Genomic DNA, 144,179 nt, shown 5'->3' on the forward strand with positions numbered 1-144,179 from the left:
TCCTGGATCAGACGGCAATCTACCCAGCCTGTGCCCAGTGATGGATGCTTGGGGAAGCAGCAGAGATGGAGCTCTAGGCTGGGCCTTGTCTCCAGTTTACCTGCCAAGTTTCTCTCAATCAGTTTTAAAGGCCCTGTGAAGCTGGACTTCAGTGAATATGTCTAATTCTTTTTTTAACTCATTTTTACTTTTCACTTCCACTATATCTTATTCTCCATTTTGATTATGCACTGCACAAAAAAAAAAAAAAAAAGAGGAAGGTTTTGTTTGGTTTAATTCTAATAATTTCACTGGATTGTGAAAAACAGAGCCTAATCCTTCCCTAACCACGTTCTCTCCAATATTACTTATATTATAGACTTCTGTTATATCCCCTCAGAAGACCTTTTCTAGCTAAAAAATCCAACTCTTTCCAGTCCACAGTGTATGGAAGGCATTCCTGCATCTGGTAAAATGCATCACATTTCTCTGTACCACTTTCAGGTTACTTTTTTCTCTTTTGAGATAGGATAACCATAACTGCATTCAGCATTTAAGATACAGATATGTCACGAACATTCATAATAACAGAATGATGCTTTTGATTTTTCCCCCTATCCTTTACCTAGTGATTCCTAATGTTCCCTTTGCCTTTCTTGAGCTGATCCTTTTGAACAACTCTCCTAAATTATTTCAACATCTCTGGGTACCTATACGATACTGTCCATAGATATATAGACAGGAACAGACGAGGATTTTAGGGAGGATTCCTCCCGCTATATAACTATTTTGCAGTTACCACCACTGAATTTCTTTTGGCCTCTTAAAACACTGTCTCTCTGGATCATGGGATACTTCAATCAAAGCTACTAAATGAACGCTATTCAAAAGTTAATTTTGGCAGATGAAACTTTTAATAATTTTCCTTTATAGTAATTGATCCTATTGTAACCAACTCAACTCCAAGTTATTCAGGAGTCTAACAAGATTGCAGAACCTCACTGGAGTTCCCATTGAAAAGGAGAAGTAATATTGATAGCACAATGGATCATACTCATGTAATCTTATAGGAGCAGACAGCATACAAGAAGACACAGCTGATGCTCCATGTGGCAATCACAGAATTTAGCTGTAGCACTTCGGTTGAATACTTGCACTATCTCCTAATGAAATTATTCCACTTCACAGGACAGCCATATAGTCCTTTGATTGAGTAAATAAAGAACTGTACAAACTTCATCATCTTAGCGAAGTTTTTTCCTTTTCTTCTTTTCCTTCTGGTCTTCAGTGGTCCCTCTGCTTCTACATCTATCATAAGGGAGGAAATATAAGAATAGAAAACAATTCTGAAGAATAAGTAACATGTTATGGAACTCGGCATCCCTGTGGTACATGTATTTTCGAAAAAAGCTCCCCCAGATATCCTTACTTAATTATATGCTAAATTTCTTCTGCTTCTGATTAAAGAAAGCTTCCATTCTTTCCCAAAACTTGAGAGAGAGAGAGAGAGAGAGAGAGAGAGAGAATATCTAGGATAACTGAAGGAGAATATTCTCCCAGCACTGAGCCAAGGAGGCAGTAATTTGGTAAGTAACGGCAGGAGCCTGGTGCCATCCCTCCACTGCAGAGGCTATCTGCCAAAGAGCACCACACAGCTGCAGTTTTACAGAAGGATTTTTGGAGTTCTGTGACAATACAAAAAAACCCTGTTTTCCACTGGTACTCTCAAGACAGCAAAAGCTTTTCTGACATTTTTTTACATTTATAAAAAATATTCTAAACTAACATATAAACATATTATTTTTACAAATACAGATATAATAATATACACATAAAATATATGGTTATGCTGTTGTAGATATGAATAAGTGTATCGATATTCTATAGGGCCTATATAAAAACATAGGGAAATTACTGTAATGTTAGGGACTAAAGGAGTTATGCCCATGGTGTCCTGTTATTTAATAATTTTACATGTATTTTAATAATTTTATATGGAACACATCAGATATACAGCTAGTAGAAAAGCATGAAGATACCGTAGTTCTTAACTTGCTTGGAAACTATCAACACATGACTCTTAGGCTGTTACTTTACCATGAAAAAAGGGATGAGCCAAATTCACCTCTTCTGGAACATCACTGAATTGGATGACAGGTGAATTGTTGTAGATTTTCCTACACTTACACATCACAGAAGGTTCATAGCTTACTGGCAATTTTATTTGAAAACAATCTTCATTTTCTATTTAGGATGCATCAGTAATTGCAACTTTAGCACGTTTAGGGACTGGATTTTGCAAATTTGCAAATTTACCTTGTAAATGTGGGGAACCCCAAAATTAGGTTCTCCTCCTGTTTACAGAAGAGAAACGACACATGTGGTTTACAAAATGTTTCCCCAGAAGGAGAGCGCTAAACTTCTGAGTAATGCATGAGATTTACAAACTAAAGCCTACGAAAGTGGTTTTCCAAGAGTAGCAATGATTAACACAACCCATCAGAGCTTTATTTATTAGTTGAGGTCTCTGTGCCAACTCTAGCCACAGAGTTGGAGGCATGAGCATGTGTGCACTCATACACACGTGTGCACACGTACACACAACACCCTTGTTGTTGCAACATGCTATTAAGGTATTTCCTTCCTTTTGTATAGAAAGCACTATAGAAGATTAACCAGCTCTCCCTTTTCTTCCCAGCACACTGTGATTCTCTGAACTCAGAACTCATGTAATTCTGAAATTCAAACTGGAGGAGGTTTTCCTCATTCTGTGCAGATCAAAGGGAAACAGGGAAAAAAACACAAAATTATGCCTCATATACAATGCAAGGGCCTCTTCATTTCTAAGTTATGCAGATGACCCCTCCGCAAAAATAACAATCTCTAGGAACTTGGAAGAAGAAACTGTAGTCCCAGTTGCTTTGACCTAAATAAAGTGTCTGTGTAATTATCTTCAACAGGGCTTGCCAAAACATCATTTTATACTGTTCAAATGCATATTCTAAGAGGGGATGGAAATTTGAGGGACAGGATGGCAAGCAAAGTACATTTTATTTCTCTGAACAATTAGAAAGATTATAATAATACAGCAAATACTGTGCATCCTGCCACTATGTGCCATCTTCCATCCCAAAGGATCTCAAAGGGACTTGTCACTAATTCCATTTTTCTCGTTCCAAAAAATAACATGTCAACCTTTAACTATTTTGTTCCATACAGTACAACACATACTTAAATTTCCTACTTCCCTTTTCATTCTCATGCAACCGCTAATGTACGTTTGTTTGGGTTTTTTTTTCCAGTGACTTGGGATTCCATGCAGTCTTGGTAAACAGGCATCTTTGTTCAAACACAAGCCAAATTTTGCTGATAAATCATACCTTCTTTCTTCATTGCAGACATTCTGCAAACCTTTTACTTGAATATTGGAGGTGATTGGGCAATTTTAGTTATGCAATAAGAAAACTGATAAAATCTTATTTTGAAAAGATTTGCATGGAAACAAAATCTCAGTTCAGTCATTGAAACAAAGGAAATGAGAAGTGAGAATTTTCTTTTTTTGAGTAATACGTACTTTAACATTTGATCAAAATGTCTATTAAACAAACAAACAAAGCTATTTGAAATTGATAATTCGTTACACTGGAAAACATGATTTACAGGATGATGTAACAGTTCAATATCATATCATCTTTTTTCTTCATAGAAGTACAGATTGATTTGTGAGATACACACCCCAACAGCTGCCTGAAACAGAGGATATATCAAAAAATAGGAGAAACATATTCAACATTCCAAAATATTTTGCAGATTATTAATAAAAACTGAAGTTCTATTTCCTCAAAATTTAGAAAAAAAGGAATAAATATCTCAGGCTTTCCCCTCATTATCTTAAGCTGGTATTTCCTTAACCTGACAAATTAAATTCAAGGGTCTTTAGTACTTGGCTGTTTGCAACTTTGAGAAGGATTTTTATAGACAGAAAATTATTCCCTGACTTGGAGTCTGGCCAGGGCACTGCAGAGAGCAGCATCTTGAGAAAAAGCGATCTGGTCAAAACAAGGGATACGCTCATGCTAAACTGTTTAATATAAAACCCTCCTCCTAGAAACGAGACGAACTGTCAGACACTACCACAGTGACCATCCCAAACAAAGCAGTAAAGCATTTCATCACAAATGTTATCCCACACTGTAATTTCAGACAATAGACACTAGTTTGCAATGAGTTTGAGCAATTTACCACAAAATGTGAAAGCTAGTCAAGTAGAGAAAGGAAAAAATCTCCAGCCTATAACAGAAAACCTCAATGAGAAAAAAAATAGAGGGAGAAGATCTCTCCCACACAAGACCTTACTAGGTTGATATCTAGATGCATGCCGATAGTCCCTGTGTTGTCAGAGCTTTATTAGAGCCAACAGTGAAAGGATAAGACAAAAATTGAGACTTCCAAAGTTCAAAGCATACAATAGCTGATAAACTAGTGACATCTCAACACTGCCATCAGGAGACCCTGTTGGGATCAAATGTAATCTCAGGAGAAATAATATATTTGTGAGGAAGATACACGTGTTGATCAGATAAAGCTTCAATCATGTAACACAGCAGTGGCTGGGCATATTATTCACAAATATCACAGATAGATACACATTTATTACAAACTCAGGACATTAACATGAAGGTGGTTCTGAGACTCAGTCAGCAGGATGTGGAAAGGAACACAGCAGACAAAAAACCAGTAAACATCAGAACAGACTTTCAAAACACCCTGCTAACAGAAGAACCAAGTACAAGCCAGTCTCTTATCATCACAAGAATAAATTGCATTGGCACCAACATCAAGATGCCTGCAAGGTAAACACAAGACTTTGTACAATACTGGCATGAAAAAAGTAACTCTCTTAAACCCAGAAGAAAAAACCTTAACTCTCCAAGCAAGTTGGAAGCTCACAAAAACTATAAAAGAAAGAACTTGTTGTGAAATCATGTTAAGTTATATAATTTATGAGAATTTTAAATGTATAAGAAAGTTCTAACCACATTTAATGTTGCTATTTTAAGCATGGTATAAAGCACATTAGGAAAGGTGGTTTCCCAAGAAGGGATATTGTGTTTTGATAGACTGTTTATGTGATACATTTATGTCTGATACCTTCAAAAACTGCTTTCGAGAAGTGCCTCATGAGAAAGGACACTATACATGTAGGAGGGACTAAAACCTGAACTATGCGTCACTTTGGTTCACTCTCTTTTTGTGCTTAAACATCAAACACCAAGAACATCACTTCACTTTTAGTTCACCTTTTTAGCTTACCCATAACCCTTATGTCGTGGTTTTACCCCAGCCAGCAACTCAGCCCCACACAGCCACTCACTCACTCCCCACACAATGGGATGGGGGAGAGAATCAGAAGAGTAAAACTGAGAAAACCCATGGGTTGAGATAAAGACAGTTTAATAAGTAAAGCCGCGCACACAAGCAAAGCAAAACAAGGAATTAATTCACTACTTCCCATCAGCAGGCAAGTGTTCAGCCATCTCCAGGAAAGCAGGACTCTGTCAAGTATAACCGTTACTTGAGAAGACAAACACCATCACTCCAACAATCTTCCCATTCCTTCTTCCCCCAGCTTTATATGCTGAGCATGACATCATATGGTATGGAATATCCCTTGGGTCAGTTGGGGTCAGCTGTCCCGGCTGTGTCCCCTCACAATCCCTTGTGCACCCCCAGCCACTCGCTGGTGGGGTGGGGTGAGAAGCAGAAAAGGCCTTGGCTCTGTCAGCACTGCTCAGCAATAAAGAAAACATCCCTGTGTTGTCAACACTATTTCCAGCACAAATCCAAAATACAGCCCCATACTAGCTACTATGAAGAAAATTAACTATATCCCAGCCAAAACCAGCACACCTTAACACTTTCTTTCAGGGAAGTATAACTTCTAGGTGCTTCCTTTTCTCCTTTCTTCCCATGAGTGCAGTAAAGATGAAGCTACCAACATCCTTCAAATGAAATGACAAGCTGTAAAAGAGAAGGTATTGTCTGAGGTTCTGAAGAGACACGTTACTTGTCACCTTCTGCATTACCTGTTAATGCTGTGCTGACTTATGGGGTTTTTTTTTCTCTTTAAAGCGGGTTTTACATTTTTCTCTAGCAGCTCCTTTGGCTTCTGCAGGCCTTTGTTTTGTTGTTTATTTTGTTTTCATCTGCAGGAACAATGCATGTTGCTTTTCTCATAGTGTTTTTGTACACTGTGACCCAAAAATCTAACACTTCCTTTTCTTGTTATCTACAACAAAAAATTCCAATACTGTGAATTAACTTTTCTGTTGAAACCAACCTTCGCCCAGCATAGGAACAACCACATAGCACCTCTACATGCTGTATTGTGGATAGACACAAACACTCCGCCAGTGTGCTAAGCCAACTACACTCCACTCGACCACAGCTAGCAAAGCATTAAACCTGACATAATAAGCCCAGCTGATAATGAACCCAAATATGCTGACTGCAAGAAGGCAGACGACTATCCCACTGCTTACAATGTCCCATTTTTTGCAGCTCAGCAGGGTTATGTCCTCCTACATGTCAAATAAGTTTGCAGCTCACACACCATATCAAGGTACCCACCTCTGAGAGGAAGCCAAGCCAATGGATTCATTTCATGTACCTACAGCCACTAAATATTTTCAGTGAACTAAAACACACATTCAGATTACAGCTTTCCCCTGCTAAGACTCATGTTTAAATAATTTTCAACTTCCTTTTTAATTATGTGCCTTAGAGCCTTCTTTCCAGATTGAATCTTTACACTGGGCAGACTGGATCTATGCTAGAACAGCATGTCTTGTTTCAGCAGGTATCTGGTTGGAGATGTCACCTAGGAAGCCAACTGTCTTCTGCAGGGGAGGATGAAACACAAGAGAACAAAACTGAGGGGCTGAGGACCCCAGTACAAGCAAACACAGTGAGCAGATTTGGATATGCGTGGCATGCCTGCCTAGCGGAGCATTGCCATGGGTGAACAGTGCCTGTGATCCTCAGCCCCAGGCAGCAAGGACAGCTTGCAGCAGGAAGGCAACCAGAGCTGGCAGAATTCTGAGGCCAGAATTTGCCCTGTCTCAACTCAAATTCAGAGAGACAAGTAAGGAAGCCCGCTGCAGAAGTCCTGAATTGTTGGCTTGTCCTTTTAGAACAGTGTAAATCATGTGAGAGGGATCAGCTGAGGAAGTGAAGGAGACAGCCAGCTCCTGTGCTAACCAGTAACCCTGTCAGGCCCTCCCATTACACGTCTCCCCAAACCCCACTGAGGCAACACTCAGAGGGACAAAGAAATCCGTTAACTGTTTTCCCTGAATATGCCACAAACGTCTCTTGCCCAGTGAACCACTCTCCTGTACATCCTAAAAAATCACAAAGCCAGATTATCAGAACTTGTAAAAAACATCACATTCAACAATCTCTACAATACTACAATGGCTGAAGATGGGATCTGATATGTCTGATGGATATGGGCAGCAAATTCCAAAAACCCTTTATCATTTCAGTGCTTCCTGTGTGATTTATGTGAGATTGTATTAAATGATGGCTGTTGGTTGTCTGAAGTTTAATTTCCAGGATTCTCTTCAAAGCTCCACTTCCAAAAAGCAACTAAGAATTTTTCTTTCCCCACTTAAAACAGCTCCTGATTTTGAGAAGTATTGGGGTTGGTCATTATTAATCATTCTGTATTAAAATTATCTCCCACAAGCAAGTAGTCACAGCAGGTTCCAACAATATGCACCTACAGACTTCTAGTACTCAGTGTGGGAGCAGAACGGAGGAATTTCTTCCTTTGGTCACAATTATTTTTTTTCTCTCTGCCTGTCTATAGCTTTCTTTATGAGGAAGGTGATATTTGCTGTCATAGCTTCAGCCCCACTATGTAAGTTAAAAACATGCCCTGTCTTCATTACATGATTACAGGCAGACTTTCAACTCTGATAGTCTATGAGCTAAAGTCAAGGAACGTGCGCCAGCTGTTACAAAACAGTTTTCCTGGAAAATAGCCACCGGACCAGCAGTCAAACTAGGACATTCTACATACAAGGAAGAATAAAATAATAAAAAAAAAAAAGCACAGCAGTACAACACATGATTTTAATAAAGTCAGGAATGCCATGAAATGTCCAGAAGAAAACATGTCTATACTAACCACTAAATTTGATGATCCATGTACATTCACTGCAAGAAGAGTACTGTGGCACTGAAACACTCACCCGGCATCTTCACTTTCCATTGAAATCTGTTGCAGAAATTCAGGTGTCTTTCTGTCCTGTCGAAACTTGGATACTTGCTCATCTCAGTATCTGAGGACATCACATTATGTGATGTGTCTCACATCCATCACATGTTCTTTGTTCTCTCATCATCTCCCCATGGAGGAGGAGTATGTGGCGCCAGGCCTCTTGTTTTCCTAGGGATTTTTTTTTTCTGGTTTTGTCTGCACATGTTGCTGCATACTGGATAAAGTAAGGTCACAAAGCATGTCTCACACTTGGAGTGGAAGACTGTGAGGCTTGTGATGGTCCTTAGCTTCCTAGGCTTTTGTTTAAATGGACAGAGAGCTTTCCTAAGGCTGTGTTTCCTTCACAGACAAGATTTACCCAAATGGAAGAATGTTCTCTTGAGCCAGAAGAGCAAAACTATCAGTGGCAACCACCAGAATGCCATTTGTGTAGCTTGCTTTCTGCAAACTTCACTGGGTAAGTCCCAGGTGTCTCCTAGAGAATTCAAGCAAGGAGTTGTGGCTTTGGCCCATTTCTGATCAGAAATTACTAAGCCTAATGATCCTCGTACTATGAACCATGACAACAAGAGAAAAATATAGGTACTGTAGCTTTACTTAACACCTGAAGCAACCTCTGCAACAAATGTTCACACCGTTTAACTTCAAGAGAGAGCTTTGGTGGCTAAGTTAAGACTGAACTCCCATGTGTTCAGAGGCTGGGGTTCAGAGCTAGAAGCCTACTCATCCTCCCAGGCTCTTATGCCAGTTTCCTCATGGCACAAATCACAACGCTAACCCCAGGCCTACTCACAAACAAGAATGAACTTAAGGACTCAGTTCCCTCCAGACCTTAATGTTATGTAAAATCCTGGAGAAGCAGTTGCAAGGTGTGACAACACTGTATGGCCATGATTGCTGGAATACATCATGAAAGGAAGGAGGATGTTTAGTCAGCTTGTCCAGGATGTATTGAGAGCTGTTGGCAGGCAGGAAGGACAGTTTGGGGCAGTTATCAGGGAAATTGCAGATGGATTAAACATTTTGGAGGGTCTGGGTACCTCAGTTGCAGGAGAATGAACAGCTGGGAGGAGAAGGGGACGGTGAGCACTCTCACCATGGCTGGGAGGTGTTTCTCTGGACCTGTCTCCGGTTGATCCTGTGCTTTTTGATGGCAAAGCAAAACCATTCTGCCACGTGGACCTGACAGTGCAGAAGCCAAGGTGCACAGGAGGGCATTGCTACTTGTTCGGGTTTAGCGTTTGGGTTATTCTGTTGCAAAGCACCCAAAGGAACTGCTGTTCCTGGTGGCTGAGACTCACAGTGTGGGACTGAAAACCTAAGTCAAAGAAAAGAGGGAATATGTGTGTATAAATACACATATTAGCTAACCTGATGATTCAAACAGAATTAATTTTTCTAGAAGAAAGAAAGCTTACATTTAAGACAATGAAAACAATGTCAGGCCCCAAGAAAAAAACAGGGAATCACATGTTTATCAAATGCAGATCAAGGTTTTTTAATGTTATCAGAAGGGAAGTTCTTTCAAGAAATGCAAAGTATCCTGATTTGGCTTGAACACAAGTATTCCCTGAGAAATGTTAATCAGTTAGGTAAAAATCTACAGAAGACTATTTTGTACAGACTTTTTGTCCTAGATATGGGTGAAAGAGATTATGAGGTATCTACTATGTTCCCAAAACAGGTCTCAGTATAGCATCAGTTCTAGCTCTACCTTCATCCATGAAAGCAAACCCTCTCATAATTTTTTTTTCATAGTAGAGCATTAACATTTTACTGCACATTGCAAACATTGTTTCAAGGCATCGTATTCATGTTGTGCTTCTAAACATGCACAGATGTGTTTGGATGGGGCAATACAGGTTAATTGTAACTTTACCAGTTATACATTGCAAACAAAACACTGACGATAAAACAAGAGACAGAAAATCAATATGGTGTCAGACAAATTAATTATCAATGGTATATGGAGTTAAAAATAATGGAATGAGATCATCCACTTAGTTATTTTCAATGGTCTGCCTCTCTGTGAACCTCTTTTGAGTTGAGAAAATTCTCCATAGGTCTGCAAAAGCAGAATAATTACCTGTTCAGTCAAGCTCCTTTCTCCACCTGCTTCTGCAATGAAAACTCAAACACACTTCACCAGACCCACACATAGCCCTTTGCCTCATATCATACTACTTCCCACCTTGCTGGGACCTCCTGGGGCTCTTATGTCTTATTACCCCAACTGGGAACCCAGTACTTCCAATTTCCAAATCCTTCCCCCTTCTCACTCAGGTGCCCAGCACTGAAACGCACCTAACCACTCTGCTCACCCTCACCTCCCACAAAGCCCTGCTCTGTCTCACTGCTTTCCCATTTCCCTGGCCTAGATTTCTCATGCACTCCTCATTCTCTCCTTGCTTCTTTTGGTCTATTCCCTATTTTGCATCTTCCACATCACCCAGGCTTTCTGAACCTTTTCTCCAAACCTGTTTAAAGGGCTTCCATAGCTCCATTCCACTTGTAGCTCCTATAATCTGCACTTCATGCCTTTAGGCCAGGTTTCCAGCTTGAATAATTCAGTTACAGACTGTCCCTTTCCCAAGACAAAAGCAAATGTCTCTGGGCCAAATCCTGAGCTGATATGCATCAACTTGGCTGCCCTGGTTTCAGGGAAATGGTGCAGGCTCAGAGCAGTTGAGCAGCTCATACACAGCTTTGCCCTAGGGGATGACTGCAGCACATCACACTGAGAGCTGCGAAGTTCTCATTACCCCAGTAATGGCTATGGCTAGTCCTGCCCAAAAGCCAAAGACAGGAGCTGGTATATTGTGTTTTTATAGTTGTGGGTCATTCACAGTTCTGTCAGATACATAATAATCACAACAGACTTTGTTTGGCTGTTTTCAAAAACTTGGAATTGCTTGAGGGGAAAAGGGTGAAAAGCAACAAAAGGACTTAATTAAAGCGTATTCACTGAGGTCACCAAGTTATGACACATACATTTGGTTAAACAATTACATTTTTGTTCATTGTCGCAAAAACTGGCAGCTCAGATTTACAAGGCCAGTTTCTGTCTGCTAACTCTGCTGGTCTGTCTGGAGTCTCCCTTAGTGTCAGCATGTGAAAGCAGTGGCCTCCGATAACCAATGTTTACATAGAACAAAATGTGATTTTTCGAGTCTTCCTCCCTCCTGGATTACCAACCTTTAATTAACAGGACTCAGAGGTCAGTAACTCAGGCTTTCTGCATTATGCTACCCTTTCATCAACAAATTATGGCGCAGATCACTCCTCCAGGCACCACCCGGGGACAGCAGTAGGTGATGATGAGTCAGCTCAGGAGCAGCCCTGGGAGGCCAAGCAGCCAAGAGACAGCCCCAGTAGCACGCAGTCCCCCTCCTGCCCCTTCTTCGGGCTAGAAAGCACTACCTACCACCAACCTCTTCCAGCAGCAGCCTATAGCCCTCCCATGACAACGCAGCCATCCCTCCGAGCCACTGCCCACACACCTGCCTGTGGGAGAGGGAAGCAGCTGAGGAGCTCCACCCACCTGGGCACAGACAGGTTCACAATATCCTTACTCCTCTGCACGGACACATAAATCTGCCCCAACAGGTTTCTCTCCCCAGCTGCAAAATGACTGAAACATTCTGCAGATGATAGGTCTCTGAGGAAGATAAATGAATTAAGAGCCAGGGCCAAACCCTCAGCTGGGGAGATTTAGAGCTGCACTGATTTGATGCAATATGGATATTTGTTTATTTTTGTTTCTTTTCCCCTATGTTTCCCTGCAAACCAAAGTTGTTGCCCAGCAGATTCTTCCTGCAGTAAACTTTGACTAAAGATTATTCAACTGCTTTGGCCATTCTTCTTTTTCACCCCCTTCTTTTTTATACATTTTAACCTGATAGTTTTTAAATTAAAAAATTCAGTGCTTACATAATTGCCAGTGTGCTATCTGGACTGATGAAAGCCAGGAACTTTCAGAGTAAAACGCACCTGAAAATGGCAACTACAAATGAAGAAATAGAAGACACTTAGCAGAAAGTTGCCAAGAGAGGCTCTGAGATGCCAGATAAAAGCCAGGAATGTATCTGAGGGAAAAAGGCAACTGCAAGAGATAAGAAGGCAGATACAGAGATTTAAGCTCAAGAAATAAAGCAGATTTTTGTAAATCAGGACAATGATATAAAGACAAAGATGAAAGAGGAAACCAGGAAGAACAATATTGAATTTATCAAGACAACACCAAACAAACAAAACAAAACTTGAAAGTACAGTAGTAGGAAGAAAGCACAAGAGAGGGAAATATTTTATTGCAGTGCTGGGAAAAAGACAGAACTCCGTAAGTGACAGGGCACAAATCATTAAAAGGACTGGAGTATTCTACAGAGACTTAGAGTCCTGCGTTTAGAGCAACTAGCTGAGAAAAGAGTCTTTGCCTTCAAAAAGCACCTCTGAAATCACAAATGAATGAAGTGCATGGCCTGACCAAAGCATACAGTAGGTCAAGGCACTGGCAGGCAGTTGCCTTTGATAATCCATGGAGCAGCCTGTCAGACAGCAGTGTGCCCTTTCTGATGTCTGTTTGGTGTCCTGTATAAAAAGAGCTGTTGGTTCCCCTTGCAGGAGATGTTTGTCTCTCTCACAAAAAACACCAGGGCAGTTAGCACAACTGATCCTTTGAGCAGAGATGCTGAGAGCTGACTGGACATAGAGGAATACTTTTTTAATATAGCATGGGCCACAGACACAGAGGTATTCTGAATGAACAAATACAGCATCACAGTTGCAAACATACAAGATGACCCCATTTAGGAGGGTCTTTGAAGATTGTTTCAGGAAATTTTAGAAAGGTGACATGAAGTGCATACACCAGCCTATAACACCAGCCATGCAGATTTGCCTGTCAGCCCTGGAGTACAACCACAGCAGTAATGTGTGGGATCAGATCAGAGGTCTGCATTGTGTTTCTCCAACAGTGCCCAATTATAGGTGCGTATGAAGTGTCTAAGATCAAGGCAACATGTACATTTCTCTAAATAGTCTTTCAGTCTCCAGCCCTTTGTGGCTCAGCAACTTCCTAGGCCAGGGGTAGTTTCTGTGTATTCAGGAATCCTCAGAAAGTTTCTCTTCTGCAAGCTTGTAAAGCCTCCCCTTTAAGGCATGTAAACCTTTAGAAACATACAGCAAGGAGTTCTGCATCTTACCCACACACAGGGTGAAAAAAACACTTCTGACTTTCCCCAGCCAGCATCATACCATAGAATCATTAAGGTTGGAAGAGACCTCTAGGATCATTAAGCTCAACCATCAACCCAACAATACCATGTCTCCTAAACCATGCCCTGATGATACCAAATGCAACGTCCACATCAGTGATGGATATTAGCCCAGCTTGAGATAGGTGGCTTTGTCTTTGCTGCCATAGGAAATAGAAAAGAAAGCCTCACTGCAGCAGAATAGATCACTCATGTCAGAGCCATCTTTTAAGATGCCAATTTGCTTTTTCTTACCTGTATTTTTAGTTCTCAGGTACCATGGGAAGTCAATAGTTCAAGGCTGCAAATTCCATCCCTATCCACCCATATGAGATATCTCTTTCACAGTCTGAAGAGACCTTTTCTTAATTGTCCTCTTTCCCTATCTTGGATCTTCCCTGTGGACCTTCTCTGAATAAGAACGATGCTCAACCACTTGAGAAAGCAAGCACCACCAACAGTATTTGTAGCTGATTTGTGGACCAATCCAAGGCAGTTACATGTCAGGATTAATGGGGGTTTTTAAGGTCAAAAGGGAGCAGAATGGAAAATATTGTTTCTTTAAGGAAAAGAAGGTGTGAGGAGTTGAGAGTACATTGAAATTAACTTCTTTGGGCCCAACACATGCATAGAGATGCAATGCAGGTGTAACAGAGCATTTCTGTAATAGAAATGACCTGTACAACCGGAAGATCAGAAGAGCCCTCCTCAACACTTTTGAAGATCGATGGCTCTGAAACAGCCCAGCAGAGCAGGCAGAAGGTGCCAGGTGTCAGACCAGCCTTTCTTCCTTAGTGTGTTACTACACTGGTCCAGGTTGCCACAGCAGCAAAAGCCAAAGCCTCTTAAGGACAGCAGCAAAAAATGCCTTTCTCTTAATGAGAAGGATGGCATTTCTGAGCTACCTGGGCAGTTTCATTGCACCCCTTACTTTAACCCTAAATTATTCTCAGAGGAGGTGATTTTGCACTGCCCTAACCTCCACTAAACCATCTTTAACCCTACAGTGCCCTTTAATTTTAGTGAGATCAACCACAGATTAAGACATCATTCAGTGCAGGAGTGACCCTACCCTCCATTTTTGCCTCAAGAATCAAAGCCTGGGAAACTATTTCACAGCTCTTACCTGTTACTTCCCCCTCCCAGATATTTAAGAGGACAGTCTAGTCAAGTGCTATCCTGCCTGGGGAGCCCCGCAACACTGCCAGAACACTAATGGACAAACACTTGCAGAGAAAAACAAGAGGAAACCAAGATGAAATACTTGCAAATCCTTAAATCTTCCTTAACATCACCTACAACCGTCTCCCACAAATGCCACGGTAATTGCTAACATCGTGGGTATGGGCTCCAATTAGGCAATCTGCAGAGGGTAAACACTTGGGCCAGATCTTGGAGCTTCTGCTGATTTTTAGCAGCTATAGATACGGCCTGGTATCTGCTGTTTTCCCGTGACAAAGGCGAGAAAGAGTATGTCTTATATGTCCTGTTAGCATTCAAGCAAACATCGTGTTTAATATTAGAAGCTAGTATGCATGTGGTTGCTTAGGAATGAGAAACATCCCTTCAATATGCCCTCCGATATGCACCAGGTTGCTGTGGGATGTTTTTGTGCATTCTACTTGAGCAGTTAGCAGGGTCTGGAGTCCACGGGAACATGACATTGTAATCTTGGTCATGTTTTATTTATGGGGAGTAATGCAGTAGATAGGGTGTGTTAACAAACAAAGATGATTGCTTCAGGGGCACTCTCTCATCCTGAGGTAATTAAGACAAAGTAGTTTCACTGGTTGGGGGATTCATACTGCAGACAACCTTTCCCTTGCTAAAATGATCTGCAGCAAACAGGCCAAAAAGGCTAAATCAGAAGCAACATGGGTAGTGTTTTATCTTTGGTTAAAGGCGCATCATTAAATGGCACTGGCATAAATTATACTTCTTAAAAATCCATATAACATTAAAAACTACTGAGAAGAAAATGTCAGTCTCAGAGATGTGTAGATTTTCAGCTGGAGGAATATCCGAAGAATTGCTGCTGCGGCCCGTCTCTTTCACAGCCTGAACTGAAAACAGTGGCTGTCACCAAGGCCACCCTAACCACAAACCCTGAGAGATGCTGGCCTGACAAAACATGTAAACTTGGAGTCAGGCTCAGCTGTCAAAGAATCTCATCATCACAAGGGAAATCTATTCCACCATCAAAGGTCACAACTCAGAGACTTATGGCTGCTCACATTTGTTGGTTATTTGCAAACTATATGGCTGTGATCACAGCCCTGCAGTACTCGCTCCAGAGGAACTCACAGACACACAAGGCATAATGCAGGTTTTTCCAGGAAACTAGGACTCTCTTCCTTGCCCATTGCCTCTTCTCCCTTCTTTTGTTTCTAGCCCCACCCCATCCACTGCAGCAAATCCGATAGGAAAACTCTCCCCCAGCTCCTTCTTGCTCCCCATGGCAGGTGAGACTCTCCCAATGATGGGCAGGTGCATTGGTTGGCTGAGGTCAGACTGATCCCTTGTGGTCCAACACAGTTGTACTGTGCTCCCCTTGAAAGCAGAGGATGGCCTTGCCCCTTGCAATTTTTAGCTGACCCACTGAAGCCAATGGTTCACTGACTTGGACAAGCTCTGGGTGAACCTTGTATGGGAAAACAACTTTTCTTACACCTTCCACTGCCGCTTGCCATAACAAAACATCTACCAAAGGATGGATGATCCTTTAGGACTGAGGAACAAGATCAAACCCCACCAGAGTTGGACTCAGGACAAAGCTTCTAGTTACTTCACAGAGTTTTTGTATGACCTTGAACAAATAACTTAACCTTCCTGTGCTTCAGATCCCCATTCATAAAGCTACTATAAGAACAACTTTTTCTCTTACTGTTTATGTGTGCTGCCCAAAGATACTAAGTCTCTCACAAATCCAGAGGCAGGATTCTCCAGTGTTGCTTTTCTGAGACGGGTATGGGCATATGGGTTATTTTAGAGGCATCAACAACAAAGTATTTCATTTTCAGGATTTCCCATCTTGCACAAACAGGCTACACTTGCTGTGTAGGATGCTTACAGCAGTGCTGCTGTCTTCTGTCACCATTAACCCAGAAGAGTGGTCTGCTCAAATGAGAGACAATTTGAAAGGAAAATAAATACACTTAATGAAACCTGACAGGTACCTTTCACACCTTTCCAGGGAAAGACATTAATTGCCCCCTTTGCTCTTAACTGTCCTACGTTGATATTTTAAAATAGATCAATATAGTATAAAACCAGTATCTTGATTGCTTGAACTGTATGTTTAATTAGGACAATTTGCATTTTTCTCTGAGGAGTTAAATTAAGGGCTAAATTCGGGTCTGGTGGAAGAAGGAGAAACTCTCTCAACAGTTATGTTGCACTAGCTTACACCAGGTCTGAATGTGGTCCACAGGTCTCTATTCATGTTTGATAAGTCCTGGGTGAAGGCAAGTACTACCATTAAACTCCCTCGTTTAGTAAACATTTTCATAAATCTTTGCTCTTTTAAGATCCCAATCAAGGGAACCATGACCACTGATTTCTGAGGAAATGAAAGGATTCCGAAGGAAAGGATTTAAGAGTTGCATAAGGTGAAATTCCCTGTGAAGGTACAGTAGATATGTTTCTTCTTCCAGGTACCATGGAGGCATATGAAACCATGGAGGAGGAAAACATCTTTAAAACATGATTTTTTCCCTACTCGAGAAGACTTATCTCCTTCCTTCATTTTGGATCCTTCTTCTGCTTTTTTGAATAAACAATACAAATGCTTTCAGTATTTCCTCCTCAAACATAGCCTGTAGACTTCTGATCATTTCCTTTGCTTCCTCCAGGACAATCCTCTAACTGGCCTAGATTACTTTTAATCTCAAGAACCGAATCCACAACTGGATAGCCAAAGTCCTCACCAATGCTGGCCAGAGTGGACAGAAAACATCACGTCATTTGCAGGCTACTCTCTTGTTGATACACCCCATGGTGGTATCTGCCTTTTCTTTCAACGGCATGTTTTTGTCTCCCTGTCACTTGTGATCCTTTATACCCTTTTTTTCTCACTAACAGCTATTTACTGCAATATTAAAATCACTTTGAACACCACCACCAGCCTTCAACACACTTTTCGATCTCTCCCAACTTGGTTTGGTGTGCAAATGTAGTAAGTGTTGTCTCCAGCCCAACATCCAAGGTTTTAATGAAACATTGCGCAGAACTTCTCCCAGTACCGACCCCTTAAAACCTGCTCCATTTTCAGAGTGGGTCCTCCAAGATGGCTTTGTTCTCCTCAGGCTGTATGTCTTCTCTCCCAGAACAGAAAAGGTACCCTGAAGCAAAAAAATCAGGAGCATGTAGGAATTCAAACTGAAATATGATGTGTGACTGGTAGAGACAAAAGCAAGCAAAACAACACTTTACTTGTAGGTATGCATGTTGTTCTCATGTCCTTTGTGCTCAGAGGATGTGGATTCATTTTTGCTTAAGCTCCTATTTTGCTTAAGCAGCAATCATGTGACAGAACTGCAGAACCAGATCACCGATCCTTTTGTCCAGGAGAGTTTCACAAGGACCAAGAAACTTCTCTTGAGGCATAATTACATGTGCAAATTAATTCATATTAACAGTTTATGGAGAAGGCAATGTCCAGTCTTGCCTGGCCAGAGGAAGAATGACCAAAATCTCATCTGTGGTAAGACAGCATAGTGAAGTGAAACATACTGGTTTTACACCACCAGGATTAAAGTGGTAACATGAAATCACAACTGAATACACAGCTAACAAAAGAAACAGTCTCTAAGTATGGAAAATCATGTGAACTCTGTGGCCAGAGTTTCTGCATATCAAGACAAGTACATACTTCTGGGGAAAACTGCTTGAGAGATTGCGTCAGACTGGAATGACAAAAAAGCTACTTAATTCTGCTAGCTAATCTTTCACATACATCACAGAAGTTCCTACTGACATGCACAGTCTAAATTTACTGAAAGCTACTGCTTCCTACTACTCTTTCTGAGGATTGACTTATTGTGAAAGTCACACTCAGTATCACAAAGCAATCAAGGTAATTTGGTTTAAAACACTTCTTGCTTTAAAAAATCTGAAGAACATCTTAGTCTTTTTGCAAAATACATCAGATATTTGGTTTAAAACACTTCTTGCTTTAAAAAATCTGAAGAACATCTTAGTCTTTTTGCAAAATACATCAGATATTTGGTTTAAAACACTTCTTGCTTTAAAAAATCTGAAGAACATCTTAGTCTTTTTGCAAAATACATCAGATATTTGGTTTAAAACACTTCTTGCTTTAAAAAATCTGAAGAACATCTTAGTCTTTTTGCAAAATACATCAGATATTAAAACTATCTACCAAGCTGGGGTGGATAGCACAAATTTGAAAATATCTCTCAGGTGATATGTAAGTAAGCCTAGCTGCCTCGGCACAAAAAAGCAATGCTGGTTTACACCAGGCAATATCCCATTATGGTTTGCTTCCCCACAAAGTAGAATTAGAAAATGCATTTCTCTAATTTGTTACTAAAAAAAAAAAATATCTGCTTTCAGAACCACTCTGAGAAGAGAATCCATCTTCATAGACATATCCCCATCTCCATTGGTCAATATCCCTGTTCTGCTTCCATCTGCTGTGGAGCATCAAAGCATCATGGATGGACAAGACGTTCCACAGCCATGGTCTGACTTTCATTGCAGAACAAGATGTGCCAATAGAAACTGTACTGCTGAGGTCCTCTCCTCTCTTCAGACTAGCTTGGTCCGTCAGTGGGGAACTTATTAAACTACCTGACTTGAGTGCTTACTGGAGTGGATGAGGAGCACCCATGCAAGATATCCTGCAACTCTTTTATAGAGAGGATAAATTCTGGCAGAGGAGTAAACTGCAAATACTTCATATATCAAACTTCAGAACTAGCATATACATAGACACATTTTATTAATGACCATTTTTCTTACAGAGACTTGACTTTTGACTCAAAATACATTTTCCTCACCAAGAAAGTTAATGTTATCAGTCGCTGGTAGTTTGGGCATTTTAAATAGCTATGATTTCATACTATTACTTCAAAAGTCTTTGCAATCAGCCAAATTACAGATCCAAATTTGAACCTCTTGCAAGTAGAGAGATTTCCACCAAGGTCTCATTCTGAGAGTTTCTCAATAGAACTACTGGAACAGTTATGGGCTCTGTTGACCTGGAAATGACTCTGCAGTCTTTCATATCTAGTGAAATCTTTACATTACTGCCCTGGCCATGAACTGTTTATCCTGAATTTGTGCTACCTGTTGGGTACTATGATGGGTTTCTAGACCTGAAATATGGGGAGTTAGGAGTTATGTCTCTCTTTAGTAAAGATGAGGCTGAGCCACAAACTGAAACAGGATGAGTCTGGCATTCCAATTTCTCCTATGCTCAAATATATTCAGATGTTAAAAGTAATAACCTGAGCTATTGGAATATAAGCAGAATTATATGTATGACAGGAATATTTTTTTTAAAATAACTTTGAGCAACTGCCTTATTTTCAAAAGTCATTTGGAAATTCAAGGCTTGTTAAAAATCGGTGGGTCTTAGAACTCAAGTTACTTCTAAAATAGGATTAAAACTCCCATTTCACTTAGGTATTTTGAAATGTCTAACATGCTTGATTCATCAATGATCCTCCAACACATTCCTTTCATCTGAACAATATTGCCATGTGAAACATTATTTTCTCCCTTGTTTATATCTCCCAACATCTCTTTTCCTCTCCCCCTCTAATTCTGTAATTGTATCATTTTGTTCTGTCAGTCATTTGGTGGTATTTTGCAGGAATGGTGCTTTTCTCAGCAAAGCTGCATTATGTTACATCATTGCTAAGAATTCAAAGTATTCTGTGAGAAGTGCCTGGTTTCTGATTAGAATGCTGCAGCCACATCCTGAATAGAAACTACTATTGCTATCAATATAAAATTTTCCTGGTTTTGCTGATGGTTCACAGTGGGAATATATCATATGAAGACTTTATTCCTTTGGCCTCTTTCTCCACTCCAAAAATTCTTCTCACCATCACATCATTGAAATTTAGATGATGAGGGTTTGTTCTGGAGTGTTTCCATGTCTGGTTGGCTTTTGTCATTTATCTTATGTCTGCTCGACTCTCCACACCTCACAGCAGTGGGAAGACCCTTGCTCCATGGCAAGTGAAGCCCCACATCCCCCAAACACACACGTAGTTGTATCCATCTTTTCACATAAATTAATAACTATAGTGAGAGAAAGAATTATAAACATACCTCCTAGTCGTACTTCAGTACTGTGGAAACTTCATGTGCCCCAGATTAGTCTGGCTAGCCACTGAACTTTGCTTCATGATCTATTGGTTTCTAGTAAACACCAGCATCTTAGGGACTTTAATAGTGTCTACTAGAATGTTATATGGACATTGCCCACATGCAATGGCTACTCCAATTGTGATTTCTAGAGGGGAAGCAAGAGGTCTTCACTTATCACTGTAATATCCATTTTAAATCAGCTTTGCTAAAGTAACTGGCAGTCTTGAGGATATAGTGCTGTGGACTAAAATGAGCTCAGTTACGCTTGTCTGTTAATTAGGGGAAATTAAAATGAAACCAATATTATACTCTGGCTTTCTATAAGTACACTTGAAATTTGAATCTGAAGTTATGTACACAGAGATGTATACATAGTTTTTACACACTCATATGCATATAACTTGTTAGTCATTGGACATCCATTCATTATGCTTAAAACCTTTTTGAAGAGCAATGTGTATTTTTTTGCATTAGTGTAATTCCTAGCCAGTTCATAGGAATCATTAAAACATTATTGTTTTCCTTCACATTTCCAGTAGGTTCGATGTTACGTGACAATACCTATGACCTCTGCTATAATCTGCACTGGCACATGCCAATGCTATAAAAAAATATGTAAGTGGTTTTCATTTGTACAGGAGGTATTCCACGGGTACCCTGACAGAATAAGAAAGAAATAAAAAGATACACATAAAAGGAAAGCTGCATCTAACTTTTGTGCAGATAAAGTAATCTGTAAATCAATAAATTGTCTGTATAATGAAGTGGGCTCCTGATTAGTATGGGAAATAGAAGAATTAGAACATTTTTCGGAAATAACCTCATCCTCAAACTACAGTCCAACCAAGCCCTGAAGCATGTGCCCACCTTCAATAAATGTAATACCATATATTATATCCTGTGATTAAACCCATGGGGAAATGGACAGTGACAAAACTGGATGAAGAATTTTTTCTTAGCAGTCAATTTTTTTTCAGTGGCTGGATACAAAATTCTATTTAATTTTGTTTTGCATAAGGTCCTACTTAGGAAATGTACTGAAAAGAATAATCTTGCATTAGTAGTGGATGGGCAAAAGGAGTGAACAGGTCTTTTCCATCTCCAGCATGGGTGAATCCAGAGAACGTCTGTCATCTGTCGGACGGTGAAACGCATGTTGTCATTGAGTAGCTAAAAGTCAATGTTTAGCTGAGCTAGGAGAATAATTCAGAGCAAATCAACTGTTAGGCAAATGTTGCCTCTTTTTTGCTTACAAGTTGTCTGCAAATAGGTCACAATTTTCTCAAATATATTCATTATTTAGAATTATTTCCTGAATGTTTTTGGTGTATAATTATTGGTCTGTTCACAAGCTTTTCATTTTGAGTGCTCAGTTTTCAAGCTGGTTTAATTGGACATGCAGATCACATGGTATATCTTTCTGCCCTTTGATAGGGTAAATGTTTGACTCCAGTTACTGGTGGAAACACCTCAGTTATGGAGTTACAGTTCAATGGTCACTGCTATTCTGTTATACGTTCTTATCATTTATTTATGTTTTTGGTATGTAAAACCACTAAGACAGACTTAATCCCATGGAACACTTATGAAAATCAGGAGTAAATCTATTGAATCCAAAGAAGCGATACAGTGTAGAATCAGTGTGAGGAATAAGGCACTTGAGAAATTAAATCACGTTCATAATGTTTCTTCATTATAATAATTACAAATCTGTCTTAAAGTACCTCTCCTTTCATACCAAAGTTTGAACTACATTGGTTTCATTTGGATTTCACAAAGGTTTTTCTAAACCTTTTTCCTTTGCTGCTTATAACAGAGTTCTTGGGTTACATGAGCATGTGTGAAACAGGAGTATCCAACCCAAGGATGCTACAGAGAGACTCATTTGGATTTAGTTGTTTGCAGCCTTGTTTGTGTCATTTCTCACATTTCCTCTGTCAAAAGGGCCTAATCCTGCTTTTTCCTTCATGCCAATGTGTGTGAGTAATCAGGGCTCTGACAGACAAGCTCTAGCAGATCCAACAGTGATGAGTTAAAGCATTACTATTTCCAGGAGGTCCATGCTTCTCCTTGCCAGTCAGATACCACCTACCCTAGCAGAGGCAGTGGGTGGACAGCCCCCTCACACCTCCAAACCCTCCCAGCCACAGGCCAGGACGCACAGCAGCAGCTGCTGCCCCTAAATCTTCAAACACCACATCAACATCTGCAAGGCCTGCAACGCCTTTAAAGCTGACAAAATGACACAGCAGTGTAAAGCTCCGCTAGAGTGAAGTCATGTTTATGGGGTGTCAAAAACACCCCATTCAAATGCAAACTGTACAAAATTTAGAAGTAAAATGTAACAGCCTTTACAGCTCACTGCAGAAGGCATTCAAAACGAATGTGGCATTTTGGGAATTACAGCGTGAACTATTGCCCAATATAATTGTCAGCATCGGGTTCTGATTTCATTTTCACTGTTTTTTCATGAGTCCAACTTTTCAAAGCCTGTAACTTTTATATCACTCTGAAGCCTTGATGCAGCAAAGCACTTACACACATACCTAAGTTTAGATTGTAGATTCAGGGAGCCTGAGATCAGGAAGGGACCGGGCCATCTGTAGGAGCTCTTCTGTAGCACAAACCACTTAGCTTCTCCTCCTGACTTCTGAGTTGAGCCAAATACTTTAAAGTCCAGGAGCAGTTCCTTTGAAATGAATTTCAATTACCCACCTGCTTTGAATCACAAGCCTGTTACATGGTTTGTTGGACCAGGGCCTCCAGGAAATCAGTATCTGGTCTCCAACACTCCAAATCTTTCCTGAGCTTTCCAATAATGGTTTGAATACCAATTCTCTCACTTATGATTTCCATGCATTTGCTAACAGGTTGGCTTGATAAAGAGTATCAGGACAGTGAACCGCCTGTAGCTGTCAGCTCTTATCCTCAAACTGCAAATTGTGTGAAATTCTGCCTTTAACTATGCACGCCTTTGTCCCTAGCTGAGGAAGAGGAGCGGATGTCTAGCTTCAGTTACGTGTTGGTGCTTCTCACAGAGTAATACACAGTCTGTGGCCCAAATTCAACTCCTGGTTAAATTGGTAAATGTTCTCCCTATTTGCATTGGCATCCAAGAAGCAAAACACATTAACAAACTTAGGTGCATACAGCAAACAGTTAAGTTTATGGGGATGGAAAGAAACACAAGGGCAAAGCTCTTCTAACCGTCTTCAGAAAACTGCACTAATTCCCCCAAGCATAACATAATTTCATATGAGAAAATTGACTGTTTCAAGCATTATTCTACCATTTTCCTTCAAGACCCCCTACTCAGGAAATCCTTTACATTATATTTAAGGCCAACGGATGTAAGCAGGACTTGAGCGTCTGCTTAGCATCACGCAGGTGTCCTCCCCAAATAAGAATTCTCTTGGGATTGACTCCCATGAGAACTGACAGAAAATATGGCACAAGCTCTGTCATCTGTATGGAAGCTTCAACTCCTCACTCCCTTCTTTCTTCCCCTTCCCACCCCTCAATTTCAAAAAAACAGGAAAGACAAGATTTGGAGATCAAGTCAAATGTCCAATTTATTTTTATAACTTGAAACTGGAACAAACGTTGTTTTGAACGAGCGTACAAATGAAATGGTAGACACATGCTGAACTCAACATTGTGACAATAAGGGAAAAAAAAAAAAAAGAGGCCAAAAATCTTGTACAGAGAATAAAAGGAACAATAAATATTTCACTAAGCCATATTGAAATGACCTCCAGCCATCTCAACATTTTATCCATAATAAAAAAAAAAAGTGCTCTCGTTTTTTAAACAGAGCACAAATACCAAGCAATAATAAATAGTTCCAAACTTGTAGTAAAAGACAAAACCTCCAAGTAAACAACAAAAGCTCATACAATAAGTAATAGAAAAAGGTAATAAAAATATTTTGCCTTGCCGGTACAAATGCAAACAACTTAAATCAACGTTACTTTGCTTTGCAGTTCTAAAATACAAAGAGCACCATAAAAATGAGTTTGCCTGTGATAAACAAAACCTTGGACTGTCTTTTACGTAGGACTGGGATGAAATGCTGATTTTTTGACCCTTTCTTAAAAATTTGTATTTTTTCTTTCTAGAACCAGGTCTTGGACCTGTCCTGTTGCCAAGGGGGTCAACTGGAGTTTTGCTCTAGACTTCAAAGGCAGCAGGACTATATACAATGGAAGTAATAAATTCAACCTTAAAATAACAAAAAAACTATTTAAATTGTGAAGAGAACTATGGCAGCATTCTAGCTATTTTATGTCTATGTTATATTGTGCTTATGGCCTAGTAAACTACAGTTCTTCTAAGCAAGAAGAAAAGGAGGGCCATTTCATTACCACTACAGTCTGCAGAAACACAACCCTTGTGCTTTTGGGTGACTTATAGTTAGTTTCAGTCATTTAAGTCACAAAATTAGACAACTGCTGGTGATAGCTATCCTGGATAATTAAAAACAACACGGAGACCAGAGCTCCTAAGCAACTTACTCTAAAATGAAAGGTAGAATTCTTTCTTAAATCAACAAATTGTGGACTGAAACTATGCAATTAACTTCTGATCTTCGTTACACCGATGCATGTCCAAGGGATTCTGCTGAGTTCTGTGACATGACTCTGGATTTATATGACTGCCAGAGATCTGAATTTTCACCAAAAAGTGAAAATGTGCCTTTAAGGGACCACATTCCAGCCTCAGCTACACTGGAGTAATTCAGGACCGAGTGTGATGAATAATTCCTGATTTGTATCAGCTTAATTGAGATCCAGAATTTGTCCAGAAGTCTTAAGGGTACATTGTTCAAGCCAGGAAGACATATACCTATCTGTTCGGTAGCTGGACCAAATTCTCCCTGCTGTCACACCCATGCCTCTCCAATTGCTCCAGTAGTTCTGCACCAATGAAAGCAGCAGAAGAATTTGGCATGGCAATATTTTTTTTGCTGTTTGTGTTTTAGTTTTACCGTCATTTCCTGCAAAAGCGGTGAGCACTTTCTCCTTCTCCCATTCACTAGAGCATCAGTGCCTCTTCTGCCACTTGTCTTCCCCTCGACCCAAAAGGGAGAGAGCGTGAGAGAGAGAGAACAGCAAAGACGAGAGAAATCAAAAGGCACAGGATTTCATCCCAGTCCCTCAAACATTCAGAAATTTATGGAATGTACAATTAGGACTGAACAGCAGCAAAGCAGCTAATAACACGGACTGGCAAGACCTGTACACAGAGTAGGTCCTGTTCTGACAGGGAAGAGGAGGGCTGTGCCTGGACCAATTTTATTTCAACCTGGTTACAGCTGTAGCAACAGCAGCCCATTTTACCATTTTCTATCTAAGTGGATGCAACAGCTCTGTTTGCTACAAAACTACTTTCTTCCAGAGGGCGGTGGCAGGGCGTGGGGAGCAGTGAGATGGGGGTGGCCAGGAGAGGGAAGATGTATTGGACATCATCTTGTTTGGGGGGGGGGGGGGGGGGGGAGCAGGAAATCTCCTCTCTCTCTCTCAAATCTGCAGGGAAGCTGTGGGATGTCACCCCAGACACCTTTATGGGAACTGAATTTCATTTCACACAAATAGGCAATAACCATCCAGCCTGGTTCAACCATACCTGGTAAAACCTTGATGCAAGGGGTCCAGGCAACTTTGAAGTTATTTAGAGCCCTGTGGGAACAGCACTTTTTTGTAGGCCATTTCTGACAAAAAAAATATATATACAACTAAAATTATTTGTGAACAACAACAACAAAAAAATTAAAAATAAAAAGCACTTAATTATTCTGTTTTGTTTCTTTTACTCAAAGGTCGTCTAACAACCCCCTTTTTTTCTGTACAATAAGGACTTCACATACAAATTTTTTTTTATTTTTGCAATATTTTATCCTGCCAAATTAAAAAAATATATTATGGCAGCCTGTTTGTTTGTTTTTATTTTTATTTCCAAATTCACTAACAAAAAGGTACATTAAATCCCTTTAAAAGGACAAGCGTACAGTTAAAAAATTACAAGCTTCAGTAAAAATACAGCAAGTGCCTACATCATATGAATCAACCAATATCAATATCCATTCCAGAAGGGGACGGGGAGGGGAAAAGGGGAGAAAAAAAGAGAAAAATAGGTACAGGTCAGAAACGTGATTTTTTTTCTGCAAAGCAATAACAATATTAAGCACTTTTTTTCTACGTACTTTTTCTACGTGGTGTAGCAATCACCTTTTAATCCCCAAATACAAGATTCTATACATTTTTCGAAATAAAAATTCAACACCCAAGGCAGAAAAAAATTTACTAAAACTCAAGACTTTACAGTTACAGTGACAAGAACAAATTTATAGACCCACCATTTAAATTTTACTGCAACATTTTCAAGGAAAAAAGAAAAGGGTTTTTTTTTTTTTCTTTCTGGTTTTGTAAAATGCCCAGGCATTCTCCATTATTACAAATACTGGTCCACTTTTACAGTAATCAAGAAATTTTAATATATATAATATATACTAAAACCCCGTCACCAAAAGAAAACAATATACACATGGCCATTATGGCATTTTTTTTAATAACCTATTAAGCAAACTTTGAAAAAAAAAAGATTGCTCAAACACACATACACACAATTTCTTTTTTACCCTTGTATGTATTCAATACTGTAAACGTATTTTAAGACAGAGTGCACTAAATTTAACTTTTAAAAAAAATTAGCCGTTGTTCCTGAATTGTTTTTTCTCATTCAATGATAACAACTTGTAATTTGTGTCATTTGAGTTTTAATTCAGCAGTAAATCATTTCCATTCCATTTCCTAAGCAGCGTTGTCCTGAAAAAAAAAAAAAGGCTGAGAATAATTCAGCTAATGGATGTCCGAAGTTGTGCTGGGTATACATCTTCATTTGATTGGGTCTTATGGCATTTTCATGTCCACTATCTTCAACCAGTAATTTTTTTTTAAGTAAATGTGGCTCTTTTTTTCTAAAGAATGTACTTTCCTTGTTTTACTTTTTTTTTTTTAAAAGTCTTTTCATTTCACAAAAACATTTTGCATTTGTCTCAAGAGACTCAAATAGGAAGATCAGTTTTCAAGGCACTCACGTCAAATTGAATGGCAGTAGAAAAACTGTCCAATAAATTATTTTTATTTATTTTTCTTTATAGTGCCAGTATTGTGAATGCCATGCTTAGCAACACTGACACTTAATCTCAGCTGTTCCCTTACAGTTTAACCCACCTTTGGGCCAAGTAGAAGAATATGATGTAATTTCTTGTTGAGAAGCCATTTTTCTCTTAACCACAAACAAAAGCTTTAAAGTGCGGGTCAACATAATTAAAATCTCTAACCATAACTGTCCACTGTTTGCTAATATTAGTTGTAAAAGGCTTTTAAAAATCCTGGAATTTGAAAGTAGAGCAGGTGCGTTTTTCTTTTCTTTACTTTTTTCTTTTGTAATGCTTTTATCTGAATACAATTCCATTCTGGTCTCAATTAACTCAAGGAGCGAACTCTTACCAACTTCAGTAGGATCAGAATCTTGCCAAGACAGGTAAATAAACTAGAATTTAATTTTCCCTTCCTTATGGTAACATCATTGTACATCTTATAAGATAGTTCTAATATTTCTATTTATAAACAAAATGTCTATTGAGTTGAGGCTTTTCATTGAGAAATTAACACTTTCCCATCCTCTAAGTAATTATTTTAACTACAGCAAATTTGGACTAAAGCAGAAGTCCTCAACTCAAATTTATGATTTTGCAGTTTTAAAAGAAAAAAGATGGCATTTGGCTCCTCCAAGGTTTGAAAAGAATATTACAGTACTGGAGATGTACTTTTACTGTCTCTGGGAAGAGTGGCAGGAGGGGAAAAGGGAAGGAAAGACACCCCAAAAAGTGACAAAATGGCACCATTATGTTGCTATAGCTTTTAACAACAAGAAGAAACTATCTGATAATAATGCACAATTAAGAATGTTTCTGTTTTTTTTTAATGTAGCTGTCTTCTGCACCTATGGTTTTTTGTGTTGCCATAACTTTAGTGATTAAATCCATCTAGAAAAGGCCTCTATCGTCAGCGACATTGTCAGTGCTACATATTCAATCCAATTTCAAAACAAAGTGCTAATTTTAAAGATTGTTATCCGCTGTACAATTTTGTTTTCCCTAATCTTCAAGATCATTTAAGAAGAGGAAAGGAAAAAAACTAAATAAAAAGAAATAAAAAGGAAATGAAAGATTTCTGTTCAAATGCTGGCTTCTTCACAAGAAATTACACATGCTTAGCTTAAATTTCAACAAAGCAGCGGCCCAAAACTTATAATTTAAAAAGATATGTTTCTCCCCTACAATGCAAGTAATCTCAGGCTACGACTGGGTAAAATTAAAAAGGGATACCCAACAAAATTTTAAAAGAAATTTAAACAGAAAGACTAAAAAAAAGTACCTGCACATGCCAAAAAATTACAAAAACCCAATAAATACAGAAATTATTGCACAGTTAAAAGGCTCCACAATTTTTACTGCCTTAATCAACCCTCGGGTTTAATAGAACTTTGTAGACACAGGTTATATTTTAAGTGCCAAAGTCTGGCACCTACCATAGTTATGCTAAGTTATGTTTACGGAGGCAAGTTAGGTCATCTTTTCTCAGTTGGCAATAGTTAAACTGTACAAATAAAATGTTACCTAGACCCCTGAAATTTAACCTAGCGGGGGTGGGGAGGGGGCCTTAGCTTCTTTCTGCCTGCTCAATTTTGACGTCATTTGTCAGCAAATGTTCTCCATGCCACTTTTTCATGTGTTTCTCCAGGGTGCTGTAAACACTGAAGGGCATCTGGCAAATGTCGCAGCGGTAGACCTCCTTCCCTATCTGGCCATGTGTTTTCATATGGCGCGTCAGCTTACTGCTCTGGGCACATGCATAGTTGCAGAGCTCGCATTTGTAAGGCCGCTCTCCAGTGTGGCTCCGACGGTGCACCGTCAAATTGCTGCAGTTCTTAAAGACCTTGCCACAGTACTCACATGTATCACTCCTGCGCCCTTCCTTCGAACTGGGTCGCCCGGGGCCGGGACCACTGATGTGGGGGGTGCTGCCTCCGCTCGCTGTGCCGCTGCGCCCTGAGAGCCCCCCGTCCAGCATGTCCCCCGGCGGGGTGGAGAAACGCAGGCTCCCGTTCTCCGACGAGTGCTCAGAAGAGGTCGCGAAGGGGGATTGTCGGGAGTCTGTGAATCCGAGGAACGGATCCTTCATGAAGTGCCGCGATGCTGCGTACCCTACCAGCCACTGGGAGTAAACATTTTCGGAAGGTATTATCGTTGCTGGTGGCAAGTCCAAATCTTTCTCTACCTTTATTCTTTTAGAAGAATTGTTTAAACTGGGGCTCGTGATAGGTGTCGGCTTGCGGGGGAACAAGTTTGGGAAGGGTTCACCCGGGCCAAAGTTTCTTCCGTTGACTGTCCCTTCCTCAGTGCGGTCCAGCTCTCCTACCACTGAGTCTTCATCACCTGGACCTCTCTGACAGAGGTCTCGAGGACACAAGTCTCGCTGGTCAGAAGACCTTTTCATGAAGCTACTCCTCTTCTGTTTTTCAGCTAGCATGTCATTATATTGCTGGATGGCACCTAGACTTACATTCTCGATGACTTTTCCCAGGACAAGGGATTTCTCATCCGGCAGCGACTTGGAGCCGTTTTCTCGGTTACGACTGAGCTCTGAGTCCATACTGAAGCTCGACTCTGGCCGACTCTCATTTTCAAGCTCCTCTTCCTCCTCCTCCTCCTCTTCCTCTTCTTCATTGTCATGGCCCAGGGAAGGATCGCTCTCATTCCTGAAATCTGCCTCACTGGATTTCAGTCCCTCTCCAGTGAGCTCACTTGTGCCTGGCTCAGGGGAACTAGTGGTGGACAGTCCATCGTCTGACCTGCCCGTCATGGAGCCAGCTTTATGCATATGCGTTTTCATGTGGCGTTTTAGCTTGCTGGCCTGGGAGCAAGCGTGGTCACAGAGCTGACACTTGTAGGGCTTTTCTCCTGTGTGACTGCGCCGGTGCACGATAAGGTTGCTCTGGAACTTGAATGTTTTCCCACAAAATTCACAGGACTTGCTCTTGGCCTGAGGCTGGGGAGGCGTAGTGCTGCTGGGGGGCATGGGGGGCAGTGGTGGGGTGCTCAAAAAAGGTGATTTAGGACTCGGCTGGAAAGGATTCAACAGGCGATGCATAGGGTTGGTGCGACTGGGTGAGACTGGCGGAGGGGTGGAACTGTTTCCTGCCAGCTCTCGAAGCCTCCTGGAGAAATCCATCGCTGGGGACTCAATTGCCATGGGGTTTAAACGCATAACTCTGTCAAAGGCACTGGGATGCTGGGCAACTAACCCCATTTCTTCGGCACTAAGGCGATGTGGATCCAGATGATGACGAGGCGGTGGGCTGAACAGCGGAGGCGTGTTTGGGAGCCGACCCTCACCAAAGCCAGGGTGTTCACGCAAGATGGGTCCTGTCATCCGCAAAAGATTGAAAGGGTTGTTGTCTCCAAGGAAATTCATCAGCGGGGACTGTGCAACAGTCTCCGGTCCCAGAGGAGGAGGGATGGTGATGCGTGGAGTGAGGGAACTGTTTGAGGGGCTTGTTTCCAGGTAGATGCGGAATCCATGTGTGTTCTGGGCATGCTGAAGCAAGAACCAAGCGCTATTAAAAGGCTGCTTGCATGTTGTGCAAATATAGCTTGAAGGCTCATCTTTACCTATAAAAGAAAAACAGAAAGAACACTCAAAAAATAATACAGCGGAGAACATTTAAATACAGTTGGCATGCACTTTATTTTTCTAACACATTTCCTCCTTGGCATTTCTGAAAGAAGGACTTAATTGCAATGTATTGACTGATATAAATTGTTCAACAGCACATTTACTCACCACACTTATTCACTTAACATGTATGACAAATATCACACATACGCATTGGTGCTATATACGTTTATATCCTCTAACTTGCAAATAAAACCTTCCTTTATGACACATAAGGATCCAAATCCTTTCACGTGTTTATTCCACAAAAAGGAATCTGTTTCAAGGGATTTATGACTACAGCCGAAAACCAAAGAAAATGCAGTGTGGTAGGTTTTACAAGGCACCTGCAAGGAGCTTCGGTGTCATTTTCACTCTTTCATTTTATATTTTTATATGCTTCATGCAGCAGTCCCCTGAGATGTTGCTGAATTTAATTTATACATGTTTCAGTCATACCAGCACTTCCATTTTTAAAATACTATGTAGGTATTTAGCTGCACAAGTCCTATTCAAGTCAACAGGAGCTTGGAAAACGTACCCTTGCATAAACCGCTTTGACATTCTTTTTGCCAAAACACCAAGAAGCCACTCAAATGAAACATCCGGTAATCAAAGCCGACAGCACAGTTGCAATTAACAGTAACAAATGTCGGGCCGTGCTTGAACTAGGTCCCAAGAATTTCTGAGCCTGAGCCTGCCCTCCAATGCAGAAACGCTCACTGGAGCCAAAAACATTGTTCTGTTTGCCTTTCTAGCCTCTTTGAACGACTGCATAAAGGTGGAAAGCATTCCTTTAACCTTGATTCAGCTTTACATAAAGGACAGGTGTGGACAAGTCTGCACTACAGTCATAATTTTGCTAGCTAGAAAATTCCAGTCCTGGGCACAATATTAACTATGTGCTATCTTCAAAAAGCACTTCCCCCCCACACCCCCCGCCTTTTTTCAATGCCTCTGCAAGACTCTGATAAATTAATAAATATGTGTCAACTTGAAAATCATGATCCAGGATTTTGTTTTGTTGTTGTTTTTTTTTTTAAATGAGGGAGAGGTTTCCTGAAAAAACAACTACCCATTTTGGAAAATCTAACATTAATTTCTTGATAGTCTGTTTGTTTATGAAAGCGCATATTTTGGCTAGTGATGGCTCTGCTGCACCTAAAGGCACTAAATTTCTTGAAAGTTGAAAGCCTGAACCAAGCTTCCCGCATGGCCTGTATCTGCATAATGGCCCGAATGAAGCCTGATCCCAGCCCCTCCGCAGCAGCTCAGATCTGAAGCTGAACTACACAACCCCCTTCTAGACTGGGGAGAACTGCAATTCACAAAAGCCTGTTGCTTGTGCTTGCGAATGAAAGATTTTATAAGGTGAACAGAACTGTATTATCAAAACTACCTTTGTAGAGAGGAATGACTCACAGCAGTTAAAAAAAAAAAAAAAAAAAATTAAACCCGGGCACACCAGGCGAAGCAGGATTGCTGCTGACTGAATTCCCCTCTTCTGGCTGTTGCAGGAATGGCTGCTACTAACAAAATCCACAAAACCTTAGACAAGGAGGCTAGAAGATTATCTGCCTACCTATCAGCCTGTCAATCTATCTAATCTTATCACCCAATGAACATCCATAAAAGCGTAAAGGAAAAAGCATCTATCAGATTGGGACTTATTTACAAAGGTAGGTGATAAATGTGGTGCAGCTCGGCATGCTTCTATTGATTTAGTAGGGCTATTGCTGCGTATAGCAGCTTCAGACCCCGATTTCGGAGAAGCCAGCTCTCCACAGCCAAATAAAAACGTACACAGCACAGTGGGTGTTTCTGCCTGGCTGACACGGCCCTTGTGCCCTGGCCCCGCACGCTCCGTTGTACGGGACAGACCCAGTTGCTTTGATTAATCTCTAACAACTGCTGTTGGAAACACACAAGTTTGAGAACTGTACTTGGCTTGGAAAAAGTGCCTGTAACTGCAATTGACATTAATGAAAGCCACATACAAACACGGAAAGGAACTGATACATTATCCCTTAAAAATCTACTCAGCACTGAGGCAGTTAGGGAGTTTTATGTCAGCTCTGCAGCCAAAGCAACAGTAAATGCTCCCATTATTACTTCAAATATTTAAATTTCTGTTTCTTACAGAAATATGATGAAAATGTCTAGACCTTTAACTTTCCTTGCACTGCAACATGTGTAGTATAAAAAGTGACAGAAATCACTGAAGCAGACTAAAGTATATAACATACTCTGTCAAAAGCTTTTTTTAACAATATGTTTTACCTCAGCTCACCCTAGAATAGATTTTAATAAAGCCCCTTCTGAAGTGTGATCTAATAGCAAATGAAGTGCAGCATCTTACAAGGTCATATATCTTCAAATTAAAGAGTGCTCTGCACCCTTCACCTTCATTTTATCCACTCTAATTAATCGATTTATTACCCACAGCTGTTCAATTCTTTCATTTTTAAAGTCACAGCATGCATGCTTTTTTGTTGTGGGTCTTTTTCCTTTAAAAAAAAATAAAGTGTGTGTGTTTGTGTGTGTGTGTGTGTGTGTGTGTGTGTGTGTGTGTGTGTGTGTGTGTGTGAGCATTCTCCTTGCTTAGCTCAAGAGCTGACAGGAGGAAGAAGGCAGCTGTATATTAGAAGACAACGACGACGACAACAGCAACACGTTTACTTCAGCAAAGGCACATACGTAAGGAGAAAAATTCCTGAGCAGGCTGAGGATCAAGGCCAATCTAAAACTGAAATGGCTGATTAAAAAAATTACCCTCAAAATGGCAGCTGGCTGGGTGCTTGCTACTACATGTTACATGGAACTGAGATGTTTTGTTTTGTTTTGTTCTCCAAAACTTCACCTCTCTGAAATTCAAGTGAGGAAAGTAAATCCCCCTGCTTTTTAGTTTTCTTTCAAACAGAGCAAATTAGTGCTATTAGTGATCTAAGATTTACAAGCTAGCAGTCATAAAACAGTCTTCTCTTCCTTTTTGTTTTGTTTTGTTTAGTTTAGCTTTTATGCTCCTTAACACTCCTCTTCAGGAGACCCCGACACGACAGCAAAATTGACTGCAAGCTACCTGGCTACCAATCTCTGGCTGCTTCGTGAGTGTTTGTGTGTGCATGCCTGTGTATATATATATTTTAACTTTCACAGCCCTCAAAGACTCTCCCCAGACTCCCTGTTTAAAAAAAAAAAATTGAAAAAAAAAATGTTCATTTCCATATTATCACTTCATGGTTATCTTGCCTAGAAGTTGCCCTAAGCAGTGTAGATGCTCACTTTTGAGAACAGAACAATGTCAAAAAGTCTTTGAAGATCCACTCCGAACATTTTTATATTCAAAAACTTGCTAAATATTTTAAACATGCCCAGAAACAACCACGTATTGCTCAAGAATGATCCTTATATTTAATAATGCAGTGCACCTACACTATAAAACTCTTTGTTATAAGGCTACTTTTGATATATGGCTATCTTAATCCCTTGCCACCTGCACTAAAGTCTGCCTAAATACCCACTTTATGACAACTAGCTATATAGGCTTTGCCATATGCAGTCTTTATCACTTTAACATGTGCTTGACTTTGAGCATGTGAGTAATCAATATCAGCAAAACTTAAGCATAGGCTGAAGTGCTCTGTTGGATAGTGATGAAATTATTTATGTGCTTAGAGTTAAGCACAAGCCAAGACTTCATTAATACTGTTCAATGAATTGCACATGGATTCAACTCTATAGTCTGTAACTAGGCATGATTTGGGGGGCTGATGGCTCAAGTATAATTTATTAGCTTTACTTTAGGTGGTAGATACGGGATACATACTGAGATGAGACATCCAGGCCCTGAGCAGTCAGTAATAGGTTCAAGGTTGCACTAAAGCCAAACAAATACTGCCACTGGAGTTCAGACATGAGACAGGTTTGTATGGCTGGATCCTACTGAGACACAGGTGCATAGATTCAGAAAGGCTAGGAAGGACCATGAAATTAAAGTCAGAGGGGACTGAGATAAACCTTAAGGGTTGCCTTTGTCCAACTCCTGACCCAAGCGATGCCCATATCTATGCATCTATTCATATCTATGGCAGATGCTCCATTAACCCTCTTCAAAGGCCACCTGGATGGAGAGTCTACTCAAAGAGAGCCTTCCCAAAGTCTACCTCATTGCTTCTCTCCTTTGTCATCATGAAGTTCCCCAATTGCCTCATCTAGATCTTTCTTCCTGTAATTTAAGACCATAATATTTTGTCCTACCTACATGTACATGAAAAACATGAAAAAATCTAGTCTGCACCACGCATACAGGTATCATCCAGCCCAGTGATTTGCAGTTGAACCACTTCATGACTTTTAGCACCCGTCTCCAAACACGATTTGGAAATGCCAAGCGACAGAGAATTTGTTATGTATTGGAGAAGTCTGTGGCAATGGTTGACTACCTTCTGTATTAAAAAACCCTGTCTTTTTTCCAATTCAAATTGCTGAGTTCAACTGCCAACCATTAGATCTTGTTATGCTTGTATATGGTAGATTAAAAATCTCTCTACTATCTTCTCCCTAAGCAGGTAATTACAAACTATGAACTTATTGAACACTTGCCTTTTCTGTGTATTATGACAAAAGATGGTATTTTCCAGAAATATTAAAATGTGTTCCCTCCATTACTGCATGACAGACTATGTTCCGTTCAAAATGTCAAAGCAATAATGAGCTTTTTTCTCTTTTATGAACAGCACAAAACAAAGCTAAATTCAGATCCTGCCTCCCAAATTCTGACCTTACAGGGGAGAGTGAGAAAAGACAGGTTGGTTTGCCCAGCCTGAATCCCCTGACATATCTGTCCTCTGCAGTCTGACTTGTATCGTTTAGTGATACACAGATCTTCCTTGCCCAGTTGGTACATGACTTTCTATATACCCTGAATGCTGAGCACCTTTGTCCTGGAGATAAATTTCCCTCAAAATATCCTCAGTTATTCTGGATACTATCAAACAATAATCAGTGTGAGATAAGAACTGTTGAGAATTCGTTATTTTCTGCTGGGCTACAGTGACATCCAGTGCCTTATGAATCCTCCCCTCAGCATGCCTGGGTAACTCCATTAGCTGTAGCAAAAAACAAACTTCCCCCCCTTTTTAATCACCTACCCATAACCCCTGCCAGGACTGCAGTGAGGACCTGCAGCAGGTCCACATAACCACTGCCATTCTTCACCTCTAGCAATACTTTCCAGATAACGTTTCTGGTTCCCTTTACAAAGTTACAACAGAAGCAATAAAAATGTTAAGGAATTTTAATGATGCTTTACTGCACCTTTAGAAGTTCAGGAAAAGTAGAAACTTGCAAGCTTCAAATAAAGGACACCTTTTATTGTAGCACTCAGGAACAGGCATGTATCAGGTTCCTACACTCTTTCTACCAATGCTACCCTCTTCTCCACCACTCGATTTTTAATGAGCATTTAAATAATTACTCCTTGTTATTATGACGGTTACTCTAATAATACCAATAAAGGTAGCATGGATGCTCCATAAAAAACACACCTTTAATTGAATTATTATTAAATTAAAATGCCATAATTGAGAACACTAGTTTAACAAGTCTCCTTATAAGACCAGCTGACATTAAAGAGAAGGGCATTAAATACTGGAAAGATTTAGTGTTTCATAGTGAAGAAAATATATGGTTATACATGGTTTGACAGGTCACCTAGACAAAGACCAAATACTTTCCAGGTGTCTGTAGTGTGAACTACATCGGTTCATACCTGAATCTCGACTGGGTATGCAAAAATATCTCTAATGTAGGTTTTTCTGCTGAAGATGTTTTATTACAACTCTAAATTATCCGAGTTAGCAAGAACATTTACTTACATGTGTTTATGATTGAATAAACACATGGTAAGCACACCCAATATCGAGAGTTTTACCCTCCCTGCACTCCCCAGGGTGTTTGGAAGTGCTGCCACCTCCATTTCAGAGGGACTGACAGTCTCCGTGAAGAAAGAAGTGTCAAGTAGGGCCCAAGCCTGGTTGAGGATCACCACTGCCAGTCCAATGCCATTCACTAGTTTTAAACACCAAACGCAAAGGAACCATTTCTCTTTATACCTCTCTTCATTGTAATTTTGTCTTGGTGGCAATACAAGCTGAAGATGTAAAATAGCACAACTCCTCTATCCATCCCCAGAGCTAACACAGTGCATCCATCCCTATATTGCCTTGTCTAAACAAAGGGCTCAAGAGAGTCTTGTAGCACATCCTGCTGAGGGTGATGGGGACTATCACCAACAATTCATAAAGTAAGCATCAGCTGGCAACTGAAGTTGCTGTTTTATGACTTAGCAGGACGCCTGCAGTCTCACAACCTAAGCACCTCCAATTCTCCACTCAGATGAACAGTCACTCTCTCGTAAAGCTCAGCCGACCTGAAGTGCATCCCAGTCAAGAAGAGGAGATGAAGGTTTAGGTGCGCGAACCCAAGCATGAGGGGCCACAGAGACTGTCATCATCTGGAGATAGGGAATCTCAGGATGAGATTAGTGAAAGGAAAGAATGTGACAGGGAAACAAAAATGAAATTTTTTTAATAGGTGGATGGAAAAATAAGGGTGTCTAAAGAAAGGAGAAGTAACCAAGAAGTGTAACTTCTCAGTAGCAGAATCCTGTTTCCTCCCATACTAGGTCCTGTGTTCTTTTTCTACCTTGCCTCTCAAATAGCCTATCTCCTCCAGTGCAATCTTCAAACAGAAGAAAAATCATGATTTCATGCAATATTCTTCTCCCACACACTGCCTGCGTGTTTTACAGCTTTCCCCATCCTGTTTCCACCTCGATTATTGAGACTGCAAGTCCTCTATGGAGATTATGCAGAAGCTTTATGCCAAGAGAACCTATAAACCCCACAAGACCCGCACGTTCCCAGCACTGATTTTAATTACCGATGCAAATATTCTTGAGAGCATTTTCTACCTGTTGAAAAAGATCTACGATAACACTGGTTTACACCAATATTGAAATATATTAATATTACACTACTATTAGTAATGTATTATTAATTCTTTCCATGCTAAAGCCAACCACCAAACTCTGTCTTTGGTGGATTAAATACTGCCCGACATTTGGGAGCTTATTTTATTTTCTGAAGCCATTTGTGCTTTTCAGCAGTGTTCCTTTTCTATTGGGCAGGACTGAAAATTGTCTGTTTCTTATTCTTGGGGCAATAAATACCTTTTCTGTCAAATGAACTATTTTATTATATGAGTGGAAAACCAAACAGATTAACTACCAATCACATCGCTGAGAAGTCAGCTGTCATGCTGTCCACAGCCAATCCTTTCACAATTCCAGGAACAAAGAGCATGAATCCTTGAAAGACTTAAGAGATCTCAACCTGATACCTTAAAAATCATACTCTTAGCCAAACTCTGATTTGAATTACCCTGCTATGAATTCAAACTAGCTCCGATGACCACCATTGCAGATTTCGAATTTTTCCAGATAAACTATACCAAGCTATCACAAACAAGGATCTTAACTAGGCTTATATGAATATACCAAGCCATGATTTTTTTTTCCATTAAACTTTCCTCAGAAGTATTTTATATGTCCGCTCTGGCATTTATACTTACAAAAAAGGAGACTTCAGGCAGACTACAGCCATGCATAACACAAACAGATGCTTCCTGCTTCTTAATGGACACAGGCGACCTTTGGCTGAAGATGCAGCTTGTGTTCAATAGCCTCATTTTCTGTAAGACTTAATCATACCTCAGAGCTGTACTGCCAGATTCACATAAACAAGCCAAATACACAACTCAGTTTAATTTCTAGTACATTACAAAATGGCAATATTATATTTTTAGGTATAAAATGTCAATAGTCATTTTGGGCAACTTCCTTCTGGATGTCCAATTTCTCATTCCTTAAAAGAGCTTGTGGCTTACTGGAAGTTAATGTTCAGCCTACAGAAGTATAAGAAGTGCTTTTACTTAGTGCAGAAAAAGAAAGAAAAATGCATAGCAAAAATTAGAACTCACGACACAGGGATTTTGACCCATAAGCACTATTAAAATGGGAGATAAAAACCACGTTTGTCATCTCTGAACACCTTCTTCTAATTGGTGTTAAATTCGAAAATACAAAGGCAATTTATAAAGCAGAGAAAGGGAGAAGTCTGAAAAGTAAGGAGCAAACAGGAAAATCAATACTAAAAGATCAATAGTGAATGAGTTAACTTTAAATTAGCCCTTTGTGATACAACAGTTTCAATTGACTCCACCTTTAGCATCTAAACAGATTTGTGTCTTTTAGTTAGTTTCTCTGAACCTAAGACATCAGCCAGCAGGCTGAAAGGATGTTTTACAAACCTGCTGTATAAAATACTGAAAACTAGCAGTAAAAATGGGGAATGTAATACAGAGAGAAATGTACCCACTCGTGAGATTAAAAGACCATAGGACTACCCATGGCTGGTGGTTTAATATATAGGATCCCATTTACAGCATTCATGGAAAACCCTTGTACTGCTCAAGGACACTTTTAGGCCTTTTCTTTGCATACGGTATTCAAATGCATTTGAAATAATGTCAGTCTTTTCTACAACATATGAAATATGCCAGCAGCTTCCCTTTAAATTGGTTTCCTGTAAGTAGTTTTGTTTGAAAACTGGCAAGTGCCGGGATTTTTTTTCCCCACAGACTTTTCTGAGGTGCCATTTTCTCATCTTACAAGCAAGAATTCTCAGTAATCTGAATAGGAACTTAAAGGAGGATACATAAAGGAAATTGTCCATGTCATATAATGGAAAAATAAAGAGTAAATTAGGAAACAATAAAAAAAGCCAAAGGGTGAAAACAAATTTTCCTGTTTTTTTCCCCAGGATACTTCAGTCTGTTTTACGACAGCTATTTCTTAAGGGTATTAGGTGCCTATTCATAGTTAGTAAATGAAATAGCATTTTTGTTTTAATTCATTGCTTCTTTAACAAATGCTAACTCCCATCTCTGCTTCTTTAAATCCACAAAATCTCCACGTTCAATCCTAAGAAGTATTATAAAGGCTGTAAATCTTGTTTTAATGGAATGTACATTTAGCTATGAGGAGATAATTGACGTTATGGAGGGCCTAGATGCTGAATTATATAGGTTATCTAATACAAAGGGGACTCATTACCGAAGCACTACAAACAAGTAGTAATATATGTATATTGTTCTGAGTGGCGTTATAGCAAAAGTGTTCGGGTCTGCAGGGATTTATAAAACACAAGAAAACAGCAGACATGCACTTGTAAATTTGTCTCATTTGTCTCTGAAGTTAAAGGTTATTCCCTTGATCTGAATTTGTAATAAAAACATGCTAGACTAAGGTTTGTAGAGAATGTTTGAATATGTAAATTGTGTATAATGATAGGCAATTATAGGGTAAAAACTGGACCTTATGAATGTTACAGAATTGCATGGAGCATCAAAGTATTTTCCTTCAGATGAAATATTTATCTTTTATGCATGTTATAAGCACTTTTTCAAAGGTATTCAGCAACCTATTTGAGTGGAGAGTTGACAAAAATCAAACCATTACAACCGACTAAGACTGTGGGCTTATGCACAGGAGAAGCCACAGCTTTTTACAGAATATACATAATAAATCTCTTGAACTAATGGTTCCGGAGGTGGATCCTCAAGGACAAGTTCCACTGATTTTCACTCCCTTAGATGAAAGCTGGTCAGATGTTTCTGGATTTTTTTTTTAAGAAGATGTGGGGGTGTAAGTGGGGGGAGGGAGACTGGGGAGAATAACTAGGTAAGAATGTGAATTTTCTTGGACTGATTCAATGAAGCCCCATTTCCCCCTCAGTTCACTGGCTGCTGTTTTCAGGGAATAATATTAAAAAAAAAAAAAAGAAGGACTCTGCGTCGAGATAGAAAGGAGTAAAGCTGGGAGATGATACTGTACTTTATGCTACTGAAGATAAGGTTTTCTCCTTCTCTGAGCACGACAGTCTGTTCAGGTTAACCAACTGCAGTGTTAGAATAACTCCAGCCGACTTGTCACAGAGTACAAAAGTCATCAGCAACTGAATGTTCTTTTCTGCACCGCAATTAAGACGAATCAATACGACGTGCCACAAATGGTATTTTACTCTCAATAAGAACTCGGGCTGAGTTTATTCAGAATATTTTAGCGCTTCCCCAGGGGATTTTGGTCCGACGCAGATGGCAAATAAAGTACTCAGCCTAGGGCTAGAGCACATTATGCTAATTCTAATGTCAGATGTACTTTAATATACAGCTCTATTTAATCACCCCATTATTTCACATTTCCATATGAAAAACCTGCGGCACTTCTGCAGAGCTTTCACTCTGCGACAATGCCAGCTTCCTTCAACTAGCTCACTGCGAAAGAGAAAAGAAGACTGGTCATTCTCGCCAGTCAAAATGTTACAGTTTCAAAGTTTCAGTATTCCTGAATTTAAAGTGGGTCTTCCAGTGCAATTAGCAAATCGCTCGGCTAGAATGCTGATATGTACAAAATGCTAAGGAGGTGCGACTGAAAAAAAAATAAAAATAACAGCCCTCCATCTCTACCTCATCCACTCGTGCACACAGACATAGGCAGGCACATATCTCAAATCTGCTTGCAGAACAGTAATAATAAAAATAACAAAAATATTTTCATAGTGCAATTCAACCAATATTCTCAACACTTGTCATCAAAACACTGCTACTCCCGGCTGCATGGCTTCCGTTACTTAGAAGAACAGACATGGCTGGCACAGCTGCCAACCTGCAGATGTCTCCGAATAAAACCTTCCTTGTGTATCAATAATTTTTGCCTGCAACAAACCACACCTCTAATTAGGTTTAAAAGCCACACACCTTCAGCATGGGCCGCTATCCAAATTATCTGCAAATCTACCGTGATGTCTCATCTCTGGCGACCACAGAATTTGAACCTATGGACTTGAAGGTAAAATGATTCAAAGCTGGATTTACATTGAAAGGAATGACGGAAAAAAACTTTGCTGTGAAGCTGTTTTTCAAGCCATGTAGCCTCTTGACAGTGAAAGCAGAAGCAGTCCTTGGAGCACCTCTTCAGCATCCAAGCTTTCCCTTCAGAGTAATTTTGTGAAGGACCCTTCATTCATCATTCATGCAAAGTCACCAGTGAAATGAGTTTCATGGTCTCAACAAAATCTTCATCCAGTTTGGAATAATTGGGGCTCCATGTCCACTAGTACTGCACATCAAGGGGAGCCAGGTCACAACTGGCTTACACCAAGCTGCTATTAGAGGAATGTATGAAGCTTAAGTAACTAATTTTTTTAATCATTGCATTAAACCTGCAACATATTTTACAAAAAAAGATCTATTTCGAAAAGGATGTACTTTTTCCTCCTCCAACCACCCAGTCTGCATCCTTGAAAGATTGTTCAGCAATGCATGCAGCAGCCAGCACCTGGGGCCAGATCTCACCTGGTTTCACGGCTATGCATCAACATGTAAAGATACAGAACTGTGCTGCTGTGCCTTGACACGGCATATGCCACAGCTTCCACATCCTAATTTGAACGCAGTGGCTTATATCCCTCGCATTCAAGGCAGAAATGCTTATATTTTCAAGCTTTCTTTTATTTTTATATATATATACATATATATGTACATACGTGTGTGTGTCTGTCTGTGTATATGTAGATATACATGATTTGCTCTCTGCAAGACTGGCTATGAGTGCAGCACTATGCACAAAGGAGAAAGGGGGCTCAATAGAGGACAGAGGTCCATCCTTCCCCAGCTATTCCAACTAGATCTTCAAAAACACTTTCTTGTCTTAGGAGAAGAGTATACAATAGTTCCACCCTACTGGAAGTTTTGCCTGAATGGTAAATACAGCACAAGTTAATTTAGTAAATAAGGGCAACTTTAAGATTTGCTTAAAGTAGAGACTATCTCACCCTCAAATGAGTAGTTAAATTCAAAAGAATGTTTAATATCCCAACACAAATCCCACCAAAGTCAATATCAAACTTTCCACTGGCTTCAATGGGCTCTGGATGAGGGTCTTTTTCCACACTGGGATTTGTTAGTCTCAAGACACTGTCTTCAATGTAGGGATAAATCTGGTTTGTGGTGGTATAGTTAAAAGAGGAGAACTGAGTTCACAGCAGCTAGAAGCCTGAAGAACCCAGCTGTAAATATCTGAGAGGAATAAGCGGAGACGTATCTAGTAAAGTATCTTTTGTATCTTTAGTTAAAAGAAAAACAGTTGAAATAGGAGAAATACATAAACTGAAATTAATCCTTGACAATTCTGCTGCTTTTTCTTATGCTGATATTATGTTGGTTTTTGGAAGAAAAAAACGATAACAATAATTCTCTGTAGATCTATTCTCTGTAGATTCTTTAGCTCACTTCTTTAGATAAACTGACTGCATTCTTAAACTCTGTTATTAAAAATTCTTTGAAAAAACTGTAGCTGAGACTAGCAAAACAACTTTTTAATAACATATTTATTCTTGGCAATAAACAAATTTGTGGAATCCCATTCAGTTTCCATCATTATGGAAATTTCTTGAATGCCAGAACGTCTGCAGACGCATCTTACGCTAAAGAGTTCCTACAGGACTCAAAAGTCCTGTAAAGGAAAACCCCACACTGGGTGAACAAAGAAGAAAAACAAGCAGAAGCTTTAAAAGGCTAAATATGGGGGGGGCAAGGGGGAGACAAGGGAAGGAGGAAGGTATAGAATACTTCAGATTAAAGTAAAACCCATCAGTTACAGAAGCGGGGATCTTGGGGGTTGCTCCAGATTAAGCAGTTAAATTGCAATCTATGACTACAAAGTTGTGAAAGATTAATCTCCGATCATACTTCCTGAAGTGCAAAGATAAAAATACAATTTTTGCTCCTCGAATCAGTGGTGGTTTATGCCACTATAACGCTGCAGAAAATAATGCCAATGTTGGCTTGAAAGAAGATCCTAAAAACTTCCTATTTCATTTCTATACAATCCAGATTGATCACCTAAGAGAAGCATAATTAAACAATGCTAAGCATCCCAACCCCTTTGAGAATGTGCCGCCGAAAAATATTTTTAGAACAATCACTGTAGTAATTCTTCTTAGTTGTAGAAACACTCCAAATCAGAAAGTCAATTTTTCCTCTATTTGCAGAAGTGTGCTGGTTTTCACTGGAAAGGCGCCTGTGTTTTGTTTGGCTGCTGTTCATATACTGCCTTGGCAGGATTTCCTTGGATTGCTTACAGTGAACATTGCTCTTGCATACAGTAGCACTCCCATTTTAACCGTCCCAGCCACACGTTTTCTAATAACACACAGAGAGCTGCAAAATCCCTATAAGTACAGCTCTTTAAAGCAGTAACAGAAGGGGGTGGGGGCGGAGGACCGGAGGGGGGAGGCTCTGCCCGTTCAAAATCCAGCGCTGCAAACAGAGGATAGTCCTTTTAAAAACAACCAATGTGAATTGTGTTTAAGGAGCAGCTTTCCAGGAAAAGAAAAAACACCTCCAAGAAGAGGGCCTGATTCAGCTGAATCACCGAATCTGATCCACGCTGGCTGGGCTCTGAGCGTCACTGAACTGGGTCCTAAGTATTTTTTCTTCTTTTTTTAATTTTTCCTGCCCTTCTGAGGGTCATGCAGATAACTTAATAATTCCTGGTATTACCTTGCATGTTTGAGACCCTGTACCTGAGCCTGTGTTCCTTGTGCATCCAAATTTTCCTCCCCATCACAGGGAGGCTAGGGTACATAGGGAACACAGGGCTCCACTGTGGGAATCAAGCGGGCAGGCGAGATGAAAGAGGAGGACATCTATCTCGTTGAAATAGTCACAGGAAACAAATGCAGCATTTCTACCTACGGCTGAGTGAGAGAGAAAGCCAATAACAAAACCGTTATTCAGCTCCGTGCCCTTTACAAATAGGACTGACTTGTTAGTGGACAGCTGCGGCTCAGCCCCCCTCCACACCATTCCAACTTGCTGCCTTTGCCACCCTGCTTTTGGAGATCGACAGCAATTTGCATCTCCATGCATCTCATTTCTCGTTAAGTAAGTTGATTAATTTGGGCGAGGGAAGTTGTCATTCAAAAAAAACAGAAATTTCCACTGGCATTATTTCTGCCTTTCAAAATTTGCCGACCTCCCCCCCACCAGTCCAGCCCCCACTTCACACCTCTCTTTCTGCCTGTCCCTTTCTCCCCCCTTCCCGCTCCCTCCCTCCCTCTCCCTCTTTCTCCCTGTTGTTTACAAAGGTTTCATTATGTTTTCAACTAATCAGAAAGGCCTACTAATACACAATTAACATGTGACTATAAAAAAAAATAGCTTCCAGAAGAAGGAAAAGTAATTAAGTAGAGAATGCTTTTCAGTAAGAGCTCACTTTAACCCATCGTCAGAGAACAGAGTCTAGGTTAGTCCACAATGGATGGAACAGATGCCAAGGGCGAAATGTTAAAAGCAAATAAAAAAGGACATTATTTTCTTTGGGAATAATAACTATCAACGCCACAAAAACGAACATCAGACTGCAGTTGTTTTTATCTGACCTCCTCCTCTTTCCTCCACTTTTCTAAAGTGCCTTTTCTGTGTGTTTCATTAAAATAAATACAAAAATAAAGGTATCATTTATTGCATCTTTGCTTCCAAGGTGGCAGGAAACCGAGTAACCAGCATCGCCATCGAAATGGCACAGCACTGTAGGTTATTAAAAAGATTTCACTTTAAAATATTTTAGGCATGAACATACATATAAACTAAGCTCCCAGAAAAGTCAGTAGGAATTCTGCCCAAGCAATGACAAGGGGTGTTGAACCCTCTGCAACTTCTGCTGTGTTATCACGACATATAGGAACTATAGGAGACAGTTTTAAAGGTTGTAGTGTTTGCAGTACTTCAGTTATTAACTTTAGATCTATCTGCTGACATTGTCCTCAGCTTGAGAACTGAAACACAGGTTGGCAGCCAGAGGACACTAGCATATATATAACATATACCATATATGTATGTGCATGTTGGGGGGAGGCGTAAATTAAAATGTCTGAATCTAAAAAGATTCAGACTGGTTTTTTTTTTTTTATCCAGGGATTCTCAAAATATGTCCAAATGCTCCCTGTGTTCTTGATGCAATCAGCCGACCTCCACAGCAAAAATGGTTCCCTTTGGAAAAACATATATTCCTCTAGATATCTGTCCTTGGAGTGGAGCATTTGGAGTATTTTTTATTTCTGTTCCCCTCCCTCACATGAATTCTAAAAAAACCCAGACACTTAGCTCTGTATTTTGAAAACTAAATTCTGCAAGAAGATCAGTGTTTTCAGCAAGACACTAAACACCACTTTCATCCCACTGAAATCAAGGGGGAACTGAGGGGTGTTGAGAGGAACAGGTCCTCTAAAGTCACAAAGGACCACATGCAATAACAGCTCCTTTTCCTTACATTACACACACCCACACCACACCCCCCCCCCCCCCCCCAAGAATTTATATTCCAAACTATGTATCACATACAGAGTATTTTTTACTATCCAAAATCCCATTAGTTTCATTGGCACTTTAGGTAATAAGATTTGCATGGTAAAAATTCCATTTCTATTAGATTGGGTCCATAGGACTCACCAGCCTGATATGATTGTCAGAGGAAAGGGAGGATGTGTGGGTTTGTTACAATATGAGGATTTGTCCACACAGAATTTGGCACCAGTTTAATCAAAAGGATTCACTTCAACCAGTGCAAACCCCAGTGTAGCCTCTATTTCTGTCAGCTTAAAACTGGCTGTATCAGGAAATTTCTCACTGTAAATTTATATAGGTACACTAAAACAGGTCAGCTAACCTGGGGTGGCAATCATTTAAAACAATCTATACCCTGAAGTATTCTGGATTATCTGTCTGAAAGATGCCTTTAGTTAAACTAGTGGAAGAGGGTGTTCAGACCAGGCCCAAATGCTGCACTGGCTCCACACAATCAGCCTGTAAGAGAAGTCCTGGGCTGGAACCTTGAGGCCTCTTTCAGGACAGAGTGAAATCAGTGTGATCCCATGAGCCAGACACTACTGCTCTTGCTCAAATAAGAATATAAAACCCCTGGGTCATGCCTACAGGCCACCAGCAGAAGCTTAGGGAAAGAGCATGTGAATCAAGGTCGAAAAAAGTTCACATCTAGACCCTACCCAGACCTCCCAGCCACTAGCAATCAATGATTTCGGCTTTCAGTGCCAGGGGTTGATCCAGACCAGATCAGCGTTTTTATTAACTACCAATCAAATCTTTCTGATTTTGCCTAGTCCTTTTCTGAACCATTTATTACTTTTAGCCTCAGCAACTTCCTGCAGCAATGAGTTCCACACCTCCATTTGGTGTGAGTGAAAAACTACATCAGCTTGAGGTCTGCTCACAGGGCATTTAACAGGGACACCTGCACTGCCAAGTGCAACCTGGGAGTATCATGTCAGCAGACCATCACAAAATACTCCCTAGCAATACAGAAACTGAAGAGTTTCTTGTTCTGTTCCTAGTCTAGGTTTAATATCTAGTCTAGGTTTAAATGCCTCAAACAAAGGAATCATATTCACCAAATGCCAGGAGATGGGTTTATAAGTACTTTGCTGCACCTTGGCATTTTTCCACCTCTTAAGAACACTCTACAACCCGAAAATCAGCTATAGTCTGGAAGTTTTTCCTAATGTTCATTTCACACATAGTTCAGTTTGCCTATTATTCATGGCTGTAGCTGTCATTCTGAAAATGAACCTGGTGCATAGCATCAGGCCAATACTGAAGCCCCATTGGCTTCATGGACTTCATAACCTCACTCCAAACATTCTGGAAATGGGGCCTGGAGAGGGTGTCACACTGCTGAATCACCCCCAATGTTTCTTGTTACTTGAATCATATTCCCTCTACCTGCTCCTTATTTAACTTACTCATATTTTTAGTTCTTTTCATCTTTCCCTATGAAACGATCCTACCAACATTGTAATCACTTTTGTTGTTCTTCCCTGAATTACCTCCAATTTGACAACACCCTCCAACTCGCAAGGTGCACAGAATTATACAGTCTTGGGTCATTGTTCTGTGGAAAAATAGTTTCCCATTTAGTCTTGCTGTGGATCAGAGTCTGACTTCAAGAACACCCTGGGGTGGCAAAACTAAGGACTGAATTTGGCCCATGTGCTTAACAAAGGCTGACTGAAGTGTACAAACTGAGAAGTATTTTCCACAGCTCGGTGTTACTGTCCCTGGATCAAGCAGTGATCAAGAGCCTTCCCTCCTCTGTGACCCCTGAGACTGGCAGACAGGGCCAGGTGACGGAAGGATTAATTGACAATCTTCACTCTGGACTGGTTTCCTTTATCAATCTCAGGCAGATGCTTAACGCTACAGAGAAGTTATTTTCTAACCAAAGCATCATGGCACACCAGATCTACAAAAAAATTGCCATTGAGGGATACGGGGTGCAAAGCAGCAAGAAGGACCCTGGACGTGCACAGAGCAGACAGCAATGAGGCTGACTTATAGCTGGAGTTTGGTGGGAGGCTTCAGATAAGCATCCAGGAGTGTCTGACAGGACAGATAGTGAGGATACCAAGGAATTGTTTGGGGGATCCCACCAGGGTGTAACAGGAAGTAATGGGATTTAATTGGGCCAGTGTCAGTGTAGGCCGACTACCAGGAAAATGTTTCCTAACTCTGAGGCCAGCAAATCCTTAAGGGAAGCCCCAAGCCGGCAGTGTCTCAGATGAGGGGGAGCACTTGAGAGTACACGACAAAAATAATGTTGCATTTCCAGAGTCAGGGCAGCATTATGAAACAGGCATTTTCTGCTTTCTAAATTTGTAGATGTGATTAACAAAAAATGAATCGGGATGCTCCAGGTACCCCATTTAGAGACACTGGACTCAGCGTGAGCTGCACACACGCCCTCCCACCTCAATGGAGGCTGTGCCGTATGGGAGCCTCGGCGCGCTCCAGAAATGAGTGTTATCAATATCAGTCATCGTGAGATCAGGTCAAAACTGTTAATATCTCATCAGTCATGTGAACTGCCTCTTTCCCAATGCACACCTACGGATTTATTATTAGGGTACTTCAGCTCTTTTGTATTTTTAAATCAAGCTGATTCACATACTTTAACTTTCATTATACAATTAAAAATATATGACAGTAAAAGGTTTTTTCCTATTATATTAGGAAATACATACAATATGTCTTTAGAAATTACATATTATCATCTTTTTAGACCTAATGATGTGTGCTGTCTCAGGCAAGATGACCTGTTACTCAGACTAATTGATTCCATTTCATATCTACAAGCACAAGGTATTTTTATCTGAGCTTGGTCATTTGGCTCTATCTGTAAAAAATGTTCTTTGGGTTTTGCTGGGAGGGGGATGGGTGGGAAACAAGATTGAACACTTGAGTCAATATTTATCCCGTTGTCAAGATGGATGAGGATTGGATAAATCTGGTGTATATGCTTTGTCTACTGAACTTGGCAACATGGACTCCGCTCGGCAGACCCATCAAAGTCAACAAATACTCTCCCAGTTAACTAATGGTGAATGCTAGGTAGCAGACAAACAGAGAGGTCCTGACTGCTTCAGTGAACAACATGAACTTTCACGATGACAAAATGAGCAGCCCTATCCACTCCTCCAAGAGGCAAGATACACACTCAAGGTCATTGAAGTGTTGGGAGAAATAATAAAATAATTTTTGAGGTACCAATTCAAAAATGTCCATGTCTAAAGCCACTTTCTGCACCTAGGAAGATCCCCTACATTTAGTGGCCTTCAATTCTTTCAAGCCCCAATGCACGCACGTTGTTCTCAAATGCACTCTTGTGTTTGAAAAAAAGAATAATGCATATACCTTGCCTTCCTGAAGACTAAAATGGGACAGAGGCATGAAAGCTCCCTAATTCTCTAGACCACAAAGCATGAAAAGGGACTTGCATCTTTTTATTCTTCAAATCAAAGAGGACTTAAATCAGAGTGGTCACTCCTGCTTCAGCCTACAGGCCTGACCTTCCTCAGAGATTTGGAGCTATTTGCCTCATCTCCTGCACAGTGTAGGGTGCTCTGGAAACACAAAGCACCGACCAGAGAAGCCAGGAGCCATATTTCACACAGCCCCACACTGCCAGTTCTCCCTCCCCTGGGTACACCAATGTGTTTGTGTCAGGTTTTGGAGCCGGAGGCTGACTTAACACAGAGCAAGTTCCTCTGCACCTCGGCCATGCGCTGCCCTCTCACAGCCCTCGCCAGCTCTGCAAGGAGGAAAGGCTGTGGCTGTGGCATGCACAATTTCAGCGGGATGGGGCAGGGCTGGGAAGCAGCATGGGGACTATGAAACCTAACCAGAGGTACTGCTTGCGACAAAGCCACCGGGCTCTAAGGAGGAAATCCAAATGGCAGGAAGGGTGACACCTGAAAGCTTCCCACAGAAAAGGACCATGAAGATCCACTGAAGCTACAAGGAACTAGAGATCTGAACTCCTCCCTTCAAACCTCACTCTGTGATACACACACTCCATTCCTATCTTTTCCTCACTAATTATCATGGCCTTCTTTGCCAGCTACCCCTTTGTTTTATCTCCTATCATCAAGCTCTCTTCTGATGGCTTCTGTTTAATTTTTCCACTGCGGAAGTACCAGGCAGAAACCAAGCAGACCAAATTTTGCCCTATTGTAAATCTACCAGAGCCTTTTAAAAGAGACAAATGTAGCCCTGCAGACACAACAGGGTGCAACAGAGTGGCATACAGAGATCCAATTTTCATTACTATAAGGATACAGTCGATGCAGTTATGTGGTGATTATTATATAACCCACACCTCTATAATGGACAAAGAGGAGTCAAACTTATGCACTTAAGTAATAAAAGGTTTACAAATGGGCCTCTTCTATTAATGTAAATAGTCTTCTCTATTTTATTAAGATCCATCTACTGTATGGTGCTCTGAGCTAACAAGCAATCTTCAGTTGCCACCTCGTGTGTCTGCATTGCATAGTACAATTCCTCCTAGACAAATATCTCGAGAGAAGCAGGAAAACAATTAAAACTAGAAGGTAATAAATGATGAAGAAGCCTATGAACAGCATGCTGGCCCTCTTCCCAGTCTTCATTCATGCATCAAAAAATCCCATAGCTCTGAGTCTTTGAGAGGGCAGCTGGGCAGTAGGGATGTCCCAGTAATATAAATGGGAATTAGATATGATCGAATGTGCTCATTGCATTTTCAATAGCACATGTAATCTTCTCCCCCTTCCCTCCAGTTCCCCCACCTCTCACCCTGCTACCAGAATAGATGACAAATGATCCTGTAACCAAGCAACTGGGCAATTGAAGAGTTTCAAAGTTCCAGTACATGATAGTTAGCTATGATCATTTGGGTGATCACGCTCTGACTGGAGACACCATCCCTAAGTTAAATACCTTTGCTCTCTCCAAATAGTTTTACCCTGGCAAGGGTTTGCAGGGGTTAGCAGAGGTAGAATTTTGTCCTCATAGCTTAGCAGCTCTGTCCATTCCTTCTGCCGCTCCCTGACACATGCAAGAGGATGACAACCACAGAGGAAATGAAGAGGCATCTACTTGACTGTCACCTGCACGGCAGCAAAGGAGGCAGCCCAGTTAATACAGCCTCGGTGATGCTCCATCAGTGATACCCCAATGAGATTTCATCCCCAGCCAGTGAGTGCTTGTAGAGTCCATCGGTAGATACACTTAGCACAGTTTAATCCACCACCATTATTCTATTTCTTTGCATAATGCAATAACATTATTTATGTGAATTAAGTAACCAAAAACATTTTAAAATATCTAAATCTTTTTCATGGGTCTATTCCGACTGCAGCAGCCCTTTCCACGGGGGGATGGATTGTGAGATAATTGATTTTGATGCCACCATGTGCGCCCTTGCTTTAGACTCAGGACACATAACTCACGTGGAGGTCAATTATCTCATAATACAGTCCCCAGTGGCAGTCTATGGCTTAAAAAGATCCTATGCTAGAAAAAGTATACCATTATCACAGTCTGGCATTTGTTTCCGAACAAAAATTTAATGGTAACATTGTTTACTGCCTACCCACATATACATGAGGATACATGTGTGTGTATAAAATATATATTGAATATAGAAGTAATATGTTGAATGTATATCTGTATGTCTGTAAATCTCACCACTTCAGTATCTTTGATGTAGATGTAGCAAAATGTCCAGCAAGGATTTTTACCTCTTGCATTGCAAAGAGAATATCTAAAGTAAGGACATTCAGTTCTGCCCGTTTGAACAAACAAGGCAAATAAATGTCTTTAAAAGAAATGCAGCCTAGAATCTGCTAATTGTTTTTAAACTCTGAGCTGTATTAAGCTTTCTCAAATCCTTGAGTATCCTGGCAATACTGAGTCAGCATTCACATATCATCTGTTATTGTTAACTAGTCACCGCAGATGAAAACTGTTAGTAATAAACAAAACTCGACACTATTAGGTTGACCAAAGATTAAGTTTTCTGGCTGATCACTGAATGGGGGTGGTATACATTTGTACATCTCCATTTAGCAACATGGTCCCAGAAGAATGTGGCAGTATTCTAAAGAAAACTAGTCATAGGTAACTAAACCCTCCACAAAAGACTTGGCAAGCCACCCTGAGATCACACCGACAAATTCCAAAGGGGGCTGAGTGCTTTCCAATCCCCAGCAAGCTTTCAGGTTAAGCTCCTCAGTGAGGTACAAGTTAAATCAGTATCAGGCAGAGAAAATTGGTGTAAACAGTGGCAACTTTACCAGGCTGGGACTCTAGGCTGTGCAGTAAGAGGTAGCTTGCATGTAAGGGGATATGGCAGGAAAATCAGTCAACAGGAAAATATCACATACCCTTTCTACAGCCTAGCTCCTTGGTGTCTCTCTATAAGCACACTCTTCCAATCTCAGTTTTTAAGTTACATCCAATTTCTGACTCCAGGTGAATGTTGTAAGTATTCACTCCTTACCACTTACAACTCCATTTGTTTTTTACCACCTCAATCCCACAGAATATAGCCTCAGCCGCTTGAATACCAAACCTCAAGTCAATGTCAGTCCCAGTGAGAGATTTTCCAGTGGGACTGAGATGTGTCTCAAAGCAAAGACAGTGAAATGAATTAGGAAAACTATCTTGGGAATGTGCATCACTGGGACACTTTAAAGCTAAATGAGACCTAGGTTCCTTTTCAAAGTCAGGCTGAAAATCAAAGAGCTTCAAGTAAGAAAACACACACTTCGGGAAATTAAGAGGTTAGTGCAGCTGGAGTTTTTCATCACTGCTGCTTAGTGTAGGTTTATTGGCCGCTTTTAAGTAGAGAAAAGAATGCCTAACAAAGATCATCTCCAGCATGCAGAGCTTCAAACCTGGAATTAAAAGCATCCTCTTCAGGGTGAATAATTACAATCAATAAATTCACCCTCTTCATCTATGTTAGAATTACTGTGGCCCTGGATAGTGCAGATATGCTTCAGGGATTTGGGGAGTAACCCTCCTCACTGCACTGCTCTCACTGAACTTACATCTCATTGTATTGGGCAGTAATTAACAAAAACAAAAAGATTAAAACAAATTCTTAAAAAAAAAAAACAAAAAAAAAACACCAGAAAACCAAAAGAGAAACCCCTCCAGATCTTGTGAACTATGGGAGTGCAGAAGGCCAGGTCCCTGTAGAGTCTGGCTGGTTTAATAACACTAGTAAGAAAACAAGAGTGGTAAAAAGAACGATCAGAGTGTTCAAGAGCAGTGAACAGAATATCAATCACAGCACAACTGCCAAAACGCTGCCAGTTCTCCTCCTTGCCGAGACACTAACTCCAAACAATTTCCTGCAGCAAAGGAGCAGATTTAATGAAACAACATGGCCGGAGGGTTGTGGTGGCAGGACGCCCGGAAGACCATGCTACACAGTGCGCAGGCATCAGTGCAGGGCAGCGCATGGGCTCCCACCTCCTCATAGGGTGTTCATCCCCTCTCCTGCTCCCCAGCGAGACAGCAATCCCACAGCAGCCATGTAAGAGGCAGAGCCAGAAGTCCACCCACTCCTGCTCTCCCTCCACCCTTTCTCCACTGGAGCAAACCCCAGGGATGAAGCTCGTGTGCTCCAGAGCTAGGCTGGCATTGGTAATGCCGGTGTGAGCTAAAGCAGGAGATGAATGGAGGATGCTCTACTGCTCGCACAGTGGTTTTGGAAGAGTCCTCACTCTTGCTTTACAAAAACCACTTGCAAGCCTCCACAGGTGCTGACTGCTCCCCAAAACAGCTCCCTGATGGTCAGGAAGACCTATTCCCAAACAAACCGTCCCTTGGCAGGAGCTAGAGTGAAAAGACTTGAGCCCAGAGAGCCCAGCACAAGTCACTGGAAAATGTTAATATCTCAGCTTTTGTCCCAAAATGTGCCCTCCTAAGTTTTAACACAGGTGGCCAGCATGTCCTGTTATGATTCCTGCTTGATTTACAAACTGCTCAGTCTCCCTGAGTGTGCCCCACAGCCCCGCACGCTGCATGCAGAGCACCACAGGACCATCAATTCAGCGTGACACGAATTCTCGCAGTGGAGTGATGTTTTGCACCGGGCTATTGTCCACAAACCATTATTTGTCAAAAAAACAAACAAAAGGAGAACATTGGAGATACTTTTACATGATACTTTTCTGGTTCCTGAAAATGTGAGATAATGAATAAAAATGTTCATTACAGAATTATTCACTTTTCTCCATGATTCACGTCCCAGTAATTACCGTGACCAGCCTAATAAAAACTGCTACAAAACGAAGGTCAACTAGCAGTTAGAAGTGTTCATTTTCATTTCAATGTATTCATCTCTGGCTCCTAATGGCCTCATTTTCTCCTATGCTCTTTAATAAATACCACTGAATTACAGGTTAAATAGCTAAATTAAATTATTGCAATTACAGCGTGCGGAGCACTGAAACTGGTTTACCTTTCCCAGTTCAATTAGAGGGGAAGTTTCAACAGCCTGAGACTCCTGATTGCTGTCAATATTCTGAATCACTAGGAATCCACACTAAAGGCCAGGTTATTTGGTTACAGACTGGCTAATTTCTACACCCCTGTTCCCTCCTGTGTAAAGAGGAACGACTTGAGCACTCTCAGCTAAAACTAAATGAGGCAATCAAAGTATTTTGGGGGAAAGTAACCGCAACACATAATTGATTCTTTTTAACTGAAGAGAAGGAAGCCTTGAAGTGGCTCAGGCTGAGGGAGAGTATAGGAAACGACAACCTTCTTCCTCTAAAGGAGAGGCAAGTACACTTTAATAAATATGAATGCTTAACCTGCCATCAGCCCACAATTATTTTACATGTACAAATTAAAGATGTTCTTCATTATTTAAATATATTCCAGCATTTGTTGATGTTGCCCCTTCCACAGGCTTAATTATTTAACATCCCTTTATAAGAATGAATATTTCAATAATAAGGACTGTTGGAAGATAAATTTTTTTTAAAAAAAAAGGTTTGTTTCCAAAAGATCCCGGAGCACGCAGCGATATTTGTTGTGGAAGAGCTCCCCCTTACTTCTTCACTCTCATGTTTGCAAAAAGCACCAAAAAAAAAGCTATCAAGAATGGGGGATCCTTTCCTGCAACGATAACAGGACGTGAAACACATGCACACTCAAATACAGTTAGAACGAGAGACTGAAATATTTTGATTCCTCAGTGCTATTGCTATTTCTAGCATCAAGGGGAGAGGGAATCTGTTTGTCTTCCACCAAAATCCACATGTTCAAAGCCACATGTTCTGTACTGCACTTAAAGGGAGAAATGATACCGTCACTGTGAGAAAAGTGAGGTCGGCCATACAGCTAAATCCCTCACAGGCTTGGATTACTCCTTCTTAGGACACTTACCAGAAGTAGCAAGACAGGGAGTTACTTTGTGCCAAGTTGAGGAGCCACATTAAAACATGTCTGTGGCCAAGTAAAAATATACATACTCATTAAGGTAACCGGGAGCATACACAAAACCCTGCTCTTTTATTATCTCATCTTTAATACATTTTGCCACTAAAAATATTTAATTCCTCATAATCAACTGGGTGTAAGCAAGAACAGAATACGGCCAACACACTGAAATGGAGTTGGGATTAATACGAATACTCAAGAAGGGGACATTGATAAGGACACAATGGTGAATAAAAAAATGCTACCAAGTCCTTGTATGTGCCATATCAAGGCTGTGGAACATAAATATGATTTTGTCTACTGGATTTTGCGTTGGGGTTTTTTTGGATGTGGGTCCTGCTGCAAATAGGCTTAACAAGTAACAATGTTGCACTGGTGTTTGTTCTCAATAGCTTGAGCAGAACTGTATCCCAATCATATTTTCTACGCATTATAAACCACACTTCTCACAAACTTGGGTAGAGAGACAGGTTCCACATGTGAATTACCAAGAGAAGATCAAATCTGCAACAAGGTAACCTGTAGTGCGGGGCAGATCCTGAACATACTTTATAACTATGCAAGAGCTAATTAGTGGCAGCACCTAGAGCCCCGAAGGAGGCAAAAGCAGTGTATAGTGCTTTGGGTGACTCAGCAGAGGAAGCCAGAAACACATGTCTAGAGAAAGTATTACCAGGATCACTATGAAGTCTGGGATCACTCTCAGTAAAGAGTACTTAAGGGCTCAGTGCACATGTGAGGAAGAGGATGAGGAGTTCTGAAGGTGTGAATTTCTCAGACTCATCCCTCTAAGCAAACTTGAAAGGTTTCATTCTCCACCCACCCTTCCTCAGCCCGAGAGCAGGGTTCAGTTCACATACAACCTTGTGAACCGAACCCTGCAGGGCTTGAACAGTTCTAGCCAAAACTGTAGCAATGGAAATGAAATGAGTGGTTTGTGATAGCTGACAAATTAGGTCACATCTCTCTGACTGTGAAGTGCATCCACCCTGCAAGGTACATTTCCATTGCTTTCCACCCAGGTCTAAGAGGCCACCCGTTACACCCCAGGCTGAGTGACCCATGTCTGGACTTTCAGATCCGATTTGGAATCTAGCTGGGATACACAGGGCATGGAAGAGACAACTGGAAGGCTTTTCTTATGTCTATCACATTACAAAAGTTCTTGGAGGATAACTGTACTAGCCAAGCAACATAAACAATGTATAAAGCCCATTCCATTTCACAGTACAGCACAGATCCTATCTTACCGATTTGACTTATGTGGTTAAAGTTAAAATAAATCTGAAGACTGTGGACTAGAGCTGCTCAGAACACTTTTACCAAAGATTCTTGATGGCTAAGATGACCTGTGTTACGAGCTGAGTTTCAGTGAAGTTTCATCAAAAAGACTGTGCAAGAGAGAGAAAAGAGAGTTGTCTGGTGTCAGGAACCTGCCCTGGTAATCATAAGGCCCATATTCAATTGCTTTTGTCAGACTACAAATGATCTGGGAGAAAGATGCTGAAACAGCATTGATAGTGACTCAGAAGCTATCAGGTTTGAACCAAAATACCATGATTTTGCCTAAAACATTGAACACACAATTCCGTTTCTCAGAAATCTTTAAGTTTGGGTTTCATTCCAGTAGGAAGAAAAGCACCATTTGAAACTTTAATAACTGATGCAAAGTGAACATGTTATTCTTCTCAATTCTTAGGACACAAATCCTTATGAGAAACGTGACAGAAGTCACCATGAGGTTTCTAGTTGGTTGAACAGACCAGTTTCACACCTAGATCATGTAAAGGTTTTTTCAGAACACCAGTGCTAGCACCTGAAAAAGTGAAAGAAGGTGGATTTTTCTGGGCAATTTAAAGCTTTTATATCTCTATGAAGTTCACATTTCCTCAGCTAGAAGCCAGGTAGGAAGGAATACTAGTGTATTAGTAACAGACAATAAAAGAAAACATAAAATGTATTGCTACAATTCTTTGAATTACAGAAACCAATCAAAGCTCAGAAAACTTGGACACACGAGCCAATGCTAAGTTTTTTGACTCTCTTTGTTCTACTCTCTGAAGCATAGTTTGTACCCTCTAGGATGAAGCCTTTATTGTACTCCCTAGGGAAGAAACACCAGCTTGCTGAAGTCATTCCTTCTCTTATGGCTGAATTGCCACTCCCTTCTTCAAGGTGAAGAGAAAGGGTAACATCATCATAATGCTCTATCGAGATCTCAACAATTTCAAGAGACTCCAAACCAGCCTCTCAGGGCTAGTGGCAAACTGCATTGCCTGAGGGAGGGTAGTGATAAAGTCTAAAGACTTCTCTAGGGCTGACAACTGTATCGCTGCAGTCAGATGCAATTATGGGCTGGAGCAGCTAGCAGGAAAGGGGATTGACAGTGACCAAGAGAGTGGAAAGGCCTGGGAGAAAGCAGACCAAACATTAGTAATGCAAAGTCAATGCCTAGATTGCTAAATCTATGCGTTACACAAAGGATCTCCTTTGGCAACCGTTAGTCAAGATGACTAACGTTTGCTCATGCTGACTTCAACAAAAATTGAGTGCCTGAGAAACTGCTACTTAGGGTGAGAAAGGGTATGTCTACACGGTATCTGGCAGGCTGACAAAGGCTCACCCTGCCTGCACTCCAACCTGGCCAGACACAAGCCAGCACCAATGCAGGGGACATGTGTTAGTTAGACTGTGGTTAGTACAACCCCAAACCCGAGCTAACAAGCCCTGCAGAGAGACAGGGCTGGGGCTCAACATCCTCACTCACACATCTGTATGGCTTCCGGTGCAGGGCTGGCTTAGGTCCAGTTGGCTTGAAGCATGGGCAGAACAAGCTCGTGTCTGCTTGCAAAATACCACGCACACCTACCTTCACACAGCTCTGACTTTCAAGAGGTTGAAGAAATGAAGAAATCCCATATAAAGCAGCCATTCTGGATTCTTGGCTTCTTCAAAACCTGGACACTCATACTGTAGGGCCAACCCTGGTTCAGTTTTCTAGCAGACTCCAGGTATCAAGTACTTAATCTCAACAAGATAAAATTAGTTGTATTTAAATCTTTCAGGTCCCCTCTTTTTTTAATTTATTTTGTGTGTTCTCAGTTACAGTAAAAGTTAAAAGCCAAGCAAATCCCATGATTTGATCAGAAATGCTCCAGTATTTCTGTGCGTAAGTTTTGGCCCTCCTAAGTATGAATTTTAGACATACTTCTGTCATGCATTTCATTTCTGACTACCTTGGGCCAAAATACTCTTATCTTCTGCGAGATAGCTTGACAACTGCTGACCTGGATTATGGGCTTAATCCAAACCCAAAGCAAATCACTTTCAACCGTACATTCATTTTACGCCTGTTGTTCATGTAGCGACGTGACCAGACCAGATCTCTAGAGGCCTTCTGGTTAGTAAGGCTGGGAACTTACTAACCAAGCCTGTGCCCAAGACCTTTTTATTTTTCCTGTCTGTAAAATGGTCATACTCACCTTCGAGGGCTGATTAGGAGAAACCACAAAGACAAACTATGCTACACAATCTCAGGCAAGTTGCAGCATTTTTAAGAATTATCGCTCCATTTCTAAACCACCAAAAGACTACAATTCAGAGAGCAGAGGAGTCAAGAAACACTACACTCTCTGGTCCCGACACAGCCTAAGGTCTTAGGAATCTACATGTCAACTTGATGGCCACTATTCATAAGTAACAAACCTGGACGCTGTACCCTGGTGCTTTCCAAACAAACCAGATCACAACACCCATTGCCAAAAATAATGAGTAACGAAATTACTATGAGGGATGGGTAACTGAAAAGCAGAGGCTGCAGGAGTGACACAATACTGTGAAGTATTAATTCTGTCAGGGAGCCTGGCAGTGAGTATTTTATATCCTATTCCCTTTGGGAACACAATGCCAACCCAGTCTGGTCATTTTATTTCATAGGAGAGGGGAATTCCTTCTTGCAGCAGGAACCTCATCACTGCAAAGGAAAAAGTAAAGTCATCCAGGGGAACAACAAAATGTTAAAACAGTTCTGTGGATTAGACCTTAAAGTGGGACTCAGAAAGGCAGCAAATGACAACTGAACCAGAATAATCTTCTCTTGTTCCTTACAGTACACAGACATGAGAAGAGAGAGAAGGGAGACAGCAGCATGGCAATGGCAAAAATGAGTGGACTGTGCCAAACTTTGTCTTGCTACCCTCGCCAAAATGCCCTGTTGTCTCCTGAAATACAACTTAATGGCACTCAGGGAGCAAGAAGCTTGATCTAATGCTCACTGAATCAATAGCAATTGATTTTTCTGATAACTCCCATGGACTTTGTCTATGTCCTGCCCTGAAAGAGTTCATTTGTTACCTTGCTATTTGATCGTATTTCTTCCTAGAGCGGATCTGCAAGGGTTGAATTTCCCTGAACATACAAGTCTATTCACTGTATCCCTGTTGAGCTTCTTGCATTGCTTGCTTTGTCTGCATACCTGTTTGCCTGAGATTAAGCCTCACATGTTATTAGCCCTTCCACATTCTCACTACAGAGGCTCACTGCGGGGAAAGGGAGTTGGCTAGGTTCACAGAGTGACTGTGTGGTGGGGGCAGCAGGAAGAAACCCCAATTCCACTGGCTTCCCAGTTTGGCACTTGAGCTGCAAAACTATTCCTGCTGTAATGACTCGTATTTTATTTTTTGTTTGCTCACTCTTCAAATTAGAAGTGCTCTGGGATCCTTGGGATGAAAGGGTCTAACTAAGTACATACTGTTGTGTTGTTGTAATCTTTAAGATTATTTACAAATAGAAGTGTCAAGGTAGATTCAGAACAAGTTCTACTGAAGTTCATGTATCTTCCAGGCATTTATCCATGTTGTTCTATAGTATTAAGGTGTGAGCAGGAAAAAACATGTACCCAGTCAGTGCTGTGTTTAAGTGGCCTGCCAATTCCAGCAAATCACCAAGTTATTTACTTCCAGTTTATTAGGCCGAAACTGCCACTAGCTGTTGGCAGCCTCTAATATTTACACCTTCCTTTCCTGGGGTCTCTTCAAGCACTGTGGTAATAAAAAAGCCATTTCTTCCAGGTTTAGATGCAAGAATTAACACACAGAGCACCACGCAAGGCCAAGCCAAATTCTGATCTCAGTTACAAATGTGCAACCCCATTGCTTTCCAGTGGCTTAATTTGCAATGGTCTTGAGCTGCTATACCTGAGAGCACAATTTGATCCACCATTTTCACAGAGAGGAGTAACAGCAGTATCTCTTGTATGCTTGTCAGTATTTTAAACACAGAAACAGTTGGACAAACATCAATCACCATCAATGGCCCTCAGTCTCATTTCCGTCATATTCAATAAAACCTACAATAAACAATTCCTCAAAAATAGACTATTCTCACTCATCTTATATACTTCTGTAGCTTTTTATTGTTTTAGTATTTGAGCACCTCAGAAACTTTCCCATCTTTACCCTCACAACACTCCCATCAGAGAGTGAAGAGTTGGAATTCCTTACTGAATTGTTGAGAGACCTTCCCTTAATTTTAAGGGACTTTTCCAAGATCACAGTGGAGAAACAAGGCTTGGATTTAGCTTTCCCAAACTTTAGGGAATAGGACATGAGATACAAGAATTTCCTTCTCTTACCAATACTTTTCACTGGATAGCAATAAAAGCATACAGCAAATTCTCAAATCCACTCACAACATTTTTCAATCTGGATTTTCCTTTTTTAGCCAGATAGAGGGTCATTTCGTTGATATCATTGGGGACCCCTGGACAGGAATGCTTTCTTTTCTCCCAGCTGTAAAGAGAGCCTGTTGTCAGTCTCCTAAACCTGCCTTTTCCAAGGGACGCTGGCTGTGCAGTGTCCGCCCTTGGTTTTAGATTCATGATTAAAACTTACAGCCATGCCCTCTGTTGTGTAAGGCCAAGAGAGTATCTGCCTGTGCAGACCAAACATGAGATTCCTGATGCTGATCCTCTGATGTGTGTTGAGCTATCTGCTCCATGTGAAGTTCCCAACCCCTTTATGCCTTTCTGCTGCCAAGATGAGGGAGTTCCACAATTTGCTCAGGGCCAGGCACACCTTTACTCATAGGAAAACCTGCTAAGAAGCAGCCAGAGCAAACCAATACTGACTCATAGCACACGTGTACTTGCTCAAGTGACCACTTCCAGAAACAATAAAATATTGTGGACAAGCCCTGTCCTGCAAAAATTACACATTCACAGCTCATTCGGCAGGTTGGGTTCATTCTAATGAGGAAAGCCACCATGTTACAAAGGTTTCTTTACACATTTTCTCAAGGATATTTTCTCCTACCCCACGTAGCGATGTAGGAACAACCAGTCAGGAGACTACACCAAAAGAAACTGCAACACATTTTCCTGACTGCACTGTAAGCTGTACCCCATCTCTTGACATCAGTCCTGGCTCTCCTCCACAGAAATGAAGTTTACCATGCACTACAGGCTGACCAGTAACGATATCAGCCACATGAGTATCTCACCAGCTTAATCTAGGATAGTCATGTTTGCATCAATTACACTCACCCCTATAAGAAATGAAAGCTAAGAAGAGAGCAAGGAAAGAGAGAGAAGTAAAGGAAGACAAAAAGCAGGCTTTAATTTTTAATAACTTGAAAGTATGACCTGGTAGGGAGAGAACTACCATTTACCTTATTTTGGTCCACTTTCAGATTTCCAGTCACTTTGTGAGGTATATCAGTTGGGAACTGTTGACATTATAGCACAGTTAGGTAGATACAGGTCAGAAAAATTCTTAAGAAATAATCTAAAATGCCAGGTTTTACCCCAGTAAAGTGTAGTTACATTAATTGAAAAAGTCTCACTGCTCAGTTCAGTACTGTCTATGAAATAAAACCCAAGGATTTTAAGAAATAATTATATTTGAAATTAATGTTGTTATAGTTACATCCCAAATGGAAAAGCCAGCTAAATGGAAAAGCACTCTCTCCTCTGTTCTCGCCTGCCTGCTGTATGTAAAGTCCTATTCAGGTACCAGGGGAAGAGAAGATCCCACTGGAAGTACGCCTTTTTGCTGTAATTTTCACATGACTACAGTACAGCAGCTGATGTAGCCAGAGCTCTGGGATGCCAGTACCTATCCTCCTCCACAAGTCCAAGCCCCTTCTCTGTCCCTTTTATCCTCTATCTCCCCTCCTCTCTCTTTGCCTCTCTCTCCTGCCATACACACATCCCAAGTCAGACTGATTTATAGACAGCAAGGAAGATTTGTGTTGGTCTTTACATCTCTATCTGTCCATCTGTGAAACAGTTTTCTAGTCATAGACATTACCTGAATAGCAATTTAACAAAAACTAAAAACGCAAAGGCTGTATCACAAAAAAAAGAATAAAAGTGACTAAATCTGTTAAGCTGACTACTTTTTCTCTTTTGCTCACAGTAATATTGGAAAACATTTTAAAAGTGCAGGATAGATTTTTAAAAAGGGTTTTAAAAAGCAAGCTCTCTCTGGTTTTTTTGGAAACACTGACAATCCTACTGCCATTATCAGAAATGCCTGCCCTTGGCCAAAATCTCTCCTCCTCCACTCTGACATGCGCTGGCTGCTAACCTGCTGTTACACACTGGCTGGGAAGGCGTACTCGAATGGCCAAGAGTGCACCGCTTGTGAAAGGACTGTAAAGCTTCAAGCATTACTAAACTGGAGACCCCACACAAAAAGACCCTGTTTGTACCTGCTTTTATCTAAAAAGCTGTTGCGCTTATTGTGTGCAGGTGTATGTCAAAGTTGGCTGGATGCTACAAAACCTGATCTTGTGCCCAAGCAATTCAGTCTTTTGCTCCTTTACTGTCTGCTCTCCACAGATCTGCATGAACTCAAGCTAGCAAACTCTGAAAAGCATTAGGCCTGGCTTGCCAGAAATGCTGGAGCACCTAGCCAGTCCACAAATAGAAAAGAGAACAGTTTCAGCTGCATTTTTTTTTTTAAACGGGTTGAATTAACTTCAGAATCAGCACTACACATGCAATAGCACTGGAAACTGAACTTACCTGCCCTCAGAAAGCAAACCAACATTACTCCCTGAGTAAAAACTGAGACACAAAGTCCTGGTTGTAATCAATTCACGGTGCATTCTCCTGAACTGGAGTTTGTCAAGTATTTCTGACAATTTAAGCATAACACTGTCTTGTGTACAGATACTTCACAAGCAGAGAAAAAAACTACCTGGGATACATTTTTTGTTAACTGTTCACTCAGCTCATGATAGGTGTGTGACTCTGAACTGTATTTGGCATCTAACATCTCTCTTTTGATAGATAGCAATATCTCAGCAGCCTGCTCCCTGAGCCAGTACAGACAAGGAATGGGCAGCACACGTTCATCAAACTAACATCTGCTTTCAATTCTCATTTATAGATGTGGAATCCTTTCAGCTGGACATTAATCATTCTCCACAGCAGCAATTAGATACTTGAGACAGATCAGAACAAATCAAATTAGCCTTATTTATTAAACAAAAACATTCTAAGGAGTACATAGAAAAGACACCAGACCATCCTGTGTGCAGCAACATAAAAAGAAAATTAAGATCCTGACACACGGGAGTCTAAAAGCTTTCAGGTGCTATTTTCAAAGCCTCAACTGTAACCAAATAGCAGAGGGCTCTACTGCAGAGTGCCTCGTGGATTATTTTAGCAATAAGGTATAATTGAAAGGATTAACGTGAATGTAACGTTTCCCTTCCAAAAATTCCAGGAATGCAAAAATGACTCTCATCTGCACTCTGTGACTCATGTTTTTAATGCTGAAACTTCACTTTCACTCATGAGGAATTCAAGCTCGGGGAAATGTTACCACAGAAATCCTCATTCAATCGACAAAGGAAAATCTCTCTCTCTTTTGCAGCAGTTAAACAAAGCCTAAGAATCATATCTTTGGAGAGTCTGGCTTGGTTCAGCTTCAGGCAATGGACATTCTGCACACCGAGGAGAGACGCTGCTCTCCCCGAGGGATGAAGCAGATCACCCTGAGGAGCTGAAATTCTCCAGACTAGATCTAACCAAGCAGAGCAGCTTTCTCTTGCTGGATTTCCCTGGCTTAACACAGCAGACAGCTTTCAGCAAGCAAGGTGAGGGACACTGCCGCATTTGCGTGGAAATTAGTAGCAAAACATCTGTAGATCACAAGACAAATCTGAACTGGTCTAGGGGAAGGTGCACAGCTATCCACCAAACACCTGATACTCTCTATCTTTCCTTCAATTGCTTTTTGCAAAAATTGTTTTTACTTTTAAGGAGGAAACAATGTAACATGTTCGTTACAGAAAACTGGCAACGCCTAAGCAAAAAAGAGCTCTCACCATCTAGATTACATGTATCAGCAGGATTTCAGGGGAGCTTTATAAGGGGGGGCTAAATGTTAAGCAGATGAGAAGTTTCATGAAAGAATATGCCTGAGAACGGCAATAAGGGTTTGGCTGTCCACACGCGAAATGATCCTTGTCTGCCTGTGCCAGAGATCATGAAGCCGATCATCTGCTCCCATCCAGAAAGCCCCATCCCGCACGGGGCTGCCTTTGCTGCTGAAAATCGGCAGGCTGGGACGAGGAGGTCATGAGGAAATGTGGTTCTGCTGCACGCCATGAAAAAATGTGCTGCTTTATTGCCGCTCCTCTCAGTACCTATTCAGGGTGTCCATGGGTGGGACGGATGCTTGCACAGGAAGGAGGAAGACACTTTTTCCAGTGAACCCGTCAGACCTTTCCTCCTCCTCCTCCTTCAATATCCACAGCCTCCCATGCTGATCCTTCTCTCTCTCTTCCCCAGCTCCACATACACCTGACTGTAATAACAGCAGAGATACCATCTGGGGTTAGCTCATTACATGTTTATTACTCCTTTGTTTATTTCTTCATAAATATAAACTGTTGTTACCTGTGTGAGCCTGTGCATCTCACCCAGTTCTGGTGAGCCTTAAAAGCCCCAAATTGAAAATAGCCTAAAGATGTGAAGAATGACAGCCGGCATCGCAGCCCAAAAGGCAGCCAGTTAGCTGAGGTATGGAGAGAGAACCATTGCAACATGCAGCATGTAGGGATGGTTTTGTATTTAAGATTTCCTGGCTCGGAGGTACTGTGTTAGCTAGTTAGATGTGGTTATAAATAGAAGCGCCTGCTGACATTAATCACAATAATTTGGCGATGTGGCTACCCATGTGAAATTAACGAAAGGGACAGGTACCTTGCAAAGCTAAGCCCAGCTCATTGTTGGCCAGATCGTTTATCAGCCAGGGAAAATAACCTTTCCTCCATGTTCTGTGATCTCATACAAACAGGAATCTGAGTGAGAGAGAGCGGATGGGGCCTTGGTTTTTTATTTGATTTGGTTTTTCATTTGGTTCAATGTAACTTTAAGAAATATTAATCTGCTCCTTCGTTTAATTTCATCTGTACCACTGGCCAAGAGAAACGCACTAATTTATAAGTTGAAGCAAGCCTTGAGATAATGTCACCCACCATTCATCCAAATTTGTCACTAGCATCCCATTAAAGCCGTAATTATTTTTTAATTAAAACTAAGGAAGCTGGCATGCGTGTGCCTACTTTATACATCTGTTATGGGTTAAAATAGCTTTTAAAAAATGTTTTTTTAGACCGCAGTCTTTTGTGGCCATGGCCTATGCCAAAGAAAACGCAAACTTGCTTATTTTCTCCATGGGGCGCAACACTGCCTATGTGTGCCTGAACAGATTCGACTGGCCGTGAAAAGAATTCTAAATAAAACACAAACATGGAATTTGGCAACGCCACAGAAGCGAGCTTAAGACTAATTCCAGCATGCGGACGGCTCTCACACAGCAAGTCTGGCTCCACTATAAATGAAACCAGGCTCTGTAAAATCGCCAGTAAAGTTTGAGTTAGGATTTAAAGAGACAGCACTCTTATTCCAAGGTTTAAGGGGAAAAATACATGCGCGCGCGCGCACACAGTCACATACCCCAGCTTATGAAGGAAATTCATGCTGGCCCAATAAATCTGCACGTTGCAAGCTGTGTTTACTTTCAGCAGTCATTTCCATTTAAAAAAAAAAAAGTGAAGTTAAAAAAAAACTAAAGAGAGCAAATTCACTTCAGACTTGATTTTTAGAAAAAAATGCTGTAATTATTACTGCAGGGACCACTGGCAGAGACAACAATGAATGAAGGACCTACCTGATGGCAAAGTTGAAATGATATATTAAGAAAAGAAAGAGGTATGAAAGTTTGGGGAAGAGCAGGGGAAAGGAAAGGTGTAGATGGGGAGAAGCTCCGTGGCCAAGGTGGCCACAGACAAAGCAGCCTCCTCCCATTAGACAGCCCAGCAAGCAGGATGGTGACTCACTGGGATTTGCTGGGAGGGAGCAATATGCAATACAGCCCCATGCTGCCATGGAAAGGGGCAAATTTAACCCCACAGCAATGCAACCCCCTGGGTAATACCTCCCTGGCAGTCCCAGCTGGCCCAAGAGAATAAAGACATCTGCAAAGAAAGAGTGAGAATAAATTGAGAAACAGCATTCACTCATCTTTACCTATTAAGGAGAAAGCAAATTGAAGAAAACCCAGCTTATGATTACAAGACACAGCCTGGCAAACTTAACAGGAAAGGGTAAGGAGCAAATTATTTAAAGCAGTGATGGTACTGTCTCCCACATGCCCTCATTCTTTTTTACAGCTCTGGATGATATCAGGCCACAGAATTAAAATTAAACCTCAGGTGCCCACCTCAAACCCTGACCATCAGTTTTTTCCTTGAAACAAGGAAAGCAGAAGGTAAGATTTGCTGGCTAGAGGGCTCTAAATATGGGAAGAACTCAGACATTTATGAGTGTGCTCAACTGCACTAATGAACGTGGACAGTGGTGGTGAAGGCAGGGGCTAGCACACTGTAGCTTTCACACGGCTCCTCCTGGAAAACATGCAGAGAAAGTACGAAGGAAATTGGGAGGGAGATTACAGTGATTTCACAAGATTTTGTACAACTATTCTACATATCTATTGATAATGATAGTGAAGGGTTTGGCTTCAGTAGGCTACAGAGTTCTTAAGATTCTACCTCAGCTTTCCAATGGAGGTATTAGTTCAGTTTAAGGAGAATCCAGAAAAAATAGAGAAAGAGCGTCTTTTTTTTTTTTAACTATATTTTATAAGGTTTTGCAGAAAGGTAAAGTTACCCACTAATCTTGTCCTTACAGTAGGCAAAATCACAATGATGCTATTCCCAGTTTAATCAACAGTTCACACATTTTTATAAAGGATTTGGATTAATCAATCCATAAACACTCAGACCTAGTTTTTGGACAGACTTTGCACTATAAGCCTGTCTGTGCCGTAATAAATGAACTTACTCTCTCCCTGTTCAACCAAAGGAAATGAAAAAATTAACCCAAATCTCTGTTAGAAGATGAAACTGAAGAATATTTCCCCCAAAGGCAAAGGGTCCTGCTGCCATGTTGAGGTCTTACTATGTTCCATGAATTTTCGTTTTTCACACTGAATGTCATCAACAGTTCTAAATCATACTTATTTCCCAACAATAAGTTGATTCTTATTTGAACGTCTGTACATCCCTGAATTCCATGGGCCATGATCACAGCTGTCATAACAGCACAATGCTGCCGAAGTCAGAAAACACCTCATAGAAAGATGCTGAGCTAAGCATCCCTAGGCAGTCCCTAACCCATCCTTCAGCAGACTGCTGGCATTGTACAGCATGCCCGGGAATCACCACGCTTGTCACGCAGCCATGGAAGAGATATAAGGACCGGGTTTAGATCTGAGCCTCGTGAAGTAATCTAGGTCAATACAGGACATATAAGGAGAACAATCTGACACACAGAAAGGATAGGATGCTCTCCTCACATTTCCAGGGGACAGACTGGAAATAATACATTTACAATTGGCTCCAAATAGCCAAGTGACATTTAAACAAGCATAAAAGCTGCAGATATGTTGTGCAAACTGGCGTCTCTAACCAGAGATTCCTTACGTTAATAGCAAAGACAATAATTTAGAAAGCACTGTTTCATGGTGTAATTCCAGCACCTATGTCTCCCCACCGCCTTCCTTAGCGCCTGCATTAACCTCATTCCAGAAGTCCCAGGACCTCTGACTCTTACAGCTGAATTCATAAAAAATGTAAGCACTCACTATGTGGGATTTTTGCCTGCTTCCTTCCAAGTGCACATTTTACTGACTCATTGAACCTGGCTTCCCCAGCTTGCACTACAGCAGGTTGTGTTAGCTGGAACAGGAACCTATAGAAATGGTTTGATTAAGACAAAGACAAGAGGGCAATAAAGATAGTAAAGGCACATACCATACTCTAGCCTACAGATTTCTGTACATACTTCAAAAATGCGTGGGAAAAGCCTGCCCAAAAGAAAGCAAACAGCATAAAAATGTATGTTGCTAGCAGTTGTTCAGCTGTTTACTGCTCAGCAGAAAGAAGGACCAACATGCAGCACACAGGAGCCCGGTGGGGCACACACCAGGTACATCAGCATGGATTCTTCGACTCAAATCCCTTTCTGAACATAAAGCATCCCATCTGAACACAGAACTCTTCCTTTCATCTATTTTTATGAAGCACTCAGAAAATTATAAAAGAACCCGGATCCTCTGAATTAGGCAGCTCCGGAGGGACATGGAGTAGTGTTTTTTGCAGTTCTCTGGCCTAAGCCTGAGCGACCACAGGAATATGTGATCCAAACACCTTAAAAAAATAAAAGAAAGATATCTCACTACAAAATGTACAACGCCTCGCTGTTGCCTCCACCTTTCCCACGCTGGCTTGTGAAGTAAAGAGCGGTTCTAATCACAACTACCTACGCCATACCCGACGGCTCGCCCTGCTTCCTTTGACACTGAGCATTATATTTGTGCACAAGAGATTTATCTCTGTTCTTACAAACTGAACAGCCCAATTCACTTCCTGGCTCAGACACACGAACACATCCGCATGTATCTGACAGAAAGTGAGAAGAAAAGTGATGACAAAAAACTACTGCTGAAGGGGCAGGAGAAAACTCCATCCTGAATATGCCAGGTGAGGCTGTACAAGTGAACTGTTTAGCATATGCTATGTACAAATGAATGGCAATTTACTGAGAGAAAGAATAATTGCAAACACTTACGCCTTGTGCATGTGTATAAAAAAAATCAGCTCTTAGAAAGCTGGTGCATTGCCCAACCAAAAGGCAAGGCACCTGACAAACAACTCTACCCCTAATTTTGTCGCTTTGTAGGTGATTGCTTCCTTCCTTCTCTTCCTGCAGTTGATTTCTTCTCTTTTTAGGAAGCGTTCACCAAAAGGCATTCAACTCCCTGAAAAGGGTGGGAAGGAGGTGGCAGCAGGGGAAGGCTGGTCCTATCCTGCAGACCTCCTCCAGTGGTTACCGTGCTGCAGGAACATGAAAGTGATTCCTGTCCCTTTACTGAATATGAACATGCACCACACTACAACTTCAAAAATAAGTCTGCTCCTCCTTTGGACAACCAAGGTGTTTTGGGATGTAATGTCTGCTGAAAGCTACAACAGTGAACAAACCTTGCCTACTGCGCCCCATCAAAGCAGTCTTTATTTACACTGGTGTCTTCTGGAAAGTATTGCACAAACACCAAGAGAAAAAAAAGACTCTGATTTGTTTGGGTCTTCTGTCAGACAGCCATCAACTTGCCATCAGTTGTGCCTCTTTGTAACCAAGCTACTCTCTCCTTCCAGACTCCTGATACTCCCAAATATTTTCTGAATGAAGGGGAAAAAATGGGACTTATTGCTAATGGGAACAACAAGGCACAAGAAATGAGCCCTGTAAAAAAAAAATGAGAACAGAAATGTCCTTCCTTTGCTTTCTCATAACCTCCCCTTTTGCCTCATCTCCCACCTGATACCACCAAAGCTTGTTTGTGCTTTAACAGAGATGGATCAGTTGCTGTGTGGTCCCCTGGTGCTTACCTATACTCTGAAGTCACCTACTCCTAACCCAGCCATCGCTCAGCAAACTCTAAAAGGAAATAAATTCATTCATTCCAATAAGCAAATTATAAAATCACCTTCATCCATCTTGTTCCTATATTTTTAAATTTGATTGTGGCCAGAGAATTGCTGGCTGGGAATTACCCTTCCCCCACTCGCACATTCACCCTTTAAAAATGCAAAATCTAGCCCTCTATTTCAATATTTCTGATGTCAGTGACCGGTGTCGGCTCTCCCCATACAGTAACTGCTTTAAAGCGCTGCATACAGCACTGCATTAAAAATTAATTACACATGCTATTTTATTGATAGTGCATAATGTAATGAGCACCAGCTGTGCTAAACATCCAAACTCCTTTTTAAGACAGCTATAAAAAAAGAAAGAAACTGCACTTCCAAATGCTTCTCCTGTCAGAGGAGAAAAACAGCAACATCTTGGATGGATTTGAAACAGGATTCTTTGATTTAGCTCTCCATTTGGAGCGTTTGAAGAGTTCAGACTCTCGGGCTCAGCGTAGTGGTATGCGATCGAGTTAACTCTCTCAATGTTGAAGCCATTGTCTTTACTGCAGGCAATGTTGCCTTGAACCCTTTTGTCCCAAGACTACCAGATTCAGTTCCACCCGTTCATATTGCAATTACGGGCTTTCTTTTTTCCTGAGATGTTTGGAAATGGTAGGCATCCACTTTAATGCACCTTTAAATATCGCTATTGCTCCTGCTGGTTCTTAACCTGACGTAATTAGGACTTACAAAGTTATAGTGATCGGGCATCTGCCTAGAACAAAGCCTCAGCCATGCTCAAATCGCCAGTGTCGCTGCCCTATGCAGCACTCTGATTTTAGCTGCCTCTTTGCTCCCTCTAGGTCTCTGCTGCCTCTTGATAAACACACCATTCAGTCAAAAAAATCAGTTTGTGATTAGATCCATCTATTTTGAGTTTGGATCTGATTTTAATATCTGGTGAGACAGAGAGCTGCATAGACAGACAGGTCACATATGATTTTAATACTTGGATAGATGGATGAGCACACAGATTGATAGATAGGTGAAAAGATGGATGCATACACTCAGACTGATGCATTACCTTTTTTAGTATATACATCTCTCACACATCCCTGCACTAAGTACTGTCCACAAAGTCAATTCTACTACAGCGTGCATTAAATATTTCACTAAAATAAATAAATATATGTAACCATGACTAACAGGGACATCTCTCCTGAAAGTTAGCCTGTACTCTATGCAAACTTCTTCTTTATGCAGCAAAATGCAAAGATACATTTACAAAGGCTCTCTGGAAAACTACAGATCTTAGTTTGCCCTCAGAGACAGATACCAAATTCCTCTTCCTCCTCTCAGAAAAGCACCCAGTGGTGATTAGAAATCAAGTTTTAGTGGACTTTTTTTTTTCAGATTCAACTCAACAAAAAATGAAGAGTAGACTATCAGCCATTGTCCTGGGACTTGACGAGTTAGGAGGTTTTTGATGGATGATTTTGCATTCTCTGCTCTGATTACTGTTTTGTTTTCCATTGATCCTCCTGCGTTAATAAAACCCAGTCTGGAGCGAACAAAAGCTTGCTTCTTGTTCTAGTAAGAAGTGTGCCGAGTACATACCATATCATTAACATAAAAGTTTTTTAAATAATACTGCTTTCTAGACAGACTGTATTAATTGCATCAAGCTTTTTACAGCAGGGTGGTTGAATCTAGCTGTTCTTATTGGGTGACTCTAGTTATAAAACCAACACAAAATTAATATGGTGATATAATTGAAGGAGGGGAAAGTATTCTTTTAAAATCTGTTATTTACTTACAGGTACTTCTTTTATCTTTACTGTCAACTTAACCTTTGCCAAGAGAACACCAGACTAGTTAAATGATGTAGTAAGTACAATTTCAGTAGCCAAGCAAATTGACATTAACTCTCCAAGAGGTGCGTGTGATTTTCAGAATGTCCTAATGACTAATACAGCAGATTCCTTCAATTAACAGGAGCTTGTTCCACTCTTCTGAGCTATGGCCCCATGCCTTCCTCTATTTTAGACCTTAAACTTCACAGCCCTGTCCATTAATCACTGCTGTCCATGCCCACTTGCTGTTTTTATGTATGCAACTAAGTATTGCAATTGCTTTCCACCTCCTTCCATCAGCGTACATGTGGGAAGGAAGCAGTTTCACTGGTTAGCTGAATATATGTGTATTGGACAGATTTAATTATTGTTACGGAGGTATATAAAACCCTCACTCTTGGGCCTAGGTCCAAAGATTTTGGATCAGGTATATATCTTAATGCAGGCATAGAGGATAAATTATTATCTGTGCCATTACAATCCCCTTTGTCTTATGCCGATTATATTTCCATTTCTGGGGCTTTTGCACTGTAGGATCTTCAGGGCAGGGACTTTTTTCTTCGGAGAGCACACTGTAAAGTGCCATGCACTTCTGCGCTGAGATTTTCAAAGCTCATTTCTCGTTAACTTTAATGGGAAATGGGCATCCAAATCTCTTAGGCAGCTTTGACAATTTAAGCCATAATGTACAATATTAATAAATCAGCATCATAAAAAGAGCCTTATGAAGATGTATTGTGAAAAAATAGCCCCACAAAAAGCATGCAGTGTATGTGTGCATACATACGGGCATATACTTTTCATAATTACGTCTCTCAACAACCATTTGCATGTCTCTGTTATGCAAAAAAACCCTGCACTTTTTACAGTTACTCTGAGCAGTTGCAACTCATTGAAATGAAATAAAAAGCAGGCTCAAAAAAGCACCCTAATCTGGCAAGGGGTAAGGCAAAATGAATACTTTGCCCATTTATATTTTAGACCCAAGCTACACAACCTTGTGAATTTCATGACTCTATTCCAACTTCTAATTAAATAGGCACTAAAAACATTTAAATGGGAGAACCCAATTCAGCAGACAGAAGCCTCTGAGGCAAGAAATAAATATATAAAGAGACAGAGAGATTGTTCCAGTGGTAGATACTTTTTTAAAATCACATGGAAAAACACAGACCTTTACTCACAAATCCCTCATCCTGTAGCGACCTGAACACAAAGAATTGAAAAATGACAGAGGGGACCACGACCAGCACCAGCCAAGTGACACAGGGGACACCCAAGTGGACTTCCCAGCATCACTTACTGTGATTGAAACTACTATCAGCAGCACGTTTTCTAAAGATCGCAAATGTCTCTGGATGAGGAAGGACAACTTCCCCTGTGCATGACTGAATGCTACTCAGCATTCCGGGCGATCACTCTTATCTAGGTCGAAGATTTCCAAATGCAGTTTTCACATGTGCACACCCCAAATCCCACCAACAGCCAGAAGTTTAGATTCTCCAGCACAAAACTGCTGGGACTCCTGAGGGCCTGATTTGTGAGTGCCCAGCAGAGTTTTGGGAGTACCTGCAACTTCAAGCCTTCAGAGTCACAGCCTGTTTGAGAACTGCACAGAAAAACTCCAGGTCCTGAATTAAATGAATGCTGAAAAACAGGAAAGGTAAGAAATGATGAAGGAGGAGGAGAGGCGGGAACTGCTGATGGCTTTTGTTCAAAGAAGGAAACAATTCCTCAGAAGCAAGAACAGGGCTGACAGAATAAAGGGATAATCATGTCAGAGAGACAAGCAGATCTCTAAAGCCGTAGCAAGTGACTGTTGTAAATGCCTATATTAAAAATAAGAGGGCACAATGCAGGGATCATCACTAGATTATTAGTCAACACAGAGAGCTCATTTTTCCTTCATTCCCACAAAACATTCCAGGGGTTAGGAAGATCCCATAACCCTTGCCACAGGCTTTAAACCATGCCCAGGCTCACATACAGTAAATACTACAGGAGCTAAGAAAGGGTTAAGTAGCCATAATCTCTTTTTTCAAGGGAAGAAAATGTTTCTTTCATGCAGAACTTGACCAACTACTGTCATAAACATGTAGCATGCACTTTGATATAACCTATTCTCTAAGTGCCGCAGACTGCAGCAGTAATTACAGGAAGCCATGATAACAGGTCTCTCCTCTCCACAGAGCTGGCATCGCTCTCCCAGCAAACAGGCAATTCTGAAAACTCACAGCACACAACTCCAAAGTGAGAACTCAAAGTATGAAAAGTACAAAAGCCTCACTTTCCCATGTTCTTTAATAAGTTATTCCTTCCTTCCTTTTCTATTTTTAGTTGTACTTGCTTCCTTTCCCACTAGCTGCTGGCATCAGAAGCAACAGGGAACAAGGGCATCCAGTTCACTGTTACAACTACCTGCCTACCAAAGGCACCTGCGTGCATAGCGCACTGGTGAAAAGAGAGAACAGCAACACATGAGATCAGTTCCAGTTTGGTTTACTGGTTATGGGGAGGAAGGAAGGGAGGAGACTATCTGACTTTCTGCTCCAGCGCTCATGATTCAGAAGAGCCCATCTCTACACTTGTCTCAGGCCAGCTGAGGTTGATGAAGACAGATTAAAACAGCATCCTCCCCATGCTGCATATGGCAGCTCAGCTAGGAAATCTGACCAAATCCCCTGGATGTAGCGACTGTGCCACACCACGCAGTGCATCACTGCAAGCCCAGTGCCTGCACCCCAGCACAAGCGGCTGGGTGCAGGCTGAGCCTCGCCCAGGCAGCACATGAGCCTTCCTCACACGCCCTGAGCTTCACCCAGGGTCAAAACAGGACCCTGCAGAGTGCTCTCAGGCTCCTCCAGAGGATATTTTGTCTTTCCAAGATACAAATTTAAATGTCTTGCAAAACTGTTTCTCTCGCTTTATTACAACGACAGATGTACAGGACATTCTCGTGAGATACAGCACACTGCAGCCAGGTAGTACCACTGCTTGCAGCAGGAAAAACCTGAGCACAGCAAAGTTTTGCCAGCTTCAGGGGGACATGAGGAGCCATTTCCCAAAGGCTTTACTCCTGACAGTTGTTGCTGTCTCTCAAAATCCTCTGGTCCTCATGTGTTACTTATCCAGCATCATTCTGGAAACTCCCTATTAAAACTCCATGCACATTAGCATGAATGAGGGCTGCAGGGTTTGGCCCACCACAGTGAGACTCCATAAACGCTTGTGGATTTTGCCACAGCTGTATTTTCTTTGAAGCCCCCCCCCATTCTCACCTCTCCAGCCCACAGTTCACCATAGACCCAATCTTGCAACTGAGCCATGCTCAGAAACACCCACTGATTTCAAAGAGATCGCTGGGTCTGAAATGATGGGGTCTGGCAACAATATGTCCGTGTCCTCTTGGGCTAGCTCGGTGCGCCCTCATTTCCACATCACTTTCCCCTCCTTGCGGTGACAAAAGTCAGGCATCCAAAAGGAATAAAGGAAAAGAAACCTGATGGGGGAGAGGCGAGGGATGCGTGGCAAGTAACCAAGGAGCATTTTCTCAAAGCAAGGGAGAAAACAGCATGGAGAACATACATCCTGTGTGCACATGGATGCGGAGGAGAGCCTTTAACACGAATGATGGGGGAGGGAGGGAAAAAAAAGGAAAGGAGAAAAAAAAATCCTCAGATGTTAAATGTTATCCAATTAAGCTTAAAATAAACAGCCCAGAGAGATGAAATCTTGATACTGGGGTATCACATTCTGTGAGGAGTCTCACGCATTTGTTCATAACATGGCACAAACGGCCCAGCAGTGGCCGCTGGTGGCAGCTGAAGGTGGGCAGGCAGGAGGGCAGGAATGGGGAAACAGAGGGAGTCGCACGCCCTTTCCTGCTCCCCATCCTCTGCCAGGGTGGAGGGAGAAGGAGGAAGGGGAAGAGGGTGGTTTAGGGCATTTTCTCTGCCTTCCCCACACGACCCAGCGAAGGCAGCTCTCCCACAGCAAAGACGACATCACTTGGCAGCACTACTGACCTTCAGATAGCAACAAAAAAAAAAATGTTTCTATTACCTGACAACTGACAATGACATCCAAATGTGCCTGACGTCTCAGTCTGAATCTCAGTCTGAGTCCCGCCAACTGAGACTGCACGTGCACCACAGCAGGGCAGGCTAAGGCAGGGCGGGAGGGAGGCCAGTGCGCGGAGAGGTGACGTGATCACGGATGTGTGAGGGTGGGAGGAGGCAGCTATGGGAGCCCCCGGCAGGTTTGCAGGCCTGGACGGCCCTGGAGAAAAAACAATAGAAAAAACTGTCAGTCGGATCTAAGTTTGAAGGGACAGAGGAGGCATCATCAGGGGAAACAGGCGAGCTGGGGGCTGGCTGCCTAACACGCGACATGCTTGGTCTGAACCCTTCTCTGGGTCTGGCTGAGGATGGCGGGCTCGCGCCGGGCAGGGGAAGAGCAAGAAGAGACCTGGGGGACCCGCGAACCCAGGCTGGGGGCCTGCGGGGGGCACAGAGAGGGGCAAAGCAGGGGGGGACGGACAGCCCTGGTGTGGAGCAGAGCCGGAGGCTGCGAACGTCGCCACCAGCACTTGCTCAGGGACCGAATCAAAAGGGGCATTATTGTTTTACGCCTGTGTTAATGCATTGAGCCGACACAAAACTGGGCAGGCTTTCTGCCGAGCCGCCACTGAAGCAGGCTCCACACACCAGCCCGGACAAAGTGTGGTGACTTAGAGCTCAAATGGCTTCAGAGAGGTGCCAGGAGCCGAGCTCCCAGAAGGAAGCCTTGGCGGCCGCTGTGCTGCCTTCCCGCTTGAGCTGCGGCCAGTTGTGCATTTTGCATGCCCTGATTATGCAGGCTGCTCCCCTGTCGAGCCTGCGAAGAAGGGAGCAACGTTTATCCTGGTAGCTAAAAGATGATATTGTAACCTCCAACCATATTATTTATTTTTAACCCCTCTAGGAATCACCTGCCATTTTAAAAGCTATATTTAAGAGTTTTCTCCTGCTCTGCTGGAAATGCTCACTCCTCCTATTACTAGCCTAAACTGAGCTCCACGGCTTTGAAAATATATGAATCTTAAATAACGATATACACTTGCACAAATACAGATGCGCACAAACATACACACACACATGCAGAATCAGGTACGAGCCGCATTTTTGGCTGGCGTGAATTAGCAGAGTTTAAAGGGAAGTTGAGCAAACGGCACTGCTTTACATCCACCAAGAATTCCACCCCCTTCATTTAAAACTATGCCTGCCACTTAATTATTAAATAAAGGGTAGCTACTAATCAAGGGCAGTTTCTAAATGAAGATATGTGGTGGAGTGGTCGCCATTAAACAGCTGGCATTTGCCAACAGTTACCGCACAGTGGTAGATCAGAAACCACAGTTTCCCCCTGTATTGAGATCAGGAAATATGTGTGTTAATTGTAGGGTATCTTCTGGCAACTGCTGTCTTTTTTTTAATGGCAGCAATTCTGTCTGTACATGCATGTGTGCCTTGCAGTTACATGCAAACACCGTGGCAGCAAGGAGAAGTATTTATCTGTGCTCCTTCCAACCCTAGAAAAACATTTTCTAAGGGAGCCTCTCCACCTCAAGAGTCCTGATTCGGAAAGTAGGCCTGCGTGTTGATCTGACAGCTACACATGTGAGGCAAACAGGGATACTTCATCCTTGGCACAGCATCCACGCTCCAGTCTGCAAGGACTGCATTTGATTTTGTCGTTTATCTTAAATGGCTAAGAGACCACCAGTGCAAGACATTTGTGTGAAGCTTTTGCCAAAACCACAAGTGAAGAGTCTAAATTCCCTGTGTAAATACTTGAGCTTCAAGCATCAAGGATAAAATTTGTGCTCTTTTGTAAGGATTGGTTTTAAATAGAAGCCACCTCTGTGGCTTGTGGGACAAGGAATGATTTTTTTTTTGGGGGGGGGGGGGGCAGGGGAGGGCTCAGTTGCTTGGCTTTTGCAACTGTTTGATTTCCCTGGAAGTACTACACAAGCAGGTAATGATAACTACTATCCATATTCTACCTGTGTTGCATTTTGGGCAGGACTGTGCACTAGGCATGTGGAAACTGATGTCAGACATGGATTTCAATGTGTGTATGCACCACTCTACTGCCACTGCAACATATATGAATGGGAAGTTTGTGTTTTTCATGGAAGAGATTTCCTCCAATGACTTAAGAATTGTATAATATATTCCTAATATTATAAAAATAACTAGGCTAGCACAGGCTATGTTGAGCCACCTGGGCATTCGTCCTTGCTAGAAATGCTGTGAGCTTGAAATTGGGATTTAGAGTAGGGGCACAGGGGTGCACGGGTCCTAGCACATAACACTACCCTGAGAGCAACAGCCTCTCCTCTAGTTGTGGTGGGTCCCATCTTTCCATTGGCAATGAATTTGATACAATCTGCACAGCCCTGAGGTATCTGAGAAGATGCTAAGAGCTCACCAAGCAGGTACAGGGAGGCCCTCCCTGCTCTTATCCAGTACGTCTCCTCTAGTGTGGAAAGGAAATTAAGGTTTCACATAGGACGTTTCTAACCAACCGGGCAAAGGGATCCTGCAGGAGCTTTCCAAAAGAGGTACTGGGGGCAAGCCAGCAATCCACTTTAATGAGGTGCCTAACAAACCTACAGGAAGGACTATATGAACCAGTTGCCAGTGAAGGGATGGAACTGAACACGTCACTCAGAAGGTCATTTTCTGTCCTTTGATGTACATATGAGGGAATGTAAAAAGTGCTAACTTAGTGTCAGAAAGGAAGGGGTTGGTAAGGGAGAAGAATGGACAAAGAGAGGCTGTGGCAGATCCTCAGGGAGTCAGACCATCACTCCTGAGTCCAGCAGTACGAGACAAAGGTCGTGGGGCTGCCAGACCAGGAGACTGAGTCTGCCCCCAGAAGCGAAGACAAACCAGGTGCGTCCTCCTCCTCTTTGCTACCACCTTAGGGTTTGCTTCTTTGTCACAAATCAGGACAGTCCTATAGAATCAGATCAGGTGGCAAATAATGAAGAGGGAGATTGTATCCACTGGCCTCGAGGAAAGGCATGGAGAAAAGGAGTGCTCCACCGTACATGATACCTCTCCATAGCTATAGAAAGAAGAGCACTGGTGCTCAGAAACAGTCTGTTTGCTAGGAACATGCCCACGTTTTACCTATCCAGCTCTTCCTGTGTGGGACTTTTTCCCATAAAGGCTCTATTTAAAGCTGAAAATTAAGATAGGCTCTACTGTTCTTCAACTTAGCTGCTACAGGTGATAGACAAACACAAAATGAACAAACAGATGAAAAGACGAACAGATACAGGTAGATAGACAGACGGTATCCTAAGGTGGTGCTGAGACTTTTCTGCTCAATGCATGCAGCACCAGGCAAGGGAGGGGAGCCAATCTCTGGAATTCTACGGCCTATCAACCACATCATGTTGCACACAGGGTTCAAACAGAAAACTCTCCTGCAAGCCCCTGACTGCCACAAAGGTCACAGCCACAACCAGAACTAGGGGAAAGCAGACCAAAAGCACTGCGCTGCAATCTTAGAGGCAAAAATCCTATCCGACTGGGGTGAGCGGGCACATGCATGCAGCTCTGCGTTGCTCGGACATCACTGACACGATGTGTGAGGCTCGATTTTCCTCTCGGGTCAGCACTGGGAAATCACTCACCTGCACTGCAGATCTCAATTATATATTCTGCATTCATTCTGCATGGATGCGAAGGGGAGTTTTGCACGTAGCATGAGTGTGAAACACGCACAGGGACTGTCACCGTGTAAATAAAAGATCTGCATTGCTGATTATAAAGGAGGATTTTGTCCTCATGCTTTAAACATGCTCGGCATACACTCAGTTCCTGTACATGGCAGTAGCTCACAGGTTATGTTGACTCCCAGACACTGCTAAGAGTACATTTTTTTCTCTCTGCTATTTTTAAACTTGCAAAGAAGAAAAATAAGGTAAATTGGACATGACCCCAGAAGATGGAAATGAGCGTAAGAGCCTAGATGAGCATGACAAAAGCCACAATCAAGGCATAAATTGCATCCTTTTGTTGTCCCTTTCCCTGAGCCTAGGCATGGCTGGCCATATGCTATGGTATATGTAAAACACCACACTCCTCTGGCACATCTGCAGAAAAGTCCCTGAGCAAAACACAAAGATGGAGCCTCAAGCAGCGTTCACAACGTCCCACCTCAGTGTGATTCAGACCAGGGGACCCGATCTTAATTTAAGAGATGTTGCTTTATGTCTCGTGTCACGTCTATACACAGCCACACGTAGCAGTGTAGCTGATGCAGCCCTAGGGGTGTTGCGTGCTTGCCTGGGTGGGTGCCTGGGTGTGTATCTGTGCGCAGGCAGACATGTCAGCCACTTAACAGGGCACGAACCAAGTTTTTCTGTGTGTCTCTCTGTGCCTGTCTGGTGATGGAAAATCAATCAATAGCTGGTTAGAGACTAAAGCTTAGTTCCATTATTAAAAAACTCCCAATAAAAAGAAAAACATCTGTTCAAATAGTGTATGGCTACAAATTCAGAGTGCAAGCTGCAGCCTCATCCCTGCCCTGTGCTCGTCATGTTCAGGGAGAGTACTGCAGATGTTTCAAGATGGGTTTTACATGTACCATTGCAGCAGCCTTGAACAGACACATCCAAAAGTGAAAGACAGATCTATTCACTAACCTTTCCAACAGATTTTTTTCCAAGCTTTTTCTAGAACAAGTTGTCTCATGTGTATTACACCCTCTCATATGGACTGTTCCCACCTAGTACTATTATCTTTCTACCACATCTTTTTACAGAGACACCACAGGGTTGATGAAGCAAATGTGCACAAGTACACATGTTTACACACACGGAGTGTACAGAAACACAGAGGCACAAACATTTCCAACAGCAACTAGCAGAGCAATGCATGCACACCCTGCAAGCAGCAGGCACAGACAGCATCCCCCAGGAAAGGCAGAAGGACTAAGAGGTGTAGGCACAGTCGCTATTATAGACACTCACGCACGAGTCCTGCGCTCAGCCAGACACACCTGCACACCAGCCTTTACCTCTTCCCCCAGCACGCACACAGCCATTTTGGGGCAGTTCCCCCACACCGACTTATGATGCTAAGACTAAAACTTTGCTCGAGCTGGAAACGGAGAGGCTGCACTGGGGGAAGAAGAAGGAGGGCAGCAAAGGAATTTCTTGTTATATTTTGCTCAGGGATTTTTTTTTTTTTCTGGCAGACAAGGATTCCCTTTGAATTGATACATTTCTTTCTCCAAAGAATTTCTAATGATAATGCATAAATGAGTCGTAGATCAAGAACAGCGACGTGGTGAGCAAGAAGGAGAAAGAGTGTGAGTGAGGGGCACTGGCACAGAAATTTGACAGTACCCCAACTCCCCCCCTTCCTCCCCCCATGCCAAGACATTAATTCTCACAAGTCGGAGAAAATTACTATGCATGAATGCAAAAAGCATGATCAGGAGTAATTAACATGGCTTCATATGCAAATTTTATTAATGCAGAAGTACAAAGTCATTATGCAAATGAAACTTACGTCAACTCTCTTGACAAATATTCATCTCTAAAGCTCAAGTTTCTCCCTTCTAATTTTTTTTTTTAATTTTTTGGTGTAAAACAAAAAAAAAAAGTGATGAGGACTGTTTGACAAGTTTGCAAAGTTGTTTTTCAACCGGAGAAATTTATTCTTGCATTGTTGATATATTTTTTTTTTGTTGTTGTTGGCAGGTACACGACAGCTCATGGAGGAGAGCGGGAGGATGGGGGACGCGGGCTACCAGCAGCAGGCAGCCAATCAAAACGCCAGCGGCTGTAATGAGCGCGATTGATGACTGTTTGGCTTTACTGCAGGGTAATGAACTAGAATCCAGTCTGAGGAGGAAAAAAATATGAATATTCATGAAGCTGTGCTCCTGCCTTTGATGATTAAAGAAATTTTTAATATTCAAATAAGCGCTTGCCAAGTGATTAACAAAGAACAAGCACGCAGGAATATGGAAATGGAGCTGTGGAAGATTTGGGAGTCACAGTCTGTGCAGAAAAGACAGCACAAAATTTCATAAACAAGATAGGCAGATAACCCAATTCAAATCTGAGCAAATAAAGGGGGAAAAAATTTCCCTTCTTTTTCATCAGTTTGGATATTGTATCAGCCGCTTTGTTTTAGAGCAAGAAGGAAAGTAAAAGCAACCAATGCAAGAAGATGGGGGGGAAAATCCAAACCCTGAGAAACCCAACCCAGCGATTACAAAGTAAGAATCCTGGGTGAGAAACCAATAGGAAAATGATGGCTAAGTTCACTGTCTGCTGTGGGCTATTAATTTTCAAAAGCAGGAGCCTGCCTGATGCTGAGACCCTATCGGCTACTGCAAACGACCAACTTGTTGTATATGACAGGCAGGAGTCAAAAGTATCCCGAAATAACCAAGACCGGTCGCTGCCATTACATCCCCTTCCTCGGCTACAGGGTGCACTGCGGGCCTTGACCACTGCCTGGCACAGGAGGGAGGGAGCGCAACAGAAAGAAGAAATATTATCGCCAGAGGAAAAAAAAAGCAAAAGAAAAGTGCAAAACGAGGGTGCAAGGAGGTCTCAGCTGCCCACCCTGGTAATCGGTTGGTAAGAAATGTGTTTTCTGGGTCTGAGCCAGAAAGGTCCTCCACTCCCCACAGGTTTCTGAACAAGGATACGAAAATCCAGCCACATTACAAAATGTCTGGTAAGTTCAGGCTCTCACAGTTTAATAGCTTCACTAAGGATTCACACTGAAGCACAAAATAACAATATTAGCTGCTAAAATGACTTTGCAGTTAAAATACATCTAATTAGCAGCCGGTGACATCCTTTTTCTTTTTTGTCTTTTTCAGAAAAACAGTTAACTTCAGGGCTACCTTATACTAGGATGAAATACGGTTGAACTCTTTCTGTTACTCAAAAGCCAGAGTAAGGATGTCTTCAAACTCTTAGGGCATTGGAAAACCGACTCACCTTCTTTGTCATTAGATCCTGGGGTTTCACAGGCCTGTTTGGCTTTTCTGCAGATCTTTAAAACTCTGGTTAATTATTTCCTATTTTAAACTTTAAAGAAAGCATAGTCTGGGTACCATTTATAATTAGCTGGTCTCTTCAGAATGTAACATTTCAGCTCTACTTAAAAAAAAAAAAATAATAATTATAATAATAGCATGAGAACAATGCTACAAAATGCACAAAACGGCCATGACCAGAATCTTCAAAGCTGCCGTGAAAACACACCATGGAGCTAATGGGATTTTTTCCCCCTATATCTGCTCCATTTTCGGAGATACAAAAATACCTACTCTTGATGTACCACAGGAAAGAAATGGAAGAAAAAAAAAAAAAAAGCAGAAGGGAAGGAGGGGGAGGGAGGGGGGGAAGAAACACCTAAACTAAGTAAAGATAAGGTTAAACACCGTGCAGGGGTATTGCTGGGAGTCTTTCCTCTGAATAATGCCAAGACCTTTCGAAGACGCCTGTTGTCTCTAGGTGTGTGTGGGCGGTGAAGTGTGATATTACATAACACACACGCGGCAGCGGCTGTGCACAACCATACTGATTAAAACGCTTGGCTGTGAAACTCAGCTCTCCATTTCCTGAGCTGTTCGTAGCTCGTGTCGGACCCTTGAACACCGTAAATGTTATCCTTTGTCTATGAGATTCCTTGGCTTTATTTTAATCAATGCATTTTCTTTTTTAATGACAGAGAAGCAACTACCAGCTCATACAGTCGGTTGCTTTGAAGCCCTTCTTAAATGGCAGTTGAGTTCTGCCATATAAATGTGAATACTTAATATTTATGCCACATTTTCTTCCTTTCATTAAAAGCGCCCCATTTACATATTTCTGGAGAATAATGATACTTCAGCAGGGCAGGTGAACACACATTTCGGCATATGGAGTCAATGGGAAAAAGTATTAAGAGTCAATATTGTAAAAATCAGCCCCTAAATTTAAGTGGCTTGAATTGAGCGTGCAGCTGTGGTTGCCTGTCAGTAGTTAGATGCTGTAATAATAATAATAATAACAACAACAATAATAATAATAATAATATGCCTTTCATTTCTCTAGTGCCTTCCACGCAAATATCTGGAAGCACTTTACAAAGATAAATAAACTGAACTTGGAACACCCCGTGTGGTTAATAAATATCCTACTATATCTAAATATCCTGTTTTGAGCGTGCAACTCTTCTCACTGCATAAAGATCCACATTTCAGGTTGTCCACATATTTGTGCATGGCATTTTCAGGGCTCAGGCATCAAGGGCAGGTTGTAGAGATTTTTACTTACCTAAGAGACCATGTGGATCCCCAGAAGTAGCCCACACCATGCCTGCAAGATTGCTTATGCAGTGCCAAAACCTGTCTTTTAGGAAATGGGGGTGTGGGTTGTCACTGGACCCGCTCAGGGGCCGGGGTGGGAGGCCCACGGGGGCACCCAGCTGCCACATGGCAGCATCGGCAGCATACCTATGAGCCAGGTCCCCCCAGGGGCTCCTGCAGGATCACCCATCCCTCATCCCCCCTCCCACCTGACGCTCATCCAAACCTGCTCCTGGCCCCTTGTCTGCACTTTCAACAGGAAGCTAAGTGAAAAACTGAAATATCTTGTCTCACCGCGATTAAACACACAAGAAAAAGGACACTTGCCCACCCCAAGACTGCATTCATCACTCCCTCCCACCATGCCCTTTGCCCACCCCACCGACACAAGTCTTTGCCCCAGCAGGACTGTATCCTTCTGCTATGAGAGCAACCAGGAGGGAGAGCAAGGGAAACAAGGGCAGGATTTGGCCTAAACCATCATAAGGCATAGGTAAATACAGCACATAACATGGGAAACCAAGGCGTTTTCTCATCTCAGGAGGGTGGTCTTGCAGACAGGGCTGTGGGCTGGGAAAGGTACCAGGGTGCACACCACAGGGCACAAGCCACCTGGGCTATGGCACGTCGTCCCCTCCTGGAGCCTGGCGTTCCCCTTCCCAGCCCCAAAATGCTTCCAAGTAGAGCCCGGCTCTCACTGCGGGGGTGCAGAGAGCATAACACAATGGTGCCCTGATCTGAGCTGCAATGTCCAGAAGCTACCGCAATAAACTAACAAATAGCAATAATCACCCTGATTTGTGGAGTTCGTTTTCCAAAAAGCATAAAGGGTTGACAATAAACAGTTCATTAATTTTCCCAAGTTTGTTCCCCAACTCTTGTAATTAAATCCTGGGGAGTTTCAATGGTTATAAAAATCCTGGTGGGGATTAAAATTTTACTCCTGATTATACCACGCATATTTCTATATACCGGCAAATATTTCTGATGTAACTGAAACATGTAACCCCCCTAATAGATGATCACAGCAATTTAACAGGCCCTGGAATTAATAAAGGAACTCAGTGGATGGAAACAGCTGTTTCCAAAGGGCAAAATAATATAAAGGCAGCCAGAGAGAAAAATACCACTACAAATAACCTGAGGGCTTGACCACAAAAGCATGGTCAAGAGGCTAAAATGAAGGAAGTGAAGTGGCCAGGGAAGAGCCTCAGAGAGGCAGGAGTCCGTAACACTGAACTCCTCTACCTTGGCCATTTGGGACTGAGCCCTGCTCATACCGGCAGACACTGCACTGTGCGCACATACCCTCAGGCAGAATATGGCCTCTGGAAAAGACAACAGCAGGGTTTGCTGCTCAGGTAACTGCCTCCTCCTTGCTCTAAAGTTTGCCTTCTACTAGTATTTTTGAATCGTTTTCCTATCCCACATTAAAATAAAAAAAAAAAAAAAAAAGTGGTGAAATTAGGCAGGATGAGTCTTCAGCAGCTCTTCAGCTGTTTGGTAGCAAAACAATTCCTGGAAGGGGAGGGAACCTGGGGAAAGAGAGGCAGATGAAGTCACTCTGTCCCTCTGTGCCTCAGTCTCCCCATCTGTGAAAATCGGCTAATGACATCCACCTGATTTCGTTAAATGTCCTGGAAACTGAAAAGACTCTGTTACAGCAAAACATTAAGCAGCAGCACTGTTAACCGTTTCACTGCTGGAAATGCAAAGGAGGACCATCAGGTGATGCCAAGGTCCCTGCAAAGCACAGATGGACAAACTTAATATACAGGCACGATTAGCTTTGGGAGAGAACCACAGCTCTGGTTTTTTTGGCTCACCCCTTGCCAAAAGCAATGTAAGTGTGGGCACTTTGTAAGTGCTGAATTTCGATGTGGAAAATAGTCTACCTGCCTAGTGTGAATGCATACATTACACTTCATGCAATATAACAGTGTTTGGGGGGAGTCCTATTAACATGTACATTTATAATTTGCAAATTTTCCTGCGTGCACAGAGCATGTTCACACTCAGCAGAGCATTTCACTAACACCAAGCAAACTTTCACAAGCAAAGCAGGGTGAGCAATTGTAGCAGGGGGAAAAGCAAGAGAGATTTTTAAAATGGGGATTCCTTTTGAGTTTTGGCTCTTCCAAGAGAAAACCAATCCAGCTGCATGTGTACAAGCAGGCCCAAGTCTGATAACTGAATCTGTCAAATTAAATAAGCAAGAGCAATCAACTGGAGATGGTAAAACAATCCACCAAATAAGAGGAATCCTGAGGATCTAAAGCTTCAGTCCTCAATTTGCTGGACACCGTCACAACTGTAAATAATGCTCTCTGAATGGAAAAGAGGCTAGAAAATTAACTAGCTTTTAAATAACAAAAGAAAGCAGACAAACAAAGCAACAACCAGGAATCTATTTGAGACTACAGTGTAAGTGAAAAAAGGGAAATAATAAACCGATGTTTCATTTGCACAAGGAAGCATGTTGCAAACCTGTGCCCAATCCAGCTGCTAAATAGCAAACGAAAAGTTTCACCCAAAGACTTGGATCCAAGCAGAATTTGACCAGCCACAGTGCTAATTAGACAGGATAACTGAACCCTGCACCCAGAGAGGTAAAACACAAGTACGGTATAAAAAGCACCCCTTACTCCTTTCAGTATGACACAAAACTAAGAGCAAAGCCAGCTACAAGAAACCAAGTACCATTCTACGTACAGGACATTTTTTCTGAGGTATTTTTTTCTGGATCAGATTTTCCCATAACTCCCAATTCACCCATTTATTTGTGCAGAATAGCATCTTTCTCCATAAGGTAAAAGTAGAAGACACATAAAGGCTTTTTATTATCAGGTCTGTTTGAAATGGAAGCTGAAGTTGATTACCCAGGAAAGCGTACTAAAAATATATATATATAAAACAAAACAGAGATACTGTACAAGCCAAGGTGGAGCAAAAGAATTCCTTCAAGCATCCATGGTCAGGATGAGGAAGCGATATTAAATTCATACCTATCACCCCAGTAAAATAAAGGCTAGTGGATTTTTGTTTTGTTCCTGATGAAAATGTCAAAATACTCTAACAGCAGCTTATTGCTGTGTATCACAGTCTAACCAAATCTTTCTGTAACCTCTTGCATTACAAGCAAAATCTCTAAAATGTCACCAACTAAAAAACTGAACTAGCCTGTAATTAGTTTCAACAAAGTAGTCCTTTTAACCCTAATTTTCTAGATGTAGATGACATTTCTGAAGCATTATGAACCTGCCTTAAAGACAAGTGGAATCAAATTGTAAAACCATAACCAGCGATCTAGTAGTTCTTCCTCTAAGCAAGCCTTTTATTTCCCTGTAATAAATTCAAATCCAGTCTTCAGTCCCTTAAATAGGTGATCAGAGAAAATATGCATGCACACCTAAACCACTATAACAAACCTTATTTTTTAAATAACACTTCAATCACTAATACAATAAAGACCGTTATAACACGTTAACACTGGTATCATTATTCCTTATGATTCAATATTCTAATGACTGGCTGTAACAGAGGTTTATGTTCTGCCGAGGTTTATACCACTATTTAATGTAATTAAGCAAACTGGCAGCCAATGCCTCTATGGAAATATCATTTCTATCGCAGAGTATTCCCACCAGAAATTCAGAGGAATCATAACATACAAACTTTGATTCTGTTTATTCTTTCCCCTGTTCTGAAACTGATCTGGCATTTCTTGGACTTAGTAAAGTGGAAGAAGGAATTAATTTGGCTTCTGTAGACATGTTATTATTGACAATACTAATAATCTATGACAAATGGGCCATCCCCGCTCCTCTCTTTCAGCAGGCATTGCAGCCTGCAACATAGCTTTGCAAAACCCCAGAGCCGGACGATCCTCCTGCTGGGAGCCCTGTGAGTGTACCAGCAACGGGGTTTTAAGTAAGCCATTAAAATGCTAATATTCAGCTCGGGCCAGATCCCTGTTACCACTGAAAGCAGAACTAAAGCTCCTCTGGAGACAGGATAAGGCCCTTCCAATGTGATCAAAGAATAAATACATGCAAAGCTCTGATGGGAAAAAGGATCTTTTTTCTAATTTTAAAACCAAACAGGGAGAGTCCACCAGGCTCGTAATCCGTGTTACAGTCACATCTGGGATCACTGACATCTGGGATAGCAGCAGGAAGGAGGATGGGTCCAGGCTAAAAAGTTGCCACCTGAGGTCAAAGAGGAACACTTAATACCCAGGACTACATCAAATCAGTTAGTTACCTTTTGGGCTACGCTCCCCTCCACTCGACACAGCTCTGCTGGTGACAGCAGATGTGCCACATATACATGTAACATACACACACATATTGCTGTGCACAGCTTTGTCACATCTGCATTCACCCCACCTTGCAAAGGAGCTCAGCCCCTTCGGCAGCCCTCACTCAAGCAGGAGGTTTAAGGGGCCACTAAGGAGCGCAGGTTCAGGAGCAGAATTCGGCCCCAAAACCAGGGTTCACCCACTGCCTGCAACAGCAGAGATCATGAGCCAACTTGGTTAAAATAAAGGCTTCGTTACCTGTCCCTCCCAGCTGTAATAAAGCGCTCTGTAGAGGGAAAAAAACCAACACTGAAACAGCACCCACACCCATTTGTTGGGGGGGGAGTGGGACAAAGAATGATAACAAGAACGGGAAAATGTCTGGTTCCTATTACTGCTATCTCCAGTGCTTTCACCTCCACAAACAGCTTAAAGGAGGGCTTCTGGAACAGAAGTTCAACTTTTCTTAGACTGGGCTCTTAAACTGCCAGGATCTGATTACTTTTTCTCCTTCTCCAGATTTTAATACTTTTATTCTATATTCTAATATGGGGGGGGGAGAGAATCTCAGTGTCACTGTAAGAAAGAAGTCACCACATTTTGCGATCCAGCAGCTTCCTTGGCAGAGGGAACTGCTGGTTGGCATAATCCACTCGTTTGACAAAACTACTATTTCTGGGCACAGGCTCAAAAACAGGTAGGAAGCAAATGCTGAGAAATAAGGAAGTAAAAACAGCCAACAGATTTTTCACTACCAAGAACGCCAAGAGTAAACATGATTTATTTAGCTGTGTTTAACATGTCTCTTCTGCACTAGACTGCAGAAATCTGCTTGCATTTAGAGCAGGAGGAGGAGGAGGCAGGGGGGAGGGGATGAAAAGGGAATCCATTACAGCGCTCCGCTGGTACTTTCTGAATTGTTCAGTCACACAGTTTTATTGAGTACAAGTATTTTCTAGCCCAAAATATATTCATGTGTCAGAAGAAAGCAGCACTAATCTGCTGTTAATTAACAAGCTGCTGCTAACAAAAGATGAAGGACCCAATTCATACAAACAATATTTACGTGGGTGTCGCATGATTTTGTCACAGATCTTTTCTTTTCTTCCTTCCCCTCTTTTCCCCCCTGCCTCCTCCTCTTCTTCAACACCCAGTTGCAGGGATGCGGTATGGAGAAGTCCCAGCTCCTCTTGGGACCAACACCCATGGCAGAGGTGAGGGCACCCATCCTCATCTCAACATGGCCAAACTTGGACAGGCTCTCACCTGAGGCACCCAGCTCCAGGGCTCACATCTCTCTGTGCAGGGAAGAGCCCTATCGCACGCTCTCAAGTGAAATTTCCTCAGATCCTTATTCAATTACAAGGCAGAAGCCATCTTCTGGCACCATGCCCGCAGCAGCAATGCTGCCGAGGCTCCAGGAAGTGGCACGAAGCCTCCCATCCTCCATCCATCCTCACCAGCGGTGCACGGGCTGCGAGAGGGGACAGGCAAGATCGCTGCCCTCCCCACACTCCGCCTGTGATTTCACATTTGTTTAATCCAACCGTTTTGCCAAGGACTTTGGGGAGGGGGAGAACTGGCTAACAGCACAGAGGCCCGGAGGGATTTGGGCTTGTTCAAGAATATCAGTGCACGCACAGAAGGGTAGGGCTGTGAGCAGTGAACCAGAGGGCAGGCTCTCCCAGAGATAGCCCCGCTGCCGTCACTCGCACCCTGCTGTCATTCTGGACAGTAGCGCTTGCGGCCTCATCCAGAGGGGTGCTGAGCACAGCAGGCTGCCCCAAGCCCCTGCTGGATGCAGACAGGCACGTTGGAAAATCAAGCCATTCACATCTTTTCTGCCTCATCTGAGAAATGAGAGTGCCCATCTGCATATCTCCTGTGCGCGGTTTAAAGCTGGCACTGGCAAGGAGATGGGAGGGTTAAAACCAACAGCAACTAGCACTAAAAATTCCTGGACTTGCTCCACTCCTGGGAACAAAGGTGGGATTCCAGGGCTGGAGAAAGGGCTGATGGTCTCCTTCGCTTTACCCAACAAACCACACGGACCAGCCCTAGAGAAGGGTGACAGGGGATGGGATTTAGGCTCTGCTCAGCGCTGCCATCACACAGCCAGGGCTGGGGGAAGCATAGGGACAGGAGGGTGGGAGACAGAGTATTCAAACATGATTTTGGAAGTGCCAGGGTTCTTCCATGACGGCATGCTGGGATGGTGTTTCCGCTAGCACAGTGCTCTGCAGAGTCAGTGTCTCACCCCGAAGGCCACAGTTTCCTCCATAAGAAACAAACTCCACCGAAGCATACGCACAACTGCCTCTCCAGGTTTTCTCTCTGTACCCTTACCCTGTGTCCCCAAAGCACGGCTTTTTCACAGCAAAAGTCACAGCCACCCGCTCAGCACACCCTGCCAGCACCCAGCCCTGCTTGCTGGCCGCAGCATTCCCCAGATGCTGGCTCCCCCCTGCAGGACCTGCTCTGGGATCTGCCCTGGCAGAAAGGATCAGGGACCAGCCCTGAATATAAACTAGCACTGACTCTTCCCCACATCTTCCCCAGTTAATGCACACCCAGACTCACCTTTGCCATTTCTAGACCAGCATTTTAACAAAGTCCTGGCCTGGGCTTTTTCAAATAATTTTTTTTTTTTTTTTAACAGTGATATTTGAAACGCTGACATTTACCATTTGAAAAGCAAAATGAACACATTTAAACAAGCGTCTTAAAAGAGCTAATGAAAGAGAAACAGATGCATCTGTATTGCATTCTCCACCCACTATCACTCTAAAAAATAAACCTTTCGAGACAGCAGGGAAGTCTCCCAACAGCGAAGACAATAGGACTTCCCAAGCTTCCAGCTGAGAGAGTGAGGACAACCCACCCACCCTTCACCACCCCACCTAGGTAACGCCTGCTGCAAGCTGCCGGTTGCCCAGCACAAACCCTAGCCCGAGCATCAGCAAGGCTCCAGCGCCAATGGACCCCTCTTCAGTCGAGCTCATCAGTCCTTCCAACACAAGCAGGTGCCTTTGCTAGGGGTCTCTGAGACACCGCTGCATCCATAACCTCCACTGCTCAAATATTTCCAATGAATGTTAGCTGTCAGATAGGGAACATTGAGGATTGAGAGCATTTTTCCTCATCCACAGAGCAGACATGGTAAGGATGAGGCCGGTCCAAAGCAATGCGCTGTCAAAAGTCCTCTGACCTCAGGGACAGGTGCCTAGGGTGACCAGAAAAGACGTCCTTCACTCCTGTGTACTAGCACTGCTAACAGAACACTACCTTGTGCATCTCTTTCAAGAAACAGCTCCGATCAGGTACTCTCAACAAACTTCAAAATCAAAAATAAAGTGCATCATCTTAAATGATGAACTTTGCACAATGATAATTGCATCCTTCAGTGAAATCTGAGGGTCTGGAGTGGGGGCTTGGGGTTTTTTGGGGGGGATTGGGAGTTACTGTTTCAACTTCTTTCTGCAAGAAGGCCCTGTACCATAAACATTAATGTAACACAATATTCTGCCTTTTAGTCTCGAACAATTATAAGTACAGTTTTGTGATCTTTAGCCGTATTTACTGATACTCAAAGGCAGATTCTATCTTGTTAGATTGTTATAAATGGGACCCCAGGGAATCCGCACACAGGCAGAGGCAGATGTGAGAGAGCCTTCTCAGAGCTTGGGTGTGCTTCAGTTTTCTACTGCTGAAATTATGAACGTTTTGGAGAAAAAAACAACTTTAGATTCCTCTGCCAGATCCTTACAAAGAGCTGTCCCTAGATTAACAAAAAACAAAAAAACCAACCCCAAAGTTCCATTTTGCTGAACCTAAGATTCTTTAAGGTTAACTGTTAAATTTCAAAGTGTGGTTTACATGTGCTGGCCACTTGTATGCACAAAAGTTTCAGAGGCAGGCACAGAAAAGGTTTCTGGTTATAAACCATTGAAGAAAGAAACCCACAAATTCTATCTCATTCTCTCTTAGTTAAAGATACTGTTTCTGCTCCAGACCTGTTTCATAATACCATAAAATAGAGGCATGTTTCCGACACAAGATTTCAGAAGCTGTCACATTAAAGGTAAACTTTTAATCTGCTATAGACAAACAGCACACATTTTTACTTCCTGAGTAACAGCTCTGGAGAAATGTTTAAACAAGAGTTTAAGAGCTTTGTGGTAAAGCCACATATATAGGGGTCTCAGGCAGCTACTGGATTTGAGCTTCTTTTCTTTGTTGTTGTCCTTTTTTAATTCTTTAAATAACCTGCTCAGAAGCAGATTTCTAGGAGCAGAGTAACCAATGCACAGTAAAGTGAACCTCTAGGCTTGCTTTTATTTCTAGTTAATAAAAAAGAAATGTTTAAACTGAAATGCAGGCCTGAATTTCTAGCTATTCATCCCCATCTTTTTATTTTCTTGGGACTCACAATCAAATACTTTCAGGAAAGTAATTGTGTCACAATTAGTAACACATTAGCTCTCTGATATTTTTAATAGCAACCCAGGTTTTTCCCCAAGACACTTAAAAATGGCAGGGTCCGTTATACTCTCCCTTTTTTTAAAACTCCCATGCACTTTCTTCTTTAAAAACCTCCTACATGCATTTCACTTGGTCTGAAAATACCAGCACAGATCTTAATCCTGCCAACACTTACAGACATGCTTTAACTTTCTGCACATCAGTAATCCCGCTGACTGTGAGAGGACTGTTGGCGTACCTGCAGCTCGGCGCAGGCTAAGGATGAAATCCTGCCTTCGTTAAAGCCTATGGCAAAACCCCCACTGACGTCAATAAGGTCACGCTTTGACATCCAGTTTGTTGCAGGATTGGGACCATCCTCATTTCAAGGTACTTTCCCAAACTCTTGTGGGGGTTTTTTTCTCCTTTTTTCTTCCTGCTCCTTCTCCCCCTCACCTCCCACACTCACTCTTGTGGGGCCCCATATTGAGACCACTTGAAAACTTCTGCCTTTCAAATCCTTCGGCAAGGGAAACCCCCTCACTGAGACGGGAAACATCCTTTGCAGGTAAAGCTGAAAGAAACTATTTTGCCCTGCTGCATGCGTTTTAGTAAACTAATTAAAACCTGGGAACTTGGGTTCCAGACGATGCCAAGAAGCAATCATTAATATGAGCTGAAGTGAAATGGGAAGCTCCAGACGTTTAAAATTAGCTGTAGGGAAAAGAAAAAAAAAAAAAAGGAGGGGAAAAAAAAGCGGAGGGAAAGGGTATTTTAGAATTTTACCATAAAGTCAACTCAGTGCAGCTTGGACTGCATGGGGTTAAAATGGATTTGGGGGGGAAGCTGTACAGTGAGGGGTGAAAGCGCTGCTGAAAAGCAGGGGAGGGGGAAGCAGCGGCGGCCGGCTCGGCTCGGAAGCACTGCTGTAGTGCTGTGAAGAGCAGGCAGAAGTGAGCAAACCAGCTGAACCGCTCGCAGAATTAATCAGTAACAAAGAGGCTGGAGCTGTTGGCGGGCTTCAGCCCTTGAACCTGGACTCTGCTCTATAAATTTCAACTTGGAATGGCTCTCTACTTGTTGAAAGACAGGTTGGCTCTGGGCCAAGCCATAGGGGGAGGGAAAAAATAAAAGGCCAAAAAAGAAAAAAATTCCTTCTTGCTCAGGAAACTTCCCTTTAGTTTCTAACTCTTTTTATGAGCTAGTAATAGGGCACTCTAGAAAACGGGAAACGAAAAGCGGGTATTGAAAGGAAAAAATGAGCTGGGAGTTGGTTTAGGTGCTAAATTCAAATCTGGATTTCGCCTGTGTGCAAGTACATCAGCTATAATAGAAGACTTCAGAGCACCTCGCCAATAATTCAAAGGAGACTTTTACAGTTACATTAGCTGGCTACAGGTTTGACTCTGAAAATAATAAATGTCTTAAAAGAAGAGTGCTGTTTAATCCCTGTCTGCAGTCTCGTCTTGTTCTCTCCTCCCCCACCACTCCACCTTGTTTAAATGACCATTACGAAAGCAGCGTGGTATAAAAAACATGTAGAACCATAATTTATTCATCAGCATCTCTTTCCTTTCTTATTTTTCTCCTGTTCAAACCGGGGCATGCGGGAGAACCAATGCTCTCCTCAGCCTCTGCTCATTGCCAAGGCAGTTTCAGCCACAAATACCTTGCCTCCGCGGTGCTTTCCCAGTGTGAGCAGACAAGGAGTGGGCTGGGGCAGAGTGAGGGGCTGGAGTGCAGAGGGGGGGAGCTGTCAAAGTGGGAAGAAAGAAGGCAAACATCTATTCAGAGGCCAGACACACCGAGCAAGGTCAGCTGCAGAGACACAGCCCCTTGCAGAAGCTATGCAATTACGTCCAAAGTCTGCACAGCACCAGGAGTCCCACAGCCTGCACGCGAGGGCTGGACCAGAGGATGCAGGGCAGCTGGAAGAAGGTGTATAATGATTTTAATTGCTCTTCCGAGATGCTAAAGGGTAGATGAGATGCTTTTTAGCTAGAGCAGGGGGCTGATGCTCTATACCGCTTGCAAGAATATGTGCAGATAAAATATCCTAATGAGAGAGCGGAGAGAGAAATATGGTAAGTGCCAGCCCTGATCAAAAGGTGAAATAAAATATCGAAATAAAATGCAGCCTAATCAGAGCATGGAGGACAGAGATACACAATCTCTTCACCAAAAGTGGCTGTTAAGGTAAATTAGATTAATCACTCCCACCTCCCTTCCTCCCCCGACTCCCTTGTTTTTAATGAAGGGGCTTACTCCTGTAAGGCTGAACGCCGTCCAAGGCTGCTGGACATTTAAAGCTATATACATAGCATGCCTGTGACAGACACGCATCCTGTACTTCCACTTTCCAAGAAAAGTGGCGTCTGCTACTTGGTAGGTCTTTTCCATCTGCAGCTTTTATGACCCTGCTGAGGGACCAGCAAGCAGTGTCCCCCTTTTCTCGCTGAAGAAATACGCTACCAAATGCCAGAAGAAAGAGCAAGTTTAAGAGCTGTTGGGCTTAACAGTGGTTTGTGCTGATCACGCTCAAATCTTTCTGCAAAGGCATACATGCAAAGAGGAAAAAACAACAACCGCTAAGTAACCACTTCACATCTGCCATTAAGATTATTAAACTCCTTACAAGCGGTATCTACCCCACCTTCCCCACTACACACAAACATGCACACACCCCCAAGCTCTCCAACGTGGCAACTAGGAGCCAAGACGGCTCTCCTCTCCCCGCTGCAGCAACCACATTTGTTCCTGTTAAGGGGTTAACGATTCGTTTCCACTACTTCTCTCGAGAAAACCTACAATGAAAACATTGGCTCACGAAAGCGTTCTCACTGCCAGAATGCCACAGCGCGAGTGAAAAGTCCGTTTTGTTTTCATTACATCTCTGGGATTTCCGGCTTAACTCCTGAGCTTAGACACCAAATCCCTAGATACCCCACCCACCCACTTTTTCTTCTTTTTTTTTTTTTATAGCATTTCTACTGCACAGCCCACCAATTACCATTTGGAGGGTGGGAGGGAACAGGGAGAAGGAACCATGCTGAAAAGGATGCTCTAATCTGAGCGAGCGCACGCGTCTCCCAAGCCAAGAGCTACCCAGTTTCTCCAAGCTTCCACGGTTGTCTGCTGAGAATCACGGTTTTATTTCTATACCTGGCCTCTCTCCTCTATTTCTCACCCTCTGAGCTCCCATCTTCCCACTCTGCCACCAAAGCCAGTGCTGAAATTCAGCCCCAAATCTATGCCCTTTGAAGTTATGTGACACGACACAGAAATCCAAGCCTTTCTTGTACAAAAAGTATGATTACTTCACAGGGTTTTTTTTCTCCAGTTATGATAGAAAAATGTTCCAATCTCCAAAAAACCCTAGAAAGGTTCAACCTTTATGTCACAGCCAATTTGGTCACTGTGTGTATAGGCAGCGCAGTTCAAATACGGGCTGAGAAAGAAAAACAATCTATGGAAACGACATGAAGGGAGGTAGCCTCATGCTATAGCAGCACTTCTGTCCTGCTGAAGCAAGTGAACCATTTCTGTGCCTTTATGTATTTATTCACTGTTGGAGAGGAACAGCAACTTTTTCTCTCTATATGGGAGCTTTTCTGTTTTATAGTACTTACATGCAACTGCCTTTCCTTCAGCTACATCCCAGTGCAAAATTACCCTGCGAACACACCCGAACTCCTTTCCTGCAGTCAATACTCCACTGTGCACAAGGCTGTTTCCTATTAGTTGCATCCACACAAATGCCAAAGCAGTCTATGGGACGGTTGGGCACTACTTTTACTTTGCTCCTAAGAGTTGCTCACAAAGTTGTCAAGAAAAACAAGTAATGACTGGCTGACCAGTGCCTTCTCGTCATTTACCATTAGTGTTGTCTAAAAAATCTACCAGTCTTTCCATGCTAATAATAATCAGACATATACACACGGTTTCTGGTCTCCCACACATGGCCCAAGTAGTTTCACAAGAGGGCTCAAATAAAGGGAAAAAAACCACTCTGTTGTGTGACATTTTGACTGGGCGCTACCTCTGAGTAAGTTCAGAGTCCTTCCACTGAATTAAAAGAGGGTAACGGCAGTGCCAAGCTGGTGCAAACAAGCAAGTTTTGCTCTTAAAGAGAGATTCCTGGTACACATCCACCCCAGAGCAAGAAAACTCTGGCCACGTGTACTGAATGACCTTCTTAAATCCCCTCTCATCAGCCTGCAAAATGGCACTTCTGTCGGAAAGGTTTTACCTAGCATTGTCACACACAAAACCGAAGATGACTATAACTAAGAGAGATTAGGTAGAGAGACAACAGCAGCAGCGAGTGAGCATTTCGCAGTTCGGCACCCCGTGCATTCGGGGCCAAGCCCCCGCTTGTGCCGCCCGATCGATCTGGCGTGGCACCGCCAGTTTCAGGGGAGTTACCCCAGGTGAAACCGGGGCGGAATGGGGCGAGCCGGACGCCCCGCCGCTCTTCCAGCACTGGCACCTGCCCTCCCGGCATCATGGGAGTCCAGCTAACCACACACAGGGTGCAGAAAATTACTTTGAAAAACAGGATGGTGAGAGGTACAAAAAAAAAGCTAAAACCGGCAGGGAGAATCAAGGGCGTAATACTCTTCAGCAGTTTTTTTAGTCCACTCTTAAAACTCAGTGCGATTAATTTCACACTTGACTCTCGGGGATGCTGGGAAAGCCTTGGTGCCTGGCAGGGCTGGACCCCTGGCAGGACACGGCTGGGGCCAAGCTGTGATGGCAGCGGGGAGAGGGCAGCCGGTGGCCCCCGGGCCGAGGCTGAGCAGAGGGTGCTGGAGCCATGCCACATGGGTGGGGTGGAGTTCAAGCAAGGGGAAGAAAGGGTTTCGTAATCGTCAAGTTTCTCACCTTTAACTCTTGCTGGGATTAGCAGGGTGCTTACCCGCGGCTTGGTGGGAGATGCTGTGCAGCGCCAAGCAGCCGCAGCCCTGCTGTCCCTCCCTGCCAACTGGGGGGACGTGCCGAGGACAGGGGGATGCCCTCCGCACCAGCCCCCCTAAGGATGCCCTAAATGGGGGATCACATCACCTGGAGACCCTCCACCTGGCCTCATCGGCAGCCCTGAAACTTTAAACTGTCAATGTTTAGGCAGCCCCTCGTCATGCCTGAAACCATGGCGAGGCAGCAAAGGGCAGCTGCCACTGCCAGCCCCTCCCATGGGCTGGGGGTGCCCTGTCCTCTGGAGGAGAGCCAGCCTCCCCCAGTGTGCCCTCCGCCCTGCCCAGGCACAAGCAGGGCCCTGGGTGAGATCACCCAACTTGTTTTTTTCCCCGCAACCCAAGTCAGGACCTCAGCTGGGGTGCCCAGGGGCAGAAGGCTGGTTTGTTAACCCTGCTCTCGGTGCAGCTGCAGCTGACACCTTCCATGTGTGTCACCCCCCATGCTGCTCAGCCACACCAATTAGCAAAACACATTGCTAAATACCTGGTAAAGCTGCAGAGGAGGAGAAGGAGGCCAGGTAACTCCTCTGCACTCAGGAAAAGCCTGGCAGACGCGGGGGAAGAAACAAGCCTGGAAAAGCCTCACAAAAAGGATTTCAGCTGCAACACGAGTTTCTCAGGCTCTGTTACAAAACACTTCTGGAAGCCTCTTCTTCCCTGCATAGCGTTTTTCCTGGCCTCGCTTTCACAAGTCACTCCTGCAAGACTCACCACCCTAGGGAGGTGCTGGCGGCAGGACCCGGTGCCACAGCACCCTCGGGAACAGGATGGCCCCCATGCTGGTACCCCCTGCCGGCTCGGCACTGCTCAGGATACCTCTTCCCAACCTGCCCGACATGACTGCCACCGGCCTCAGGTTGTTTCAGCTCGCATTTTCCTTCCTGCATGTGTGAAGGCATCACGATGGCTGTCTGAGTCCTACAGTTAATATGGGTGTGCGGGTCCATAATGGTACATTGTAAGTGAATGTCTCAGGGTAGACAGCAATAATAATTAGCTGTCATGATTTGAAAAAAGGATAATCCATGCCATTGAGTTAACAATCACTCACACAACACACATGGATTTAACTAATCTTAATTTGGAGAAAAATAACAATTCTAAATATATCAAATAGCCTATTTCATGGCAACCTGCGGCGGTGTTTATCTCTGGCTTCCAGCACATGCGAGTTATTTAGTTTCTCTCACTGGCAGTTTTACCATTCAAAAGCCTGAAATGAACATTCATGGAGCAGGGGTTACAGTTAAATCCTACCTCTGACAGGGAGCCTTTTTTCACGATGCACATCTAGTTCAAGTACATAATGTATGGAGCCCAGCACTGGCAGCCAGGACGGGATGAAGGAGGAATTCCAATCAACCCGCTCCCCTTTCTTAGCACCATCTTTGCAGAAATTAACTACGCTGTCTTAATGAACCTCTGCGGCTGGTGTGGTTCTCTGTCTGTGAGGGTATGCTGCCCGGAGCATGCAGAGCAGCCAGTGAAGCTGGAGGAGGTCTGGTCCAAGTGGTGCCTGCCCCACCAAGGCTCCCTTCTCTGCCAGGGTTCTCTGAAACCATCCAGCATTAAAAACAAGCCAGCCTGTACTTTTCCTTTAATCTGTATTGTTTCAGAGAGCCGTGCCGAAGAACAGCCTGGTGGCCCATGAGCTTAGCAGGGCTGTGAGGAGGACAGGAGATCCTATCAGTCAAAGCACAGCAGGAGCCACCTCCCCAGGGCCTTCTTCAGCCAGGACAGGTCACCAAGTTATGCCCAAGATCTGATAAATATGAAAGATAAAAAGAAGTATAATATACAATGGTGGTCTAATTTTTTCCAAAATACCTGCCAGCGGTAAAGTGCAAGAAGCAGTGACTGATAACTCCTAGCCAACTCATTGGCCAGGCTGTGTTTTGCTGTGCAACAATCTGGTACATCTGTCCGATACTATCAGAGGTTCGATACACCCTCTGTACAAGAGGCGGAACTGATTTTCAAACAGGTCAGCCAACTTGAAAAAAAAAATCTTTACAGGACAAACTGCTCCTAAGCAAGTCACGTCCTCCCACTGCCAGCTAACATGCTACCACACACCTTACGGACAGTGGTAACTGAGTCAAAGTGCCTTGAAAAGCAAGGATTTGCGAGTTACCAGTCAGGGAAACTAGACAGATTTCATTATCAGAAGGTCTTTAAAAGCTGATTGTGGAGATGAAGTTGCCTTTGTCTCTACTGATATCTAGAAATGTTAGTTGGAGATCTGTGTTGTGTGCATGCAAATTCTTGCAGACTCCCAAGCTCTACCTGCCTCCCTCGAAGTGGCACAAGGTCTGTTATATGGTCAAGAGGCATTCAATGTCCAGAGCAAGCAGTGTTACTAAGAAAGAAAGATAGACAGGAGAGCTGGAAAGACCTCAGACTCCAGAGCACCCTGCGCCAGGGTGAACGCTCCGGTGCAGTGCTGCATCCCAACATCCTCACGCCCAGAGGGAAGAGAGGTGCGACTGCAGAGCCAAGCTGAGCACTTGACGTACCCTCGCTACACTCAGCCATGGGAAGCTGTAGGGTTTGGCAGCTTAGTCACACCGCAGAAGGCCACACAAATCATTTCCACCAAATAAGAAGGTCTACAAAAATAACACAAGATCAAGGAGAGGAGCTGAAACCTATTTGAGGGCAGCAGTGGTGGCAGCATATTTCAGGGAGCCAGAGTGGCGAGTGGATGATTTCTGGTTTCCCTCTTCAAATATAAAGACTCAATTATCTTTGAACAGCTTGCTTTACACATGAATTGACACATTTATTTTACAATAAATAACTGAAAGTTATCTATGTTTCCTTTACTGTTAATCTACAGAAAGAAATAATAAACAGAGCTTGTCTACAAAAATGCAACTACTGCAGTCCTCAGAATTCAATTAAGCTAAAATAATTAATGCTTCCACCATATTAAATTACTTTAAACATTTGAGCCACTGAAGTTTTTTTATTCTTTAATCTTTTTTGCCTTTTTATTTAATAAAAAAAAGTTAGTTTCAAAGGGGGGGGCTGGCTAGGAGGGGGAAAAAGAGCATGATTTGCTGTTAAAATGTAATGGTCTCCTTTAGCTGACACAGCATGTAGAGTGTTTTGTGCCTTTGATTAAAATAACATTTTAAATGCTTTGAACAAACATATCTCCCCATACTTCTAAGGGATTATTTTACATATTTCTTGGTGGAATAAAGTAATTCATTCTTCCTGTCGCAGTACAGAAAGGCTAAGAATATCTTTCGTCACATATAAAGTAAAAATACTGTAGGCTGTTGCATTATTACCAAAAAAATAAAAAAAATAAAGGGAGGGGGTGGCGGAGTGGGAGAAAGCTGCCTTAGAGATTAAGTTTCCCTTTTATGAAATCGTATTTAGTCTCTTTTTTTAACAAATCTAACAACAATGCTCTACAGCCGCTCACTGGGAAATACCTTTAATGTTAAATGCAGATTCTGATTTTCTTGGCTAATGCAGAAAGCCTTTCTATTGAAATATAAATAAGGGGTTTGGTATATCCCACTAAAGCCTTTCCAGTGAATGACTTCTGTGGGTTTTTCATGGCTACCCTCCATGGCTGTAATGTGAGGCTTTTATCCTACTATTGAAAACTATCTGCTGCTATTAAAAAAAATGTGGAAGGACACTGCACCTTTTTATCTCGGAGCTGGGCTCCTAATTGAGAAAGCATTATTATTGCACAGTTTAGTGGATGTCCCTATCTCCATGCACTGCTGAGAAAATGCCAATCAAATGATAAACCCTTTTATTTTTCTCAATTCAAAATATTTCCTACATATTTTCATTTGATATTCAGTTTAGTCTGAAAGAGATTAGGTGCTCCAGATTGGCTTTTTTTTTTTTTTTATGCCTTTTCCACATGTGACCGTCCCCTTCACCCCCTCCCCCAGCAAATTTTCTGCATGGCAAAAGCGTTAGTTATGTTGATGCTGACCCCCAGAAGCTGGGATGGGTCGGCGCCCTCTGCACTGGGTATAGCCACTGAGGTATTTCAGTGACTTTGGACTGAACCTGGGCAGATTAGTAAGAGATGAGATCTGGATAGCAACTACAGCGTACATCTCCTGGACAAACTTTACAAAGCACTGGGCACCCTCTGCAAGGGGCTGAGCGTCATCAGCTCACAAAGAGATCAACAGCTATTGAGAGTGCTCGGTACCGCTCAGGAGGCCTTCAGCAGACTGGAGCAGAAGATCCTGAATACTTTTCTTCTGCTCCCACCAAATGGGAAGGAAATCTAGCCCTCAAAGCTTCTACACGACGAGGCAGTCATGTCTGCCAAGAAATATATTCACAACTGCAAAAGGACAGGGAAAGCTGAAAAAGGGTGGGGAAAGGATGGGGTCAGGTCTTACAGTAGGGTTTCTTACAACGCTACAGCACAGGCTGCCACTGCTAATGCCCCCAAAGATACTGGCTGCCCCATGCCAAGATGGTGACTGCACCCAAAAGAGATTCCTGGAAGACAACAAGGTAGTCAATTGGTGGCATATGTCCTCTCCTAAGAGGCAGATCATCTGGAGATCTGAAGACTGCAGCAGTTCAAAGCCCACATAACCTCATTTATAGGATGGCCAAGCCCATCAGAGTCACTGGGGACTGACTCGGAGACCTCCAATACTCAAAGCAGGAATCTCTTAAGCTTCAAGTGTAAAGATAGGAGCTTCTCACAAGACTTCTGGGGATCCCCTCATGGGAACATCTCTACTACAGGCAGGATCCTGGACCATCAGATCTAATTCCATAGGGCTACTCCTAGGGAAGTCGGGACAGCTGCAGCAAAGACAAATTGCCACTGGTCTTCTGCATGGGACACAGTCGATTTGAACAAAAAAGGCCTGTTTGAGGGGAGATCCTGCTGTGTAACATAAAACCCCAACTCACTAGCAGGGAGCAGAGCCTTCCTTTTACCCTGCAGAGGAACACACCGCTGCAGAGGGGAGGAACGCCCTGCACGACAGAAGCAGCCCCATGCCGGGTGCTCTGCAGGAACCGCTGCACAGCAGCTCACCCAGGTGGATACCATCACCTGCCTGCCCGCTTCTGAGCCAGGGAGCTCCACTGAGAAAAGCTAACTGGGTCCATAAATGTTAACCACATGCAAGAGTTTTAGAAAAAGAAATGCCTGCAATTTATTCAGCCAGGCCAGCCTGTGCTCTTCTCTCCTCATTCAAAAGCCCAATTTGGGGCATGTATGTGAATGGAGATGTCATCCACCCAATCCAGCCATTTTCAGAGACCCAGGAGAGGCGGCACAGGCAGCAATGCAGACCAGGCAGCTGACATCTACCCCAGCAGAAGGGACAAACAAGGACTTAATGAACCCCTGCTTTAGCCCTCGCAACCAAATCTTCCCACTGCAGTCAGTGTGAAGAGGATTTTTCCACTGGCTTCAGTGGGGCCAGGATTTGGTCCTTCCATGTGACAAAGGATAACTGAGCTGGACTGAACTGAGCATCTCACCAAAGTCCTCTATTGCTCCACCACTGCCACCTGCTTAAGGTGACTGAGATGGTTTCTGACCCCAACTCTCTGCTTTTTTCCTACGTGTACAGGCTGCCCCTTGGCTCTCCCAAGGGACTGAGAGGCCCCCTCTCCAGGAGCTGGCCCTGTGGAGATAGCTACATTGAATTAAACACGGAGTGGACAGCCCTGCTGAGCCCTGTGTAGCCACGAGGGTCCTCCAGACCGATGGCTCCTATAAAGACCTGTTACTGAAGCCTCTGTTTCATGGCACTTTCTAGAGGGCTCTCGTTAAAAGATTACCTAGGCAGTTGATTGAGTGTAAAACATGCTGTACCTGCAATGTTCTCCTGCTTGGGGCAAATTCCTTTTGTAGGCGTGAGAAGACGGTCTTCTTCATCGGGTGTGACTTGGATACCGATTTCCACTGGCTCTGACACTTTCCTGAGCTCGGCGCGTGAGGAGGGGGGAGGGCTGCTCTTATCCATGCTCTTTTCATAGCAGGCACCACCAGTGCCATTGCACTGTTTTCTCTTGTGCTCTATAAAAACCAAGATGTCTCCCAGCGGGAAGTTCATCTGACACTGTCCACAGGTTAACAAGTCGGGGTCTGTCCCGCCTGCGGCGATGCTGATGCCGCCTGGCTCTGTTATTGCCAGGCTCTCATCCTCGTCGGCGAGTGCCGGTTCCACATGGTCAGCCTCTGCTTTACATGGACAAGGAGAAAGAGGGAGGAAAGGGACGAGGGGAGAAGAGAAAGAGATTGCTTTGAATGTTCAGACTCTGAAGGATGCATCATGAGTGGCCCAGCCTCCCCCCATCCCCCCCATAGAGGCCAAGCCTGATTACATCTTTCTTTGATTTTTCAGTTTTTCCGCTCTCCCAGAATGATTTCAATATATTTTGCAACCAAGCCTGCCTGAAACAAAATGGAAAGGCTGACCTGGCATAGCTTTCCTGACAGCTCCTTCCCACTGCTGCCAGTGCTGCAAGGATATCAGCAAAGAGCCATTTTGCAAACGTTCGAGCCCGAGTCACTTTCTGAAATAGTTCCTCTCTTTTTATCCCACCTTCTCATTCCCACTGCAGCTCCCAGCCATCTGGCCAAGGCCCCATGCAGCAAATCTTATGCACCCAAATGTCTCCTTCTCTTTCAGAGAAAGGGAAAAAGTGCTTGCATGCTCCGAACAAGGAGGATCAGGCTCCATGTGGCATATAAAATTAGTACCACCTTGCCCCATTACAAAGATATCAGCAAGGTTAAATGACCACCCATTAGCACGAATTACAGCAAACTGTTTGCAGGAGTAAGGTAAGCAGGATACAGTCTCACGAGAAGTTAAGGGATTTCAAAAGCATGTACAGTGGGAAAGCAAATGAGGCTCTGGAATATTGACTGAGCCTGAAATCTTCCACTCGTTTCCCTGATGTCAAATACCCCTGCAGCTGCCATAGAGGTTAATAAAAGTTTTTTGTTTAAATCTTGCCCATGGACCTGATGGATTTCATACAATTACCCCCAAAGACTGGGGGTAATTTCTGAGTGACCTGCATCAGTTTCTAAGATATAAGTAACTTCTCATTTTACAATTAATAAAACACAGTGAGGTTTTAATGGGTATTTTGAAGATAATACTTACACTACAACATTATTATGGATAATGATTGATTTCTGGGGCAAAATGTGTTTTTTGGTTCGTTTTCTCTTGTTCTGCCGTGTAACTGCCAAATCATACAAACCTTGGTCTTTACTTGGGCAAAATTTCCACTGACTTTTGCCTAAGGCTGTTTTCCCTCTGCGAGGACTATAGGATTTGGGCTGAACAAAACAGAGGACTAACAGTATGTAAATCAGGGAGTGAGACCTCTAATCGAATCAGGATTAAAGGAACAGGAGGAAAAATGTCTATTAGCCCAAGCAGTTTGCTTATGGATTTCCTGGGAAAAGCAAGTCACGCAAATATCTCAAAGAAGTGAGACCGAGATAAGCAGATGTTATAATCCAGATCTGGATTCTCCTCCTGGCCGAAAACAAAAGGAGTTTTGTCCCACTCTTCACCAAATTGCAAAAAAAAAAAAAAGACACGTAGGAAAGGGACAAGAGGTAGAAGGTTAAATATATTACCTGGCAACAAAAATGGTTGAGCCTTGAAAAAGGCAGTTTAGACAAAGAATTGCCCCCATTTTTGCCTTCCAGAATAAATAATTGATCGGTGTATCTACCAGCTGTATTACAAGTTGCATCAGAACTCACTAACAGCAAAGCACGGCGCAGCAGCAGCACCAGCGGCAGCAAGAAAAGGACTGGGACCCCAGAGAAGTGGCCGAACACAGACCATCCTGCTGGAGCAGACGATGGGCACGGGAAGGCTTCTGTTTCCTAACTCGCACCAAGCTTACCAAATACACAGCACAATACTCATTCTGAAAACCATTAATTACCTTTTCCCCTTTAATCTAAGTTTAAAAGGAGTCTGAAGACAATACTACGTAATTAATTCACCAATTTATATCATTAAAAGATGCCTCCTTGCCTTAGTGAAAATGTAACCATAACCCTGCGCTGAACAGGGACTGCTGGGAAGGGAGCGGACGCCTGCGAACAGTGTATCACGATGCGAAAGGTAATTATTTAGTGCTGCGGTTCCCTTTAATGATCTAACATTGAGCAATATTGTTTGTATTGAAGAGAGCTTGCACCTTTAATTACCAATTACATATACATCATTTTAGAGCCAAAAGGACAGGACTGTGAAAAGGGTCCTTTAGAAATGTGCGCGCTATTTCTAGGAAGAATTCCTATTAAGGGGGAGCAGAGTGTCAAAATATTAAAAAAAAAAAACACACCCACACACAGGCTCACAGATACACACGCAGGAGATGGGACAAAGAACTGGAAAAGACAACATGAAAACAGCAACTGAACCAAGGTCGTAAGGAAAAAAGGTGGCAGAGGGGGAAAATGCTTGTTATTAGTTTCACCTAACATTCCTGTAAAGCCTTCAGATTAAAGTCTGTCTCTCGAATTACAAAGGCTGCATTTTGGCATTTTTGTATATATAACAAATAAAAAGAAAATCACAGATCTCAACCTTATTATCTTTTTGATGTGAGGATATTTTTTTTTGCCTACAGTTTAAATTGCACTCTTCAGAAAATGTAGCAAAACTGCTGCGTTTGATAAGGGTCCTGACCAGGCATCTGTGGAGACATGAAGGAGGTTTAAACAGCTAAACTGTTGTGAATTCTTTCTTTTCAGTCCTACACTTCATTTGAATATTAGTTAAATCCACATATGCCTATTCACTTACACTCACTCACTCTCTCTTTCCAAGGACTCTGCAATGGCACTTTTTTAAAATAACATCTGGTATTCCTTCATATTTTGGCAGTCGTCACATTACCGAAAATCAGCTTTTCGTTTTCTTGGTACGCCGAGCCCTCATGATCAGTAGTAATTGGGTTTCAAACTATCAAAAGACTTTTTTACTCGACTCTATTTCTGATTTGAGCTTAATAAATCATCAAGCATGAGACCAGCCGTACACCCAACAATGCAGAAGCTATATTACATCTCCTTATTCGGGATGTGAAAAACAGACATAAAAGAATGAAAAACAAAATACTGAATAGATCTTAAATGCATTTTATCCATGTCAATTTGCATTTTTTTTACTCGGAATAAAAAAAAAATAAAAGGCTTCCTATTGATAACTCAATTAAGCCATTAAAAACCTACATTCAAGTAACATTACGGGAGAGATTTAAAACCCACAAAGGAAAAGAGAAAAAAGCCTGCAAGTCCAGCCCATAACACATCGGGTCATGCCTGGTTAATACAACAGCCAAGATCTTAGGCTGTTTGAGGAGTACTTTAATACCAATGGGGCAATTTAGGCCAGGCTCAATCTAAAGTTCTGACTCCACTTGTGCCTGCAGGTTTCAAATGAGTTGCTTCACAATATTTGAATTTAACCTTGTGGTTTTATTGCTGTTTGTTGGTAGCTGGGTTTTGGGGGAGGAGGGTGTTTCCTCACGAGTATTAATTTAAAATTAATTTTTTTTTTAAGAAGGAAAAATCAAGCCACACAAAAAAGGAGAATGGAAAACATCTTGTCTCCGTTACGTGGGAAAAGGAAAAAAAATGCAAATGAGCTATTTCCAGCTGGGACCCATGCCCGGGTTCTTCCAGGTGTGTTAAGGTGTGCCCTGCATTTTCCCTACACCCAGAGATTCCTCTGAAGAGGATTGCCTCGGCACTGCCTGCCGAGGGAGCACAGCGAGTGGGGCCAGGCAATTTGTGGGGACGTGAGTGACACGGTTGTGATCCGATGGCTTCATGAAATTGATGCAACTGGACAATCTAAATCATTCACTTCAGTCTGAAAAGCATTACACTTGCTGGCTAGGCTCTGAGCAGCTTCTCCAAGCTCTCTGGCCACCTACCACACCAAAATACAGCAGACAAACTCCTTCATTCCAAAAAGGCACTGTCGCAAAACCACCAGCGCTCCTACTTCAGCGTGGTGACATCATTAGAGCATATGTGCCCCATGCAAACAATACTCTCATGCCCAGTATTAAAGCGAATGCACATGCTAACTACTTTCTGCCTGTCAGATGTCTCAAAATCGTACCCATTAATAGCGAAAAAGGCTGTGTTACTAAAAATCGTTTCCAAGGCCTCTAAGGACAAAACTGTGGATGCTTGTTCACAGGGTTTGGTGAGGCTGGGTCCAGGCAGCAGCAATTTATTTTCTTGTATTTTTTTCTCACTGCAGAACCAAGGTAAGAAGGGATTGGAAAGTTGTCAACCTATTCTCTTCCTTATTTTTCTCATCCCTTAGTATCAAAAGGAGGCAGAGAAGGGGGGAAGAGGGATCAGTTTGGTGCCGGGCCAAAGCATTGCATGTGAAACCTCCCTCCATGTTCGGTTTCTGCACAGATCGATAACAGGCGGGTGAAGGCAAGCACTGCCAGCGCCTTCACCACAGATGGTGGATGGGTGCCCTGCCTGCACCAGCACCCCACCGCAGCACTGCCTGCCCTTGTGCCCACCTGGAGGGTGAAGCATGGGCTACCTCAGGGGTCACCTGTCTGTGGGACGAGCCGGGGCTGCCCGGGGTCTGCCACGGGGGCACGGCTCCTGGTGCCCAAGCAGGGGAAGCCGCCCATAAGCATGCTGCAGCGTGCCAAGCACGCTGGTCTCTGCACACAGTCACTGCGCCCTTGACGGCACATCCAGAAAGAGCTCAGCCTAGTTGGGGAGCGAGCACAAAGAAGTGACTTGCTCTTCAGGGTGTTGGCCCAAAGCAGGCCTGAAAATTATGTCCCTTCAATCAACACCCACATGTCACATTTACTGTAACATCAACATGCTTAACGGAAATAGCTCTGATCACACGCTCTCTAGCTGGGTTATCGCCGAGATCGGTGTCAGGATCCTCTCTGCACAAAGACTAACGCTGCTGAAAGCGGGCGACGCAGCTCCTCGCCATCGAAGTTTATCAATAACCTGTTTCCAGAGCCTCCCCACAGCTCCCTGCAGCTGCAAGGTGCAGAGTTGAGCTTGTGCCTACATATTGCATCAGCATCATACTCAGCAGTACTAGGCACCGCTTATCTGCCATCAATTTTTAATTTTTCTGAGGTCCGAAAAACAATTGTTGGGAGTATTTTACTTTTTTTTTTTTTTAAATAAAGGTCTGAGGCTGAGTAGGCTAAAAGCGGCAACCTGATCGGGAAGCCCCAGGAACACAGGGGGCCGCAGCTCTGCCTTAATCTCTGAGCGACTCGCAGGCGCGTGCGGAGCGCGCGAAGGCGGCCGGGGCAGCGACAACCCGCCGCCGCCGCCCCGGCCCGGCCCCGCCGCGGCAGCAGCCAAGGCGCTGCCGCCCGGTCGCCCCCGTCCCCGCGCGCCGGACGCAGCAGCGCGGCGCAGCCGGTGCCCGCGCCGGGCCGGGCCGCCCGCCGCCGCCTGCCCGCCGCCGCGGGATGCAGCCCGCCGCCCCGGCTGGGTGCCGGCAGCAAGGGGACCGGGACCCAGCGGTGGAGGGAGGGAGGGCGGAGGGAAGCAAGCCGTTTGGCTCCAGCGCCTTAGCAAGCCCCACGTACAGCTGCGAGTTAGAGGACTCTGCTGCAAGCCGGCACATCAGACACCTTCTGCAGAAGTAGCCCGAACCTCTCAGAAAGCAGTTTAACCCTCTGTACGCACCTGAGACGGAGCAAGCCCAAGCACTGCCACAAAGAGCCTGGGCAATGCATCAGGGTTTAGGGAAAAGACGGAAAACAGCACAAGAACCGTGCTGGACCCAAACAGAACAAAAGCCAAGAATATCCAAGCATCCGCGCAAATGTCCAACGCTTGTCAGATGTTTTTTCATTAGAAACTATGTACAGCGTTAAAGAAGGGAGTGGTGTGTCTCCTCTTCAGTAAACTATACGTTCATAAAAAATATTTACTGCTTCTGAGATCGGAAAATGCATAGGCTCTTCTATAGACTGCAGAAACTGTAAATCTCCGAGGATAAAATGGGATGTGATGATGTGATATAAAAGCATTCTTTGTTCCCCAGTGAATACATTTGTTTTATTTAAAACTAAATGACAACGAAGGAGCGCTCTATGCCACAAAAGGAGAAGGAGCAGTATTTGGGTACAGGCTTTTAACTGGCATAGAAAAGGATATTAGAAGCACAGATCCTTACCCAAGTATTTAAAATGCATGATCAAAATTAAGCAATTAGTTTTGAACATGTATTAAACACACAACAGCTCTGTTCTTTTCTTAAATACCAGCCTCAAAAGAGACTGTGTTTCTCAATTGTGTATGGCACACTGTTGCTCATATACAATTTTCTTAAGCCTTTTTTTTTTACTTTCATTGAAGCATATTCATTATAACATTCAGCGAATTTATGGCTTCTTCCAGTGGCTTAGTAAAAGGGGTCATAAAAAAGTTAAGTAAACCAGTGTGTTTTTTTCCTCTCCTTAACTTTGGATTCCTTTTTTATACTGTACTGTCTAGTGCTTAGTCTTTGGAAAGTACCTTGGGCATATCCAGCACACACACAAATTATCAGCTGCTCCAAGAAAAAAAAAAAAAAAAAAAAGGAATTTCTTGCACTGAGGCAACTACGGAAAAGACTTGCATATGTCAAAAATACAGAACTAAGTCGCTGTGAATGCTGCACCATTAATCAAATCCCCGATCTGGTGTCACTTTTGCCAGTAAAATGATGATATTCTTCTAACCCCCTTCTACTGGCGCGTGCCTGCAACGCATGAAGTGTATCCCTCTGCTTTAATTTGTTTTCGAATAGCCTGCTTTAGGCATTTTTTATATATCCTTTGGGGAAAAGAAAAAGGAAAAAAAAAAAGCTGCTGCTACTTAAAGCTCCAGCAAGGGTCTACAGTACCGAGCAAGCAACAGCTTTTCGGGAAGGAGGGCAGACAGCAAGCAAATTTAACTGATGTTCAGGCGCTAAACACACAACTGCCTCTGAGGCTGTAACCGTGGGTGCTGAGGAACGGTGTGCAGCCTGCCCAGATACATTTTAAGAAAGTAAATAAACACGAGAGAGGAAGGTGCTGTAGTAAGAGCAGCTGAATGAATCACACAGTTATCAGTGAACACAGTTATTGATGTCTTTTCCCTCCCTCGTTAAAAAGATACAGATATATAAACCCATCTACGGCTACAGTGAAGCTGGTGCTTCACCAAGTGCTTTTACAGTACTGCTAACTTTAAAGCAGGCAGTAACCCCCAGCCCCCATTTATTTTTCTGCGTGCTTTTCCTGGAGGCTACCAAGGGGAGACCAAATGCAACCAACAACAGCAACACAACCCTGGAGAAACTGAACTGCAACCAAAAAGAAGGAAACGCTCTGGGAAGGAGGCGGAGAGCCATTCTGGGGTAGCAGGTCTCTGTGGGGAGATTCTTCCACCAAGCTTCATCCTGGGGGAGTGGGATGGGTGGGAGGCAGAGGAGGGAGCAGGAGGAAGGGGAGCGTGGGTGTGAGTGTGTGGGTGGGCAGAGGCAACGAGGAGGAGGAGAGGGAGATTGCTGTTTCTCTTGGTAAAAGTTAACAGACATGGAATGGAAGGAAAGCCCCAGTCGGCGAAGTTTGAGGTTCTGGAAGAGAAGGAAACATTTTCCCCATGGCTGGGGAACACCATCATCATCAGCGGCCCAGGCACTGCGCTCTTCAGCTTACCGGTCTGCTAAATGAGCTGGCCGCTGTCTATATGCTTCCAACTAGCGCGATTCAAACATTAAATGAAGTAGAGAAATCATCAGATAAATTGCTAGCCTTCTCTACCCAAGAGTGAAGGGTTTTTGTACGGCTGATGACAGCCCTGATCTTTTGTCTGACCTAATTTACTTCTCTTTCAGGTTAGAATAAAGCACGCTTTCCTGTCACGGGATAACATCCATCCACATATTGCGCCCTAAAAATAAGAAGACACTTGTGTCATGTTAACAATATCATAACTGGATTAATTTCTCAGGTTGGGTAAAATAAACATCCACTGATCAAAGCTTCCCATGTGTACGCCACGAAATCATATGTTTGGGCAAGAAAGTGTCCCGCTAAAGTCCATCCACGACGCGCAAGCCGACTGCAGCACAGAACAGCACAAACCCAGCAGAGCAGCCTGTGAGCTGCTCAGCAGCAACTTCTAGATGACAGCTGAGATTTTGTGTTTATTTCACTAGGAAAAAAAAAAAAAAAAAAAAAAAAGCTTATTTTCATTTGCAGGAACTGCAGATTTTGTGCTATAAGGACCTGAGGGTCAAAGTATGGTAAACTATCTAATATCAAATGCTTTCAGCAGGGGTGCATGTGGCTTTCTGACATGTAATCAACGCCAAATTATGTATGCGTAGGTCTGCTTTATTGCTGTACACACCTTCTCCTAGAACTCCAGCTTCCCCGCTCTGTGTTTTTACATCCACTGGAACAAACAAACGGGTCTCCGTGGGTTCCCCCTCCACGCACTGAGACTCGCTCACGTGCAGGTATCATTACCCCGATCGCTATCCGACAACAGCAAACTGAGAATTTAAACATTGTATGTGGACAATAAAAGGCATTGTTAAAAACTGATTTTAATTAAAAACTCCTGTCCGCCAGAGCCAATTAATCAGCCGCGATTTAGCTAAAAATAGATTTGCCTCGCTCGCAGCCCCTCTCAGCTAGCGCGATATAGATCTTTGCATGAAAATCGATAGTACAACTTTACACTGAGAGCCTTTTGCAGCTCGGCGGAGCGCCGGAGCCGCGGCGGCTCCTGGCCCGGGCAGAGCATCCCGCGGAGCCGCGCCGGGGGCCGCCGCGTCCCTGCCATGATGCAGGCTATGAGCTCCCCCTAGTCGTCAACACCCGCCACTTGCAGCCGGGGGCACAAGGCAGGCTTGCGAGGCAACTGGAACGGCCAGCAAAGTTTATTTTGGAATGTATTTTCCATCAACAGACAACACAGAGCGCAAAGCAATCCAGGTAGGAAACCTGGAAGAGAAGCAAAAGTCTTGCGCGAGGCATTTTGCGAGGGAAAAGGTTTGCTAGCAGCAAGCTCAGCCCTGGGAAGAGCCGCTGAAGAGGTGTCTGCTGAAGTCGTAACTGATATCAATAATTTGTACTACTTCTATGAGCACGCACTCCTCTAAGTCATAATTATTGTCAAATATGTCACAAGACAACCCTTTGTTCTGCAGAGAAACATACATTTTGCGCAAGACAAGGGCTCCAACCATTCCTATTAAAGGCAGCCAGGTTGTAAAAGCTTGAAGACTTTTATTTCTCAATATTTAAATAGGCCTGACAAAATACGCTCTGCATCTGCCGACCAGCAAAAAAATGCAAAATGATTTCTCACCCGCTGTACATCTATTTAAGCCACGAGCTCATCAACCAAAAAGGACGAAACAACTTAGGTCTACAATCTAGTTACCACGCACCAGGTTTTTAAAAATATTTTAAAAGACCAGGAACTATGAAAATGTGCCGGTATATTTTTTTTAATCTTGTAAGTCCAATACAAATATATTCAAATGAAAGGCAACCTGGAAGTCGACAGCACACAACCTTTTTTTTTCCTGTCCTATTTAAAGCTAACGCATGTAGCATCTTTTAAAAGCACATTAAGCTTTTCTGTGCACAACTATGCGGGTATTATGAAGTCAGCCATCTCCAAAATAATAATCATTTCCTCTCTAGTTCTTCAAGTCACAGCTCATATTCCCTTTGTGTTAGTTGATTATATTAGTGTGGGGTTTTTTTCTGTAGGCAAAAGTGCATTAATTGTACTAAATCTAAATGCATTTTAAGAGAAGCTCCTTGAAGCAATTTGCAAAACTTTGACATGCAAAAAATCATAGGGTGTTTTTTTTAATTTTTAATTACTACATACAAATACAAAGTGATAAGGGAAATTATTACTCTTCCTAGGAACCTGTTGACCAGGTACTGAAGAGCCTCCTTGGGAAACCTGGCTCTCTACCTGGAATTGTAGGGTTTTCTGTGCTTTTTCCTCCCAATCTTTGCTGCTGCTCTACAGAAATGCTCTTGCTTTGCCGCCTTCTGCAAAACTGCTACCAGCGAGCTTTTCACATGCTCTCGCTTTTCACATTTCCTTCAAACGCAAAATGCAGGGCTAGTTTGAAAACAGATTTCTCAAGTTAAAAAAAGAAAAGAAGACCTTAAGCTGGAAAATCAGCAGTTTGAATCAAACCAAAACAACGTTTCTTTGCACAGAGCAGCTCAAGAGCTCAGCCTCCTCTTCTCTACATAATCGCCTCTTTTGCTTTGTCCACCCATTTAAGCGAGCTCAGCTACCAAGTTTGGTCTGTCCCCCACCACTGAAGAAAGGTCCAGAGCTGCTCTTTTCCCTCCATGTGTTTCCCCTCTTTCTGCCCTGCACACGCATCCATTACAAGGCTGCCTGGGTGACCCTGGCAAGGACACACGGGCCACTCCGTTTTGCAGTGTTAAAAACCACTGTGCTAATGAGACGCTGCAACTCGGGAGCACAACTACATTGCACCCTCTCTGCTTTTTGTGTTTGTTTGTCTTACACTCAGGATCTAAACGCTTCTCTGAACACCAAGAGCATGAAACCAAATAAACTCCAGCTGAGCAGCGTCAGAAAACCCTTCTCCCCCCACCCCCCCATATCCCAGTCTCTCTTTCCTTGCCCGGCACACACCTCCAATCCATCCTGAAATGCAACTCTCCTGACAGATGCCAAAACGGGAAAGAGAGAGGGGGTAAAAAAGCCCACGCTAAACACGACATAAATGCAAGATTTCAGAAAACGGTATCAATTCTTCCCGGCTTTGGGGACTTGGCTTGGGGTCGGCTTTATTTTGTTGTGTTTTGGTTTCCCATCCCGTTGCCCACTACTTTCCAAACTCCCCCTTGCAGAGGACCGTGTCCCTGGCTGCTTTTCCCCCACGAATGACACCTTCCCGTGGAGTGCGGGGATTGCGGAACCCCCCTCCTGCCAGGCTGCAGCTGGGGCTCAGCGCCTGTGCGCCGAAATGCCTGCGCTTCCTGCCCCCCGGCCCAGCCCCAGCCCCCCGCTCCCGCCCCCTCCTCCCCTGGATACCTTCATTTTTTAATGCCACTGTTCTGTATGCAGCCTCATTTCTCCGCCAGCTTCCTCAGGATGGAGAGATAGATAAATACGAGAGGGGAGGGAGGGAAGCTGCGTACCGCTCTGCTCTCCATTCCTCCCCAGCATCCCCGCTAAACCCATTGTACCCGCAGCTCCTCGGCACCTTTTAATGTTCTCCTGCCTCTTTATTTACTTTCAAGTAAAGCGATCAGAAAAGGAGATCAAATTGGAAGAACAAACCTACCTGGCTCTCTTCTCCACCCCACCTCCCCCCCAGCAGGAACAGCAGCGAGAAAAGAAATGTTTCACCCCCTTAAACAAATTCAGACGTGAGCAACAAACCAGATTTTCCGCACACCCCCTTTCAACACCCCACATCTCCTCGCAACTGAGAGAGAAAACAAGTGGGAGAAATTGCACAAGGCGATTTAGAGGGGTTAGGTAGTCGGTGCTTTTTCTCAAAAATAAATAAAAAACATAAAGGGGAAAAAAATTAAGAAGCCACGAGCAAAAAAGGGAAACGCATTTTCCAGACCGGATGGTTAAAAACAAAAATGCAATTAACGAAGGGGAGGGAGTTGAGGAGGGGGGGAATCCGCCTTTTATGGTGATGTAAATCTGATTCCAAAATAACAATGAATTAAAAACAAACCCCCAGAAAGAGCTGAATACCAGATGCATCTTCATTTGTGTTCCGCCAGCTGATGGGGGGGGGGGGGGGGGGGGAGGGAGGAATGGGTTAAAAAATAAAGGCGCACACCAAAAAAAAAAAAAAGGAAAAACAGAGCGAAAGAAATTGAAATTTCGGGAGCCAAACCGTCCCCCCACAACCCTCCACTACGAAAAGAAAAAAAAAACTCGCAGGCGGTGGGAAAATTATATACACATATATATCTTGATTCCCATGGAAATCTTACAAACAGAAATTTATCACCGGTAACAAAGAAAGAGAGGAGCTCGCAAGCACCAAATGCTCCTGGCAGATGGCTCCTATTCTTGGCTTTCAGGGGAGGGGAGAGAAGCCGGCGGAATATTTTATTTATTTATTTAAATTCTTTAAAATCTCAACATAAATATTCGGATCCGCCGCGGCTCAGACTCAGCCCCGGGCTGGCTCCGTGCGCGCCGCCGCCCCCCGCAGCACGGCAACTTGCGGACTCGTCTCGGGAGGGGGGGGTGGCCGGCCGGCCTTCCCGGCGGGGTGCGGGACCCCATCCCGGCCCACGCCCCCCCAAGCCTCCCCACGACACACCGGGCATTTTCTACCAAACCCCCCCCCCAACGGGTCCGAAGCTACAGGAGGAAATGGGGACCCCCTTGACCCCCCCGTCCCCGTGCCCGGGGGTGGAGGGGGAGCAGCGGGGAGCGCTGGGTGGGAGGGCCGCGCGCCCGGGGGTGCCCCCCACCCCCGAACCCGCCGCGGCACAAGCCCCGTGGGGACGGGAGCGGTGGAGCCGGGGAGCGGGGCGCCGGGCGCGGGGACCTGCCCCCGACTGTGCCTGCAGGCGCTCGCCCCTCTCCCGGGGCTCTGGGGGTGGGAACGGGGAGGAGGGGGGATGCTGGAGCCGAGGGGGAGTGTGGGGGGTGCCTCCTTCCCTCCCCCCGATTTATCTTTTCCTTCCCTTTTTTTTTTTTTTGGGGGGGGGGGGTGTTACGTTGTTACGTGTGTGTTTTTATTTCACAATGGGAGCTTCGGCAAAGTGCAGCCTCTGCTCCTGCCCCGGCGCCCGGATCGGTGCCGCTGCCCGGCCCGCATTTCGTGCCCTCCAGCCCCGTCCCCCGCCTCGGCTCCCTCCGCTACCGACAGACACCGCCGCCCGCCCCCGGCCCCTCCGCAGCCCCTGCCCTGCCTCTAGCCCCTGCCGCCCCGATCCTGCCTTCCCTCCCCGCTGTGGAGGAGTCATCTCCCCCCGCCGGCGATGCACCTGGGGCGGGCAGGGCGCAGTCTGCCCATCTACCTGCCCCCGCGCCCCCGCGCCCCCGCGCCCCCGCGCCCCCGCGCCCCCGCGCCCCCGCGCCCCCGCGCCCCCGCGCCCCCGCGCCCCCGCGCCCCCGCGCCCCCGCGCCCCCGCGCCCCCGCGCCCCCGCGCCCCCGCGCCGGGAGGCTCGGCGCCCGCCGCCCCCGGCCCGCGCTGCCCCGTCCGGCCCACCGCCTCCCTGGGCTTCCCGTTAAGTGTCCCCTTCCCCCCCTCGCAGCCCACCGTGACCCGGGGTGTGTGTGTCCCCGGCCCGGCTGTCACGCCGAGACACGGCGCTCGGCCAACTTTTCCCACCGCTCCGGGCTGCCCCCGGAACGGGACAGGAGGAGCGCGGCCGGGGGCGAGCGGCGGAGCCCCGCAGGGGTGGGCCGGCCCGGCCCGGCGCCCCCCTCTCCGCCGCCCCCCGCACACGCACCCGCTCCCACGGGGGAGACCCGCGCCGCCCCACGCCACGCCGCGCTCTCCCCGCCGGCAGCGCCTTCCCCGCTCCACGCCGCCTGCCTGCCCGCCTCACCTCCGCACCGCTGCAAAAACGCACAGCAAACTTCGGGCTTCTCCCCCCCTCCACCCCCAGCCCATCCCCCCTAGCCACACACCCCCCTCCCCTCTTTAATTCCCTTCTCCTCTCCCTCTCTCTGAAGTCATTTACCAGCTTTGGTTGCTCCTGGAGTCTCTCCCCCCCCCCCCCCCCCCGCCCCGAGCCGCTTCCTCCCCTTCCCTAATTTTGCTCCTCGATTTCGGCTCGGTCTGGTTCCAAGTTCAAACTTACGTGTGATAATCTCTCTTTGTGACAAGTGCTGCGGGTTTCCCTGCTTGCGACGGGACATTGCCCTGGCATTTACACTGGCATCGCCTGGAGAGCTGCACTGGTCTGGGGGGATGTGCAGGGGGGACGATCCTCCTCCTCTTTTTTTTTCCTCTTTCTTTCTTCTTCTTTATCGAATTGTTCTTCTTAAAAAAAAAAAAAAAGAAAGAAAAAAAAGAAAGAAAAAAAAGGCTCCTTTTTGTTGCTGCTGTGGTGCTCTGGATGGGATCCCCTCTCAATTAAAAATCATCATCATCATCATCATCAGGAAAAGCTCTTTCTCGCTTTTTTTTTTCTCTCTCACACACTCTGTCTTTTCTCCACTGGTTCTGCCACTTGGACTTCCAGATCTCTTCTTGAACTTAGGAGGATATGCACCGCCAGTGACACTTTTCTCTTTCCCTCTTTCCAGAGTGCTTGGCAAATTGGCAAGTGCGCTTTTCCACCAGGAGGGTTAAAAAAAAAAAATTAATTTAAAAAAAAAAGAAAAAAAAGCAAGAATATCAAAAAAAGTACTAGAATTGGGATTGCCCACACACAGAAAAAAAAATGCCAAAAAAAAAAAAAATGTTTTTCGGAGATTGACCCTTGCTGGGTAGATATAGAGAGAGAATTTTTTTGAAAAGGGGTAGCCAAAACTGTGTCTCCTCTTTCCCAGTTCAAGTGGCACTGCTTTGCCCTGGTGCTTTTGGATTGCCAGTGCTCCTGCACCACTTTGCACTCTTCCCCCCTCGCCTGGCACTGGGACTGGAAGGAAGGAAGCCCCCAGTGCAGCTGGGCTGGTGCTGGCTATTACTATTATATATTGCAATGTGAAGATGGCGGAGTCCTGGTTCTCTGGGAGCGCTCTGTCTCTCTATGGCTGGGGCTGCCTCTGTACAATGGGATAAAATTCAAGTTCAAGTGCGGACGTGACGTTTAATCTGCACTAGAGACAAAAAGACCCAGAGAGTAGGAGCACTGGGGGCGACTAGCGGTGGCTTTTTAACATTGTACCCTGCAAGAGAACAAGAACCGCCACTCGCACACACCGCACACACCCGCACGGCGCACACACACCCGCACGGGCACAGCCACGCTCGCGCACAAGCTGGAGCACATGCAGGGCTGGCAGCCGCTCGGGGCTTTGTGCGGCGCTGCCTCCCCGGCGGCGCCGAGCGCCGGCACCGGAGGGAAGGCGGCGGGGTGGGGGGGTTGTTGGGGGGGGGGGGAGGGAGGAATAAATCCGCATCCTCACGCGCGGCCAAACTTCCCGGCGGCGGGGGCGGCTCGGCCGGGGCCGGCGGCGGCGGCCGGGGGCGGCGGGGGCGGGGGGCTGCGGCTCGCTGCCCGCCGCCGCCGCCTCGCCGTTACTCATCGCGGCGGCCGGCCCGGGCTGGGCGCGGGGTCGCGCTCCGCCGTCCCGCCGTGCCCGGCAGCGGCGGCTCCAGCGGGCTCGTCCCTCCCGGCGCCGCCGCAGCTCCCGGCGGCGAGCGCGGTCCCCCTGCGTTTCTTTCGAACAGTTTTACAACACCACAAATACCCGTGTGGGCTGGGGAGAGGGTTGTTTTTTTTCCCTCCCTCCCTCCTCTCTCCCTACCCGAAGTGCGGTGGTAGCGGGACACGCGCGCACACGCTCCGATCCGCACACGCGCTCCGACCTTCTTCTCCCACCCTCCCCCTTCCCTTAAAATCCTGGCAGAGAGGATTTTTCCTTGGAGGAATTAAGTCTCAGCCACGATTCGAGAGACGCCGAGTTCCCAGGGACCGCATCTCCGTGCACTTTTCCTCCTATTTCACACGCAGGTAAATGCCCACAACTGCGTGTGCTTCTGACTTGGAAGATTCTTGGAAACCAACTTTTTCCCCTCTACCTCCGCTCCCCCAGCCCATCTCCTGCCATTATTTCCCCCCCCCTCCCCCCCCCCCCCGACAAGGAAATTGTTCGGTGCCAACAGCTTTTCAGCACCAGGTCTGGACAGGGCGAGGGGAGTGGGGAGAGGGGGAGGGCTGGGGGCTTGAAGGCAGATGGAGCAGAAACCCAAGAAACCCAGGCTGCGCCCGGAGCACGCTAGGAGAGCCGCTCTGCAGCCGTGTCATTTACTTTCCACGTTAAATGATTTTTTTTCCTTTGTATTAAATCGCATGAGAGCCTCGAGGGGGGACCAGAATTCATCTCGGTGCCCTTAATCAGCTTTGAGTAGAATTTGGCTAAACAGCAACGCTCTCGCCTCCTCCACCAAATCTGCCTTTTCCTCCCCGCAGCCGCCCGCCCGCCCGCTCACCGCCCGCACCCGGGCGCTGCCAGCCCCCGGCCCCCCGGAGCCCGCCCCGACGGCACGGCGAGGGGCGCCGGGCGCCGCCAGCTCCCGGGCCGGGCGGTGGGCGCCGGGCCAGCCTCGCGGTGCCCTCCTCCGCCCCGGCTCTGCCCTCCGCCTCTCTTAACACACGGCAAACACGTAAAAGACATTTAACGGCGCTTAAGCCGTTTAGGCTCTTGGCCGTGCGTGCTTTGGCGTGTTTCGCAGGGTCCCGCAAAGGGCGGTGAGGCCGGGGGCTGCGCCGCCGGGCAGGGGAGGGACGGGAGCCGCGGCCCCCGGGCCCCGCGGGGTCCTCCCGGGCTGGGCGGCCCCAGGGGGGCGGGACGCGGCTCCTGAGGGAAGGGGCTCCTCTCCGCTGGCCTCCCCACCCGCGGGGAAGGGGCCCGGCGGGTCGGCGGGATGGAGGCTGCCCTCGCACCCCTCCCTCCCAGCATCACGCCGTCCCTCGCGGGTGGCGAGGCCGAGAGGCTTTGTGTGGCCGTGCCCGCCGTGCACGGCGCGGCCCGGCCCGGCCCGGCCCGGGGCCGCTCCGCGGGGCCGCCGTCACGGGGGGGGGGCGGGGGGGTTGTGGGGCTGCCGCTTGCCACCCTCGGGGGTGCAAAGTCCGGCGTGCAGCGGCTGCGGCCGTTCCTCAGCGAGCTGCAGGAAGCTGCACCCCTTCGGAGCGCAGCTTATCGGGAAGTTACTGGGCATCATCTGTTGATTAACCAGTGTCTTCCAGTGGGCACCGAGAGCGGGAGATAAGGGCCGGCAATGATTGACCAGGCGGGGCCTGGGGCCGCCGGAGCCCCCTCCCGCCCACACCGCCTCGCCGGTGCTGCGGGGGGCGAGCCCCCAGCCCGCCTCCTCCTCCTCCGAAAATACATCCCAATAGGGGGAAAAAAAAATAAAAATTCCAAAGTGATGTCTCAGTCTCCTCTTTCCTCCCCTGTCTGGCACTTGTGATCATTAGCACTGAAAGCTGTTAATGTCTTGTCTCACAGCTCCCCCTTTAGTCTCTCTGCTCTCCCTGTCTCGCGTTCAAAGCCAGATCAATAGCGGGCTCTCTCTAACCTTGACCTATCCCCCGACCCGCCTCCATCTGCAGCTGGCCCCGCGCCTCTGTCCCGGCCCCCCCGGCGGCGGCAGCCCCGCAAGGGGGGCCGGGGTCCCCGGGGGCTGCCCGGGCGGCGACCCCCGCCGTCGCCCCGCTCTGCCCCGGGCTGGGCGCCCGCAGCCGGGGAAGGGGGCCCTGTGCCCCCCGGCCCCCGCCCCGCCGGCCTGGGGGCTACGGCACGGCGCCGGCCCCCGCCACCGGCCGGCAAACCCGGAGCCGCCGCTCCCCGTAACAGCAAAAGAACCCCCAAAAACAGCAGCGAAAAAATCCCCCAAAGAAAGAAAATAAAATTGGGCAAAACGGGAGAATAACCTGCAAGAGAACAAGATTTTCGCTAGCCTTGAAGGTGCTATAGTCTCCTGTTTCAAATTAGGGAAGGGGGGGAAAGCACTCTCAGGCACAAAATATCTTGTAGTAAGGTAATAATCTTTTCTGTCTTCATCATAAACCACGGATTTGAGGAGTTCTCATCTAGAAACACCATCCTTATCATAGGGCAAAACAAGCTAATATGGTGTTAAATATTCCATTTTACTCTATATACAACAAGGCATGCTGAGTCAAGAACTCTCCACACACACGTGTTCAGCTTCTGGGTTTCTCTTTCTTTCCTTTTTCTTTTTTTTCTTTTTTTTCTTTCTTTTTTTTTTTTTTCTTAAATCGTGCAATGTCTTTAGCTAAAATTTGGCACGGATATAGATACATAAATAACAGTGGCTTCGGTGTAAAGAGGAAGTCCCAATATCCTCACGAAGGATAAGCTTGATGTGTCACTTGGACACATTTCGAATGCATTTCCACTTTCTCCCCATTTGCTCAAATAACTTTTCAGTGGAAGAAAAATTGGAGCTGCAGATTCTGTGTGATGTGATTTTAGTTTCTTCCCAGTCTTTACTGAGAAAGCTCACGCTAAGTTAGAAGTAAATTGTTTTTGATACAGATCTGGGAGTTGGGGGGGGGGCAGAGAAGAGAGGGAAGGAAGGAAGGAAGGAAGGAAGGAGGTTTGAGACAATCTTGACATAAATGAGACTGCTGTCCTCATTCTCTTTGAATCTTTAAATGTTGCTGCTTGGGAAGGAAAAAAAAAAAGGAATAAACACAGGGCGTTGATCTGATCAGCTTAGTTAGCCGCTCCACCTTGTGAAAAGACACAGAAACACAGGATCTAACCAGATCATATTTACATACATATTAATAAAGCTCCCGAGGTGGCAGTTCAGCCTTCACATACAGTGCAAGGATCTCTGTGAGTTCTCATTTTAGACCCATAAAAAAAGATAAAAAGAGGTCTTTTGGGCTTCCCTGAATATTTTTCTGCAGTGGTTTTATATCATTTCTGAAAATTACATAGTTAAGTGGCATCAAATTTCTGGGTGATATAATAACTCAAAATGTGTAAATTTTTTTTTATCAAATCACTTTGCAGCCATAAACAGAGCTTCAGAACCTCAATCAGAGGAATGATTTGGTGGGGTTTTTCATTTATGGCAAACAGTAAAATTGTTCTTGTTATCTATTCAAATATATATAAATTGCAACATTTATTCACTTGATTTTCTTTTCCATGACACTGGTATATTTGAGGGTGCAGTGAAATGAAGGCTTAAGAGGATAATGTATTATCCCCTGCCCCATTCCCAAGACTTTTTGGAGAGCGGCAAAAGAAACGCAGATTTTGCTGTGTTTTCAAGACATTTGGTGTCCCCTTATTTTTGGTGGCTGTCACTTGCTGATATTTCCAGGAGTGAATTTAGAAAATGAGATTTCCCCAACATCTACATTCTAAACCTTTCCTGGAATCCTCTGCTTAGTCAATGGTCTGTAGGGTTTGTTGGGGGTTTTTGTGTGTGGGTTGGTTTTTTTTTCCCCCTGCAGAGTCCCTTGGTTTTCCAACTCCTTCGAAGTGTTAAATGTACTCAATAACAGTCCAAAAGCTGGGGCCCAGTTTTCTCCCACACCTTTTTTTCAATGAAAATAATCAAAATCAAAACATTACCTCTCCCTCTGCCCCCACCCCAAAATCACTGAACCAGCAAGCAAGAGCAGAAGAAAAACACTGATTTTTTTTTTAAATCAGACTTTTAATGCAGATAAAATGCATGATTGGACCCTGCTTTCCTTCTCCAGTTTGAAAGTGCATTTCTAAAGGCAGAATTTGGTTTGTTTAAGCTTCAGCCTTTCTGACAGGAGAGTTTCAGTTGTGTTCCCACTGAAATCACTTGCACGACCCTGCAGTGAGTGCAAGACCTGCCTCTACATTTGTAACTTGAGGGTCTCTCTGAAAGTCAGCAACAATTCTTTCCAGCACCCTCTCTCATCCTGCAGCCGACCGTCTGCTTCTGCGTGCGCATGCTGACAGGCAAAGGTAGAGGGGTACACGCTTTACAAGCATCCAAAGTAAGTAGGAGTCAAGCATCCCATCTGCTATATATGCTCCGTCCCACTAAGGATGCCACTCGGGCATCCCCATCACACCTGGGTTAGGATTGTTATTTACCAAAAAAAAATAAAAATTTGCAGGAGGATGGGCAAAATCCTCTGTTGCTGGGGAGGCTTTTTTAAAAAAAGCTGGCACACATTCCCTAACGAATTCAATCCAAGGATTGTTTGTGTCTTTGGAAAACAAATGCCATCATTGCTTGGAGCAATAAGCTGAGTTCTGTGAACCAGCACTAGTTTTGCTGTAAAAAAAAAAAATCCCTGAAAAACTCCTAGAAATTGAGGGATATTTTAAAACTTGTTCCATTATAGAAACGCATAACATTGTCTCTCTCTCAGGTTTCATGTGCAACTCAGTTTGCATGTGGAGGGGGCAAAGAACCCCCCTCCGTAGGTGCTCCTTAGAACTCATACAACCTGAAATTTGGGATCCGTACAGCTCTCCACTGCTTTCAAGTGCAAGTTTCAACCAATTTCTGCCCTTTCCTTTCTCAGACGATTTTAAGAGGATTTGAAATCTTTGGATTGCTTAAAACAACAAAAACCTCTAAGTTCTGAACGTAGCAATGAAATCTTCAGCTCGAACTCATGACAGAAACATTCCAGCCTGTCTCTTGTGAGTCATGAAAATCCAAATCTGAACATCAGAAGAGAACAGCACCTCATTCATTCTTGTTCTTCGTTCCTCTCTGTTCTTCCTACTTTATTTAAATAGGGTATATCCATAGTAACCTATTAGCATTGTTATTATTATTATTTTTATTATTTTTACTTCGGCAATGGAACTCAAACGGGGAAATTCATCAGTTTCTGGATTCAGTACCAGCCTCTGCAGTTTCATTATTCCTGTTGACAATTATGGATTGGAGAAGTGCGGATGCCTGGCCTGGGAGTGCTTGTGTATTGCACCCAAATTACACATTCCTGTTCATAAAGAGAGGAGCAAAGTATGAATGTGAACGTCATTGCTCATGTCTCAGGCAACTACTCACATCTTAATTGAAAATGATCAAATAACAGCATTCCCTTCGACAAACAAATGACAGTGTACCGCCACGCTCATTGAAGACAGTGAGCCGGAAAGCCGGGGCAACCACCGGTACTGACCGTATCAGGCCGAGAGCACACGGCTGTGCGCGTACGCAGACGCGCCCCAGACCTGGATTGTGCTTCCTTCCACCTCGGCTCTGTCAAGGATGCTGCTTCTGGCTCCAGGAGTGTGCTTGCCACTTTCCCAGTTTTGATTTCGCCTTCTCCCCAGGCGCCTCGCTTTTGCTTCTGTGAGTGAGCTGCAGGTCGTTGCCACAGCGCTGCTTCAGTTGTTCCTCTCACCTCCGCTGACACTTCGGAACGTAATTTAGGGTGATCAGGCCACCTCGGCGCTGGGTGGACCAGAGGTTTGATAGCACCCTAGTCAAAGGCCACAGAGATGCAAAGCATTTACAGAGCAGCAAATGAAGTCTTTTCTGAGCCAACTGTTCCACCTGGACCCCACTACAAATTATTGTTTTCAATTACCACCTGTGTACTCCTTCCCATGCAACTTATTGATGTAAAATTACAACAACACTGGTATAAATAAGTTATGCTGCGGTTGTAAAATGGAAGAAATTTTGTTGTAGCAATTATGTTCAGCAAGATGACAAAATAAATTTCCAGTGCTGTGCTTGCAGTAACCTGGGGAATTTAAACCTCATAATTTCCATTCATTTCAGATAATTTGGAGTAATTTCTATATGTAATAACTTTGTAATGAAAAACACAGCGGTACTGAAGTGATTTCAACTCTTTTTTCTTTTCCTATGGTATACATGGCACAAAATAAATAATAAAAATAATATTTCCTTTTTGTATGTGTTCGGTAATTCTTTCAGCAAAATCATAAACTAATACCAGGACTAAATCTCTGTCCATGAAATGAAAAATAAATTGAGTTAAAGAAAGTGAAAAAGTATGAAAGGCCTTGGATGTTTTATTGTGACTTTATTAAATTGTATCATCTCTATGCTCTATGGTATCCCCAGGGGTTACTGTTCTGGGGAAGGGCAGAGAGCTAGATAGGTACATGTCCCTAGATCAAAACCAGAGATGGTCGGAGGAAATTCATATGAAAGTGTATAATTCCACCCTTTAATTTCTAAAATGGAAACTGGAAGTAATAAAAAGAAAAAAAGAGAGGTGTGCGATGGTACAGGACAAAAGGCACAAGTCGCTTCGGGGCACTGATTTTCATTAGTGTATTTGATGGTAAGTTACTTAGAGACTGTAAACATGTGTAATCACAGAATATGTTCCAATACAAGGGAATAGCATTTAATTAAAGATAAGAAAGAGTACTGTACATCACTGAAAAGCTGTATCTGTGTCCTACTTACCATCACAACACAAGGCTATTATTACACAATAAACAAGAAATCATGTGCTCTGCTTTGTAGAAAACAGCGATTTCCCTGGGAAAAATAATAATACAATACCAATAATATTATTTTTGCATTTATGTCTTACTTGCATCTCCAGGTGATTCATAAAGGGGGGTAATGACTGGGATACTTCTAGTGACGAGGAAAAGGAGGCATAAAAGGTGTTCCCATAACCTTGAAAGGTTACCCAGCCAAGCTGTGGGACAGAAGCAAAAATGCAAGATTACAAAGGCTAAAAGCCAGTTCTCTCAGCTGCTAAAAATCCATTTCCCAATAGCATCACTACCTCCCATTTTCAACAATAGCAATATTAAAATGTTATCACTCAGTATTAGGCTACTGAGCTGTACAAGAGGAGGGCCAGTTTGAGCAAGTTCCTCCCGTGTCATATGTTGATAGTACTTGAGGCTTGTGCCTGTCCCTGCACACCCTTGAATTTGCAGATGCCCAGTGACTGCAGGGTCTCACTCCCTTGCTGGCTTCCCCACGGCCCATGCTGTGTCCCAGGCTGCCTGAAGCTAACGTGAAATACAAGAGGACAGCCCACAGGAAACATTATCTGGGGATCATGCCACAACAGCACAGGGATATCCAAAAGCCACAGTCTGCTGAGAGGGGAGGGAAGAAAAAGGCAGCCTAGGAAAGACTCTGATTTTGAAGGGGACACACTGAGCCGCAGGAAAACTAACACACAGATTCTCAGCTTGGGGCTTGCCTGCTACCAAAATCAGTGGTCATTAGGTGCCCAGATAATTTTTGAGGTTCTGTTGCCAATTTGATCAAGACAGGATTTGCCACACCATGGTTTATGTCCCAGGTCACCAGGATATGCGGGTCCAGAGGCCATAGTTCAGCAGATACTTCGGACAATTCAGATCTAATAACACAAGAGGAAATGTAAGGGAGGTAAAAGTCAGCCACAATACAACAGCACACAGCAGTTGGCACCAAGGTTTTAAAATACAGATTCCCATCCCCAACCTTCACACTAAAGAAATGGAAATGGAAACAAAGTTCTAAAAGCTAGAAGCAGGTAGAGGTCAACAGCAACATGTAAAGACAGGGAGCTGAAAAACTGTGATCCCTTCATCAAAAGCAGCCTCAAAAGCAAGGACCAAAATAGAATCCACTTGTGGTCACGAAGTTGAGGGGCTACATTTGAATTTTTGTCTCTGTATTTTTGTGTAATGATGTTGCAGCTACTGACAAGAGGGAGCTGTCTGCTGCTGCGCGGAGCCTCCACACCAAAGCCCAAGAATGCTTTTTGAAATCTATTTTTTAAACATATGCATCTGTGTATATATATGTATTTTTATATATATGCTCATTCTAGCTATTGTGATTTTTCTGATCCTCCTTCAGAATTACAGGTAATTGCACTGCCTTCCACTAAATAGCTCAAAAATCCAATAGATGCTTTCCCAAATATAATTTTTTAAAGAGATCAAGTTAATGCCCATAAGCAAAGCAAAAAACATATCGAAACACGTACCTACATTCCTCTGAGTCAGGTTAAGACAAATCTTTCCAAATGGCAATGCCCTTGCGTATCAACCACCATTCAAAACCTGACCCTTCCTGAGGCTTTCCTGCTAGAGAAGGTGTCTTACATTGAATTTTAGTTGGGACAGGGCACAAGTGGATTTTATTTGTTTTACTGAATATATAGGTGAGGTCAGCCTCTAAATTGAGATTTTTTTTTTAAATCACTGTCTTTTCTGTATCAAATTTTAATTGAGATACTGAGCTCAATATAGCTATCCAGGAGGAAAAGTATATTGGGAAGGGGAAGGAAAGAGATGAAGACAAAAGCAGGTGTCATTTTAAGTATATTACTAAGTCCTCTTGCTTTTTAGATTATTCATGTATTTGCAGAATCAAGGCCTTAGACTAAAGTACACCCAAGGCCACGTTTGCCTGTATGCACAGCGATGAGCACAGTACCAGCGTTTGCCATGCAAAGGAGCACATCGAATAAGATATAAAACAATGCCAACAAAATCCCCCTCACCCCATGCGCAAAATTAAATTCATGATAGAGCAGGCCTGAGGGAGGGAAGCAGCAGTGGAGGCCTGGCATGCCATGTTAAACTGAATCTCCCCTTCTGCCTACTCCTCCACCTCTTTCTCTCTCTCCTCCTCCTCGCCATGTGGCATCCTACTCTCCTGCTGCTTCGCCTGCTACGCCTCTGCATCCCCTCTGTGAAGCACCGTACGGTAGCAGTAGCAGCAGCAGGAGCACACTGCCAGTCCCTGCCTAATCATCCCCCACCGTGCTGTCCAGGAAGACCTGCTTACCCCCTCAGCCTCCTGTCCCACCGACCATCACGCAACTAATTGGGGGAAGTCAGGTCAGCTAGCACTGCAGCAGAGCGCTCGGGCGCCTTCTGGACTTGCTGCGGTTGAGGACACAAGCATTAGGCAGCTGATGGATATTCTCCCCCTGCAACGACCCCACCAAGGCTGTTGTTGCTGCTACACCTGCAATTTATCGGGCAATCTGGAAGGGAATCTCAGACAGCCTCCATGAGGCACTTGGACCTCCTATCCCCTGTCCTCTGTGGCACCTCGCTGGGATATTGAACTGACCTGTGCCCTTTTTCAGGACGAAACCTCACAGACACTTTCTTCAGGGTGGATTTCACTGTGGTTGACCCTGTGCTGGTCACTCATGGTGGCAGCTGTTGCTTTACCACCCTCTATCGTGGCCATGCTACTCAGGCAGTTCTCGGTGGTGGTGGGTGAACTTTGCTGAACTTTCCCACACTTCCCTTCAGCTGTGGGGAAAGTTGGCCAAGGAGTCGTGGGACTAGCAGGAGGGGAGGTGGGGTGCTCTGGACCACAGGTAACACTAGTGATAATACTTTTACCACTCTGACAAACCAAGAGACACCTTATCTCTGAAGCTAAGTACAGCATATCTGTTTGCTGCAGGCTGGACGTTGTTCTGAGATGACCAACCCATGCAAATCAATTTACAGTTTCAGCATGGTGCGGTCTGCTGATATTATGAAGGATATAAAATACGAACACAATAAAACCATCATGCCTAAAAGCCTCTGTGAACATCAACTTTGCACAGACAAAACCTGCAAATACTCTCACTCCTGTACACACACCTTCCTCATGTTTGCAGAAGGGCATTCAGACACACTGACGAGGCTGGGCGTGCCTGTGGGCTCTGCGCAGGCAGCTTCTGCCTGTAGGCAGCCATGGTGGGCAAGCACTGCTCTTCCCAACACAGGGCTGGACAGTCCTGCTGGAAAGGCAGGGCTTACCAGCTCAGCCACGGACCCTTCCACACCCAAACTGCAGAGTTGTGAGACCTTACAAACTCATCTTAGCGGAGGGTTGGGGATCTCTTCATTATACGACGCAAACCTGCCCTATAAGCTGTAGCCATAGCCTTGCTCCTGTTTCATTGCTGCCACCTTCAGATTTTATTAGGATTTGGACATTTTTTTCATGGAAAAAAGTTCACAGTTAAAAAAAGAGCTTTTCCTAACTGCAGAGGAAAAAAAAAGAAGTTAAATGTGCCAAAAGCCCAAACTCTGCCAACCAAAAGGCTCAGCATTCCAGAGAAAAAAAAAAAGGACACTTTACTAAACACAATAAAAGGAACTAAACCAGCAAATGCTTCTTCAGTCGTATGCACAGCGCTCAGGCTTACCTCCTGAATCCTGAGTGCCTGTGGTTACCATCTTGCTCTTCTGTATCAGCCCCGGCTTCGTGTGCCTTTGAGAGTATAAACCCTGAAACCGTTCCCCAGCTGGCCAGCACCCACCACGACAGAAACCTTCAGAGCTGGGGGGCTTTGGCTGACCAGAAACCACCTTCTGGGACACAGCAACTAAGAGCACAGTAACGTAGCTGCAGTAAAATCCTGATGGGTCACACGAGAGGTTGGTCATACTTCAGCAGTGCTCCTCTCACCTTGCAGAGTTCAGCAGGTGAACTTTGGTGCAGGAAAGAAGATGGGAGGCCCGAGGCTGGCCTGGCACAGCCCAGGCTTGGCCTGGCTTTGGCTTCTCCAGCCACTTGCATTGCGTGGTGCCGTGCAGAAGTGTCTGCTGCTCCCTGTGCAGAAGCGTCTGCTGCTCCCTGACGAAGCGGACATGCATTTGTACGCTGCTGGCTACCACTCAGATTTCACCGTATGTCACCACAGGCACATTCCTGTATGCTTGAGGTCTTAGTATTTCTGTTAAATATGGTGAAACTGTTTGGATTCCCCAAGGAGGTTCATTTTGTGGCCATTTGGGACTTTTGCTATTCAAATCACATGTCTCTGAGGTACGTGCAATTCAACCCTTTCAACTTCCAGAGATCGGCCCATTGCTCTGGAGTGCTTGGATTAGTTGGTTTGAAGGCTAGAGGCCACTTGCATAATGCAGGCAGCAGAACCTCACCCAGGCTTTCGAGCAACCAAACCCACAGCTCCCATTTGAATTGTAGAAAGCCACCCAGTCTTGACTTTAGGACAAGTCGGCAACAACCCTAAATGAATTCTTTCAGTAACTATTGCTTCCCCTATTAAAAAGCCAACGCACCTTATTGCCAGCCGGAATTAGTCCAGCATTAGCTTCCAACTGACTGATCTCACTGACTACACTGTGCTAGGACAGACAACTGAATCCTTTTCCCAATACTGGTTGTTACCAATTCCTGGTCATGAAATTTCTGAACTTTCTCACCAGTAATCAGTTGTGGTCCCTCCATAAAAGGTGCAGAATCCAGAATCAAAATCACCTCCTTAACTCTTTTCTAAACTTTTTCCAGCACTCACAAAATTACACAAGACTTCCTTTACAGTGCTAAAAAGAAATAAAACTGGTGTTCTCACCTCGTTCACGGAGCCAAAGAAATCAGTCATGAGGTACCAAAATAGATTTATTGTGCATAACAGACCTAGAGAGCTGCTTGTATTTATTTAAATGGACCGGTGAAGGAAGGACATTCAACACGAATTTTAGAACCAGAGCCCTGCTATAACCAGTCTGCATCAAAGGAAGACTGAGGAGGATAAAAAGGCTCAAGCCTGGTCCTCGCTAATTAGCGCTAATCAGTGAGAGATATTCCTGCCCGAGGCTAAGGGAATTGCCACATCACTGCAGAGCCCCCATATCCTTACCACTGCTGTCTTGCATCCTGGTGGTTTCACTGTATTTAACCCTGTCCTCCCTCTCCTATGGTTATTACCTCCACTCCACTTTAAACCAGAGGATGCCCAGAATTTTTCTGTTTCGACTGAAGCAGATATCAACCAGGAACTTCTGCCCTTTGAAGATTCCACTGGGGTGTTGATTACATTTTTAAGGGACACACATACCTTTCAAAATCCTGCTGGCCAGAGCACGAGGCCGGGACTTGTGAGAGGCAAGTGCACCTAGTAACAACCACTATCAGCATCAGCATCCAGCTTAACAAACTTCTCTATTTTTTCCCTTAGAGTCTAGTTTAAATATTATTTAGAGCAGAATGAAGTGACTGTCCTCAGTACACAAGAAACTGATTTGTGCTGTGTAAGCACTTTCTGCAAGGCATTGTCTTCTTGGATCTTGCTTGTACCTTGCCGGCACAAAAAATCTGCAATTCCCTATTGAAGAATATTGTGAAGCGTAATTTTTCAGAGAGAATTAAATGCTGTATTTTTATCAACAGTTATTGCACAGATGTCTTATCTCAAGTTGTGCTTCAAAAATTGTATTTACAAAAGAAATACACGTTTAAATGTATGTTTTATGCTTTTTCTAGTATGTATTGGAATAAAAAAGCAGATGTTCAACAAGGCCATGTTTTAGAGCTAGGTCATCTGTGCTGTATTATGTCTATTGCAGAGAACGTCCAGCTTAAAATCTCTCATGTTATTTCTCAGCAATTCCTACGCAGTCCTTAACACAGGTCAGCTGACATAGGTTCAGATTTGTTACTCATTTTCATTAAAAGAAGGGCAGTGCTGATTCCTCTGAGATTTCAGCTGTCAGGAAGTGATGATTATTGTGTAAGTTATCTTTCTTTTATTGATAACTCTAGCATGTCAGTTACTTTGAAAGATATAGATACCTGCATAGGAAGTGTCAGATATTTATACATCCTGATGCCAAACAAAAAGGCAGTTGGTCCCACTGTGATTGCACTTGAGCTCATGCAGACGGAATTGCTTCAGCTGTGGGATGGCACCACTGGTTTTAGAATTTGACCCCATAGTCTGCAAGGAGATGTGTGAAAGCATGTGGCCACATGCCAGGCTCTTGGCACAGTAGGCAAACCACAAATTTAGCCATCTCTTAGAAATACAAGCTGAAGAAATAATTTCTGATGATTATATAAATTAGCAGCATAAGATCTACTGTAAAGTATATCATGCACTTTCTGCAACAGGAACATATAAGCTCTGGACATGATTCATCCCTGCCTGGTACCTTGTGTAGGCATTCAGACATATCCAAAAATGAGTGCCCAAAGCTACCAGGTCAGGATAGAATATGTTATCCGCCCTTTACCCTTTATACACGATGTACAGGGACATACAGTCAGAAGGTCTCTGACCACAATGCAGACAGTGTCTTGGTCAGATTCTCTGAGCGATGTTACCTCTTCTGACGTGGTGCAGGGAACAGACCAATGCCCTTTAGTCCTGTTCGAATCCTGGACATGGCCCACAGAGACTGTCTCCTTGTACAAGCGGAGGGTACCAAGGGTTTGTACTGTGACCAGAGGAAGGCCATGCACTGCCACGGTGCTCTGCCCTGGGTGGTGATCTCGAATGTCAACTGATACAAACTCAGCGACAACACCTCTTTTTTCATCGATTTATTATCAACAGCCTGCATTGCCCATTGACCTCAAGGTGGTTTTATTGTACATCACCACAATGTGGTCACATTTCTCCAGGTTAGAATTGCTGCTTATTATTTCTTTCAACGGCATCATGGCTTCATGACCCAGCTGGCTCTCACCGAGCTGTTGATGTAAGGGCAGACGTGGGTCCCAAAGGCTGGTGCCCATGCTCCACCATGTCTGCAGACCCACAAGGTCCCTCCTGCTGCTGAAGCCACACTGCAGGTATCTGAAAGACATTCCATTTTTTAACTCCCCAGGGAGTTGCAGGATTGAGGAAAACATTTTGTTTCTCCACCTCTCTTGCATCTTTGCCCTTGCCAGATATTTTTCTTTCAGCCTTTCTTGTTTTGCTACAGAGCTCCTACCCTGGCCTCTGCTGCCTGCATTATTGGTAGGATGTTCCTCCCTCTCGCTGCCTTCCTGTGCGGTATTGGTTTGACCTTTTCCTGGGATAGCTAGCTGTTCCCTTGGTATCTGGAGGTGTTTCTTTACGGCTAGATCTCCTCTTTTTATACTTTTCTGTAAGCAAGACTCCTGTGTCCTACAGATGATCTTGGCTCCATTTAGGGTGTATTTAACATCTCCAGAGCTATAGGTTTTGCAGCTCTGCAAGGCGGGTGTCTATCTCAGCCCCTGCTTCTTGGGGTGGGGTAAAAGATACAATATATCTCCAGAGTCTCATTCTGTCTGCAGGGTCAAGATTCTAATCAAACACCTTTATCAGCTATTCCAGTGTTTCAGGCATTATTCCTGGCAACAGCACCTCACTTGCTTCTTGTTCTTTAATTCCCAATGAGACAGTAAAAATCTTTGCCTTCATTTTCTCATCTTTATCTCTCATGGTCAGCTCTGCATACAGACTTGGTTCTGGCTTCCCTGCTACTATATGGGGTTTTTTTGTCTCCCTTCACATTACTTCTTTGTTCTCTTTCTAGCCACTGCTCTATAAATTTTCCTGCTATGGGTCCACTACCTGGGTTCATGTACCACATGCTGTGTAAACCCATAAGAGGACTGTAATACTTATAGGTGTGGCGTTCTATTAAGACAATTTCTTTGTTTGTGCTGATATGCCACAGATACTGGCTTCCTGGTGCCAATAAACTCTTCTGTCCTGCAGCTCGTGTTTCCCTGTCGTGTTCCCAGGAGGCAGCTGGAAGTGTCCAGCAAGGCATCCTCCGTCACAGTACCCTGACCTGAGCTGCTGCCAGAGTGGAGGGGTGGGGCATGCAGGAACAGCAGCTCCTTTGCTGTTTCATTATCTGCTTGAACACAGTAAGGGGTCAAGATCTTTACCAGACAGCAGGATAAAACTGGTCGAGCATGACAGGACTGCCCAGGTGCAATGAGCAGGACTTGTACAGTCACACACACACACACACATTTGCAGGGTTTGAACTCTGTCATGCCTGGAGAGAAACAGGCACTTTCCAGTGCAATTTGTCTCAGCCTAAAAGGCACCCAAAGAATTACTCCCCCCCAAAAAAAGCTTATTTCTCTCCTTCCTTCATCAAAAGAGCAGAATATCTCCAGAATGGAGATAGCATAAGGTGAGAGTGTTTTGGAAAGAAGGAAGCTTAGAGAAATGACCCAGGGAAGAATATTGATTTTGCTCTGTTTTGCTGGGAGAAGAAGGATAATAATTCCTTTTCTTTTGTACTTAAAAAAAAAGAAGAAAACTCCTTCTGCTGTTTGCTGCAAATATTCAGGGTCCAAACTCTTCCCTACTGCAGCCTTTGATGCAGTTGTTACTTCCCTGACTCAGTGCAGCTATCCCAGCGTAAGACCAGCAAGAGAATAGAGAACTAGGCCATGTATTTTTTAAAAAATAGATGAAAAAAAATAGATGAATGAAAAGCCCTGCTCTCCTGGTGTTAATGGAAGGCTTCTTTGTATTTAATACTGTGGAGAAAATTTGTCCAAGAGCAATTCAACCAAATGTAAATATTGCCCCCTACTAGTACTGCCAAGATCAATGAGAAGCTGGATTATCTGCCTCATAAGTGCTACCATTTATGTTAGATCAATGCTGGGGCTGGTTACATGTATGCACCTGATTTTCCAGTACTTTTCTTTTATGATTTTTTTAAATTTCTTCTCAGTGAATGCAATGCTGATGAAAGCTCTCAGGTTGAGATCTCTGGAAGCTGAACTCATCTGTTTATCAGCAGAGCAGCCTCAGGTGTGGCACCAGCCTGTCTCTGGGGTGTTTCCAGGAGACACCCCCCAGGCAGCTCCAGCCTGATGCCCTCTGCGCAATTGGTCAGTCTGACAAAGACACTTATATGAGTGCAAACTGCAGGACATGTCCGTATCCCAAGTTACTCAGGTTAATAGGCTGCAGAGCTCATTCCTCACTGTTCATGTAAACTTAAGTCCTTATTGCTATGTTGAGTTGTTTGGTGAACACGATAAAGAAGTGGAAATTAATTTTCGTTGCATCCTCACACATTTTTAATAATTTTCCACAAATATTTATAAAGGAAATGTTTTTGTTTCCTCCTTCCAAGAGCATTCCCAGAAAGTGGAAGTCTTGCAGTATCTACCAAGAAAGTTACACCATGATCCAGCAACACAATTAAGAATGTGCTTAAAATTATAAACTGCCCCACTGACTAAAGCACACTGCCAGAACCAAGACATCTTTCCCTAGTTCTAAATTTTCATTTTGTGGTTATAAATCATTAAAGTAACAGAAGGCAAGGTAGTGACAGAGGGTATGCCTACACCACAAGTACACAAGTGTCATCCCACACAACTAACCCCAGAACTAGCTAGTCGGGGCCTGGAAGGACATTAGGGCTTTACATCGCTTCCAGATCCTAACCCTCGTGTCCACTTAGCACCGCCCTCTCCAGCCTCCGGCTAGGCCCAGTGAGCTTTGCCCAAGCACTGCTGGACACAACAGACGCCATGCATGTGCCCACAAGCTCCCTACAAGAGCAGCATATTCCCTGGGAGTGGTTCCTGCACATAGACCAGAGGGAGATCAGCACCGACTCTTTGGGAAAATACCCATGAGACCAGGTTCCTACAGCTTTAGCACGGCCACAGCAACATTTTCGAGCAGCTCAGGGCACAGGCGGCAGTGCCAAAGCTTTACAGGAAATCTGCACTACGTGGAGCAAAAATGGTTCAGGACACCCTGAGGAGCCTTAAAGCAATATGACATTTTGTCAAATTTAATCCAATTCCACATATTTTGCCAGCGCTTTCCAAACTTCGTTGTCCTATGAATTTGGCAACTCTTCCTTGTCTACCCTTACAAAACAGGATCAGCTTTCAAAGAGAAATGTGCCCAAGCAAAATCTGCATCTTCCTTGCCAGCAATTATGGGAACATTTTCCATCTCCTTTGCCTTTCTGTAAGAGCCTTCTCCCTCCCGTTCAGCATAGCCTTTATAGGACATTCCGTCCTTCATCCTGATCTCCTCTAGAAGGACTTACTAGCCAAGGAATTACCTGAACTTTCCCTTTTGGAAGCTGAATCTGCTTCAAGAAAATGAATACAGTTTGGAAAATGAGTTTTTACTCATTGCTGAGACAAAATATCCATCTTCCATAACAGTGATGAAAAGGTGGTATCTCTGACGGTGGTAGAGAACCAAATAACCCTCATACAGTCCAATAATAATTGAAAGAGCGGTGGGCTATATAAATCCACTCTCACAGGTGCATCCATACCTTGCCATCTGCAGAACAGAACCTGAACTTTCAAGTTGTGATGCCTGAAAGTGCTTAGAATTAAAGGAAAATTTCCTTTGGCTCATGTTGTCTGAGTGTTTGTCCTGAGAACTGGAGAACTAGGACCATTGTTCTCACAGTACAGCCGCAACTCTGAAGATTCAGTGAACCAATACTCTTGCAATAGTTTGTATTTTTAGTGCTTTTCCTTGCAGAGGGTTTTTTATTTTTGCAAATCCCATTGGTGAAGGGATTAGGTGGGGTGAGGGGAGAGATAACTATCCAAGAAAGTAAGAATATACATCTGTGAGTCATCACTTGTCTTAACAGACCAGTCCTGAGAGCAGAGTGCTACAGAAATGTCTATTTTAGTCCAGTAGAAAAAAAAAAAAAAAAAAAAGAGTTTGGAGAAGTGAACATTTCTGCACAGATTGTCACTACTTTGTGAATACTCACTGAAAAAGCCATGAATCTGGTACAGCTCTACAGCAGACAACTTTGGAGGAAAGCTTATTCTCCGGCCGTGAATTATGCACAGATAATTATACTGTTCTTTTTTGGCAGCCCACTCTGTGGTTCCCATCTTGGCACATCATCTTCTGTTCCAAGTCGTACACCCATTAGCTCAAGCCTGAGAGCCCTTCCCCAGGTCACACGCACAACACCCTCTGAAGGAGTGGAACCATGATGACAATTTGTCAGATATGATAACTAACAAATTAGTGCCTCGCGTCGCCGTCAACGTTTGGGGTTTCTGATACAGTGCATGTAAAGCTATTCATTAGGCATGTTTGACAGAGGGTGGGAGTGGAGAGGTTGTTTTGTCTTCCTTCACTTTTAATTCTGACAATTGCAAATACGCTGCAGGCTTCTCAGCTCAAACACTTATTGCACTATCCTGGCTAAATCCTAGTGAGGAGAAGAAATGAGCTCTCTTGGGTGACCACTCCAGTGTGTAGGAGTGAAGCATCCTTTTCATATTCTGTCAGTGCTACAGTAAAAGCAAAAATCTTTCAAAACATCCTTCATGTATATATTCAGATTCCTCATACTTTTATTCCACTTTAGGAACATAAGATCATTGGAGACGTCCTAGTTCTAACAAGTATTGTGGAAATACATTGTCAAAACCTTTTAAAATGTTCCCTTAGATACCTCATCTTAAGAAGCAGCCGAGCTTTCAGCAGCTGTGAGGTACTCTAGTTAGCTACAACTGCTACAATTTGTTGCAGCTCAACCTCCTGGAATAATTCCTGTCAATGAATCATTATGGATTAGGCCATACTTAAAAGGTTAATTTATATACAACTGCTGGAGCTTGTATTGACCCTTCTTATGCTGGTCTAAGGCGCTGAATGTTTTATTGCCTCTCTGTATAAACAAAAGTTCCAGATAACTGCATATCCTTGACAAGATGTTCTTAACTCTTTCAGCGATGAGCGGTCTTTCTGAGACAGCTCTACCCGTGAGGATGCCAGGAGCAGTGTGTTTGGGGACATACCAAGACCTCCTATTTGGGGTTCCCGCTGTGCTTGCAAAGGCTGTCCCATTACATCACAGGAGTGCCAGACTGGATTTTGCAGTTTTGCATCGCTGGTAAAAATATAGGAAATTAAAGGTGTGCAGGGAGAGTGAAAATCTTTCATTAGAGGAAATTATGTGATCTAAGGGATATGCTTATTGTGTGTTGCTCTTGCTTTTGCCTAGAGGAAGGAGTCATGTGCCTGGGATGTTGTCAATTTCTTTCCAAGTCTATCACCTTTCTAATAAAAATATGAGTCATCCTTAAAAACCTCATGCCACCTGATGCATGGTTAGCCACAGCACAGGTAGAGGTTAGAGCCTTAAGTGTTATTCATAAATAAAATTAACCATATGTCCTGGTTATTTCTCCACACCATAGCCACAAGACAACAGGTAGTGTTCAGGTGCCCAAGGTATGCTTTAATCCCCAAACCATACATGGTGTTAGATTGGCTTGGGAAAACAGTAAAAACACACGCTGCAATAAAAGCTCAACAGTGGTTTAAATGTCTACAGTTGCTCTGTGCAGTAGAGATTGTGTTTGCAATCCTTCATGGCCCAACCATATGTTATGGGAACACAGGCTGATCTCAGCCATCTTCTCTGTGCGTCAGCTGCTACAGCGCTGCAACCTGATCCTCCCCGCAGAAACGCCTGTCAGTACTGTGGCCAGGACCTCCACCATCCTGAAACGATTGCGGCAGAAAAATCAGATGAGAGAGTCCCTGGGCTGCATTCACCATGGGATGTAGATGCAGCATTTCAAGTCTCCAGATGCTCAGATACCTACTGGAACCTGGAGCTACATCCCAGCTGGAGTACTCCTTGTTGTAACAGCTGTCCCGCAGCTTTCTGTGCTACACAGATCAGGACTCTTGAGCGCATTCTAGACATCCTGTGCCTCACGTGCCACCTGATTTCATTGTATGTATAACGCCCATCCACCATGCATGCTCTGCCTTCCTACTCAGGCACCCACTACCCACATGTGAAAGCATCCTTTGCTGTTGCTCCTCTTCCCAAAGTTTGAGATGCAATTCCCATTTCAAGTCTTTCCTAGATGGAGAGATCTAGCCTTTCTGGTGCCAGTTCAGACCATGTTTAGCATCTCTTCCTTCTGATGTGTGCCAGGATCACAACTACGATGTGCAACTTTTTCACAATTTAGTATGGTTTTGGTTGGAAAAGGCCATTACATTCTCTTCTCAAAGCGATACCATCCATCAAAGTGTTGGGGTACAGAGAATACTCTTTCTGCTGGGTGCTGAGGTCCCCAAACTCCTGCGAGACAGCGTGTTCAGGGCTAGTCTAAGGAACTTGTAAGCCAGTCCATATCCATCTCTGCATATCTGGGCAGTACTGCCACCGGCAGCCTGATTTCCTGGGGTGGCAGGAAATGTGCACAGCCATCTGCACACATACGGCTCAAAGCTAAAACTGAAATAGTCTTAACATACTACACCTTGGGCTACTCAGGTAAAATGAGCTACCTTATCAGTACTCATAAACCCTACCCTCACATATCTAACAGTAGTCCTCCCTTCTCCCCAGACAACAGAGCATTGTTCTCCTCCAGGTACGAAGGATATAAGCAAGACCTCTGTCTCTCCTTCCCATGCACCCAGAAAACACAAACATACAGGGCCGTGCTGTAAAATATAAACACAATCCCTCACACAGAGCCTGTCCTCTTCTCCCTACAAACATCCTGAAGATATAGAAAAAGCTTTTTATCTCTCCCAGAGAAACATTTTTCCCAAGTTCTATGCGAAGAAGTTTCCCTCCTTCATCTGTGAGATTATCAGAGGGCTAAGGGCCCTTTTCTGCAAAAGCTGTGTGTTGGTCCACACAGTGGAAGGCCTATGTTAAGACCAGCTCCAAACCTCCGTGGGCAGGTTATCGTTACCTTTTTGCTGCTGTTTGCCCCCACATGTCTCCCCTATGTAGAGATCCTGTGTCTCCCCCAGGCTCAAGTAAGGCTGCAGCCTGGTGCTGTCCTTCCTGGGGGTACTCTCCCAAGCAAACAGGGAAATTGAGAAACCAAAGCAACCTTCCCAGGTCCTCAGAGGTGGGGAGGTGGCACACCACTTCATACTGAAGTGTACATTTACTATCAACTGTTCATTTAGATCAGATAAAAACTGCCAGCCTGGCTTAAAAATAAATGCAATACCAATCTGGAAAACAACAAAAACAACTCGGTGTGCCCAGGGTGCCCTGTTGTGGCACCTTGCTGCTGTGAGACCCCTACCAGGGCTGGATGGACTAGTGATTGGCATACATGCCCAGCCTTTGACTGCTGGTAGTCATTTGTGATGCAGTGTGTTCTTTTTTCTGAAAACAGGTATTTCTGCTAGGAAAAGAAAATGGACCTAACTTCTGTCCCACAAAAGCAGATAAGGATCCATCTCTGTTTGAAATTGCAGGCTGCTTTAGAAGCCAAAAGCAGGTCAGCCTTTTCTGATAACAAGCATGTGGAGAGGAGGAAAAATCTCCTCCCATATCCCTGGGATAGAGATGTAACACAGAAGGGTACGCTTGCTTTCCCCTTACCATCCCGAGCTCAAGGCCAGGTTTCTCCTGAGAAGAGGCCAAATCCACCGTACGCTGTTTTCAGCAGCAAGGCATCTCTTGAGAAAGCCCTTCCTCTTGTTGTAGATAATAAAATATTTATTTGCCCAGAGACTTGGACCTCTGTCTTCCTTATTTCACATTAGTGCGCTAATCTCTTGCAGCAGAGCGTCTCTCTCTCCCCCTCACACATGCGCAAGTGCTGTCCTCCTCCAGTTCAATGGATATTTATTTTTCATATAATGTAGACTAGCCAGAAGACCAGAGCACCTGATTACCTGGGGACAGAGAATGATGCTGAGGTGACATGCAGTGAGCAGGCAAAGTGTATAAAATGTGGTCTCCATTTTAAATGGTGTGGCTGCATTGGAGTAAAATGGGATACCTGTATGTCTTAGCAGTCTTCTTAGGCCCAAATACAGTGGGCATCTAAATAGTTTCAAATGTAACTCTGCTCCTCTGAAAGGAATTCTTCTAATGTAAAGTTTACCTTTCTGATGGGACTGAAGTCACATTTGGCTACTGTCCAATCTTTTTCCTTAAAAATGGCATGGAGCTTAGGGATGAAGAAAACTCAAAGCCACAACCACCTCCTTATCTCTCTTAGCTTAGACAATGCTTCTCTTCAAAACAGAGAATTTTATAGCACATTTTTGGTTCTGACACAGACCTCTTTCTAGTGATTTGCAGGGTTTTTGTGTGAGAATTTGTGTCATTGAATTTTGAGTCCAAGGTGGACAAAAAAAGAAGTTCTCAAAGACCTTTCTGAAATTGCTCTGCATTTGTGGGCTTGAAAATCTCAACTGTATCGTGAATGTTGTGTTCTCCTTCATACCCAATAATCTTAGAAAGTCTTATGGGACCACTTACATGAGTGGACAATTGCAAATGCGAGCAAGAAGACCACAGTTTGTCCCCTAGAAAATCTTGCAAACTTCAGCAGAGGGCAAGCCCTACCCCTTACCACCCTTCCCCAGAGAAATCAGCCATTGTAACTACCTTGAAAGTTGGCTGTACCTAGAATGCTACTGAGAGCATTTTTCCAACATTGCAAAAAAAAATTGTCATGACAACATATTATTAATAACTAAATCTGCTGCTGTTCCTCCTCTGTGGCACCAAAATGCTAGAAACTACTTAAAGCAGGAAAGATAATAATCTGTTTAATAAGCATGTTTGATTGTGGAAGACAGTGCTTCTAAAGCTTTTCTAGTTGAAGAATCACCTAATCTGTATTAAAAACAAAGAACAACAGGGGAAATCTAAGAACTTTTGGAAATCAAGTTCATTTATTTCTGTCAGACTCTGTTGTTTGTTTATTTGTGAATGGGAGAAAGCATATATTCAAGACTTCATGTTTATTTTTGTAGTATGCCTGCTGTATGCCTCTGACAAGGGTGGACCGGAACGTTGGCTCCTGGGCTGGGTAGTGAAGATTATGTGGCTTGGGTGACAGGACACTTTGATGATGGCAATTGCTGATGCGTTTGGCTCAGTTACTGGTTCCAACACAGTCCTGGTTTGTAACTGCCCACCTCTGATGGCTGCTGTCAATAATCTGATCGCTATCTCAGACATGGCCACCAATAGGATTGGCTTATTTAAAGCTCTACAAACTGGTATGGCTGTAAGGTGCTTATTATCAGTGTAGACCAGCAAAGCCATGGCTACTGTTAATGACTGACCACCTACGCAAATCTCACCTAATCTTGGCCTCCGCACCAGGAAGTGTGCTGATGGCCACCTGCAGCTGCAGCCTCTAAAATACACAGGACACAAGAGCACTACCTCCTGCGTAAGCATCCCTGTCGCTAACCCTGGTA

General features: G+C 43.7%; 1 protein-coding gene across 4 annotated transcripts; it reads right to left on the minus strand.

The window, feature by feature from the left end:
• Positions 1-24,413: 24,413 nt before the first annotated feature.
• BCL11B (BCL11 transcription factor B) lies at positions 24,414-120,390 on the minus strand. Of its 4 annotated transcripts, none has more exons than XM_064460731.1 (4): positions 119,445-120,390; positions 105,414-105,779; positions 77,528-77,743; positions 24,414-31,597 (listed from the first exon to the last, which is right to left on the minus strand). In XM_064460731.1, the coding sequence occupies exons 1-4, from the start codon at positions 119,500-119,502 to the stop codon at positions 29,586-29,588; spliced, it is 2,652 nt and encodes an 883-aa protein (XP_064316801.1). In that variant the 5' UTR covers positions 119,503-120,390; the 3' UTR covers positions 24,414-29,585. The 4 variants fall into 4 exon arrangements, with proteins under 4 accessions (XP_064316801.1, XP_064316800.1, XP_064316803.1 ...); XM_064460730.1 differs by having other exon boundaries at positions 105,414-105,782; XM_064460733.1 differs by lacking the exon at positions 77,528-77,743.
• Positions 120,391-144,179: the final 23,789 nt, after the last annotated feature.

This window comes from Phalacrocorax carbo, chromosome 9 (genome assembly GCF_963921805.1).
Source record: "Phalacrocorax carbo chromosome 9, bPhaCar2.1, whole genome shotgun sequence".
NCBI classification, from domain to species: domain Eukaryota; kingdom Metazoa; phylum Chordata; class Aves; order Suliformes; family Phalacrocoracidae; genus Phalacrocorax; species Phalacrocorax carbo.

What these genes read in the sequence shown, in the direction of transcription:
- BCL11B (XM_064460730.1), bottom strand. Translation starts at nt 119,502, where the DNA reads ATGTCCCGTCGCAAGCAGGGAAACCCGCAGCACTTGTCACAAAGAGAG. An exon ending in ACAAAGAGAGATTATCACAC is followed by an intron (nt 105,783 to 119,444) that starts GTAAGTTTGAAC and finishes GTCCATGTAAAG; the next exon opens with CAGAGGCTGACCATGTGGAA. An exon ending in CAAGCAGGAGAACATTGCAG is followed by an intron (nt 77,744 to 105,413) that starts GTACAGCATGTT and finishes TTTTTTCTCCAG; the next exon opens with GGCCGTCCAGGCCTGCAAAC.